This window comes from Zea mays, chromosome 7 (genome assembly GCF_902167145.1).
Source record: "Zea mays cultivar B73 chromosome 7, Zm-B73-REFERENCE-NAM-5.0, whole genome shotgun sequence".
NCBI lineage: Eukaryota > Viridiplantae > Streptophyta > Magnoliopsida > Poales > Poaceae > Zea > Zea mays.
The window spans coordinates 148,286,821-148,429,802 of NC_050102.1; the positions used below are offsets into that span (position 1 = coordinate 148,286,821).

Below are 142,982 nucleotides of genomic sequence, written 5' to 3' on the forward strand. Positions count from 1 at the left end.
GGAAAATCTATGCGAAGCTCTTCTTCTCTTTCTCATGTTTGCTTCATCTTCACCGTGGTGACTCCATTATACTTTGCACATCTTTATCACCTTATTTCTTGTAAATCTAGTCAACGTGTCAAGAATCTTGACAGGATACTCCATGTAAGTCAAACCACCCTGAACACTGAGCTCTTTCATTGGTAACTGCTCTTCAGGTACCCTGAGACATTTCTTCAGCTGAGATACATGAAATACATCATGAACATCCGCAAGATGATCCGGTAACTCCAATTGGTATGCAACCTCTCCCACTCGCTTTAAGATTAAGAAGGGTCCAATAAAGCGAGGGGACAACTTTCCTTTGACTTTGAATCTTCTCATACCCCGGAGTGGTGAAACCTTGAGGTACACACGATTTCCTTCCTCAAATTCCAGTGGTCTTCTTCTATTATCAGCGTAGCTCTCTTGCCTGGTCTGAGCTACCCTCAAGTTTTCCGTGATTATACAGACTTGTTCTTCTGCCTCTTAAATAAGTTCAAGTCCAAAGAACTGTCTTCCCCTAGTCTGATCCAATATAGAGGAGTCCTGCATTTCCTGCCATACAGAGTCTCGAACGGTGACATCTTCAGACTGGCCTGTTATCTATTATATGAGAACTCAGCATAAGGTAGACTCTTGTCCCAACTACTACCATGCTTAAGGGCACAAGCTCTCAACATATCTTCCAATACTTGGTTGGTCCTCTCAGTCTGCCCATCAGTCTGTGGATGGTAAGCCGAACTAAAATTCAATCTTGTATCCAAGGACTCGTGCAACTTCTTCCAATACCGAGAAGTAAACTGTGATCCCCGGTCTGACACAATCTTCTTTAGCACACCATATAAGCAGACAATCCGTGCCACGTACAACTCTGCCAACTTGGTTCCTGAATACGTGGTCTTCACTGGAATAAAGTGGGCCACTTTAGTTAGCCTGTCCACAATCACCCATATAGAATCATATCCAGCAGACGTGCGGGGTAGTCCAACAATGAAGTACATGCCAATCTCTTCCCATTTCCACTCAGGTACCTTCAGTGGGTGCAGTAGTCCGGCTGGCCTCTGGTGTTCAGCCTTAACTCTTTGGCACACATTGCACATAACCACATGTGCAGCCACATCTCTCTTCAATCATACCACCAATACTTTTACTTCAAATCCTGATACATCTTGGTGCTACCAGGATGAATAGAATAATCCGAATCATGGGCCTCCTTCAATATAGTCTCACGAAGGCTATCAATCTCAGGAACTCAGATCCGATTCTTGAACCATATCGTGCCTTGCTCATCCTCCGTGAATTCCGGACCTCTACCTTTAGTAATAAGATCCTTAATCGCTTGTATTTTGGCATCACCAATCTGACCCTAACGAATTTCTTGCTCCAAGGTAGGTTCCAATTCAATGGTAACTCCTTCCGTATATGTAACCATTCCCAGGTTGAGCCTCTCAAAATCTTTTGCTAATTCATCAGGTAGCTGGACAACGAAAGCGGAGTGAACATGCTCCTTCCGACTCAAGGCATCTGCAACCAAATTTGCCTTGCCTGGGTGGTAATGAATTTCCAAATCATAATCCTTATTAAGCTCCAACCAACGGCGTTGCCTAAGGTTGAGATCCTTCTAAGTGAATATATACTTCAAACTCTTATGATCCGTGTACACTTGACACTTGGTCCCCATAATATAATGTCTCCAAATCTTAAGCGCATGCACAACGGCTGCCAATTCCAAGTCATGAGTGGGGTAGTTCAATTCATGTTTCTGTAACTGACGAGACGCATAGGCGGTCACAAGTCCTTCTTGCATAAGTACACATCCCAATCCTTGGCCACATGCATCACAGTAAATGTCAAATCCCTTCTGTAGATCTGGCATAATCAATACTGGTGGTGACATTAGTCTCTCCTTCAATTGATCAAAGCTTTCTTGGCACTTCTCATCCCACTTGAATTATCTTCCTTTCTCCAAAAGCGAGGTCATAGGCTTGGCAATCTTAGAGAACCCTTCAATGAATCTTCGATAATATCCTGCGAGTCCCAAGAAACTCCGAATCTCAGTAACTGTAGTGGGCACTCTCCACTCCATTATCTCCTTCACTTTAGCAGGATCCACTGCTATTCCTCCATTAGAAATAATATGACCAAGGAATGGCACCTTGTCAATCCAAAACTCGCACTTGCTAAACTTGGCATAAAGTTGATTATCTCGTAACTTCTGTAGCACCAATCTCAGTTGTTCCTCATGATCACTATCACTCTTAGAAAATAATATCGTCGATGAAAACCACGACGAATCTGTCCAGATCATGAACACCTTATTCTTCAGATCCATAAAGTAGCTGGTGCATTAGTTAGTCCAAATGACATAATGGTGAATTCATATAAACCATATCGGGTCGAGGAATTCGTCTTGGGAATATTCGATGGTCTAATCTTCATTTGGTAACCCGATCGGAGATCAATCTTCGAGAATACCCTTGCGCCTCTCATCTGATTAAACAAATCCTTAATGCAGGGTAATGGACACTTGTTCTTCACAGTGACGTCGTTAAGAGACCTATAATCCACACACATCCCTTGCGATCCATCTTTCTTCTGTACAAATAGAACTGACGCTCCCTAAGGTGAAGAACTTGGACGAATGTATCCAGCATCTTGTAACTCTGTTAACTACTTCTTAAGTTCTTTTAACTCTTCTACAGACATCCTGTATGACTGTTTGGGAGTAGTAGTCCTAGGTAAGAGATCAATGACAAACTGAGCTTCCCTATCTGGTGGCATCCCTGGTAACTCCTCTGGAAAGACATCCGGAAAATCTCTAACCAACCGGATGTTGTTACCAACAAACTTCTCATCTACTAAGAATGCCGCTAGTCTGATGGCGGTAGTTACTGCAACTTCAACTTCAAATCTTTGTCCTTTGGAACTGGTAAGTTCTACGGTTCCCTTAGCACAGTGTATAAACTGTCTTTGCCTTTCTTAACCACGACATACCAAGGATCACGTCTATAGTGCTCTCTTCTAACACTATAGGGGTAGTTCATCTGGGTTAGAAACACAGGGGACGAAAGAAAGGATTGTAGACAAGGCAGTGATTACGAAGCATGTTACTTTGGGGGATCTATTAGCTAAGTGTGTCACCTACTAAAGCTAATTCATTATCTTATGGTGGTACATGCTAAGATGCCCATCTATACTATTTCAATCAATCAAAGAAGCAAATCAGGCATTGATCATCAGAACAATCAAACAACATTTTTTTTAAATATAGAAAATAGTTTTGATCTTGTCTTAGGTTCCCTAACTCTTAAGAATGTCATAGGGGTAGGGATTCCAAGGTGTGAAATCCGTCTTGTCTTGGAGTAGAAAAGGTAAGAATGATCAGAGTGGAACAGTAGAAGGTGAGATAGGATCAAGATAAGATAAGAAAGAACCAGAGTAAGGTAAGTATAGAATGAATCAGAATAAGATAAGTAAGTAAGGGTTTGTCCATTCTATCTAGGTTTCGTCCTACAGTCAACATTTCCTCTGATACCACTTCTGTAACACCCGGTTTTAAAGGACAAAGCCGGGTGCATCTCATACATGCGCCAAGAAGACAACATATATAATAACAGAGTGTATAGAGATAAATGTCATAAAACATCCGAGTATTTATTACATAGCGGAAGACTTATTACAAAATAAAAGTGTAAACATAAAACGAACTAAGGATCGTCGGCGCCAATGTCGACTGAGAGACGCCACCTAGATCAGATCAAACTCCTCGCCTTGTGGCTCCTCCTGAACCACCTGTTCTTCTCCTGTGGGGGGGTGTGAGACAGCAAGAGTGAGCTCACATACGTTCATCGCTCAACAAGTTGTGGGGAATAATGTGGCATGAACTCACAAAAGGTGGGAGTTCATGAAGTGTAAGGCTAATCAATGAAGTAAAGGCTGAGGCTGAGCATTGCTTTTAGAAGTTGGTCAAAATTTTATTAGCAATTACTAAGTGTAAGTAAATACCAAACCTTAATAATAATAAAGAACAGTAATAGTAAAATAATCCCAAATGCGATGCAAATGTCAAATTAAATTTAAGTTCCATAATTAATCATGTGAGGGTCCGAGCCGCTCTTGACCGTGAGCACGGCTAGTATACTAGTTTTACACTCTGCAGAGGTTGCGCATCTTTACCCACAAGTCGTGTATCCCATGTCGCCTGGGTTTGCAAGGCCCTTAGACACTACCGAGGTGAATGGCTAGGGATCCACTACGAGGCCTTTACAAAGTTCCACTAGCTTCCGAAAACCCGCTACAGTTTATAGGAAGATCCAGTACAGGGTTCCTGGCTGACAGCCATCGCAGCAAAATCAACCAGGGACCTCCCCGCACTGACCTCTCCCCTACTGCCCTTGCCCCTTTCGGGTAAGGTAGTCTTCCACTAGCTTTCCTAGTTAGTCAGCCAAGGGCGTCCCATTAAACCCTTGTGGTAGCACTGTTTTCCCGGGTGGTTCTCCATGTTCCCATTAATTTAATGATCTTAACATGAACAGTAATAGTAACAAGATAATAACAGAATAATCATGAGTAGTGTATCTCCATACCCAATCCACATAAAGCAATAGCAAGTACTACCCAAAAATATTTCAGGGGTGAACAAGGTATAGAGGTAATCAAAACTGGGGTAACATAAAGGCTCCCATCAAAATTATCCTATGCAGATCATTAAAATTAATAAGAACATGGCTGGGAAAGTAAGTGATCAAGGGCACAACTTGCCTTCAATGAGCTCCTGCTCAGCTATCTCTACTTGTTGAACCTCAGATTCCACAGTGGCTTGCTCGTCTACTCGCATCAACGCAATACATACATAGCATAGCATAAATTAACATCACATCAAACATGAAAATAGAATATACAGTAAAAATATACACCTTAAAATGAGATCACAGGAACTGGAACCATTAATTTTGGGGTTATAGATTTCAAGTTATGAATTTCCTAAGATTTAATGTGGTTAAAATAGGATTAAATGATAAATTAATTTTCTCATTGAGTTTATGTCAAAACAGAGACATTAAATGATAGAGAATAATTTTACAAAATTTTAGGAATTGGAATGACTCAATTTGGAGCTAAAATGAATTTTCTATGCATTTTACAAGTTTCTAGATTTCTTTTTGTATTAAAAATGAATTTCTATAATTATTTCTCTGTTTTTAAACATCCCAGGACTCGGCCTCAATAACAGGGAAAACTGGGGTTTAGAGCGCAAAAATGCCTAAGACACAGAGGCGCACCAGCCAAGGACGGCGGGTTGAATCTCTAATTTTATAAGGGGTTTTCTGCAAAGTGGTTACGCGAAGGGGTATCGGTCCGTTCTGGCCGTCCGATCTGCAATCTAGGGTCCAGATTAGAACCCACAGACTGCGAATCGGTACGCTGCGCGAGACGGTGGATTCACATCGGACGGTTTAAAACGTATGCTCCCGTATTCTAATTTCGTGCATCCGATCCAAAATGGACGGCTCACGCTAACCTAACCCAACGGGTCCCCAAGGTCTAATCTGGGCCGTCACTGGAGAATCCAATGGCCCGCGCCACATCTTCTTTCTACGGATTGAGCACGTCGACGCTAACAGTCAGCACGGCGGCGCGCCCAGTGGCTACGGCGAGCCATCGTCTGAGCCACACAACCAGAGCCCGAACGCGCATCATTTTCCAATCCGAGACACGCTACGCGCAGAGGAAGATAATGTGAATCGAGGGAAGGTAGTCTCACCGCGACTCGAAGCGTAGACATGGCTGCCCATAGTGCGCGGCGGATTTGGTTTGACGGCAAGGAATTGCGGCGGTGCTGCTGGTTCTGCGGCACGGCGGCTGAACGACGACGGCGACGGACTCACGGACAGCTAGATTCCGTGGGGAGGAGACAGAGGGTAGGGCGCACGGCCCAGCACCTAACGCAGTGGCGCGGTGCTTTCTAGGCGGAGGTGGAGGTGGGTAACGGGCAGTCGGTCGGTGGACATACATATACTCGAGTGCAGATCCACAACGGAGCAGAGATCCTAGGAGAATCCCCCCCATAGCCGCCCACACGCGGTTGATTCACAACAACCCAGGCGAGATTCACGGGTGGTTTTGGTTGACGATACGCGTGGAGCGATCCCGGTCGCCGTAATGGTGCCACACGCACAGGTGAGCATGAGTTTGACTAGAGGATTGGATCCGCGATCCACGCGCATGCCAAGGGCGGATCCCGGCGGCGGGTTCGCTTCATCCGGTTGAAGACGGTGGCGAGCGGGGCGGCGATTTAGACGGAGGAGTTGAGGAGATAAGTCCGAGCACTGGGGCCCACCTGTCACACACACGGTTCAGCATTCCCAGCTAGGTGCGTGCGGCAGGAGCAACGAGCGGTGGGCGAAGGGAATGACGGATGGGGCCCACATGTAGGTGACGCGCGCTTCGGTTTGGGCTGCCGCGGAGAGAAAAGAAAAGAGGGGATGGGCCGCAGGTAAGGAAACCGGCCCAATAGCCATTTTCCCCATTTTTCTTTCCTTTTCTTTTTATATTTTATTTTCCTTTCTCTTTTCTTCTCACTTTTAAATCTCCATTTGAATTCAAACTTATTTGTGAACTTCATACCTAGGTTAAATGCCTACATTCAAATATCAGTAAGAACATAATATATTCATTCACATATTTATTTATTATTATTTTTTTCTATATCCTTTCTCCTTTTTCTCATTTCCTTTTTCTTATTTTCCAACTCTAATTTTCCCATTTTATTTAGTGCTCTAATTTTTGAATTCAATGATAGACTTGCCTTAATTATAAATTTTGTGTTTGATGCACAAACAAGAAAAAGTCCAGCATGATGCACATTTTATTAAGGATTTATCCACTTTATCTATGCCTACTAATAATTATCATGAATGAAAAGGTACCACACATGAAGATTTATTTCTTTCTCTTATTTTCCAAAGTTGGGTATTACAGCTAGCGCCCTAAGTACATGCCGTCGTGGCAGCCGGAGAGATTTTGGCACCCAGCTGGTGTGATGTCGTGGCCGTCGGAGGAGTGCTGGAGCCTGGCGGAGGGACAGCTGTCGGAGCTGTTGAGTCCTTGCTGACGTCCTCTTGCTTCCGTAAGGGGGCTGAGAGCCGTCGTCGTCACAGAGTATGCGGGGCGCCATCATTGCCTATCTGGCGGAGCGAGCCAGATGGGACGCCGGTCTTGTTCCCTGCGACCCGAGTCAGCTCGGGGTAGGGTGATGATGGCGCCTCCTGTTGACGTGGCTGGTCTGCGCCCTAGGTTGGGTGATGTGGAAGCTCCTCCGAAGCCGAGGTCGAGTCTGCCTTCCGTGGTCGAGGTCGAGTCCGAGCCCCTAGGTCGGGTGAGGCGGAGACCGTCGGCTGAGGCCAGGGCGTAGTCCGAGCCCTGGGGTCGGGCGAAGCGGAGTTCGTCGTCTTCTGGGGCTGAGCCCAAGTCCGAGCCCTGGGTCGGGCGGAGCGGAGTTCGTCGTCTTCCGGGACTTAGCCCGAGTCTGAGCCTTGGGTCGGGCGGAGCGGAGTTCGTCGTCTTCCAGGGCTGCGCCCGAGTCCGAGCCCTGGGTCGGGCGGAGCGGAGTTCGTCGTCTTCCGGGACTTAGCCTGAGTCCGAGCCCTGGGTCGGGCGGAGCGGAGTTCGCCGTCTTCCGGGACTTAGCCCGAGTCCGAGCCCTGGGTCAGGCGGAGCGGAGTTCGCCGTCTTCCGGGACTTAGCCCGAGTCCGAGCCCTGGGTCGGGCGGAGCGGAGTTCGCCATCTTCCGGGACTTAGCCCGAGTCCGAGCCCTGGGTCGGGCGGAGCGGAGTTCGCCGTCTTCTGGGACTTAGCCCGAGTCCGAGCCCTGGGTCGGGCGGAGCGGAGTTCGCCGTCTTCCGGGACTTAGCTCGAGTCCGAGCCCTGGGTCGGGCAGAGCGGAGTTCGCCGTCTTCCGGGACTTAGCCCGAGTCCGAGCCCTGGGTCGAGCGAAGCGGAGTTCGCCGTCTTCCGGGACTTAGCCCGAGTCCGAGCCCTGGGTCGGGCGAAGCGGAGCTTCCTATGGTGCCTGCGGCCGGGCCTGACTGCCTGTCAGCCTCACTCTATCAAGTGGCACCGCAGTCGGAGTGGCGCAGGCGGCACTGTCCTTCTGTCAGGCCGGTCAGTGGAGCGGCGAAGTGACGGCGGTCACTTCGGCTCTGCCGGTTGGGGGCGCGTCAGGATAAAGGTGTCAGGCCACCTTTGCATTAAATGCTCCTGCGATTTGGTCGGTCGGTGCGGTGATTTGGTCAGGGTTGCTTCTTGGCGAAGACAGGGCCTCGGGCGAGCCGAAAATATGTTCGCCGCTGGAGGGGGGCCTTGGGCGAGACGGAGATCCTCCGGGGTCGGCTGCCCTTGTCCGAGGCTAGGCTCGGGCGAGGCGTGATCGAGTCCCTCGTATGGACTGATCCGTGACTTAATCGCACCCATCAGGCCTTTGCAGCTTTATGCTGATGGGGGTTACCAGCTGAGAATTAGGAGCCTTGAGGGTACCCCTAATTATGGTCCCCGACACTATAATTGCATCGTTGTCCAGCTTGATCAACCAGTGTCTCAATATACCCCAGTCGAACTTTTCAGTGAGATGCCATCGCAACGGAGATCCACGCGTTGTACATCCCATGGGGTTTTTGCCTGCAAAGTTCACAATCAATAAAGGGGTAATATCTGAAAAGGAACTTGCAGGGATCCAGGGTAATATCTGAAAAGAAACTTGCAGGAGGGCAGGGCTATGATTTTCTTACGAGTGATTATTTTGGGGATCAATGTCATTAAATAAATTGCTAAAAAAGCGGAATCCATCTGGACTAACATCTCTGCACAATAGGCCTGAGAGAAATAGACAGTCAGTTTAATTTTCAGATCATACACGTAGCTTGCAAAATACTTGAAAGTTGCAGCCACACACACCTTTGTTTTCTGCATTTAGAAGATGCTCCTTTGCTAAAGCTGGAGCAATTCCCAGTGTGAATGCAGCATCACTTGGGCTAATCCCTTTCTGAAGAGCATCTGGCTTCTGTGCAAGTGATGAGATTCTTGCAAATACCTATGTTCGTTGAGGAAAAGGTTACCTCGCCTACAATTGCAATAAAGAGCCCTTTTTGTAGCTGCAAAGATATATCTCTGAGAACTATGTTCAGCTCAGCAACAGAGCTGCTAGACCAAGAACAGGATACATTCTGAAAGACGATGGCCATTGGATTATGAGTTACTTTGGTATATCTCTTAAAGTGGTGGTTTAAAAGGTCAGCAGAGGCATTTAACTCGGATGAGTGATGCTCTAGAGTAGATAAATAATTACTCAGCCGTCTGCTAGAGATAACAGCCTGCAGCAAACAAAGCATGCAATGTTAGTCAGCTGTAAGTTGAAAAGCTTTGCGGCACGGTTGTGCTTCGCCACACAATGGAGCTCGTCCAGTTGGGATGGGTCTTTGCCGAACAGGGCGATGTTTTGAGGCAAGCAGCCGAGGGGGCCTGTGTTGTGAATCCAGAACTTGCTAGCACCTTGGTCATACAGTTTCTGAAATCAAGGAACAGAGAAAACGGGTCAGGTGTGAAGCACCTCCTTACACCAAGACAACATATAGAAGGAAGAGTATGGAAAGAATGAAATTTCTGAACTTGGAGAACTAAGTGAATTACATTTACATCAGAGTAGGATCCCTGTACACCAATTAGTCAGCTTTGGGGAAAGAGGCATAGGAAGCTCTGCAAGGATAGATAGAAGTGCTATATCGTTTACAAACCTTGAGACCATTCTCAAATTCCAACAAAATAGTTGGAATGGAAACGATGACCTGGTCCTCTGTTCTTGAATAGAACTCACCAGCAAGGTCATTCTGCCCAATATCGAACGTGTAGAGTCCCTCTGAGAAGTAATCTTGCTGAGGAATGTATCGGCTGTGCATATCTCCTGCACGAGTAAAAAAACAAAGTTACTTCACCAGCATAGCTCTCTAGTCAAAATATAGGATTTAAAATGATGATTGCCCGCTCACTGGCTGTTACCGGCTGTTACCGGCATTCTTTTTCTAGCTGTTATCATGCAACCAGTGACATCATGTGGTACCTATTATGGCGGCAACATAATGTGAAAAATTGGAATGGAGAACAGAATGGTATTGTTCTATCTACCAGAAAATGCAACCATTACTAATGCATTAAGTTGAAGGAACAAACCTTCACCAAACCAGAATAAAGTTGAGCAACCTGACATAGATCAAAAGGCATACTATAGAGCACTTGCAATAATAACACACACCATGTAAATGTAAATGACAGGTCCAAATATACAGCACTAACACACACATGAAATTGGCTACCAAGATCTACGACATTATATGAACTTAGGAACTAACAAAGTCATCTTCAAGTAATGTTTTGGACAAATGTGTTCACAAATGTGTCGACAACTGTTCACTAATCAGCTAATCCTTTTTAGCGATATCGATAAGTCTTTGTTGTATGTTTGCAGGGATGGCATATCGGCACGAATTGTCCTCATAACTTAAAAGATCAATCACAAAGTTCCTTCGAAGAGTCTTTGCATCCTACAGACAAAGACATAAGAGAACAAAACATATTATCTTGTAGAACGAGATAGCTAGAATGTAAGTTTGAACATAAAACGAACGTACTACACTCACCCCAACAAATTTCAGTGGTCTGTCATTCCCCCACATGGCCATAGCTTGTAGAACGAGGTAGCTGGTATTAGACCTATAGAATAATATTTGGGCAACTATGTTTTATACAATGATTATCATAGAAAAAATTTAAACTGCTGAGAAGGTGGTACGAAGAAAATACCCTCTTAAGTCAATTGGAACACCAGTCTGAATTGTATGTTCCCACTTAAAGATATCCTCCGCCCATCCAGAATGTTTCTTGCTGTAAGCAATCTTATATTTTTTTGAGGTCATGATAATCGCTTCTGCGAACCTCTTGTATGGCATGTGTTTACACCAATCTTGAGTCGGTGTAAAGTCGATAAAAGTCACATGCTTTTTAACATGATCTATTACGAAGAGGGCGTGACATCCATTGAATTTCCATAGCATGAGAACCTGCAAAATATCAGTCATTAGGATCCTACAACAGAAGTGTCCTTTATAAATACATTCGAAATGAACACATACTTACATATCTACAACCCGTGATATAATAATTCATTGATGGCCAACAATCGAGTGTTTTGGCTAACTCATCTGTTGTAGGATCCTGATGGTAGTTTGGAAGTTTACCAAAACCAACCATTCTCTGTACAGTATATATACATGTCCACATGATGATTAGATGTAGATACTATATATTAATACATTAATGATTGGAAACAAACTTACCCAAAAACGCATGTCCATATAATGCTTTCTATTATTTATGATTTCTTCTTTCGGCCTACGTGACTCTTTATTGGCAAGCAGCCGAACAGCCATGTCAAAACATCTTATAATCATATCTTGATTTGTCGTTAATATGTTTTGCAGGTCTTTGACAGATATTTCTATCTTAAAAAGATTGAAACTTCGCACCCATGTTCTCCTGTAATGTAGCATGACGAAAGTCTATATCAAGAATCTAAGTAGTTGATATACATAAATTAAATAAATCAATGAGAACTTACTCTAGTGTCGTATCGTCTTCTATTGCCATGATATAATCACATAAAACATCTATTGAATCGGCTTTAGTCACTGGCATGTCCTTTGTGGAAAGACCAACCATTAAAAAGTCATTGGTGCAACCATCGGTAGAGACTTTTACAGGAGCTCTTTTATCCCAATCATCAACAAACCACCTTTGCAAGTCTGCTTGAGTAATAGGGCCTTCCTCATCTTCATACACTACTTCGCTATCATCAAGCACGTGGAGTAGTTTCCTCTTATTAGAATCTGTTGGGTTTTCTAATATCTCAACATCAGATGGGCTTCCAGAGTCAACTTCTTTTTCATTTTTGTATAACAGACACCCCCTTCTCTTATTCAGGTCTGAAGATAGTAATATAGCAGCCATTTTTTTCCTAAAGTGTGACATGTCATCCTACAAATAAGAAACAATTATTTAGCATTATATATGTAACACTGACTGTACATGTCCATATATGTCATAGTAGTAATAATATACCTGGGTAAAACTGTCAGACAGTTCATCCCCTGTCCAGTATTCGATATAGTTCAAAAGAAAGAGACCGCATGAAGAGCTACAATATACATTAATATCAACATAAATATTGGTATGAATGAAGAAATTGGTAAAGAAGATTTTAGGGCGTACCTATATGTCTGCTTTGCATATCCCATGTCAATTTCTATGAGCGGCCAAGAAGCAACTTGGAGGTCTGGCCACTTGTGGTCTTTTAACTCCTTACGTTGAGATATCATATCAATTTGTCTTTGTAGTCCTTTAATCTTTATATATTGTAAAACAAAATTAGAGATTGGGATAAGTTAATATTGAATTCATAATTGTTTAGTTTGTGCATACTCACAGAGTCAGTGAGGTCTTTGCGTTCTTGTGAACTACCAAGTGAATCGAGCACTTGTATCTCCATATTTCTTGCATGGATAACGACAAGATACCAGTGCGTCTCTCGGATGTTTATCGGAATAAACACCTACAAAACAGTTATAAATACTTGCATAAGAATAAATTACATATAAACACTAACTGTTCAAATTGCAAACTCATAAGTACCATGTCATGGTCTAGGTAAAGTAACACCCTTCGTTCAGCGCTACATATTTGTGTCATGTCTTTAATTGGATATAGCTCCTCTGTTTTAATTTCGACATCACCATCTCGCTTCAGGAAATTGAACTGGAAAGCATTTTCTATGTGAACGCGACCTCCAGATCGGCACTTTAGATGCTTTTGAGCTTTTATCAAATTTATGTAACAGTCTATAACCTGCAAGTGTGTAAGTTGTGGTTAAAAATACCAGGATGAGTAAAAAAACTTATACATAACAACGTCGCCAAATATAAAGAGTAAGCATGGATTACCTCGTCACCTAAATATGCGTTCGGCTGAAATAAACACTCCATCCACTTCCTTTCAACAAAGGAATCATCAATAAGCATGACTTCTACCCTTGGTTCACAAGGGATTTCCTTAATAAAATCGATGAGGGCAAGATCACCTTGTGTGCAAATATAGTCTAGGAGCAACCAGTCATGAGATAAAACTAAAATTAGTTATTACAAAAAATACAAATTGATCCATACAGAACTATGAAAATTATAATACCTTCTCGAACTATTGCGGTTGCCACCGATTTTTTTGGCTTGTTATGAGACAAGCCTACAAATAGATATTCCATTCTCGCGAGACAAAACCTACATTCATAACAAATTGTTAGATGCATAAAAATTAATATTGCTAATTTCACAAATGATCCAAAACTCAACAATACTTTAAGATAGTATGCATGCAGTAAGAAGGTTGATGACTATCAAAAAATGTGCGGCTCTAATAAAAACAATTGTAGCATGCAAACATGACTTGATAATACACCAGACCAATCAAACAGAAGACAAACATCATCCTATTAGTTTGTTAGCTGAACATGCAACTCTTACCATGGGTCTAATTTGTTAGGACCTCTTTGTAGACGATGTTCTTGGTATATGTCCCACAATCTACGGTGGGGAGTTTCTTTACACCCTTCCTTGACTTTTTCCTCCCATCGACAGCTGGGATGACAAGAATCTTTATGTTCGATCGGGCTGTCGCTCTAGATAGAGCAACATATAGTTGGCCATGAGAGAACACTGGTTCAGGCAAGTATACACCAACATTGGGAATAGTCTGACCCTGTGCTTTGTTAACCGTCATTGCAAAGCTAAGCCGTACAGGAAACTGCTTTCTTTTGAACTGGAAAGGAAACATCTCTTCATCAGAGGGACACAGCGGTATACGCGGTAGGAAAATCCGTTTTTCAACGTGTTGACCTAGTACAATCTCTGCGTCAATGCTATTTCTTTGGAAGCCACGAACGACCAGTCTGGTGCCATTGCAAAGTCCATTTGCAGGGTCTATATTCCGGAGCAATATAACAGGACATCCAATCTTGAGCTTCAAAACATGAGGTGGGAGCCCATTAGGCGTCAATGTGTTTAGGAACTCGGGTGGGTAGTAGTTATGGGGATCATCCATGGCGCTATCGAAACTATGGTACACCATATGCTCCCCTTGAAAACGATCAATCATCTTAACATTTATCATATCAACCCAGTCGTTCCATGTTGACAGTATCGCCCTTGAAGTGATGTAGGTGGAATCAGACATATTTTCGTTGAGATTTGGGAAAGCGAAGTCTATTAGGTTGTCAAGATCGTTGTCACTCCCACTGTAAGGCACACACACATCATCAGGAAGACGAATGTCGCTGTCAATATTTGTTTCCTTAGTTCCACCGCCTACGCGCAGCAAAAACTCCGCAAACCAAGGGTCGTTTTTTGCTCTCATGTTGCTAACAAGCTTTAAGTGGGACATGGACTCCCATAGGTAAGACATCCATAGCAAAGACGCGACCACTTGAGCCCTTGACCCTTTACGAACAACAGGCAATACCTGTCTAAAATCTCAACCGAAGACAATGGTTTTACCACCAAATGGCAGTGCGGGTCGACCCATTATATCGCGCATGCTATTGTCCAGTGCCTCCACGACTTGTCTCTTAGTCATAGAAGCCTCATCCCAGATAATGAGAGACGCTTTCCGTAGCAACTCTGCTGTTCCACTCTGCTTCGTGAAGCTACATACAGCGCCATCGTCAATAGTGAGTGGTATCTTGAAGCGTGAATGGGCAGTTCTTCCTCTAGGCATTATGGAAGCTGCAACGCCAGATGTAGCTGTTGCCACTGCAATCTTGCCCTGGTTGCGTAGCATCGCGAGCAGCACTCTGTATAGATAAGTCTTCCCGGTGCCACCAGGTCCATCCACAAAGAATAATCCGCCCTGATCGGTGTCAACGACAGACATAATCTTATCATAGGCGGCCCTCTATTCCTCGTTAAGAGAGTCTTTAAGAGCCACATCTCCCACTGTCGGTTGGATAATTTCCTCCTCGTAAACCTCCCTAGCAGTACCAATAGCATCGTCATACGCGTCGATGATAGGAGGTAGAGGGAATGTCTTTATGTCCTTTCCCATTGACTGCAGCATGTTCCTAATGTCAATCAATACCATCTGCTCAACATGAGTTTTGTTCTGACTCCTGTGTTGATAGTCCTCGGACATAGAATCTTTGTGTTTCTGCCAAAGTACAGCCACATCGCTTGGCTCACAGTACACCAGTATTGTGGCAAAAAGTCATCGCAGCGCCGATGGCATCTAGAAAAGAGCACGTTCAGTGAGACACTCATCTAGTGTGTTGTCCGACTCAAGTAGTCCCCTTCTCTCTGTTGCCTCACGAAAAGTCGGTAGGGTGACACAATCAACTGTCCTTAGGTCAACATATGAGGCGGCACCAGTCATGTGGTTTAGGAGAACACGAAGATAATAGCGCTCCCCCTCGACCGGATGAGCAGAGACTATCCTACCAACTTGTCCACCTGTATCTCGTTTCCTCCGTTGCCATACTTTGCCCTTACCACTCTGCCAAGTGTACCACTCAGGGAAGTCACGATATAGGATGCCACGAGCCTCCTCGTGTAGCCTATTCGCCTCAAAATATGCTGTGAGCATCAACCTATCAGCACCTGGACGGTTGACGACTCGCTCGACCATTTGCCGCTCGTGAAACGCCACCATGTGCATGTTTGGAAGATGGAGTTGCAGCTGCATAACAGGTGGAGATATCTGACTAAGCTCAAAGCCGTATATCCTCCACAAGGCTTCCGGAGGAGTCACCCACCTTGCATCTCTATACTGCTTGATCTCATCAACATCATCATCTGCTTTGCTCGCATCTCTCATAACAACAGACGCACGATCATGGCCTTTGTATATGTACTTGAACAGGTATTTAACAGCCTTGATGCTCCCACATGCCTCGACATTGATGTGACAGTTGAAGAGACGAAGGAGGTATGGGTTATAAGGGACAACCCATCTATTGTCCAGTTCGCACCCTCGGACCTTTTCTTTACGATCATCGTCACGACATCTGTAAATAGGGTACAAATCCTTCCCTTGCAAGGTTGTGTCACTGAAAGGCCAAGGGTAATGATTCTTGCACGATTTACGACCCTTAGTGCATGGGCAGTTAGGGTTTAGCGACCCACACGGGCCATGCATCATATGCTTGATAACCATCTTTCGTAGTTCAGGGTACTTGTTGCTTGGGATCTCGGCTGAGATCAAAAGGTCGTACTGCTCAGGACATGTGAGCTTGTACTTCCTCTGCATTATAAGTAGAAAATGGGCATGCGGCAAACCCCGCTTCTGAAACTCCACGACATAGACGTAGGCTCGGACCTTACCAAGAATATCCTGTTTAGTCAGCCTATGCTTTAACTCTTGTAGCTTTGCATGAAAGACACGCACTACAAGATTCGGACGATCTTGCGGTGTCTGCCCAGGGAGAAGCTCCCTCCTTATCTCATCCCAGTTAGGGTTACATGTAATGGTAAGAAATATGTCTGGTTTACCAAACTTCCGCACCAGAGCCATAGCATCCATATACCGACGTCTCATGTCACGAGGACCGCCAATAAACGATGTCGACAACACAGTTCGCTTGCCAACCTTCTCTGCTCTAATATCTCCATCTAGCATGCTATCTACCAAGCCCTGGTACAGGTCTGCCCTTAACCGATCCTGATTCCTGCGTATGTAATCTAAACGAGAGCTCTCAATCTTTATGTACGTGTCGACCGCGAACTGCTGGAAAAGCCGCTTTCCATGAAGTATTGGATTGAATACCCCGGGGCGAATCTGGAATTTGTAGCAGTAGTAGTCACGTACAGACACACATAAATGGCTAGGAGATTCTGCATATGCAAGGATTATAAAGTGAGTGATGCTGAAAAGATAGTTAATAATGCTAAAATAAATCATGATTATAAAAAAACAACTAACCCGCATCTTCATCATTTGCATTACTTGCCCTATGTGTCGCACGGTATGCATCAACTTCGTCCATGGATACTCCAACCTTTAGGATATTTGCATGCCATCCAAGTTCACCTCTAGGGAAGAACAATGGATATGATAGTGCATCGTAGCATCCATGGTATGAGCGGATGCAGTGGCTTGAACTGTCCTTCCCATGGAGCATAACACTCTTGCTAAACTGGCCTCGCCCTTCGCTCCCTTCGATCCAGACAGCGGCCACCTCGGAAGTGAGAGGTGTGTTATATGTCTTCTGGTTCAACGTCTGGTCTAGGTTCAACGCGATACGATAGTCATCAAGGTTATCAACGTGGCCCATGGTCCTAAGGTGCTCGGAGTACGGGTTTCCACATAGTATGTCGACTATCTGTCGAATAACCTCTTTGTCTTTCTGTTGATGCTCTTCGCGACACTTACGATACTGATGCTCGAGAGTGGGATCATCATCATAAAAGTAAAGCTCAAGGTGTTTATGCTCTGCCCCACCCTCCCTACCAAATGACTTGATATTGTGGTACATCATGCCCTGTGCTCGGAACGTGTATATACCAGAATCCCTTACATTAGTTGTCATACTATCGAGGCAACAATATAGGGAAGTGAAAGAAAAATGGCCATTAAAAAACCTAATGTTGTCACGAAAGTGCCTAGCATCAGAGTCTGCACTATCCCACAACCTCTTGAGTTGGGGAGGGGTCTCCAGTGGGGCTAGCTCAACCTTCCCACCACGACAACAAAAACCAGGTGTCTCATACTCAAACTTCTTCGCGGTGCAATAACTGCAGTTGGGAACAGTCTTTAGCATATGTGTTTCTTCAGGGATGTTGCTATACACCTTGTCGTACGGGTCAGGAACATCAGTGGCAGTCGATTCATCTTGACTACCATCGATCTCTATATCCTCATCGGTATCCTCATCTGATATTTTTTTGGAAACAATGAGTAAGACATATGTATTTATATAAGCATTGGTACCATATCATAAAAAGATTGAAATTAGTACATTGCCCAGCGAATAGGTATCCCTCGTTCTCATCAGCATCGTCTTCAAATACGACACTGTCATCGTCATCAACTGGAGGGTGAAAATACAAGCCACATAAAATACCTGGGCATTCAGGATAAAAGGGTGGTGAAAATATGTAACCTGAATAAAGATTCTTAACAATTACCATTGGAAATGACCCTTGGCTTCGACTGGGTATGATCCACCCCACTTCCTTGTTCGGTCATACTTGCACTCTCATTTGTTGCCACGATAGCACCATGGCATTGAATCCTACATTGTACTGATGGAAACACACGTTTAGTCGGACTACACGCTATCGTCATCATGCTACATCAATTTAAGATAGGATAGTAATCATTGTTTTCAAGTCATCTGATCAATCAAGATTGGTCACGATTAATCGTCCAAGTCGGCCAGCCAAAATGACCGACAACTCGACCGACTTGAAAAAATGATAGTAATTACCATTGTTGTTGATCTTTGCAGACATATGGGGTTGTGTCCAATCATCCCCTTCCTCAGCGTCACTAATAGTATCCTCAGTCGCAGTAGCCATGTTCCTTGAAATGGATGCTTCAAATTGCTGGTTTCGACGGGCTAAGATAGCTTGTCTTTCACCACGTGGCACATGTTGTTTACGTCTTAATGGTCTAGTAGACATACGCAGTGAATCGGCATCCTCAGTCTGTGTTGAAGCTGGCAGGAACGGGTTACTGGCGATATCAGGAATAACCCAGTCGCAGGGGGTAACTGCGGATCCATCATGTTCAATTGCATCTGTTGTAGGGTGCACAACCTTAGGGGTATATGTTGGGGACTCCATGGCGATGGACTCCTGACTCAATGTGTCAGCCAACAGTGCTCTACGTTTTCTTATGTACTCTATCTTTGACCCTTTCCGCTTTGGTGTATTATTATACAACCTAAGGCGTTCACGCCTAAGCTCCCTCTCGGCTGGAGTTAAGTTTTTGTACCGCTCTCTAAAGTAGGCGGCCCTTCCCAAATTATGGTTAGGCGTGTTACCAATAGTTTCATGCACACCGCCTGGAATAAGGCATGTATACGTTAAACCGCCTGAAATCAACTGTTTTGCAAAATTAGTTGCGTGAACAGTCATGTACCTGGTGTCAGAAGGTCTCTCGTTGTGAAAACATCGTCTGACTTGAATGTCTCATTCCTATGCAACCAATCGCTATCATCATCTTGATTCACATTTGGAACTGCCAAATCAACAGTGGCAAAATGATTTTTCATGGCTGCAAATCTGTATTTATAAAACGATGGGTGAAAAAAATTTGTGATAGGTATACCCGCAATACCTTGTGTTGGAAAGTTTGTGAAATCAATTGTGATACACCCATCTGAAAGACTAACTGTGAAACACAATGAAAACCAAAATAAGATTAATAGACATTCACTAATCCACAAGAGGATCTATTAAAATAATTAGGAATTTAACTTTTTCATCACCTCTAGATGCCTCTGGTTGTATAGGAGGTCCTTTATTTCGTTGGCGTACTTCACGGCGTTTTATACTTTTCTCGTTTTTTTGTTCAACGGTCATCGCTGCATATCTTTCCCTTTCCCTTTGCCTCTTACGTTCCTTAGCATCGACATTTGGACCAAGCCTTTTCGATCCATTTTCATCAGCTACAATATAACCTTGTGTATTAGTGTTCCCCTAAATACTATGTTTCAAACGTTAATCGACACGCGTGTAAAAACCTTTACCTATAGTAATGGTGTTTGAGATGTTTGTCAATGGTGTGCGACCATCAGTATGTTCCATCTGATCTGTTTCTGTTGGTTCTCCGTTCTCCATAAAGAAACCCTATCATGGACATAGGAACTGGCTTAGTTAAGTTTTCACACAGTACTTGAGTAAGGGCTGATTTGGTGATCAGGGATCCTGAGGGGATCCATGGAGAGGAATTCTGCTTGCTATTCAAATAGCAAGGAGATTCCTCTCCCATGGATTTGAATAGCAAGGGAATTCCTTCCCCATTCGATATCATATTTGTATTTGTTTATAACATTTGAGGTTTCACATTTAGAAAACATATACTTAATTCTTATGAGATAATGAACACTTTAGGAGTCTTGAAGTCTACTTGCTTCAAATGGAAAATCAACAAGGTATGTATCAGGTTTTGGATATATAGTCTTGAAGTCTACTTGCTTCAAATGCAGCAGCGCGTGGAGGAAGTGGTCCCTCTTCTAGTCGCGGCCAAACAGCAGCAGCGCGTGGAGGAAGCGGTCGTGCTCGTCTTCGGTCCACTTCTCCCATCATCGACAACTCTTTGCGCAGTTGCAGACTTGCAGGTGCAGCAGCAAAGCAAGAGGGTTTGTGAGACAGAGCAGCTCGATCTGCTGGCAGTGGCACTGAGCAGCACTGGAGTTGCAAGGAGGGCGAGCAAGGATGGATGTGTTTTGTGTGCGCGGATTGAACGAGTGGTTCTTTGATGCACTAATGAGCTGATAGCTGGAGAATCAATGATATAATATTCAAGAATTTTCTTCCCATATAGAATGTTCCGAAGTACAAAATTACAATAACACTACAGCTTTCTTGGTTAAATTTGAAAGTTTTGTCATACTTGTTTTACGCTTTTCATAGAAGAATTACAAGCCCAAATGATTGGCTGCCTGTTAGAGTGTCTCATCAAGTTTATAATTTGGACTATTTTAGGAAGAAGGAAGGATAAGCGATGGAGGCTGGCAGACCGTCGGTGAGAAAAAGCGCCATGGAAGACCACAACAGGTTTGATTTCAGTCTTGCAAAGATCAGAAATGACATTTCTTTTTCGTTATTCTGTTTCCTCATTAAACGTATTTAAGCTCTCACTTTAGTTTTCAGGTCCTTTTACTTCTATTTTACTATTTATACAGACAAACAACCAACATTCAGGGGTACAAAGAAGTTGTTACCCAGCAGGATAAGCATGAAGAAATAGCTTTCGTTGATGAGATCGCTAGAACAGCGCCAATTAAGTACTTGCACCGGTACTTAGTGCAGAAGGGGGCTGTGCCTCAGGACTACGAGGACTTCAAGAGAATGCTGACATCCCTATGGTTTGATTTGTATGGAAGAGGTGGCAACTCTAGCTTCTCTTCTGCCTTTGAGCATGTGTTTGTTGGTGAGATCAAAGGACGGGGACAAGGGGAGAGTGAGGTATCGGGCTTCCATAACTGGATTCAGGCAAGTTCTCGTGTTGTTAATGAAATCTAATTTCCTCATTTGGACATTTCTAACAGGTATTCCGTGACTAATTTGCAGTTTTACCTGGAAGAAGACAAGGAAAATGTGGATTACCAAGGTTATATATTTCCAAGGCGTCGTGGTGAATCGGTGAGTATATTACTATGTAGCTAAGAATTGATGCAACGCTGCTGTGCATACGAATAATGTTAGCTAAAATGTTCTACCCTGGTCTTGGCAGCCTGATTCAGAGATACAGCTGCTGACTGTTCAGTTTGAGTGGCATGGCGTGCTGAAATCAGTATCCAGCACGTTGATTGGCGTCAGTCCTGAGTTTGAGGTTGCACTCTACACGTTGTGCTTTTTTGTTGGAGGGGAAGATAACCGTGTCGATATTGGCCCGTACAGTGTGAACGTCAAGTGCTACCGATTGGGGAACAACAAAATTGGATCAGCCTTTCCCATTGCAGAGAACTGATTATCTGGTGTTATGCTTCTGCAGGTTTCCAAATCTTCACTTTCTTTGTTTTATAATCAATTACGTGAAGTTAACACTGTACTGTTCATGGTCAGCTTGTTACTTGTGCATGAAAATGTACCATACTGTTCAATTTGTTGCTGCCATCTCCAATCATATTGCTACTTGCACTACTAAAAAGTTGATGACCGAGACTGAAGTTTTCATGATTTTGTTGTTGTGGATGTGGTGGTATACATACAACAACACAATGGCAATTGCAGTATGTGGTCTGTTAGTGTTAAAGATGCAACTTGTCGACTCTTCCCTCTTTGCTCATCTTTGAATGAGGAATCCAGAATATGAACCATCAAAAGCTATTTCTAAAGTTTTATTTTTAAGTGTTTCAATGAAGTTGTGTCGTTATGTTTGACCACACCAGTTTTATCTTTATTGTTGCCTTGCTGGTGACAGATCTGACCAAACCAGGTGTAGATACACGGTTGCACCCCATTTGTTTCTTGTAAGACAATTACTTTTACGTCCACATAAATCAATTGACACTCTAGTTGAATGGTGATAATTGTGTGTTCTGAAGCTTTCTTGTACTATCTGAACTCTGAATAATGCAGTCTGAAGCATGGAATGGATACAGAAAGCCACCATCAGAACAAAATTCATGACTATATCGCCAGCAAGGATGGTTCAATGGCAGCTGCTAATCCATCAAGTCAAAAAATACCATGTTTCTAGCTCTATTGTTTCTAGCTCTATTGTGCTGTCAACAAGGAATGGATTACAACAATGGTAGCTATATTGTTGGGATACAGAATGTCAAAAAATACCATGTTTCTAGATCAATGGATACAGAAGCCACCATCAGAACAAAATTCATGACTATATCGGTCGTCGATGCGATTCAGCCGATGTGCCTCTGGTATCCACAGGAGGAAGAAATAAGAAGGCCATTCTTGCAACTGCATTTGGAGTGATCATGGTGCCACAAGGAAAAGTAAATGAAAAGAAGCTCACGTATAGCTGATGATCAGCCAGGATATATAGCTGATGATCGTATTGAACCGTGAAGAGATGATGTGTTTCGCACAAAATATTTATTAATCATTTGCACGGTCAAAATTTTCACAAAATATCTCTTATTAAACCCATGTCATAGGTATTACAAACAAAATTCATAGACATACAAGTTTGCCTCATGTTGCTTTTGGTTGATCAATAACACTACGACACGTATTCTATCATTATAGAATCTCTCTACGCCTAAGCATAGTCCCAATTATTGCTCTTTGCGAATTTGTAGAATCTATCTACGCCTTTGTTCTTCAAGAAATGTAACAGCAAACTGACGGTTGTTCCGCGCCACCAAAGCCTTTTGAATTGCTGCAATGAATGCCACAATTAATCACATCTACACGTAGTTCATGATATAATGAGAACAATGACGATTTAAATGTAACTAATTTTTTAGAATATACTTACGTCCAAAATGATGGGTGTTGTGATGGAGCGGATTGAAGTGTATTGCGGTATGATCCGAAGATTCGAGGCACTCTAGAATTCACATTTAAATCTCTATTACGAATCATTATAAAGCAAAACTTAGCGACAGATGGTTTTGAAAGGCGTAAAGACATGTTGTACCTTGTCTTCTGAACCGTCTAAACATAGTCCCAATTATTATGCCATAATCCTCCTTAGCCAACGCCCAGCGGAGTGCATTTTTGTTTAGTAGGTCACCCCAAACTTTAATGATATGTAAATACCCCCTACAACATTGATTTTGGGTAAGAATATGTTAGTAATATTTAAATTTGAATATATATATACAATTAACGGATTATACCTAGCATCCATTATAACAATCTTTCTGAAAGGGCACCACATTGTGCGATGAATTGTATCCAAGTGGACTACAATAGCCATTATGTCTACAAAAATAACAATTTATAAATGGATTAATACTGAATTTTGTGTAAACGATATTTTAATAATATTAAGAGATCGATATATTCTTACCGACTAAAGTCCTGTTTGGCAACTCGGCAATATCATCAAGGTTCAAGAGTATTTGTTTTGGGAATGGCACCATTTGAATCGGAACAGTGTATGGCTCCACGATAGTTTGTTGGTCAAGACACAATTCCATGTGACCATTTAGATGACGAAAATTAAATTCACCCGGATGAAGACTGAACTTTACATTATGCATCTTGTAAACATGCTTTTCATGGAGCAAATTGTCGAAATGTTTGACTGTCTCATACATATATGTTATGGCCTCGATCTTGGCTCCCTAATAGTATTTTAGTAGGAGAAGAGGCGATGGTATGAAGAGCTTGTAACTTTGAAAATGAAACTTAGAGAATTGTTGGCTTACATTGATGTCAGATAAAATAAAATGTTGTCTATCACGAAAACATGGTTCAATCGGGAATTTAACTTCTACCCGAGCGACAATACTATATTTCCGCGGTAGCCCATAAAAATCTTCATCATGGTAGTCGTCGAACAACCTGAAGCTATATTAAACATACGACTAAATAACGGTCATAACTTTGATAGACAAATTATGTGTAATTATATTTATATATAATAACTTACATAGGCATCCGTTTTCTTTGGGCCGTTGCGGCTCTTTCACGGTTCAATACGATCGGTTCCATCAAAACCTTGCAGCCTTTAACATAAATGTAACACATGTCATACTTTCGCGGTTCAATATTATTTAAATAGTTGAAATGATTATGTATTTAGTGTGTATTGTGTAATAAGCGATCCTTTTACTTTATATTTTACTCGAAGGTATGTATGAGGCAGTTCGTATCTATGATTCGGTACAAGTATGTTATTTAAAAGGAGGGAGAGCAAGGATATATATATATATAATTGAGACCCCATAGGGATAGCTGTACAAATATGTGTGCACAAAAAAAATGAATTATTGTTCTGATTTATAGTACGGGGCAGTTCGTATCTATGATTCGGTACAAGTATGTTAATTTAAAGGAGGGAGAGCAAGTATATATATATAATTGAGACCCCATAGGGATAGCTGTACAAATATGTGTGCACAAAAAACATGAATTATTGTTCTGATTTATAGTACGGGGCAGTTCGTATTTATGATTCGGTACAAGTATGTTAATTTAAAGGAGGGAGAGCAAGGATATATAGCCTTAGACCCTATACAGATAGCTGCACAAATATGTGTGCACAAAAAAACATGAATTATTGTTCTGATTTATAGTAGTAGAGATTAGCATCAACCGATATATACCGGAAGAATGCATATAAACTTTATACCCCAATACAAACCACCAATACACATAAGCATACACAGCATTAACAACATTGTTTGTTAGGAAATTTCAACTGAAACATGATCGCAAAAATGTAACCAAAGTGGTATGGCAATTTACTAACATATCACAAGATATTAAAGAACATTTGCAGCAACAAATTTGCTTGAAAGCTTACCTTGGCCTGAGAAGATGCGGAAGCCGTCGATGTGTTGCAGCGAACCCCCGACGGTGTCCTGTTGTCCGGTCAGGGTAAACCAAACGCCTTATCCCTTCCTTCCTCCACACCCTGGCTAGCTGAAACAACAAACTTGATCCAACCAAATTTTGTTAGTATGTTGTCCGGTCCTGGGTTTAAGTTTTGTTAGTGTTAGGCAAACAAAATTGGCACACATACTTGTTTTTAAACCTACATGAAAAATAATACTTCTTTCTGTCAGAGAACAAGGTGGTGGAAGAAATGTCCAACCAAATTGGCTGTAGTCCTTGCTGTAGGGATAAGGCATTGTTCTGATTTGGGAGAGCTCCCCTAACAAAACAGCAAGGACTACAACCATTGCAGCAAAACAAGATATGAGATAAAAAAAGTTAAATTGCAAGGTGGAAGCAGATAATTGTATAACGCAAGATCATATTGGTCCTACACATTTTGTTAATTGAAAATGATATTGGTAGAACACATGTAAATTGTATCAGTAGGGATAAGGCATAACACAAGAAAAGTATACAGGAAAATATGAGTAGTTGTTCATCACAAGGTACCTTCGAATTTGCCGTTGAAGGTATAGTTCTCCAAGATCACGTGGGACTTCTTTATGCCAGAACCTATATATAATAAAAAAACAGCAATTGTTAATAAGGGCTGTAGCTATATGAGTTGCAGCAACAAATTTGCTTGAAAGCTTACCTTGGCCTGAGAAGATGCGGAAGCCGTCGATGCGTTGCAGCGAACCCCCGACGGTGTCCTGTTGTCCGGTCCGGGTAAACCAAACGCCTTATCCCTTCCTTCCTCCACACCCTGGCTAGCTGAAACAACAAACTTGATCCAACCAAATTTTGTTAGTATGTTGTCCGGTCCTGGGTTTAAGTTTTGTTAGTGTTAGGCAAACAAAATTGGTACACATACTTGTTTTTAAAGCTACATGAAAAATAATACTTCTTTCTGTCGGAGAACAAGGTGGTGGAAGAATTGTCCAACCAAATTGGCTGTAGTCATTGCTGTAGGGATAAGGCACTGTTCTGATTTGGGAGAGCTCCCCTAACAAAACAGCAAGGACTACAGCCATTGCAGCAAAACAAGATATGAGATAAAAAAACTTAAATTGCAAGGTGGAAGCAGATAATTGTATAACGCAAGATCATATTGGTCCTACACATTTTGTTAATTGAAAATGATATTGGTAGAACACATGTAAATTGTATCAGTAGGGATAAGGCATAACACAAGAAAACTATACATGAAAATATGAGTAGTTGTTAATCACAAGGTACCTTCGAATTTGTGGTTGAAGGTATAGTTCTCCAAGATCACGTGGGACTTCTTTATGCCAGAACCTATATATAATAAAAAAACAGCAATTGTTAATAAAGGCTGTAGCTATATGAGTTGGGTAGCAGGGCAGCAACCAAACACATGCCCCAACAACATACTATTCATATTTTAGTATGTGTGAACTGCAAGCATATTGAAACTACACTCAACCAAACACACGCCCCAACACTCAACTATTCATGTGACACTACAAGCACTAAAACTACACCATGTATTTACTATGAAATTTGGATTCTTCAGCAGTATTTGTTCAAGTCAGGACTCAATAGAGTCTAAAGCACAAAATTCAATAAACAGAAGAAGCACCATGGCATTGCAGCAACCAAACACACGCCCCAACAGCATGTCATGCGCAAAACTGAAGTGCAAGCAGAAACACATTTCAGTAGCAGTTAGAAACCATGAAACTGAAACAATTCCTTATTGCAAAGTTCAATCATCAGTTCAGCATCCTGACAACAGAATTCATGTAGCCTCATGCCCTCATATTGGTCCTACAACTGGTTACAATTGGAGTAATATGCAACTGGAGTAATATGCAACTGGTTACAACTGCAGCAACCAAATTCATGCAACTGGAGTAATATGCATTGTGTGCAGAAAACTGAAACACAATTCTGTAACATATCAAAGTCCTGACTGAAGGAGGTCTCCAGCATACCTTAAACAAGGCAGTTGGTAGAACACAAGCGATGAGCAAATATAAAAAACTATGATATTTTGCGCAATAACTGGTAGAACTGGTATTAAGAACTGGTAGAACACAAGAAAAGACACTGACCTTTTGCGCCGAGTGTCCTTAGCTTCCCGTCGCGCGCAGTGGATGGTCTACAGTCCACACAAGAACTGGTATGGCGTATGGATCGATTTGGGGGCTTATATTTTGGGCGGCAGTGGATGGCCCGAGAGATTTGGGGGCGACCGTGGAGGAGTGTGGCGGATCCGTGGGATTTGGGGGCGCAGGGCTACAACCTTCCATCCGCGTGACCGAGGCGTTGCTTGCGCGGCGGTTTTTGGGGATTTGGTGTCGCAGGATGAATGCCGCAGGATATCTGCCGCGCCATCAACGCATCCGCGGAGCTTTCCCTGGCGCGGACCGCAATCCATCAGCGGCGATGAATGCGCAACCTTCCATTGACGGCCAGCGGACTGCGGGCTCCCCGACCTTCCATCGACGGGCGAGGCGACCTTGCATTGACGCCTTACGGACTGCGGGCGAGGCGGGATTACGGGCGGGGAGGAATTGCGGGCGTAGGAGCCTACAGCGTGATGGCATGAGCGGCGGATTGACCGGCGGGGATGAATTGCGGGATCGGGGCACGGGGACTGCCGGCGCGGGAGTGTACAGCGCGATGGCAGAACCAAACTATGTGGACGCCTACAGTACACATATAGAGTAGTAGAGATTAAGCAAGCCCTAAAAATTAAAAAAAACAGCTGCCGGTCCCCGGACTTCGGCGTCAGCGCGCGATGGCCAAACCGGCGCCAGTGTAAATTGTGTAATCCTACACTAGCAGTCTAGCGCTACCAATTGGCACCTCCTGCTGCCGCGCCACCATGCTCTATGCTCACCTCCACCTTCGCCGCCCCTGCTCCCCGTTCGCCTACTGCCCCTACAGCAAGCTATCCGTTTCCATCCCAACCCTCAACCCTCTGCCACGCGGGCCGCTTTCTCGCCGCGCCTGCGCCTGCGCCCACCGGTACCTACGACACGTCGCGTCACCGGCGGATGAGGAAGAGGCTGGGTACGGGGAGGGCAGCGTGGAGGGTGATGATCTGGGACCCGCGTCAGCGGCGGCAGTGGCAGCGACCATCCGCCGGGCCTCCAGCGCGTCGCCCGTGCGGTTCAGGTGCGTGCTTGGAGAGGCAGTGGAGGAACCGCGCGGCGAGGAGGGCTTGGCCGACCCAAGCCCCGACTTTCGCCGGCTCTGTGCGGAGCAGCTTGAGATTTTCCGAGTGCTCATCTCCCGTGACGCCGTACTCTCTGTAAGCCTCGACTTATGGAGCTCGGATATTATTTTCTCTCTCTATCGAATACGCATGCGTATCATTATATTAAAAAGGACCAGATCTAATAATTAGTTGGCTAAAAATTGCTAGTAAAATTAGCTAGCTAACTATTTATTAATTTACTAAAGATAGCTAATAGCTAAATTATTAGCTAGTCTGTTTGAATATCTTTGGTTAATTTTAGCAGCTAAGTCTATTGCATTTAAAACCCTTTAAGGAGAAGAAAAAGGGCCCCAAAAATAAAACAGGACACACATCCAAAACACGCACGCTTAGACAAGGCACACCCGGGACACTAACAACCGCCGACCTAAAACCCCCTCACTCAACCGAGATCAAATAGAGTTTGCATATTCTTGGCACCTACCATGGACATGGACCAAAGGTGCAGTTCGCCAGTTCCTCCCTGAACCACTCCACTAGGATAGTCAGGGACAGGGAAGGGCGTGCTCCATAAAAAACACATCTGTTTCTATGTTTCCATAGACTCCAAGCTTCAAGGATGACAACACTATTAAATCCCTTTCTTATCCCTTTGTGGATTTTAGAGGAAGCTTCTCTCCACCAGTCATCAAAACAGACATCACTGCACTTGGGTAGTACATCAGTAAGGCCAATTGGGGAGAGGATAGTGTGCCAGAATTGTCCTGCAAAAACACAATTAGAGAGAATATGTTGCACTGTTTCATCATCTTGATCACAGAGGACACAACTCTCAGGGAAGTCAACCCCTCTCTTTTTTAGCATGTCAGCTGTCCAACACTAATTATTAATAGCAAGCCATATCTATATGTAGTTTAACTTGATAATGGCCGCCAACTACTGGAACCTTTTTAAAGAATGACCGGTGCATAATACATTGTATGAATTATGAAAGACCAAGGAGATATGATCAAATTTAGTTTGGAGTGCTAATGTGATAAAAAATCTGATCACATTTGATTTGGATTGCCCCTTAGTAACCAAGTACATGGGTTGATGGGGTTGAGGAACGGGAACGTGGTACGCTACTAAACAAGGATTTTAACACTGTAGGGATTAGGGACGAGATTTTTCCCGCGTTCCCAGAATGGAACAAACGTTCACAGGACGAGGAACGTGGCATAGTTCCATGTTTCCAGTTACTAAGGACCGCCAAACCAACCTTATTCTGCACAAACAAGGGAAAATGTGTATTGCCAGCTCCCCACAACTTTTATATCATGCGTTTTCTTGTTTGCTTTTTTCTATCTGCATCTTCTCTTGTTTTGAAAAGTCCCAATTCCATCCTTATGTAGATGGGGAAATTTGAACATTAAGAAACCAATCTCTAGAATCAAATAAACAACTCAATTTAATCTTATTCCTAAGTAACACAGCATATCCTTGGGCTGGCCGCTATGAGCACTAACAGGGCCAGAAACCATATCCTAGGATGGCCTGGGGCTGCTCTAATGAGCTGGATATGACGTCTAGTCATTATCGTTGGTCCATATTTGACCTTGTTTCTGCATCCATGATTAATATATACCTTTTCACTATGTATATTGAAGGTGTACGTGAGACCTGCTGGCAGTTATATTATGGATCAGCTGGAACTGCGCCGAGTTGCTTTATATCCTGGAATTAATAATCTTTCTGAAAAAGATACCCCTGTCCTAGTTTGTAATTTTTCTATATCTTCTGGACTACGAGCAGCAGAAGCTTTTCTAGTAAAACAACAGGTAATTATCCCGTTGTCTTTCCTGTAATAGTAGTGTAGTTATTAGCTATTACAGCCTCACTAGATTGCTTGTTTATAAATATTTTAGATTAAAATGCACTACTGGTTCCTAAACTTGTATTGTAGTGTTATGTCATCCCGGTCCCTAAATTCCCGAAGTGCACATTTAGTCCTAAACTTGTAGTGTTGTGTCATCTTGGTCCCTAAACTCTTAAAGTACACATACCGGTCCATATGATTTGTTTGGGTCTCACCATGGTCCAAACAGCTCTCATATCATTTGTGTGGTATGTTGAATTTGTGCTGATGTGGAACTGACAAGTCCATTTATCTTCTTCCTCATCCCTCTCCCTTCCTCCACAATGTAATTGGTGTTCCTTCCATGCTGCCGTTACCCCCTCCTCATCATGCCACCATTGTCACCAATACGTACCTAGAAGCTCTTTTTTGGAGTAGACAGTAGCGGCAGCAACAGCGATGAGGTGGAAGGGTGCAAGGTGACGGTGAGCGAGGTGGGAAGGGGCAGAGGTTGCAGCAAACTGTTTTGTGCAGAGAGGGGCTGTGTACAACAACGGGTATATGGTAGAGGGAGATGAGAGAGAGGGAGGGAGAGGAAGAAGGATGTAGACACATGTCAGCTCCATGTCAACACGCCAAGTCAGCAAGTGGAGTGGGTCAAAACCATTTTGACCTATGATGACACCAAGAACTAAGTTTACTGATCTAGATGACACAACCATACAAGTTTACAGACTGAGTTGTGCACAACTGGAGTATAGGGACCAGAATGATACAACTTTATAAGTTTAGGGACTTGAATACACACTTTGGAAGTTAAGGACCGGGATGACACAACGCTACAGGTTTAGGGACCGGTAGTGAATTTTATTCAATATTTTAATAATCTTTTACAGCAACTTCCCTACTCTCGTTTGAGATTGAACAGAAAAACATTCCCGTGACAAGGCTTGGGGGGATAGTGTATTGTTCTGTTGATGTTAACACCCCTCATATCCATAGTATGGAAAATGGGTTAGTGTAATCGAATTGGTGAGCATATCGTATATATGGTCGGACCACTAGTTCACTGTTCCAGGTGGTGATTCATATAAAAATCACAATTATAATTTTATGTAGTACAATATCTGAGTTAGATTTTTTTAGATAATGGAAACATAGTCCGACCTTGGCCTCAGACGAGGTTACGGCCATTTATTACAACTAAAGGCAGAATATTGCCTTGACCCATCATATGACCTCACCAAAGAACATCAAAGACTAAATCAAAGCTACTACAAAGTTAAACGCAACGAAGATCCCCATCCGAAATTACGAAAAAACTATAGTAGCACCATCTCCACATTACGACATGAAGACTTTATTAACTCTTGGTCCTCCCTCTTAAGCTGAAGCTATGCCCAGAAGTGGCACCAATAAGTTGCCATGAAGGTTACCTGCAAACATGATTTAGGAGAAGATTTATTGAAAACCACATCATTCCTACTTAACCAAATAGCCCAACAAATTGCAGATGCAACGGTTAGTAGTAAAAGACATGATCTGACCAGCAGCCCCCTCGCCCAGACCCCAAACAAATCATTAGCATCCCAAGGACGTCTCAACCATGTACTTATCTGTATCAAACGCCAAATGAAAGACTCATACGTACACTTGAAAAACTGGTGTTTTATTGTCTCTGGTATGCTACAAAAGCAACATGTCTTATTACCATTCCAATTCCTCCCAACCAAGTTATCCTTCGTTAAAGTTACAACCCTTTTGAGGTACCACATAAAAACTTTTATTCTCAAAGGTATCTTAAGTTTCCAAAGGTCCTTGTTATCCATTCCCACCCCATTGTTGAGAGTTGATTGAACAGTAAACAACCCATTAGTAGTCAAGTTCCATCTTAATGAATCCCTATTAGAATTCAAATTAGTATGTGTCTGTGTTTGGACTAGCGATCCTAACCAACTAGTGAAATGATGTCGCGTGCCCAGAATCTAGATGGTGTGCGAGTTGACACAAGCGATTTATCCTGGTTCGGGCAATGTGAGGCCCTACTTCCAGCAGAGGGGGGATGAAGCTTATATTACTTGCACCGAGGTGCTTGCATTAGGGATTACAAGCTGAGCGGGAGAGGGGAAGTCCCCAAGTCCCTAGAACTGATTGAGGCAAGTGCCAATACCGAAAGACAGGAGAAAATACCAAGTGTTCGCCTGCCCCCCCTTGGAGGAGTCATGACTGCCCTATTTATACACCTAGGGGATGTACGCTGTTGAGCCGGAGGCCGTCGCGCTACCAAGGGAGATGTCTTGGCGTCCTGAGTATGGTGGGCTTGGGATCCCTAATTTACAACACATGTGTTGGGCCCTTCAAGCCAAATGGCTTTGGCTTCAAAAAACAGATCGGGATAGGCCTTGGCATGGCTTGTCCATCCCCATTCAGCAGCATGTTAAAGACCTTTTTGCAGCATCTCTGATTTCTCATGTGGGAAATGGCTCTAATACCTTGTTCTGGACAGATAAGTGGCTTAATGGATGCTCCATCAGAGATCTTGCTTCAGAAGTGGTGTCCAAGGTGGCTAAGCGAGCTCTTACCTCTATGACAGTGGATCAGGCTCTTGAAAACAGGCAATGGATTGCACATATCAACCCCCCCTTTCCTTGATTGGAATTCAGCAATTTCTTTTCTTATGGGATACTTTAGGAGATGTGCAGCTTTCTCAGGAGGAAGACCGCCATGTTTGGAGACATGAGGCATCAGGGTTGTTCTCCCCTAAATCCTGCTACAAAGTCCTTTTATTAGGTTCTACTGTCTTTGAGCCTTGGAAGAGATTGTGGAAGACCTGGGCTCCTCCTAAATGCAAGTTTTTCCTTTGGTTGGCAATAAGGAACAAATGTTGGACAGCTGACAGATTACAGTTGAGGGGAATGCCACACCCAGATGTTTGCCCAATGTGTGATCAAGCCCAAGAGACAATTCAGCACCTCCTTACTGCGTGCATTTTTGCTCGGCAATTTTGGCATACAATTCTTGTTGCTATTGGCTTGGGGCATCTCACTCCCACTGCTGATGAGGAGAACTTTACAGGCTGGTGGGGAAAGGTGAGCCTTAGGGTTATCAAGACCAGGAAAAAAGGACTTAACTCTCTGATCATCCTGGGGGCTTGGTGCCTATGGCTCCAGAGAAACAGAGCAGTGTTTCATGGGGAGTCTCCTTCCTTGCCCAGGATTTTTAGGTGTTTCTCAGATGAGTGCGTTTGCTGGGTTTTAGCAGGAGCTAAGGAGATCAGTAGTATGGGCTTAGTTGCTGCCCTGGGCGAGGTCGGGTCTAGCTTCAGTGCTACTATGTAATTCCCTTCGGGATAATGTGGGTCTTTGGGAGATTTGCTCTGCAACATCTCCTCTTTTGTAATGTTTCCTTTCCTCTTTAATATATAAGATGTGCAGTTCTCCTTGGCGTTCTCAAAAAAAAAACACGACCCTGTACTTCGACTTGAATCTGTCGTTTCCCCACTGATAGCCGAGGCCGAGACCGAGGGGTTGGCCACACGCCCGAGCCCCCAGGGGAGGGGTCATCCATACCGTAGTGGTCGCAACAGGGCCTCGATATGGGTAAAAGTCTGCTTATGGGATGCGTCAACGCTCCTGTGTTGGATGACGTTGGGTGTCCTTTGCTGCAGATATCGAGGTCAGAGCCGAGCTCGGGCGAGTCAGAAGTCTTCCCAAGGCGATGGCCGAATTCTCCCTGACGTGCGCCACAGTTAACGGAGTGGCCGTCTGCGGGATTCGCGGTGGAGCAGGTAGCCAAGGCCTAGCTCGGGCGAGGCGGAGATGGTGCCCGAGGGCGAGCCCAGCGTCGGGCGAGGCGGAGTTTTGCGCCCAAGGGCCGGTCTGCTCTTCCGTAGTATTAGGTGTCCCATCCAGGGATGGCAGGCGACGTGTACGCACAGTGGCACATGCGTAATCATGCTATTGCGCCTGGATGTGATCGCTGGCTTGTTGCCGCTGTGCTCCCACGTCACTGTGCAGGGTAGGTATGCACATTTAATGCGGGTGTCCCCCGTTGTCCTTCGGGTGCGCATTGTCCTCTTCGTCTGAGACGGGCTCGGGCGAGACGGATATGGTGGTTCTAGGGCGAGGTGTCCTCGGGCGAGGCGGAGACGGGGGACCTGAGTTGTGAGAGGTTCGGGCGAGGCAGAGACTTGCCCGAGGCGGAGATTTTGGAGGGTCCTCGGGGAGGGGTCTCGGTTAGGATGACGCTTTTATGGGGAAGACCCCTGTTGTGGGCCTCGGGTGAGGAGGTGACCTGGTCTCTTGCCTTCGGGGGTTGCGCCTGGGCAAATAACCTTTCCTGAGCGCGTTTTAGGGGTATGATCCGGGTACCCCTAGTTATCACATCCGACAGTATGCGCCACTAGCGTCACTAGTTGAAACCATTGGACCCTCAACTGGTGTAACAATCCCCTACGAAAGGATATGTTTAAGGGCACCATGAAGACATAAGCAACAGTTGAATTCTTCTTCCTTGCTAGGTTATATAGAAGCTTCCTTGCTAGGTTATATAGAAGCGGGAATCGAAATTTTAACGTTCCCAACCCGACCCAATCATCCTCCCAAATACGCACTTGGGAGTTGGGACCATCATGTACCTGAAAGGTGATGGGCTATTGGCGCTCCTTTTCACTGTCCTCCCATGCCTTGAGCTCATTTCGAAGGGAACCATGTTATTTTTTTACTTGATCTCCATTCCCACGAGTCACATATCAGTCGAGAACAGCCTGTTCAACTAAGTTTTGACCAGTTTTTAATCTTCACTCACACTGTGCACATATTTTGGATGGACACGACTGGACCAGGGAGCAGTGTGAGGTTGTTTTGCTTACACATCCAGTTCAAAAACTGGGTATTAGGTGTCATAACGGTTTGTAGCAAAAATGATTGTTCTGGGTTGCTTTTACTCATTTATTTTTTATAATAATTATGTGGCATATAAACTGCAGATGGAAGTCATAAGAGAATTTGGGGCTATAGTTCTTCCAATGGTGAAACACCCCTTTGTTGTTGGGTTCCTTGTCGTAGAGCTTCCAGAATTACATGGTGGACGTGCTATGAACTCTTATACTGCTGATACTGAGTTACCACCTAACACATTTATGGATAAATCATCTGATGTAACTCCACATACTGCGTGGGATATTCAAACTTATGGTGATCAGGCAAAGGGTTATTCTCAGCTTGTTAATGAATGGAAGAATAGTGCCCTTATGATTTCTCGAACTCTGGCAATGGCTTATGTTATGGATCAGGTACTTTGTTCATTTTGGTCATATAATATTCAATGATTACTACTACTGATACATACAAGTTATAGTACTATCTCCATTTTCTTAATGAATGACAGCTTTGACTTTTCAGAATTACGTTTCACCATTCCTATTATCCAAAAAATTGCAACTATACAAAAATATAAGTCAGGTTTAAATACCATTAATGATGGAACAAGTCACAACAAAATAAATGATACTTGTATAATTTTTCTTTGAACATGAAAATTAGTCAATCATCGTGTCCAAAGTCAACGGTGTGTCGGTGTCATAAATTTAGTAATAGAGGTAGTACTTATGTATGTTAAGTTTCGATAAAAACATACAAATAACCATTCTATGGACCCCCAAAGACTTATGAACTCATGTAATTGAAACAGGGAAGTGGCTACCAGTGTTTTTAATAAATAACAAACAGACCATTTTACACTCTGTAGCTGCAAAGCGATACTTGTTCTTGTTATGTGGTTTGTTTTACCATAACGGAAAACAAGTAGTTTGCTAATTTGCAGTGCAGTTATAATTTGTCGCCTTCTTTATATCATGGACATACATCAGATGTCCATTTCTATTCACATAATCATCTGTTTTCATCAGATTTGCTCTGTTGATAAACTAAGGTATTGAGGGTGTTTCTAATCATGATTACTTGTCTTCATATCCTTAAACATGCAAGAAGTCTTATTGTTTAATTGAGAGCTCACCATTCTATGCAGAAAGCATATCTGCTTCAACAAACTTCCTGGCAAAATAATGTTAGAATGAGTGGCTTAGTGGAACAGGTAATTTTCCTATCATAAAAAAGTATTGATTGAAAAATTGCATAGATATTTATCCTTGAAAAATCATTTGCAGATTTGGGGCCCCCTCTCTAGCATTCGTGCTCTTGCAAAGATGTTATCCTTTCACACAAAGAGAAGTGAGGTCTCTAAAATTAGTTTTCTTTAAGCTGTCCCTTCTTACGAAAGGCATTTTTTTGGTGCCTTGCATTGCATGTATTTGTATAGTTAATCTAATATTGTCTTGCTTTGTAGATCCCCTATGATATTATTGAAGATATGCTCACCCAAGGTGATCACATGAAAGATGCTCTGCAACAAATTCAAGATGCTGTATATCTGACTAAGGTGTCATTTAAAGTTTTGATTTTTTAGCAAAATTGTGTGGTTCTAATATCTCCCTATGCCCCCCTTGTATGTGTGCACGTGTGTGTGTGTGAGAGAGAGAGACAAAACATAAATAATTTAGTATAATCTATAATGATTTGATATACAGTTTGTGCTGTCCTATTGACTAGAGCTCTCCTAAAAGAAACATTAAGGGGTGTTGTGCTGAACACATCTGCTACATAGATATCCCAATATCTTCTTACAATTGTAAAGTCCCTCGATTTATAGCTCTTCATATATTGTGATCGTCTATATTTATCTGAAGGCTACATGGTATCTTTGATTTCTCTCTCCCTGCATTCCCTATCCTGATAAATTATCCTTATCTGAACAGGCAAACATAGTTAGAAGCAATGAGGAGACTTTAAAGACAATTCAGAGATCACCACATCCTTCAAGAACTTTATCAGATTATAAATCAGTACCTGGGAATGATTCACAGAAGTTGGATCCAGTTTTAGCCCTGAGTTCTGATGGGTATGACATGGTGATGCCTATGCCACCTCTATGGCTGGCACCTCTTCAACACCAATATGATAGGTAATACTTTTCTTTGTTATGTCCTGCTAGGATGTTTCTGAGTTCTTTATTCTGCTTTACCTTTTATTTTAATTATATTGCTCGTATTGAAGTAGTTATTTAAGTTTTCATTCACCTCAGCTTTGTTTTGCTGTGTGAAGTAGGATAGTAACGATAAATGTAGATTAAATACGTACATTCATTGCATTGTTCCCCTCCTTCCCCGCGTTATCAAATTTATATTTTTCATAGTAAATTGCACTGCAAATTCCTTTAACTTATGAGGTGGGTGCAAGCAAGTTTTTGAGCTTGTAAACTAGAACATATTCTCACAAGCTTGTAAGTTGTTCAAATATGTCTAAACGAGGTGTTGGGGGCATTGAACATACATCTACTATTGTTGTCAGTGTTCACGCGTAAGAATGTGAGTAACCACTGTCCACTGTGCATGTCGCATACTACTGCAACAGACAAGGAAAACTTCACCACAACCATGTTGATTGCAATTTCCTTTTTACATGATTAGCTAAACGTGCCAAGTACATGTCCATCCAGTCCCACTTATCCCTCAACTGATCATCTTCCAGAAAAAATATCGATAGCATACTTGGACACGGTCAAGTCAAAAGCCAATCAACATAATTTAAGAAAACATTGCCCTGAAGGAAGACTTGGTTACTGTTGAGCACCAAAAATGTCCTAGCGGATGGTCCGGCCCTGAGGCCAGACGGTCCGTGGTTCAGACTGTCCGCCGTAGCGGCGCGGACCATCCGCGCGTGCGCAAAATCAGTTAGGGTTCCGGGTTTCTTGCGGGATTTGTTAGCTAAACCTGCGGGATTAACTCGAAAACCGACTTGTAACGGCTCAAAACCTCCCCCTTTTATATAGATGAAGGGCTACGTCCGATTAAACCCCCACAATCGATCCAATCAACTCTACTTATCGTTTTTACCTTATGCATTAGGAATAGCTCTAGTTTAGCCCTAGTTTAGTCTTCCTCTACCTCGAACCTTCACCTCTCTTCGGCGACTAGAGGCGTCTTGGGTTGCCTGCCAACACCAAGACACACCCTAGGATCTCTCCTCCCCGACGGGGTCCCTTCCGGGAGGCGAGATCTAGGTCTGCTTCGAAGAAGACGACCCTCTGCGCCACCGCGGAACATTCGAGTCCCAGACGCGGACCGTCCGGACGTAAGGAGCCGCTTCTGCGCCTAGGTCGCGGACCGTCCGGCCCTGTGCGACAGACCATCTGCTCCTACGCAGAGAGCACCGTTAGGCGGTTCGTTCCAGTGTTTGGCGTCCAGATCGACGCCAACACACTTATTTGGCGACGCCAACACACTTTTTTTGGCGACGCCAACACACTTTTTTGGCGTCCAGATCGACGCCAACACACTTTTTTTTGACGCCAACACACCGTTAGGCGGTTCGTTCCAGTGTTAGGCGGTAGAAGCATACACGACCATGTAGGCCAGTTCCTAGTACACCTAGGCGAATTGGACGATGGGGAAGTCTTCCGTGTTCGTTTTTTTCTTTATCCCTTACTGGTACCACTTTGCATGGTACGTCGCCCTGCCTCCTAATTCCATTAATTTCTGGAATGATTTAGAGAGTAAATTTTATGAGCATTTCTTTTTCAGGGAATATGAATTAGGGTTGGTTGATTTTGCCTCAGTCCGACACGGACGAGAAGAATCGGTTAATGATTATAACTGGAGGAGGACACTAGAAACCAATGCTTTCGAATCCATGTCGCAGACAAAAAGCTAGCAGGGCTGTCTTTTAATGGGTTGCTATCCTACTTAAGAGACAAATTAGATGGGTTAATGATTATAACTAGAGGAGGACACTAGAAACCAATGCTTTCGAATCCATGTCGCAGACAAAAAGCTAGCGGCGCTGTCTTTTGATGGGTTGCTATCCTACTTAAGAGACAAATTAGATGGCACTCAGCTCTTTTCAATAGCTCAACTACATCAGCAGGCTTTGGCCTGTGAAAGCCGATATAAAGAGACATCAAAATCGGGCGCTCGTACTATACATCTAGTAGAGCGTGATAGTTCAGATGATGAATTTGCAGATGTATATACCGCTAAGCTTGTTTGGCCAACGAAGGCCAAATTTTCTGCATGTTCTTCTTTGTAGCCAGTTCAAAAGAATCAGTAAGAAGAAGTTAAATTTACTTTTAATATTGCCAAATGCGATAGAATATTTGACGAGATAGTAAAAAATGGCAACATTAAATTAGCACATACTATTCCTCCTATGGATGAATTAAAGAGACGTGTTTATTGCAAGTGGCATAATTCTTTTTCCCATGCCACCAATGATTGTAATGTTTTTTGTCGACAGATACAATCGACCATAAATGAGAGTTGGTTGGTTTTTCAGGAGATACAAGTAGACACACAACCATTTCCTGTCAATACAATAGAACCCACAAGCAAAAAAGTCTTGGTTCGACCGAAAATGGCCAATAAAGGCAAGGGCAAAAGCATCGTCATTGGTGACCCTCGCACGTTGAACATATCACAAGGAGGGATTGCTCGGAAGGCTCCGGACAAGAAGACTAACAAGTCCGGAGGCGTCGGGGGCCAGGCTCAATTGAGCAGCCGAGCACGTCTCCCTGACTCGAGCATCGTGGACGGTTCGGCACCTACGTGCGGACGGTTTGGTGCTCGAACAGACGGTCCGCCTGACTCAGCCGGATAGTCCGCCCATACCCAGGGGCGTCGGCCTTCACACAAAGGAAAAAAGGGGACACAGGCAAAGCAAACATAACACACATGGTCGGCTGGTCAAAGTCGGCCTACTTTTGATCAGTTGCTTTCCAAATATGCAAGCAAGGAGGGCGTTCTACGCGATCGGCCAACAAAAAAACCTAGGTCACCCGCTAGAACAAAACGTCCGAATAAAACGGCCTGAAAGGCAACGCAACAAGCATCATCTATTCACCCTATGATGCTAGGGTACTTTCCACTGGCTTAGCGTCGATATATTGTCCTGTTCAAATATGGAATGGTACGACGATGAACCTATGTTACATGCATAGTCCCTTTGTCTATTCAGGCTAGGGGCACCTCCATTCTATACCTTTTGATCTGTTGATCAGATGATCATGGCCGAGAAAAATGCAATCCGAAATGGCCTTTATGCATTAGAGCTGTCGGCGTTTCGAGACCGGGGGGTCCCTGGACCGACGAGTAAATTGTCGCCGCGTGCCCCAGCCCAGATGGGTCGGCGCGAGACGGAGCGCGAAGGGGGAGGCAGCCGGAGGGAGACGGGCGTGAGAGGTGGAAATCCCGCGGCCTTCGTGTTTGTCCCGCGCCCAGGTCGGATGCGCTTGCAGTAGGGGGTTACAAGCGTCCACGCGGGAGGGAGCGAGCGGCCTCACGCGAGCGCCGTCCCGTCCTTCCCCGCGCGGCCAACCCTCTGTAAGAGGGCCCTGGTCCTTCCTTTTATAGGCGCAAGGAGAGGATCCAGGTGTACAATGGGGGGTGTAGCAGTGTGCTAACGTGTCTAGCGGAGGAGAGCTAGCGCCCTAAGTACATGTCATCGTGGCAGCCAGAGAGGTTTTGGCACCCGGTTCATGTGATGTCGTGGCCGTCGGAGGAGCGCTGGAGCCTAGCGGAAGGACAGCTGTCGGGGCTGTCGAGTCCTTGCTGACGTCCTCTTGCTTCCGTAAGGGGGCTGAGAGCCGCCGTCGTCATAGAGCGTGCGGGGCGCCATCATTACTTGTCTGGCGGAGCGAGCCAGATGGGACGCCGGTCTTGTTCCCCGTAGCCTGAGTCAGCTTGGGGTAGGGTAATGATGGTGCCTCCTGTTGACGTGGTCGGTCCGTGCCCTGGGTTGGGCGATGTGGAGGCTCCTCCGAGGTCGAGGTCGAGTCTGTCTTCCGAGGCCGAGGTCGAGTCCGAGCCCCTGGGTCGGGCGAGGCGGAGACCGTCGGCTGAGGCCAGGGCTGAGTCCGAGCCCTGGGGTCAGGCGAAGCGGAGTTCGTCGTCTTCCGGGGCTGAGCCCGAGTCCGAGCCCTGGGGTCGGGCGAAGCGGAGTTCGTCGTCTTCCGGGGCTGAGCCCGAGTCCGAGCCCTGGGGTCGGGCGAAGCGGAGTTCGTCGTCTTCTGGGGCTGAGCCCGAGTCCAAGCCCTGGGGTCGGGCGAAGCGGAGTTCGTCGTCTTCTGGGGCTGAGCCCGAGTCCGAGCCCTGGGGTCGGGCGAAGCGGAGTTCGTCGTCTTCTGGGGCTGAGCCCGAGTCCGAGCCCTGGGGTCGGGCGAAGCGGAGTTCGTCGTCTTCCGGGGCTGAGCCCGAGTCCGAGCCCTGGGGTCGGGCGAAGCGGAGTTCGTCGTCTTCCGGGGCTGAGCCCGAGTCCGAGCCCTGGGGTCGGGCGAAGCAGAGTTCGTCGTCTTCTGGGGCTGAGCCCGAGTCCGAGCCCTGGGGTCGGGCGAAGCGGAGTTCGTCGTCTTCCGGGGCTGAGCCCGAGTCCGAGCCCTGGGGTCGGGCGAAGCGGAGTTTCCTATGGCGCCTGAGGCCGGGCCTGGCTGCTGTCAGCCTCACTCTGTCGAGTGGCTCAGCAGTCGGTGTGGCGCAGGCGGCGCTGTCCTCTTGTCAGACCGATCATTGGAGCGGCGAAGTGACTGCGGTCACTTCGGCTCTGTCGACTGGAGGGCGCGCGTCAGGATAAAGGTGTCAGGCCACCTTTGCATTAAATGCCCCTGCGATTTGGTCGGTTGGCGTGGCGATTTGGCCAAGGTTGCTTCTTGGTGAAGACTGGGCCTCGGGCGAGCCGAAGGTGTGTCCGTTGCTGGAGGGGAGCCTCGGGCGAGACGTAGATCCTCCGGGGTCGGCTGCCCTTGCCCGAGGCTGGTCTCGGGTGAGGCGTGATCGCGTCCCTCGAATGGACCGATCCTTGACTTAGCGCACCCATCAGGCCTTTGCAGCTTTGTGCTGATGGGGGTTACCAGCTGAGATTTAGGAGCCTTGAGGGTACCCCCTAATTATGGTCCCCGACAGTAGCCCCCGAGCCTCGAAGGGAGTGTTAATACTCGCTTGGAGGCTTTTGTCGCACTTTTTTGCAAGGGGACCAGCCTTTCTCGGTTGCGTTTTGTTCTGGTGGGTGCGCGCGAGCGCACCCGCCGGGTGTAGCCCCCGAGGCCTCAGAGGAGTGGTTTGACTCCTCCGAGGTCTTAATGCCTCGCGCAATGCTTCAGCTGGTCTGGTTGTTCCCTCATGCGAGCTGGCCGTAGCCCGGGTGCACGGTCGGGTCCCAAGTTCTCGGGCTGGTATGTTGACGCTGTCAACGGTTTGGCCGGAGCCGGGTTTGCGAGAGCAGCCCCCGAGCCTCTACACAGGGCGAGAGGACGGTCAAGGACAGACTCGACTTTTGTACATACGCCCCTGCGTCGCCTTTCCGCAAGGAGGAGGGGGGAAAGCGCCATGTTGCCCTCGGAGGGTGCCGAACATGGTGTCTCCGGTGAGCTGCTGGCGGGTAATCCGAGTGGACGCCCGTGCCCCATTTGTTAGGGGTCGGCTAGAGGCCCGGAGGCGCGCTCAAAAGTACCTGCGGGTGATCTGCCAGACCCGGTCCCCTTTCGACGGGGTCCGAGGGCTCGATGCCTCCCTCTGATGGGATTCCGTTACAAGATCGTTCCCGCTGGTCTCGGAAATGTCTTAGGGTACCTCGGGAGCGTAGCCCGAGCCTTGGTTATGTATCGAACGTACCCAGGGCCATCCCTCGCTCTGTGTCTGAGGCGGCTGTGAACCCTTCGAGGGCCAGCCTACGAACCCCTGATCAGTAGTGGGCGCGGAGCCCGAGTGGCCTGAGGCGGCCGTTGAACCCTTCCGAGGGGCCGGCCTTCGAACCTCTGACCAGTAGTGGGCGTGGAACCCAAGCGCTCTGAGGCGGCTGTTGAACCCCTCCGAGGGGCCAGCCTTTGAACCTCTGATCAGTAGGGAGGCTCGGGGCCTGTTTCCTTCACGGGGAAGGATCCTTTCGGGGTATCCCCCTTTCCCGGTCCCTGTTGTAAGAGAGAGAAAGAGGAAAAGGAAAAGGATACGAAATCGAATGACGTGGCGTACCTTTTTTGACGCGGTCATTATGGCGAAGGCGAAGCGTCGCTTGCTTCCCCTGCCAGAGGCGTCGCCTGTCCCGCCGCGGAGTTAATGCGACAGGGCGAGTGGTTCGCGGGGCGGCCGTTGCGCGTGCGCGAGCCGTTCGAGGAACGGAACACGGGCGCGCCGTCTTCACGCCGTGAGAGAGGGTTCTCTCGCTGCCCCTGGATGGGACGTAAGCTTGGCTGACGACGTGACCGCTGCTCCTGCCCGCCTGCCACCGCCATTACTGCCGGCCCATTTTTGGCCGTATTGACCGTCGCGCCAGGCTGGCACTGCTGGGTCGTACGCAGGGTTGCCTCGAGTCGCGGTACTGGTTCCGCAGTCGAGGAGACGTGGTAGTGGTGCGAGCGGCGGTGCAGTTGCTCGCACGTAGCGACCGGCGCGCCGGTTGCATGACGCGTGGGCCTGGGCCTCCACGCTGGGTGCGTTGGAAGTCGGAGGGGTGCGCCCACTTGGCGCGGTTGCATGCCGCCTGCATGGCTGCCTGCCCTTTCACCCGCTGGTCTGAGCGAAAGTGGAGGAATGCTCGTAACCGCTGGGCAGTTACATGCACCGCGCGCGGCGGTTTGGCTTCTTCTGCCCTGGGCCAGTCTGCATGACGCGTGGGGCCCAGCCCCCGTGCCGTAGGGGGAGGACCTTGGAGCGTGTTGGAGAAGACTCAGCCCACGACGGCTGGGGACGCAAGTAGGGAGAGTCGCCTTTAAAAGGGGGGTGATCCCCTTGAAAGACGACCATGTCTTCGCGCTCCCTTATGCACCTTGTCTTTCCACCTTCCGAGCCCCCAGATGGGGACACCCGCAATCCTTCCGCCTTGTCGTTGGAGGAACGCAACTTCGTGGAAGTTGGTACCTTTCAGCCATCGTTCGGCTTCAAGGATTTTCATCATGCAGCCCTGCTGCACCCCCTCGCCGGTGGTCACCCAAGACGGTGACCACCAGCCCCTGGATGGGGAGAAGCAAGCCGGGCTGCGGCCCCCGCCCCTCCCTCAGCTTCAAGGGTGCTTACCATCCTTGCTGGGGCGGAGAGCGAGGCGAGCCGGGGCTCTACCTCCCGCACGGGTCGGCTGGCCACCTCCTCTTCCAGCTTCTGGTGGCGGAAACCATCCCCCAGCTCTGCGGAGGAGGCGTCCTCCAGCCATGCCGGAGAAGGCGAACTGTTGCTGCCCAGCTAGGATGCAACATTCCGCCCTCTTCCTCGTTTTCGTGGCGAGGACGGGAGCGAGGACCTGCCGGTGCGCTTTGGAGCGGCCCGCGTTCGCCGGTGCGACGTTGGTGGAGAGGCGGACGCCGTTGTCGGTGCTGACGTGGTGGCAGCCGGGGGAAGCTTCCCCACCGTCGAGGCCGTCAGTGCCGCCTACGGGCCGGCCTCCGGCTCTTTGGCTTTGATGTCTGGTTCGCGTCCCTTGAGCGGGGACGCGAACGAGAGCCTTCCGGTGGCCGCATCCGTCCTAGGACCATAGCTGCTGCTGCAGAGGTCGCTGGCGAGTCGCCCGAAACTTGTCGCCCCGCAGGCTCCCCGGTGTGGAGGTTGTTCATACCCGCGGGGACGGAACCGGAGTTCCGTTTGTAATGGCACTTTGAATGCCGGTCTTTTGTTCATTGGGGCTGTCGGGGCCTGAACATGTATGTATTTTTGGCGCGGAGCCGTGTTTTTTCCTCATTTTCGAGCACCAAGACTCGCCTGTTGGTTATCTGAACCGCTTCACCAAGCGTGAGTCGCCCCGTGCAAAGGTGACGAGTGAGGTATCCGTATCCCGGAGGCGTAGGAGTCCCTCGGCTCGGTCGGCCTTGCTGTCCGAGGCTTCTCTTGCTTAGTTAAAGGAACCCCTCAGCCGCTCTTCGATGAGCCGAAGCCAGGGGTAGCGGTGTCAGCACGGACAGAGGCAGAGTTGGCTCGAAAAGAAGACTTGGTCGGCCAGAGCCTGGTCGGGTCGTCCACTGGCGGGACCGACGCCGGAATTGAGTTGCCGAGGCCTCGGGCCGGGCTGATGTCTTCGGGGGACAGCTGGCCGAGGCCTCGGGGTGACCGGCCGAGCCGTCTGCTCGAGCCGGATTCCTAGAGAAGACCCTGGCGATGGCCTGGACGTGGTGATGATGTCGTCCTTCAGAGTGGAGATCCCCTGACCGCGTCGCCGTCCGAGGCTGGGTCGGACCTCGCGGAAGGTGTAGTTGACACCGAGGGTGCTGCTGCTCCCTTGAACTGTCAAGATCCGAGCCTGCAGGATCGGATTATCTTGTAGCGTGTGTTTTCTGCGGCCGCCGAGGCCCAAACACACCATCGTCGTGTTGTAAAGCTGCACTTCTTTTCCTCTTGTTTCGAGTATCTGGACTTTTTCGTCGGTAACAGAATTGTCTGTGCGAGCGAGAGTTGCTTTTCACGGAAGGCGATGAGTGAGGTATCCGTATCCCGGAGGCGTAGGAATCCCTCGGCTCGGTCGGCCTTGCCGCTTACGCGCACTCTTGCCCGTCCATAGGGTTCTGTCACCGACGCAGTCGAGAAGGCCCGAAGAATCGCTTCGGCAGAGGAGCTTTCGAGCGCGAAGACTTGTTCGGTCCGCGGAATCACTTATCCGAACGCGAGTTACTTATCGCAGAAGGTGATGAGTGAGGTATCCGTATCCCGGAGGCGTAGGAGTCCCTCGGCTCGGTCAGCCTTGGCTGCTTACGTGTACTCCGTCGTTTTCAGGATCCACTTTCGAAGTAGTCGAAAAGCACGAAAGACATTCTGGCAGAAAGGATCTTTTTTCGAGGAAAATTTCGACGCAGAGGGGGTTCCCCCCTTTTAGCCCCCGAGGGAGGGTCGGGCTTTGCCGAGGCAAGGCTGACCCTTCCTTGATGACTAAACTTTGCGTGGGAACGAGGTATACGAACAACTTGAAAGCATCTTAAGGGTAGAAGCGACGTAGCTGTTGGATGTTCCAAGCGTTGCTGTAGACCTCGCCTTGACTGTTGGCCAGCTTGTACGTTCCGGGCTTCAGAACTTTGGCGATGACGAACGACCCTTCCCAGGGAGGCGTGAGCTTGTGCCGCCCTCGGGCGTCTTGTCGCAGCCGAAGCACCAGGTCGCCCACCTGGAGGTCTCGGGACCGAACCCCTCGGGCATGGTAGCGTCGCAGGGACTGCTGGTACCGCGCCGAGTGTAGTAGGGCCATGTTCCGTCCAGCTGGTCCAATGAGTCTTCTCGACTAGCTTGATTGCTTTGGTCGGCGTAGGCCCTCGTCCTCGGGGAACCGTATTCTAAGTCTGTGGGCAAGATGGCCTCGACCCCATAGACTAGAAAGAACGGCGTGAAGCCCGTGGCTCGGCTCGGCGTTGTCCTCAGACTCCAGACCACCGAGGCAAGTTCCTTCATCCATCGCTTGCCGAACTTGTTGAGGTCGTTGTAGATCCGAGGCTTGAGTCCTTGTAGAATCATGTCGTTGGCACGCTCTACTTGCCCATTCGTCATGGGGTGAGCCACGGCGGCCCAGTCCACCCGGATGTGGTGATCCTCGCAGAAGTCCAGGAACTTTCTGCCGGTGAACTGGGTGCCGTTGTCGGTGATGATGGAGTTCGGGACCCCAAAGCGATGGATGATGTTGGTGAAGAACGCCACCGCTTGTTCGGACCTGATGCTGTTTAGGGGTCGGACTTCGATCCACTTGGAGAATTTGTCGATGGCGACCAACAGGTGCGTGTAGCCCCCGGGTGCCTTCTGCAAGGGGCCGACGAGGTCCAGACCCCACACAGCAAAAGGCCAGGTGATGGGTATCGTCTGCAGGGCCTGAGCGGGCAGGTGGGTCTGCCTTGCGTAGAACTGACACCCTTCGCAGGTGCGGACAATTCTAGTGGCGTCGGCCACCGCCGTCGGCCAGTAGAAACCTTGTCGGAAGGCGTTTCCAACAAGGGCTCGAGGTGCTACGTGATGGCCGCAAGCCCCCGAGTGTATCTCTTGTAGGAGCTCCTGGCCTTCGGCGATGGAAATGCATCGCTGGAGGACGCCTGAGGGGCTGCGGTGGTAGAGTTCCTTCCCGTCCCCCAGCAAGACAAACGACTTGGCGTGCCGCGCCAACCGCCGAGCTTCGGCTCGGTCGAGGGATAGCTCTCCTCGGTGGAGATATTGCAGGTACGGGGTCTGCCAGTTTCGATTAGGCGTGACCCCGCTTCGCTCCTCCTCGATGCGTAGTGCCTCACCCTCGGGGGCCGAGGGTACCTCGGGCCGAACCGAGGGTGCCTCGGGCTGGGCCGAGGGCGCCTCGGGCCGAGCCGAGGGCGCCTCGGGCCGAGCCGAGGGTACCTCGGACTGAGCCGAGGGTGCCTCAGGTTGGGCCGAGGGTGCCTCGGGCCGAGCCGAGGGTACCTTAGACTGAACCGAGGGTGCCTCAGGTTTGGCCGAGGCCTTCTCGGGCTCGGGCGTGTCGTCGGTCTTGACGGAGGGTTGATGCAGGTCTCGGGAGAAGATGTCCGGGGGAACCGTTGTTCGCCCCGAGGCTATTTTAGCCAGCTCGTCCGCAGTCTCGTTGTAGCGTCGGGCGATGTGGTTGAGCTCGAGCCCGTAGAACTTGTCTTCCAGGCGCCGAACCTCATCGCAGTAGGCTTCCATCTTCGGGTCGCGGCAGTGGGAGTTCTTCATGACTTGGTCGATGACGAGTTGCGAGTCACCGCGAGCGTCGAGGCGTCGGACCCCTAGCTCGATGGCGATGCGCAACCCGTTGACCAGAGCCTCGTACTCAGCCACATTGTTGGACGCCGGGAAGTGGAGGCGTAGCACGTAGCGTAGGTGCTTCCCAAGGGGCGAGATGAAGAGCAGGCCTGCGCCTGCTCCTGTCTTCATCAGCGACCCGTCGAAGAACATGGTCTAGAGTTCCGGTTGGATCGGAACTGTTGGGAGCTGGGTGTCGACCCATTCAGCCACGAAGTCCGCCAAGACCTGGGACTTGATGGCCTTCCGAGGGGCGAACGAGATCGTTTCGCCCATGATTTCCACCGCCCACTTTGCAATTCTACCCGAGGCCTCTCGGCACTGGATGATCTCCCCCAGGGGGAAGGATGACACCACAGTTACCGGATGAGACTCGAAGTAGTGCCGCAACTTCCGCCGCGTCAGGATCACCGCGTACAACAGCTTCTGAATTTGTGGGTAGCGGATCTTGGTCTCGGACAGTACCTCGCTGATGAAGTAGACTGGCCTCTGGACGGGCAATGCATACCCCTCTTCTCGTCTCTCAACCACAATTGCGGCGCTAACCACCTGAGTGGTTGCGGCGACGTAGATCAAGAGGGCTTCTCCGGCAGCGGGGGGCACCAAGATGGGCGCGTTTGTAAGGAGCGCCTTCAGGTTCCCGAGGGCTTCCTCGGCCTCAGGGGTCCAAGTGAAGCACTCGGCCTTCCTTAAGAGGCGGTACAGAGGCAGGCCTCTTTCGCCGAGGCGCGAGATGAAGCGGCTCAGAGCCGCAAGGCATCCCGTGACTCTCTGTGCGCCTTTCAAGTCCTTGATGGGCCCCATGCTGGTGATGGTCGCGATCTTCTCCGGGTTGGCCTCGATGCCCCGCTCGGAGACGATGAACCCCAAGAGCATGCCTCGGGGAACCCCGAAGACACACTTCTCGGGATTAAGCTTCACGCCTTTCGCCTTGAGACATCGGAATGTCACTTCAAGATCGGAAAGGAGGTCGGAGGCTTTCCTCGTCTTGACTACGATGTCATCGACGTAGGCCTCGACCGTCCGGCCAATGTGTTCGCCGAACACATGGTTCATGCACCGTTGGTACGTCGCACCCGCATTCCTCAAGCCGAACGGCATGGTGACATAGCAGTACATGCCAAAGGGTGTGATGAAAGAAGTCGCGAGCTGGTCGGACTCTTTCATCCTGATTTGGTGATACCCTGAGTAGGCATCGAGGAAAGACAGGGTTTCGCAACCAGCAGTGGAGTCCACAATTTGGTCGATGCGAGGCAGAGGGTAGGGAACCTTCGGACATGCTTTGTTTAGACCAGTGTAGTCTACACACATCCGCCATTTCCCTCCTTTCTTTCTCACAAGCACAGGGTTGGCAAGCCATTCGGGATGGAATACCTCTTTGATGAACCCTGCCGCCATTAGCTTGTGGATCTCCTCGCCTATGGCTCTGCGCTTTTCTTCGTCGAATCGGCGCAGAGGCTGCTTCACGGGTCGGGCTCCAGCTCGGATATCCAGCGAGTGCTCGGCGACATCCCTCGGTATGCCGGGCATGTCCGAGGGACTCCACGCGAAAACGTCGGCGTTCGCGCGGAGAAAGTCGACGAGCACCTCCTATTTGGGATCGAGCTCGGAGCCGATCCGGATCTGCTTGAAGGCGTCGCTGCTGGGGTCGAGGGGGACGAACTTAACCGTCTCCGCTGGCTCGAAGTTGCCGGCGTGGCGCTTCACGTCTGACGCCTCCTTAGAGAGGCTTTCCAGATCGGCGATGAGGGCCTCGGATTCGGCGAGGGCCTCGGCGTACTCCACGCACTCCACGTCGCATTCGAACGCGTGTCGGTACGTGGGGCCGACGGTGATGACCCTGTTGGGGCCCGACATCTTGAGCTTGAGGTAGGTGTAGTTGGGGACGGCCATGAACTTCACGTAGCATGGCCTCCCCAGTACTGCGTGGCAGGTTCCTCGGAACCCGACCACCTCGAACGTGAGGGTCTCCCTTCGGAAGTTGGAGGGCGTCCCAAAGCAGACAGGGAGATCGAGTTGTCCGAGGGGCTGGACGCGCTTCCCGGGGATGATCCCGTGGAAAGGCGCAGCGCCTGCCCGGACCGATGATAGATCAACACGCAGGAGCCCGAGGGTCTCGGCGTAGATGATGTTGAGGCTGCTGCCTCCGTCCATGAGGACCTTGGTGAGCCTGACGTCGCCGATGACGGGGTCGACAACGAGCGGGTATTTCCCCGGGCTTGGCACGTGGTCGGGGTGGTCGGCTTGGTCGAAGGTGATGGGCTTGTCGGACCAGTCTAGGTAGACTGGCGCCGCCACCTTTACCGAACAGACCTCCCGACGCTCTTGCTTGCGGTGCCGAGCCGAGGCGTTCGCCGCTTGCCCACCGTAGATCATGAAGCAGTCGCGGACCTCGGGGAACTCTCCTGCCTGATGATCTTCCTTCTTATCGTCGTCGCGAGCCCTGCCACCCTCCGCGGGCGGCCCGGCCTTGTGAAAGTGGCGCCGAAGCATGGCGCACTCCTCAAGGGTGTGCTTGACGGGCCCCTGATGATAGGGGCATGGCTCCTTGAGCATCTTGTCGAAAAGGTTGGCACCTCCGGGGGGTTTCCGAGGGTTCTTGTACTCGGCGGCGGTGACAAGGTCCGTGTCGGCGGCGTCGCGTTTCGCTTGCGACTTCTTCTTGCCTTTCTTCTTGGCGCCGCGGTGAGTTGACGCCTCGGGGGCATCTTCCGGTGGGCGGCCCTAGGGCTGCTTGTCCTTCCGGAAGATGGCCTCAACCGCCTCCTGGCCAGAGGCGAATTTGGTGGCGATGTCCATCAGCTCGCTCGCCCTGGTGGGGGTCTTGCGACCCAGCTTGCTCACCAGGTCGCGACAGGTGGTGCCGGCGAGGAACGCGCCGATGACATCTGAATCGGTGATGTTGGGCAGCTCGGTGCGCTGCTTCGAGAATCGCCGGATGTAGTCCCGGAGAGACTCTCCCGGCTGCTGTCGGCAGCTTCGCAGGTCCAGGAGTTTCCAGGGCGCACGTACGTGCCCTGGAAATTGCCGGCAAAGGCTTGGACCAGGTCGTCCCAGTTGGAGATCTGCCCCGGAGGCACGTGCTCTAACCAGGCGCGAGCGGTGTCGGAGAGGAACAGGGGGAGGTTGCGGATGATGAGGTTGTCATCGTCCGTTCCACCCAGTTGGCAGGCCAGCCGGTAGTCCGCGAGCCACAATTCCGGTCTCGTCTCCCCCGAGTACTTTGTGATAGTAGTCGGGGTTCGGAACCGGGTCGGGAACGACGCCCGTTGTATGGCGCGGCTGAAAGCCTGCGGACCGGGTGGTTCGGGCGAGGGACTCCGATCCTCCCCGCTGTCGTAGCGTCCCCCACGCCTGGGGTGGTAGCCTCGGCGTACCCTCTCGTCGAGGTGGGCCCGACGGTTGCGGTGATGGTGCTCGTTGCCGAGGCGACCCGGGGCCGCAGGCGCCGTGTTGCGCGTGCGCCCGGTGTGGACCGAGGCTTCCCGCATGAATCGGGAAGTCGCGGCGCGATGTTCCGAGGGGTACCCCTGCCTTCGGGAGGCGGAGCTTTCGGCCCGTCGGACCGCGGCGTCCTCCAGGAGATTCTTGAGCTCTCCCTGAATTCGCCGTCCCTCGGTGGTTGATGGCTCCGGCATCGCGCGGAGAAGCATTGCCGCTGCAGCCAGGTTCTGGCCGACTCCACTGGAAGTGGGTGGCGGCCTTACCCTGACATCGTCGGCGATGCGGTGCTGGATACCCTGGGGTAGATGACGCACTTCTCCGGCCGGAGGTTGGCCCGCCCATTCCTGCCCGACGTCCCGGCGGATCGGCTCAAGTGTTCCTGCTCCCTCGTCGAGCCTGGCCTGCACCCCGCGGATTTGCTCGAGCTGTGGGTCATGACCCCCCGCCGGAACGGGGACCACAGCTAGCTCCCGTAGGATGTCAACGCGAGGCACAGGCCTAGGGAGATCACCGTTCTCCGGGATACCAAGATGGTTGCCTTCGGAGGGACCCCCTAGATTGACGTGGAAACATTCACGACTTGGGCCGCAGTTTTCGTCGCCGAGGCTGCGGCTACCGTCGGAACAGTCGGAAAGGCAGTAGTCACACGCGGTCATAAAGTCCCGCATGGCACTGGGGTAACCATGTCCGGAGAAATCCCAACAGAAGTCGGGCGAAGTCATCTTCCTCGGACCCCGAGGGCCCGTAGGTCGAGACGTCCGTCAGCCGGTCCCAGGGTGACCGCATACGATACCCCAGAGGGTTTGGACTCGCCTCTACGAGAGCGCCCACCAAAGCGAAGTCGCTTGGCGGGTCAAGGCTGAATCCAAAAGGCGTGAGATGGGAATCGGTGGGTACCTCAAGGTCGACGGGCGGTGACGAAGTCACGTCAGGGACTGACTGCACCGTCGTCTCAGGTACGAGGGTGACGCCCAGCACGTCCTTCGCGAGCGTGCTGGCGTCGTCCGTTTGCTTGGGATTGGCGTGTTGCGGGGAGAGGGCGCTCGTCTTCGTCTCAGACGCGAGGTCGATGCCCGACGTGCCCCCCGTTGGGGCGCCGGCGCCGTCGACCCGCTCGACAGCCGACGAGGTGCCGCCTCCTGCTTGGCCTTGGTTGCCTTGCCTCCTCCTCCGTCGACGGGGGAGGGGACGGGGTGACCTCGAATGTTGTTCTTCCACCACGCGGGGAAGACGTCGTCGATTCCGCCGCCGGCGGGTGGGCTGTCGGCCGCCATTGTCGCTGTCGCACGGCGGGGGAAGGAGTATCATGTCGTAGCTGCCGTCGAGGGACATGAACTCAAGACTCCCGAAACGGAGCACCGTCCCGGGCTGGAAAGGTTGCTGGAGACTGCCCATCTGGAGCTTGACGGGAAGCTGTTCGTCAACACGCAGCAGGCCCCTACCTGGCGCGCCAACTGTCGGCGTTTCGAGACCGGGGGGTCCCTGGACCGACGAGTAAATTGTCGCCGCGTGCCCCAGCCCAGATGGGTCAGCGCGAGACGGAGCGCGAAGGGGGGAGGCAGCCGGAGGGAGACGGGCGTGAGAGGTGGAAATCCCGTGGCCTTCGTGTTTGTCCCGCGCCCAGGTCGGGTGCGCTTGCAGTAGGGGGTTAAAAGCGTCCACGCGGGAGGGAGCGAGCGGCCTCACGCGAGCGCCGTCCCGTCCTTCCCCGCGCGGCCAACCCTCTGTAAGAGGGCCCTGGTCCTTCCTTTTATAGGCGCAAGGAGAGGATCCAGGTGTACAATGGGGGGTGTAGCAGTGTGCTAACGTGTCTAGCGGAGGAGAGCTAGCGCCCTAAGTACATGCCATCGTGGCAACCGGAGAGGTTTTGGCACCCGGTTCATGTGATGTCGTGGCCGTCGGAGGAGCGCTGGAGCCTGGCGGAAGGACAGCTGTCGGGGCTGTCGAGTCCTTGCTGACGTCCTCTTGCTTCCGTAAGGGGGCTGAGAGCCGCCATCGTCATAGAGCGTGCGGGGCGCCATCATTACTTGTCTGGCGGAGCGAGCCAGATGGGACGCCGGTCTTGTTCCCCGTAGCCTGAGTCAGCTTGGGGTAGGGTAATGATGGCGCCTCCTGTTGACGTGGTCGGTCCGTGCCCTGGGTTGGACGATGTGGAGGCTCCTCCGAGGTCGAGGTCGAGTCCGAGCCCCTGGGTCGGGCGAGGCGGAGACCGTCGGCTGAGGCCAGGGCTGAGTCCGAGCCCTGGGGTCGGGCGAAGCGGAGTTCGTCGTCTTCCGGGGCTGAGCCCGAGTCCGAGCCCTGGGGTCGGGCGAAGCGGAGTTCGTCGTCTTCCGGGGCTGAGCCCGAGTCCGAGCCCTGGGGTCGGGCGAAGCGGAGTTCGTTGTCTTCTGGGGCTGAGCCCGAGTCCGAGCCCTGGGGTCGGGCGAAGCGGAGTTCGTCGTCTTCCGGGGCTGAGCCCGAGTCCGAGCCCTGGGGTCGGGCGAAGCGGAGTTCGTCGTCTTCTGGGGCTGAGGCCGAGTCCGAGCCCTGGGGTCGGGCGAAGCGGAGTTCGTCGTCTTCCGGGGCTGAGCCCGAGTCCGAGCCCTGGGGTCGGGCGAAGCGGAGTTCGTCGTCTTCCGGGGCTGAGCCCGAGTCCGAGCCCTGGGGTCGGGCGAAGCAGAGTTCGTCGTCTTCTGGGGCTGAGCCCGAGTCCGAGCCCTGGGGTCGGGCGAAGCGGAGTTCGTCGTCTTCCGGGGCTGAGCCCGAGTCCGAGCCCTGGGGTCGGGCGAAGCGGAGTTTCCTATGGCGCCTGAGGCCGGGCCTGGCTGCTGTCAGCCTCACTCTGTCGAGTGGCTCAGCAGTCGGTGCGGCGCAGGCGGCGCTGTCCTCTTGTCAGACCGGTCAGTGGAGCGGCGAAGTGACTGCGGTCACTTCGGCTCTGTCGACTGGAAGGCGCGCGTCAGGACAAAGGTGTCAGGCCACCTTTGCATTAAATGCCCCTGCGATTTGGTCGGTTGGCGTGACGATTTGGCCAAGGTTGCTTCTTGGTGAAGACTGGGCCTCGGGCGAGCCGAAGGTGTGTCCGTTGCTGGAGGGGGCCTCGGGCGAGACGTAGATCCTCCGGGGTCGGTTGCCCTTGCCCGAGGCTGGGCTCGGGCGAGGCGTGATCGCGTCCCTCGAATGGACCGATCCTTGACTTAGTCGCACCCATCAGGCTTTTGCAGCTTTGTGCTGATGGAGGTTACCAGCTGAGATTTAGGAGCCTTGAGGGTACCCCTAATTATGGTCCCCGACAAGAGCTCTATTGAATGATCACCCTATTGGTTTGAAAAGCCGGTGACTTGCATCAGGCTTAGTTCGGGAATAAAATGACTTGTGAGATCTATTGTGTCCCAAAGGGTGCTGGCAGTGCATATGCTCTTGATTCGTCAACCTCCACCAAAAGGCAAGGGGCATATGTTGAGCACAAAAAATGTCTCGGCAGATGATCTGGCCCTGAGGCCGGACGGTTCGCGGTCCGGATTGTCCGCCATAGCGACACGGACCGTCCGCACGTGCGCAGAATCAGTTAGGGTTCCGGATTTCTTGCGGGATTAACTCGATAACCGACTTGTAACGTGTCCAGGCCTTGCCTTTTATTTAGATGAAGGGCTCTGGCCGATTAACCCACCCCCAATCGATCCAATCAACTCTACTTATCGTTTTTACCTTATGCATTAGGAGTAGCTCTAGTTTAGCCTCCCTCTACCTCGAATCTTCACCTCTCTTCGGCTCTACGTCGACTAGAGGTGTCTTGGGTGGCCTGCCGACGCCAAGACACACCCTAGGATCTCTCCTCTCCGGCGGGGTCCCTCCTGGGAGGCGAGATCTAGGTCTGCTACGAAGAGGACGACCCTCTGCGCCATTGCGGACCGTTCGGACGTACGCAGAGGAGGAGACGCTCCTGCGCCCAGGTCGCGGACTGTCCGACCCTGTGTCGCGAACCGTCCGCGCCTCTGCAGATAGCACCACCAGGCGGTTCGTTCCAGTGTTTGGCGCCCAGATTGACGATAACAGTTACATTCACATTAGTGACCAAATGATGACTTGTGTTACAATTCAAGTCATGCACAACAACTATACATCTCTACTAGAGATCAGAAAAAAGCAAGTTCACTGTTGAGACTTGCTTCAGAACCAACGGACTTGGCGAAATAGCATGGAAAAGCAAGATGATTGGGAGTAGGGATGGAAACGGTCGGTAAACACTAAAACCATTTCCGTATTCATATTTTTTTATCGGAAATGAAATTGGAAACGGTAAACCTGGAAACAGGAACAATACCGGTATTTCGGAAACATCGGAAACCAAATGGGGCCTAAGAGTTAGTCTTCTCTCTGGACAACCTTCAATTTTCATGTGCACCCTTCAGTTCTGGCCTTCTTTTCTGCGGCAGTTTCTTCTGAAGTGGGCAATGGCAGGAATACTCTATTTTGGACAGATATATGGTTAAATGGCCAAAGCCTACAACAGTTGGCACCTCATCTTGTCAGGTTGGTATCTTCAAGGGCTAAGAAAAGGACTGTTCAGGATGCCCTCACTACTGGAAGCTGGGTACAGGACATTAGAGGGGCTATTACTGTTAATGTGTTGTCTGATTTTTTTAAAGTCTGGGACCTCGCTGCCAGCTGGATTTTGCACCCGGAACAGGAGGATAAGCATATATGGTTGCTCTCTAGCTCAGGAAGTCGGCTTATGATGGTTTCTTTATTGGCTCAACAACCTTTAGGTCATGGAGGAGGATTTGGAAGAGTTGGGCTCCTGGAAAATGTAAATTCTTCATGTGGCTTGTGGCGCACGGCCGATGCTGGACCGCTGACCGGCTGGCAAGGAAAGGCCTGCCTCACCCTCAAAGATGTTTGTTATGTGACCAGGAGGAAGAAACTATGAATCATCTGCTAGTTTCCTGTGTATTCTCAAGGGAAGTCTGGTTTAATATCCTGAAAACGGTCGGTTTGCAGCACCTCTCTCCCAGTCTCAATTCTACTTCCTTTGATGTTTGGTGGGAGGAAGTAAGCATGACCCTTATTAGCCCCTCCAATAAGAAGCTGCGCAAGGGGCTGAACTCCCTTATCATATTAGGAGCTTGGGCCATTTGGATTCATCGCAATCAATGTGTCTTCAACGGAGAGCAGCCTAGGGCTAGCAAGGTCATAAATTGGGTCATGGATGAGTCTCATCTTTGGTGTAGGGCTGGGGCTCGCGGATTATCTGATATCCTTTTACTTCGGCATACTAATTGAGGATTTGGTCTCTAGTATGCTTAGTGTACTGGTGCTCCTGCTCATTTTCTTTTGTTGGGTGGTGTGTAGAGTTGTATGAGGTTCTTTAACACCTCACCCCATCTTTATTCTACTTAATATAATGATACGTAGCTCTCCTGCGTATTCGAGAAAAAAAAAGTCTTCTCCCTGCATGGATCATGGCCATTTTTCGTGGTATTACATTTTCAGCTCTGCATGGCTGCTTTATGAACGCTTTTATTTGGGCCAAGGCGAAGCTTATCTTGTTACATTTCTTCTCTGTTTGCATCTAAATTCTTTTCGTTGACGTATCAACTGAGATGCTAATCCTGGGTTCACTTTTGTATAGTTTGTCAGTTAATTGTTATTTTTGTATAAACTGAGATGCCTACCCCAATTTGCTCGAGACTAAAAGCCTTTGTTTTTGTTGTTGTAGGCAGACCATGTGATCTCTGTGATGTGCTGAAGGATTTAGTTGCAGGAGCATTACCACTTGCTTATAAGCAGCAGCGCACATTAGATTTAACAGAAATTTCACATCCACTTCATGTTGCTGTTGAGGAATCTGCTTTAAGAAAAGCCTTGAGTAATCTGATTGAGGGAGCGCTCCTACGTACACAGCATGGTGGAGTAGTTCAAATATGTGCAGTCGAAGCACCTGCAGGAGGCGCTCTCGTGGTCATCGATGATGATGGGCCTGATATGCAATACATGGTAAGAGAATACACATTTTAGTGGTAATACAGTACACTCGTTCTTTCCATAGTAAACCTAAAACTTGTGAAGAATAAATGCACATTCTTGATTGACATATTGATCAGGGATGAAAGTGGAAATAGAAAATCCTGTTTACTGGGGCTATTTAGTAAATTCTTGTGAAGAACAAGTGGAAGTGGAAATTTGGATGTCTTAGTTTCAAGCTATTTAATGACCCTCATGTATTCACAGTGTCTGTTCATTGCTAACAACTGATTAAATTTTCCAAATCTCCTTTATTTGTCCCTTGCAGACTCAGATGCGCTCCCTGGCCCCATTTGGATCAGACCTTGCAGATGGTATGCTCGAAGATAACATGACGTGGAACTTCATCGCGGGATTAACGGTCGCACGTGAGCTACTTGAGGAATATGGATGCGTCCTGCGTGTGATATCACCTCGAAGGACTGATGCGGTTATAGGCACCGGAGGGAGTCGTGTTGAGATATGGTTGCCATCTTTTCAGACACAAGCAGCCAAGACTAGTCAAGAAGTGTAGTTTACATCTGAGGAAGCGAGGCATGCTTCGTTTTCCCGTACGTTTTGAAATCTGTAGATATTGGCTTACCGGAATGTTACTGTACCAGTAACATCTCATATGTTGAATTTGCAAAATTACAGGACGTGCGCAAATGATTGTGATGGTGATGTTGCATTGCTGATGCTCCTTTTGCTACTTCATTTCTACTTCCATTGTCTCATTGCTGATGCTCCTTTTACAATATAAATGGTCGAATATGTGTGTGTGTTTTCTTCATCCTGCATTCCTGCTGATCCAAACCAACTGACACCTCACCATTGCAAACCCACCATCAGAAGCTATCAACAAACAAAAACGCCATCATCTGACCATTAGCAGCCAAATCCCCATTCAGCAAAACCATGTCTTGGTCGTTTCTTGGCGTCAGACGCTTTGTTCCCTTGTCAGCTGCGTTCACCGTCCGACGTGGACGCTCTGCTCGGTGGGTGATCCAGGAGAGAAGGGCACGAACACGTGACCGCCAAACATAGGCCGCATCAGCGCGTCATCGACCTTGCGCCAGTAGTAGTGCACCGTGTGAGTCGGCTTGCTGAGGAGGCTGGACGGCCTCACAATATGTGCCATGGTTCGAGCCTGCATGCTTGTCAGGAAAGGTGAGAGGAATAGGACTTGAGTGAGGACGGCTCGGAGGTGGTTGTGTTGAGCAGACAGATCAATGGCTTCGTCATCATCCGAACACCTGATGGTCATTGCAAAAATGTTAGATACATTCAAATTGTCAAGCTGGTGAAAAAAAAACGAAACGTTTATAGTAAATTTTCATAGGTTTGTCAGATCTCCATCAATTAAGTGGATTTTTATGGTGGCAATTAAAGTTGTTTAGTCCCTGCTACATACTGCTTTGAATAAATTATCTTCATTGGATAAATGATCTTCAGCCTCTTTATGATAGTCAGAAAAGACATCAACTATTTTTCCAATAAAAAAATCATGAACAACACACAATTGTGGAGACTTCTTTTGTTCTAAAAGTACAAAATGCCAGCACAATACAAAACCATCGGAAATCTATTGTTCTAGAATTATCATGTTGTCATCCTGTATAGATAAAAAGTGGTTAGATTTTTTGTTCCAGGTCTTTTTTTTGTGTTAGGGCTAGTTTGGGAACCCCAATTTTTAAAGAGATTTTCATTTTTCTAAGGGCTAGTTTGGGAACACCGTTTTCTCAAGAGATTCCAATTTTTCCAAGGGAAATTAGTTTATTTTTCCTTTGAAAAAATTAGAATACCTTGGGAAAACGATGTTCCCAAACTAGCCTAAGGAAATTACTTTATTTTTTCATGGAAAATAACAAACCCTTAGAAAATTGGGTTCTCAAACTAGCCCTTAGATTTATTTTTAAAGCCCATCTAAGGGATGAGACATAAAGTGGATAGAATTCTATGGTGAAAGGTATTTTACAATTCCTTCACTCTTTTATAGTATACTAGGTAGGTGCCCGTGCGTTGCCACGGTTTCTATTACATAGTTAAGCCTAGCGCATGCGGTCAGCGGCCACACACAGTGCGGCAGCAACCAAATTGACAAGAGTATAAGCCCAAAACAAACAAAAACTGAGAGATCCTGGAAAAGAAACAATTATCATAAGTTGTGTTGCCATGCTAGGTTGGCTGTCGTGTTGAGCCTCATATGCTAGAAAATTGACAGTCAAAGAATCTGCCAATCCACTATAAGCAGGAAACACATGTCCAGCCAAAACAGATCACATTACAAACATGACCAGTTCTTCACAAAAAACTGACAGCTTGTTTTTTTGTTGCACACATTACAGTATGGCTAAAAGAGTGGGCCAAGCAATTCCTCATGAAGCCAATGTTATTGCGAAGTCAGAAATAGAATCAAACTCATATGTAAGACATCCCAGGTGATGGCATCAGTTCTTAAGTTTCTTCTGAAGGAAGCACACCAGAACAACCCGAGCTTCCACAAAAGCATGGCAAACCCTTGGGCCTAACCCTAGCATCACCGTAATTGAAGGTGAGCTCTTCTCCCTCCAAGATATCCCTGGCAGCAAAGCAAAGAAGCAGAGCCTTGGGAGCAACAAACCAGAGCTCCTCACCAGCACTGGATGCAGGTTGCCTCCATCACATGAATGGTTGATAAAGCGAGCCACATTTCCCACTCTGGTTGCATCAATGTTGACTCTTAAGCATGCTTTACCAGAAGGGAGGTGCTCTCTTATGCGTGATAGAGCTTGCCACCAGAGGCAAGTTCATCATACACCTTGTGCCATCTTCGCGCTTTTTCAGTTGTCAAAAACTCACCTACAGTTTAAATACAAAGATTACCACAAAAGAAAGCAACAGTGACTATAGGTTCGTTGACCTGAAACTGTGGGGAACAAAACAAAAATAATGTAATTTTTTTAAAGACAACATGTATTAGTTAAAGTTTCCAAATAATACCAACAATCACTAATATTATATTTTCAAATATCAGCACATAATGCATTCAATATATATATATATATATATATATATATATATATATATATCAGCACACAAGCTCAGCACAGAGCACACTATTCTGAATATTAACTGATCTAGTCATAAAGCACCTCTTATATAACTGTATGAGCCAAACATAAGAATGCCAGGCTAAACAAAATCCAATCTTTTATTCTGCTGCAACCTCATAAACAGATGACAATTAGCTATCTGGGTCTAAACAAATCCTTGGTACTGGCAGAAAATTTAAAGAACTTCCCAAGTGGAAAAAACGTGTTTGATCTTGAAAATCTATGTATCTGACGTGGATAGCTTTAGCTTATATCTGGAAGTCTCATGCTTCATGACTACACTACAACTGGTATTTTCTTGTAGCTGGCAAAATGAACTTACATCACGAATACAAAGAATTAGCATCCCCTACAACTCTGAACTTGTTGTTGTCAGAAGCTCTCTCAACTCCCTGAGGATCTAGTAGTAGCCAGCTAACAATTAGCTATCTAGGTCTAAACAGATCTGCTACTGGCAGAAAATTTAAACAACTTCCCAAGTGGAAAAAACGTGTTTGATCTTGAAAACAGATGAAGGGGCAAGGAGTTAAACTATTCCACGAGCTAATCTCCTAACTGGATCTTTTGGATAGAATGTGGCACAAAACTAATCATAAACGTCAATGTACTATCAGTTTTCTGTTTAGAGCTGACGCGCCGAAACTCTATTACCACATTAACATTGGTCTGAACTCCCTGAGGATAAACTACTCAGCAAGTCAACAACAGCTTACACTGAAAAAAGGCATGATTCTTGTAGTCCTTTTTGCAAAGGGCACAAGGCTAAAAACTGTACCGGACTGCAATTGTATTTTACATGAATCCTTATGTCTAACAGAAATCTTGGACTTAAACAACATAGAAAAATTTGACGATTGTTAGCTCACGTCCTAGAGTAATAACTGCTATTATTATCACCCACTACCTTTAAGGAATCAATTATCCAAGTCAGTAGCCAATCGGACTCCACCCATACCCACTCATAAGTCACAAGACGTTAGCGGTAGAACACAAATGCCCTCGTGCTTTCATGAAAAAAACAATATGCATACTAATTAGGAGTCCAACATGAGACTTACAGTAGGCTTTTTTCTGATTCAAGGCCATAAAGAGTGAGGAATGGTTTTGCAAGGTTTTCTTCAGCAGTGTCAACATATATAAACATTATCTGCAATGCCGTGGAAAAAACATGTTTAACCAAAATAGTCATCCAGGTGATGTGATTATGGTAAGAAACAAAATAAAAACACCAATATGTTGGCACCTTTGTCTTGAATGCTCTGCCTATTTCTTCAACCATAGATTCCAGATCTTCAAAATCATAAGCCTCTGCAAAGGTGAAGATCTAGAACAAATTTGTAAGAGAATAAATTTAACTGTACCTCCACTACTAGAAAACCCCCCTTGTATGTACGTTTTAGTTGTAGCGCACACAAAAGCGTCTCTACGGCGGTACATAAAGACGTTATTTGAAACAATTTTAAGAACGCATCAAAATGTTACGGTATTTGACACGCTTTCAACGTGAAGAGATACCTAAACACAATTTTTAACACGCTATTAAAATCGTATTAGAATGACACGAAATTAGACACGCTTTCAATCGTCAGTAACCTATAGACACGTTGCAAAACACGTATTAAAATCGTCTATAGGAACCTTAAGACGCTTTTTGATATGCAATTAAAACGTATAAAAATGGCATAGTTAGACATGCTTTCAATACGTGACTAACATGAAGATACGTCATAAAGCGCATCGAATAACCGTTATTAGCCACATAGAGATGTTTTTTATGTGATAACGAAATATCTCTAGTTGATATGAAATTAGATACGCTTTTAACCGTTACTACTTGAAGACACGTTTTAATGTGTATTAGCAATTTATCCTTAACCATGTAGAGATGTTTTTGGTGTAAAATTTAAAACATGTAACCTACGACCGAGGTATATTAGTCACCATAGTTGTTGTGTGGTATATCTTCCACTAGAGCTAACGTGACATATATTATAGGAGGCTAAAACAATATAATGTTAACATTAATTGTGTTTAGCTAGTGTATGTTGTATAGGTCTAATAAAGGCATAATAATAATAATAATAATAATAATAATAATAATAAAAATTAGAAAAAAAATATGGTCATGCCCACTTGAAATGGGAAAAAGTATGGTCACTCACTCGATAATAATAAATAGAAAAAGCGCCTGATTTGGGCACACTCATAACCAGAAAACATCAAAGCTAAGAATAATTAAATAAGCCATGTTACAAGTCTCATGGATTGTACGTAGTATTTAATCAAATAGAAAAATTTGTACACTAAACAACATTAACCCAACAAGTTGGCACCTCCTATCTAAAGTAACACATATTAGTTCATTCTGATTCACAGTGCAAGTAAAAAACCCACAATATTCTTTTATAGCATTAGATGACCAGAAAACCTAAGCCTTGTCTAACTTTCTTCATCGAGTTATACACCCATGTCAAAATTATCTCTTGGGCTAACTCTCACCACAGTGTTCCATGGTTCAGCTTTTGGGTTTTGGACATAAAAGACTTGCTGAATTTGTGATGAAAATACAAAAGGATCATCATCTAGTTTATCACCAGTGTGTATTTTCCGAGAAAAATTCACATGACTGTATCCGAACTCATCTCGTCGCAACCCAGCTTTATGATGAACATCATACCATTCACACTTGAAAAGCACTACCTTGTAGTTTGCATATGACAATTCAACTATATCTAATAATCTGCCAAAATAATTAACCCCATCATCAGCAATGTTGACCACACCACTGTTTTGTGTCAACCGTGCAGCCTCACAACTCAAAGTGTGGAACCTCAAACCATTAATAATGTAACCATTGTATGTCACTCCATATCTGTTTGGTTTTGCAGCCAAAGCTCGGACCTTTGTCGTGATCCCTGTTCCATCGCCTAATATAACCTGTATATAAGGAAAAACGCTCACGTACATTTCTTTTATTAGTTCTATGCCAAATTTGCAATAATTTTAGATGTACATACCTTTTGCTCCAACCAGTCAGGAAAGTGTTGATCCATCAAATTCTGAATGGAGGAAGGTGTTAGATTAATTGAGGGATGTAATTTTCTTTTCTCCTCATCCAAGAATTCTCTACAACAATAGTATCAGTGTCATGTCAGCAAATAGCAGTAAAAAATAAATACAGGTTACTGGTTATAATAAATGTGATGTTGTGTGTTTTAGAAATACTGAACGCACCTGCGGAAATCTTCAAGTTCATCACAATGCCGCAACACATATCGATGAGCCTGAACAAGAAGCTGCTTATCAAGGTTGACGACAGTACTCTTTCCAATAGGTTCACCAGCAGTATCAAACAAATACATGTTTGCTATTTCATCAGATGGTCCAGGATTTCTAGATGGCCTTGTAAAACGTGTAGTTCCTTCTATAAATCTGGAACAAAAGGTCAAGCACTCCTCCATGCAATATCCTTCAGCTATTGATCCTTCTGGTTGAGCTTTATTCTTCACAAGTGCCTTCAGCTTAACAAAAAATCTAAATGCAATAATTGACACATGTAAGTTAAAACTGAATTATTGATTATCATTGTGCAAATTAATTAAAGTTGACTACATACCTCTCCATGGGGTACATCCACCGGTACTGCACCGGACCTCCTAGTTTAACTTCTTCCACCAAGTGCACCATCAAATGCACACTTACAGTAAAGAATGATGGCAGGAAAATTCTCTCCATATCACAAAGTGTCATCACAATACTGTCTTGAAGCTGCTCCAGCTCAGCAACATCTATGACCTTGGAGCACAACTTCTTGAAGAAGTTAGATAACTGAACAACTACTTTCATGACATCCTTGCTAGGGTAACAAGACTGCAGTGCCACTGGAAGAATGTCATGCAGTAAAATATGATTGTCATGACTCTTTAATCCAGTCAATGTACAATCTTTCATATTTACACACCTAGATATATTTGATGCATACCCATCTGGAGTCCTGAGGTTCTGAATTACTGAGCAAAAAATCTCTTTTTGGTCTTTAGACATAGTAAAAGGTGCATCAGGAGTTGTTTGCTTTCCTTGAGCATCTACAACAGGATGAAGATCCTCTCGAATTCCAAGTTCAACTAAATCTAGTCGGGCATTCAGATCATCCTTTGTTTTATGACAAATATTCAATAGAGTGGCGATAAAGTTGTCACACACATTTTTTTCTAAGTGCATTACATCTAGATTGTGTCTTAGTTTGTTGTGTTCCCAATATGGTAGTTGAAAGAAAATTGACCTCTTTTTCAGCCAATCTTCTGGTTTCTTCTCCACTTTACCACAACCCCCATCTAATTCCTTCTTTTCTCCTAGTCTTGTACGCTTGCGTTTCTGACCACTTTTATCTTCGACTTTATTATTCTTGCCTTTCTTCTTACCCACCTTGGATGTTCTCTCCCCTTTCCCTAACACGAACTCTTTGCCTTCCAACATTTTCAAAACTGTAGTTCCACTCATTTTTTCAGGTGAAAGTCCAGTCTCTACCAAGCCATCAAATTGCATCCTTTGCCTTCGGTATTTGTGATTTATTGGCAGCCAACGACGATGTCCCATATAGCACATCTTTTTACCTTTCTTCAGGTGAAATGATTTTGTAGCTGGACCACAAGAAGGACATGCATATCTACCGCTCGTGGTCCATCCATATAGGTAAGCTAGTGCAGGAAAATCATTTATAGTCCACAATAATGCAGCTCGAAGAGTAAAATTCTTTTCTGAGGAGGCATCTGGTGTTCTATCTATTCCCGCCCACAAAAGTAATAGTTCATCGATAAGGGGCTGCAAATATACATCTACATCATTACCTGGAGAATTTGGTCCAGGTATGATCATTGACAAAATTAAAGATGTTTGCTTCATGCAGATCCAAGGTGGAAGGTTGTAGGGAACAAGCATTACTGGCCATGTACTGTGCTTTAAATTCTTGTTCCCAAAAGGGTTAAATCCATCACTAGCTAGACCAAGGCGTACATTACGAGCATCTTCTTTAAAGTCAGGATATCTACGATCAAAGTCTTTCCAAGCATCACCATCTGCTGGGTGGCGTAGTTTTCCATCCTTTGTTCGCCCCTCATCATGCCAACGCATGTCATCTGAAGTTTTGGTAGATGAAAATAACCTTTGGATCCTAGGAATCAATGGAAAGTAACGCAACACTTTGGCTGGTTTCCTTTTCCCCTTAGATTTCACTACAGAGGCATTTGAATCCTTCTTATCAACTTTCCAACGAGAGCTCTCACACACGTGACAAAAATCTTGTTTAGCAAAATCACCTCGAAAAAGAATGCAATCTTTGGGGCAAGAATGGATTCTCTCATAATCAAGACCTAAGTCACAGATGATTTTCTTTGCTTCATAGTATGTCTTGGGTAGATTAGCTCCAGGAATACCAGATAGCAGATCCATTAGTCCTGTAAATGATTCTTGTGACCAACCATGTAAGCACTTCAAGTGATATAAGTGGACTAAAAATGACAGCCTAGAATATTTACACCCAGAAGAAAATATTCTTGCATCTGCATCCTTCAATAAGCTTGAATATATATTCTGTTGCCTCCCCAAAGTATCTCCTTCCGCTAGATTCACATTATCCTCAGTGGCATTATGTTCCACATCTACAGATCCAGACTGAATATCATCTGCTTCAGCACCAATTATACTTGCAGCCCTTCCAAATGCAGCCTGCAAGAGTTCTTGCATGTCATCCAATCTTCCATCCTGGCGGTGTCGTATTGGACCTGAATTAGTCAAATTTGCACTGATATTTGGTACATCAGCAAGTTCTATAGATGGACTGTCATATTTTTCACCATGATGAACCCAGATAGTATAACCTTTAATAATACCATCACATCTCAGATGTGTCCTGACCTCATCACAGCTGTGGTTGTATCTATTTTTGCAGTTTATGCATGGACAAAGTATCTCGCTACCTTGTGGAAGGTCCCGGTAAGCAAATGCTAAAAACTCCTCAACACCATTTTTGTATGCAGTGTCCAATCTTGATTCTTTCATCCAACTTCGATCCATCAATCTTTATATTATGACCTATTAAAGTTGAATAAAACCCATAAGCATTTATCCAAACCAGTTTAATTTATCTGTCCAAATCCTTACTAGCAATCTGTCAACAACTCCAATCGAAACACAAATTTACCAGAGGGACAGAGAAGGCAGTCAGCAGCACCTCAGCGGTCACTGGTCAGCCGGTTAGCCGTTCAGAGCCTTGGACAGTCGGACCTCAGCAAGCGACGCTCGGGCCTCAGCAAGCCTCAGCTGCTGGTGGGCCTAAACCGTGACAACACCTAATCCTGTTCCGCGGTTCAGCAAGCCTCAATTGCGTGTTCAGCGGTACCTGTTCCGCGGTTTGCCCAACAGACAAGGATACGCTCAATTGCGCAAGGATATGCTCCATTTTATAACCAACCGGTGGTCTATGTGGGGAGGAGACAGCGGTTTCCGAGTCCTTCCTCTTCCCTAATTAGTTCCGTGTTTCCCTCGATTCGCATAGGTCCGATTCGCCAGCGCCAGCGGTTTCCCTCGCATAGGTCCGATTCGCCAGCGGTTTCCCTCGATTCGCCGGCGGCGCCACAGCAAGGTGATGCCTCCTCCTTCCTCTTCCCTAATTAGTTCCGTGTTTCCGTGTATGGTGCCGTCGGGGAGGGTGCCGTGTTTCCCTGTATGGTCTCCGCCGCGAACTTCCCCCACGGCCGCTGCCTCACCCGCGGTAGTGCTCCCCCCTGGACACCGGCGGCTCCACGCTCCCGTGCAGGAGGCCCCTGTGCCTCGCCACATGGTCTTGCAGCCGCCGCACAAGCCATCGTCCTCCCCGCCGCGAACTTCCCCCACGGCCGCTGCCTCACCCGCGGTAGTGCTCCCCCCTGGACACCGGCGGCTCCACGCTCCCGTGCAGGAGGCCCCTGTGCCTCGCCACATGGTCTTGCAGCCGCCGCACGAGCCATCGTCCTCCCCGTCGCTGCCCAGGACCTCCGCGACACACAGATTTCTTCATCCCGCACGAGCCGTCTTCCTCCGCGACGCTCTATTTCGGCACTCTATTCCTTTAATGTACATACCATTTATAAATATTTGCTGATTGCTAGGGTTGCTGTGTTGGGTCCCCGATCCCGGCGACCGACTTCTCAGAAAGCAGCGGCGGCGAAGGGCGTGTTGTGCTCCTGAAAAACCCTCAGGTATGGATTCTCAGATTTGGGGAAAAGCACTTTGCTGCTGTGCAACTGCCGCAGCTATTTCTGCACTCTATTCGTTTATTAAAGAAGTGGGGATTACATGGTCAGTATATCGGCAAGTTGATCATCATTCCCCACATGATCTACACTTACCATACCTTGTTCGATGCAATCTCGAATGTAATGGTAACGAGTATCAATGTGCTTGCTTCTATCGTGAAACACCGGGTTCTTGCTCAGTTATATTGCTGACTGATTGTCAATAAATAAACTGAATTTCTGCATATTTTCCTTTAATATATCCGCTAGTAGCATACTCAGCCACACTCCCTAACATACACCCATATTCAGTTTACATACCTCACTATATTCAGTTTAAGCAGATTTCTACATACAACATTTTATTAAGTTAAGAGACTTCACCTTATGCATCATGGCCTTATAGTAGCTTCTTTATACAACAGTTATTTTGAAACTGTTGTTGTTGACCTTTTAGTTACTATAGGTTGAGATTGAGCCAAGAAGCTAAAAAACATTAGGATTAAATAAACCAATTATTTAAAGAGAAACTCTGGATATATATGGACCTTCCAAAGTGTTTTGAAGTCAGTACCAAGTATTAATACAAGTTGCTCCTCCACCTGCAATTTCTGCTTGTTCTGAAGGCTGTATTGAACCTGTCCATAATCTGATATGTGTTTGCCTATTTTGTTTATGAAAATTATAGAATGAAATGTTTGTTTCTTGCCTACATTTTGGATAATGAAATTCCTAATTTCTAATCTTAGCTCTTAACTGAGAATGCAATTTCACAAGGCAACTAACATGCTCATCTTTTATTTTCTTGATCTCCTATATGTAATAAGCAGAATCAATCATGACCAGAGGACTTCGAAGATTAAAGAATTTGAACATTGATGGAGATGGTGCAGAAGCTGCTCAGGAGGAGCACGAAAATGTGGTAGATAATGAGAACAATGAAAGTTTACTGTCCCCTCCTGATGTTGATGGTTTATTAGTCCGCCTGCCACACCAACCTCGAAGTCCAATTAAGATCATATGTAAGTTTCAGGTTTGTTCTTGTATATCTTGGTACAATGTGAAATCTTACATTTTCATATATGCAGGGCCAAATGGAGAGGTTAGACAGATTATAGGGGAATTCACACTTTCAAATTTACTAGCATTACAAGGAGGAAAGGTAATTGTAGAGACAGATGAAAATGGTGTCCCAAATGAAAGGTCAGCCTCCATTCTTGGGCAGCACCTTGGCCATGTAGCAGAAAGCCCAACCTTAGCCCCTTTAGACATCCCAAGATTTGACAATAGCAGGTTTAATTCACACAAGGAACAAATAATAAGGGATGTTGAGGTAATTTTTTGTTATCGGTGCAAGCATGTACCTTCATTTTTTATATATGTACTAACATTTACCTTCCTGTATGTAGCTAAAGTTTGCCTTCCCAAGGCAAACCATACATCTTACAAGGGACTGGATCCTAAGGACAGTTAATAATAGGTGGCGAGCGTACAAATCTAAGTTGAAGAAACAATACTTCAATCGTGACGAGAGAACTCTAGAAGAAATCCTAAGAGAGAAGCCACTAACGACTAATGAACATCAATGGAGATCTCTAGTTGGAATTTGGTGCCAAGAGCAACATAAGGTGCCATCTATTTACTCAACACGTTTATATCAATTTTTAATCAAGGAATGTTACATTATTGCTTAATCATTGCCTGTCTTTGTAGAAATTATGTTCCACAAACTCTCGTTGTGCAAAAGAACAGAAGACTGCACACACATGTGGGAGGAAAAGCCTTGCTAGATTAAAAAAAGAGATGGTGATAAATATTCATCCATATTTGTTAAATTTCACTATCATCTATCTGAGGATTGAAATGATAGCCAAATAACTAAATTATGCAGGAAACCAGAACTAAACGAAAGGTTCATAGGATAGAACTATGGGAGGCAGCTCATAAAAAGAAGAATGGTAGATACACAACAGAAAAGGCAGAGACACTGATGGTACGTACATTTTCTGGTATAAATGATTTATGCTTGATCTAAAAATCAGCTTATAGTTCCTTAACCTTCATATATACTTTGTTTCAATAGGCTGCATCTTATGAGGAATTTAAAAAAAGGAGAGGGAACAATGATGGTAATCGTCTTTCATCTAAAGATTACAATGAAGTGTTCAATGATATTGTTGCCAAGGATTTCAAAGCACGTGGGTACTATGATGATAAGTACTGGAGTCAAGTACAAGCTTTTCAAGGTTTACCGTTTGTTAATCAAACGGAGGAAGAAAGAATGTACCAAGAGAAAGTAAATGAAATTGACAATAAAATGGAATCCGTGAGTGGTCTCATGAAGCATTGGCTTACTTTTATGTCAAAAAAGTATCCAGAAGATTTAACCCCAGAAATGAGAGAAGCTTTACAAAATGAAGTAAGCTTGCATTCAACAATGGCCCCCTCCCTCTCTAGAATAAGAGCATATTTTTAACAGTATGTTGGTTCAAATATTTCAGGGTGGTGATAGTTATGACCAATGCAATGAAGATGACAAATCTGAAAATTATGCTGCCAAAGATACGAGTAGCATCCAAGAAGATTCAAATGATGACGTGACCTCTCGAACAAATGAAGTGCATGTATACTTCCTTTATTTCAATTATTAAATATCATTAGCTACTATATAATAATATTCAAGCTCTTGCTAATGGCTTGTAGAACATGGTTCATGTCGAGCAGCAGCAACAACAATCTGGCCATAGAAGTCTTGGACGAACTCAAGTCCATACATCTGCACCACATGAGCAAACACCTTCAAAGGTATGTTAGAAAGGCCTACTCAATTACCAATGCACATGTATCTTGTATTTTTTTGTATTTTGTTACCTGCTTCAAAGTTGTACACAAACAGATTTATAATTTAACTACCCGAGCTAATGCAGCTAAATGCACTGATAACATATTGACATGATTACAGAATGGCTAAATGCAACATTCACCCCCTTAATCTTGTCAACCTTCTATCTTGACGACGCCCAATTGCCTCCTAAGTTCTGAGAATTTCATCCGGCCAAGTGGCTTTGTCAGAGCGTCGGCTAACTGACCTTCAAAACTCACATGAGCCACATCTACCATCCTAAGTTCTGAACACCTTTCGCTCGAGGAGAGGAATGCGGACAACCGGCGAATAGTTTTCAGATGAAGGGGATTCACGGATCAAAAAAGCAAGGAGCTCCTCATTAGAGGACAGACCCAGCGCTCGAGGATACGGATTCGATTGACCCTCTCCATTTGCTAGCGCTTGATACGAACCCTAGAGAATGTGCTATTCCCTTTTCGCTAGCTCACATGCATGTCCTATTCCTCATTCGCTACGGATATCCTTCAGCTTCCTGCTTCCGCTTCTTCTATATCTGATTCAACCTTAGCCGAGGAGGGTTCATTTTAGTTTCATATATATGGGAAATCCTTACTTCACATTTTTACCTTGGGAAGACAGGATTTGATAAAACTCATCTTCATATATATGTATATGTATATGTAAAAGTAGTGCTTTCAATAACAAAACCTTTGCTTTGAACTGCCTGCTTTTCCAAGGATCTACACTGGGCTAACTTGAATCTGTTTACTTCACTTCTATTTGAAACTACTCCTCCCGTCTTTCTATATGATAATTTGAGATTGCTCTACCGGACCTGAGTAGTAAGTGTTGACTCATGCGAGTCACTCCTTCTCAGCTTTGACTTCTTGGCTGGCTTGATGCTCAGTCTGGCCAAGGGGATGACCCCCTTTTCTCTACTTTACTTTGTTTAGCTTTGCGAATGATACTTTTTCTTTTAAATAAAGCTTTTTCAAAATTCTATTGCAGCACTTTTGCTAGAAAAAAAGCACGCACAAAAAGCACATTTCTTCCTAGTACTTTTATTTTTCACCCACCCATAGGAAAGATACGTAGCTCGGTCAGGGCATATCCTAAAGCCATTGCCTCCAGCCAGTAGTAGTGGTAGGTAAGCATCTTAAGTTAGGGGTGAAATTGCTTTTCTGACAAGGAAAGGGATTGTAGGCAAGCCTGTATAATTTCCTCTTACCTCTTCTCTGCATTTCCATCTTTCAACATATTCCCAAGCGCTCGGTAATTTCTTGTTTCACTGCTGCCTCTAACTTATTTGGTTTAAAGCCTTCATTGTACGACTGAGGATTGGGTAGATGCTGATTCCGCGGCTCAGATTCAAATAAAACAGAACTGACCACTTTCGTCTGAATCATAATTTCCACTATGCTTCAATCTTGTTCAGAATGTTCAGCGTTTGGAGTCTCCATAAACCTGCTTACTATTCCCACTGAATAAGCTAAGTCAGGCCTGGTGTTCACCAAGTATCTCAGACTACCAACTATGCTTCTGTACCTGGTTACATCTAGTACCTGATCAGGCTTCCCAGGCAACAGCTTAACATGTTGTTCCATTGGAGTATCGGCAGGATTACACCCCTTCATACCACAACTCTCAATGATTTTGGCAGCATAGGCACTCTGGCAAATGGTAATCTCCCCAGGTCTCTGTTTAACTTCAATGCCAAGGTAATAGCTCAGCAACCCAAGATCACTCATACTGAAACTCTTCATCATCTGCTGTTTGAAGATGTGTATCTCCCTTTTGTCTGGCCCACAAATGATAAGATCATCCACATATACTCCTATCAGTAATAAAGTGACATCCTTTCCCCTTTTGTAGACAGCATGTTCTTCTCTACTTCTTCTGAACCCAAGTTTTACTAGCTCTTTGTCAAGTCTAGCATTCCAGGCTCTAGGTGCCTGCTTCAGACCATACAATGCCTTGTTCAGTTTTAGTACTTTCTTGGGAGAACTGGGATCAGTAAACCCTGGTGGCTGATGCACATACACTTCTTCAGTAAGATCTCCATTTAAAAATGCAGACTTAACATCCATGTGGTGTACCTCCCACTCACCTTGAGCTGCCAAAGCCAGGAGTAACCTCACTGTCTCCAGCCTTGCAGCAGGAGCAAAAACCTCATCATAATCAACTCCATGGATTTGTGCATACCCTTTTGCCACTAGCCTGGCTTTGTATTTTACCACCTTTCCGGTTGCATCCCTTTTTACCTTGAACACCCACTTCAGACCGATAGCCTTGTGATCTTTTGGCAGTTCTGTAACTTCCCAGGTCTCATTCTGATGAATTGACTTTATCTCTTCTTCCATGGCATTCCTCCAGCAGTCTTGTTCAATAGCTTGCTCAAAATTTTTTGGTTCATCGGCAGCCAACATGCACAGCCCACTGTACTCGAAATCTTGGATTTCTTCAGTTGAGTCAAACAAATTCGCTAGTGTTCTGTACCTCAATGGTACTCCTTCTGAAAATTGAGGACTCTGTACAGGAGGAGACACCATACCTGTAGTCTGAGATGTACTTGTCAATGGAGTGTGTGGTGAGCTGGGAACTGCATCATGTCCCACTGCACTCCCCTGGCTTGCTGAGAGATCCCCTTCAGCAGTTGGTTCAGAGGATGCTTCAATATTGCTTTCAGTTGATATTGTCGGAGTTTGGTCACAGAACTGATGGTCTACAACAAATGTTTCAGTCACCTTATCACCTGTGTTAAGCACTAAACTCTCCCAGTCCCATGGTGTGTTTTCTTCGAAAACAACATCTCTGCTAACAACCAGTTTATTTGTGACAGGATCAAAAAATCTATAGCCTTTTGAACCTGATTCATAGCCAATGAACATCATCCTTCTTGATCTGTCAGCTAACTTATTCAAACCAGGACCAGCTAGCTTTGCATGTGCTACACATCCAAAGACTTTTAGATGACCAACACTTGGTTCCTCCTCTCAACAACCCCATTTTGCTGAGGGGAATATGGAGTTGTGGTGTAGTGTTTGATTCCAAACTGACTGCAGAACACTGAAAACAGGTTTGATGTGAATTCTCCCCCTCTGTCTGTTCTCAATGCCTTCAGACTACCACCCAGTTCAACTTCTGCCCTTTGCTTGATTTTTTTGAAACAGTCTAGTGCTTGATCTTTAGTATTAAGCATCTCGACCCACATATATCTACTATGGTCATCTACTACTAAAATAAAAAATGAGGCACCACCTATACTTTTAGGAGTAATCTGACCACACAAATCTGCATGAACCAGTTCTAACCCTTTCTCAGCTCTGAAACTTGACACAGTTGGAAAAGGTTTCCTATGCTGTTTCCCAAGAACACAACCATCACATACCTGCTCAGCCTTTTTCACAGTTTGCATGCCATCAACCATTTTTTTGCTACTAAGATCATGTAGAGCTCTGAAATTTAGGTGACCAAATCTAGCATGCCACTGCCATGACTTGTGTTCGGTATTTGACAGCAAACACACAGGTGCTGACAGGCCAAATTTGACAGTGACACCACTCTTTGCTTCTGTGAACACCACGTGATGACATTGTTGCCCAAGAAAAATACAATCCCACTTGTGCTCTTTCTTCTCTCAAGATCACCTGCATGGTCACTGTCTGAGTAGCCAACTAATGCTGCATCTGCTCCCTTTGAATATTTGCAGCCATATTGGATGGTTCCTGCAACAAACCTGATAATTCGCTTGATGGCTGTCCAGTGCTCAGCATTTGGTGTTTCCATAAATCTACTCACCATTCCTACTGAGAAGGCAAGATCAGGTCTTGTGTTAACCAAGTACCTCAAACTACCAACAAGACTTCTGTATTTTGTTGCATCTAGAATCAGCTCAGGTTTCCCAGGTAACAATTTTAGGTGCTGCTCCATTGGTGTATCCACAGGATTACAACCCTGCATACCACAATTCTCCAGTATCTTTTCAGCGTATGCACTCTGACAGATAGTGATCTCCCCTGGTTTCTGCTTTACTTGTAAGCCTAGGTAGTAACTCAATAGGCCTAGATCACACATATTGAACCTTTTCATCATCTGTTGCTTGAAGACAGCTGTTGCCATGTTTTGGTCAGTTAGATCATAGTGAACAATAAAAGTGTCATTCTCTTGTTGATTTGTGCTGCACTTTGAACTGTCCCAGTCCCAAGGTTTCCCTTCTTCAAATACCACATCTCTGCTAACTACCAGCTTATTTGTGGCTGGATCAAAGAACCTGTATCCTTTAGTTCCTGACTCATAGCCAATAAATACCATTTTGCTGGATCTGTCAGCAAGCTTATTTATTCCAGGACCAACACGCTTCACATGTGCTACACAACCAAAGATTCTCAGGTGACTCACTTTGGGCTTTTTTCCATGCCAAGCTTCATAGGGAGTCTTTTTGTTCAGAGCTTTTGTGGGTGATCTGTTGAGGATATACACTGCAGTTCTCACTGCCTCACCCCAAAATATTGATGGAACTCTCATCGATTTCAGCAGGCACCTGGCCATTTCAACCACAGACTGGTTCCTCCTCTCAACAACCCCATTTTTCACAGTACTTGTAGAGCATTTCCTTTCCCCTTACACAAAGGCTAGCCTACAAAAGGCAATCCGCAGGTAGAATATGTGATACATTAATTAAGGGCTCCATGTAGTGCCTGTAAAGTTAGAACTATTTTCAAGTTAGATGCTGAATTCTCATATATACTAACGTGTGCTGAATCATCTAGAATCCTAAAGCAACTCTACTGTTATAAGATGTTCAGAACTGGTCTGCTAGCTTTTGGAAGGATTAGCTTTCTTTTGCAACTCTAGGGTTCAGTAATTGGTTACTATTCGTCTACATTCCCTGTTAAAATCTAATATTTATAATTTTCTTTTTCTATAATAATTGAGTGAAACTATACCTGTAGGAGGCACAACTTGATGGCAATGTAGTCAAAGATTTGCCAAGTGATCCTATATTGCACAACATGGTATGTCTAAGCTAATTGTATTATTGTTTCAATTAAAATATAAAGCATAATTTGATTAAGTGATGCTATGATTTGATGTTTATTATAGAGAACTCGAAGGGTTCAAGCTGCCAGCATGGGCATATCAGAATCAGTATGTGGTTTTATTTGCCTTATTTCTTTCCAATTATGACGTTGTTTTTACCAAAAGATCATATGTTCATGTTTTGTAATTTGTAGAGACAAAAGCAAGTCTACCTTATTTCACTGATAAACAAAGGCAGAGTTGTGGCCAAAGGGAAGTTAGTGACTACAGATAGCCAAAGAGAAATATTAGGAGCAAAGCTTGGACCAGAATATTGTGGGGTTCTTGTTGAAGGCCTTGAAAATATTGAACTTGGCAATATTATATATGAGGAGGTACCTAGACCATCTAATCAGATTCGTACACTAATTGATGCTATTGGCTATGTTATTCCTTGGCCAATTACACATGTAAGTTTCTTTTTTATTTGAAATAGTACATGTGTCCCCATAACAACTTGAGTTATTGATCTAACACATGTTTCATAGGTGAAGCAAGCTAGAAGCTCATCTTGTACCCGCAACAAGTTGGTACCTGCAGCACGTGGACAAAGCTAGATGGCGTGGACAAAGCTAGATGGGAAGCCTAGTATAATTGCAAAGTGAATCAGTTAGATTCTAGTAGTTACTAAAATTTTTAAGTGATATTTGTATGATATTGCCACTTTGGCTTTGCTTCTTTGTGAACACAATTGGCAGTTACTGAACATGTTTGCTATCGAGTTAGTTAGCTTCTTGATATTTTGCCAAGGCCAAAAGCAATATTATTGAGGGTTTATAATTTGATTTTTTTAACATTCATCTCGATGCACATTTATATATATAAATGTATAAATGAAAACATCTTTTTTTGGCACGTAATAAAGTGTTACAGTATAACGTGTCTATATTATTACAAACAAATATAGATGTATGTACAGAATCGTTTCTACAGGTCTTAATACACACTTTGACGTTACTATATAACGTATTGATATGCGTAGGCACACAATACAAACGTGGCTATATTATTGTTTCTACTTTTGTTAACACGCGTTTTGGCATTACTATAAAATGTGTCACTCGCCAGTTCAGCTGACACGTCACCTTTCCACATCACCTGCCACGTCATTTTTCCACATCACCTGCCATGTCACCTATCCACATCACCTGCCATGTCATCATTCGTGTCACCTACTATATCGTCTCTATACTCCTTAATGCGCAATAAAGCGTCACTATAAAACGTGACTATAGTAATACACATGAATTATGAATGTATCTATAATATCGTATCTATATTTTTTCACACATAATAAAACGTTACTATATGACGTAACAACAATAATAGACACATGTTATATGCGCATCTATAAAAGCGTATCAATGTGTCTAAACATGCATCTAACGTGTCTATGAAACGTCTATTCATCTAATATATACGCTTACGATAATCGTTTCTACAAAGTCTGATACGGTCCATACGAAGACGCTTCTGACACGTTTTTGGAAAGCGTGCGTACATTCATATAGAGACGAATTAAAGCGTGCCTATTGTCCAAAAAAGCATAGCTACAAGGGGGGTTTTCTAGTAGTGCTCGTTGTCTGTGGTTGCTGTCTTCACAAATTCTTCATGGTCTGCTCCCTGCCAAAAATATGGATATGAGTGAGGACTGGATATGAGTGAGCACAAATTGAACAGATGCCAAAGTTTATTCCACAAGTTTTTACATTTCGAGCAAACTAAAACTTGAAAACGATACATTTTTTCCGCATCCAGCATTTCATAACGCATCAGTACCTCAAAATTCTTGAATAGACCAATAACAAAGGTCATGTCCTTTTTGAGGAACTCCTCAGCTGAATCCTTAGACTGAAGCCTAATGATTGGCACGCCAGTCTTCTTTCTTACCCAAGTAACTATGGTGTCCCTATCAACATGAGATGCATATAATTCCCAATCAATTGGTCAGACACATGAAAGGGCACTCCAGCAGACGATAGATCGGTAATAACATAACGAAAAGAGACAAGAGAAAGCAAAGCAGCGTCCTCACTTGGTGTGGAGGCCATGGTAGGCGTGCTCGATGCCATTGACGAAGAGGAGTACGGTGGGGAAGCCCTTGACCCCGACGGCGGCAGTCGCCTTGGGGTAGCGCTCCCCGTCGAGCTTCGCGAAGGCGACGGCGCTGCCCATGGCGCGCAGCACGGCGGCGGCCTCGGTGAACCGCGACATGAGCTGGTAAGATGTTTTTTTAGTTTTCATAAGTAGTCCAAAAAAGGAATGTGTTGAAAAGGGTGAAGTCAGTAACAGGAGGCTTAATCATCATAATACCTTAAGAACAGGGAGAACTACTGTTGAAAATTTTGATATACAAGAGCTTGAAGTATAGTCTTAGCCAGAGGTTACTTTTAAATGTTAGAATGATGATACGGACAATCCAAATGTAGAGGGCAGCAGGGTGTAGCAAAAAATCAGATCACCTGACAGACGTGTAGCTCAATGAATTAGTTTAATAAAAAAGAGCTTATACAATCTGATAAAGAGTAATTTATGAAGTACGAAACAGGGTTTTAAACAACGTAGAGTAATATATCACTTGCTTTCAGAAGAGGTAACAAGACACATATTTTTCTTGTAGTTGTAGGTGTGTTCAAGCAGATTATAATAGTTAACCCCTTGCTTCCCAAAAAAGAACACAAATGCAAACACTAACTTGCCATCCAATCTCGTATCACATGCATAAGCTTAATTAGGACCAGGATCGTTAAACATAGTGACAAAATCCATATTTTAACAACCAAATAGCATGTCAAGTAAACATGCAGGATCCAAGCACCAAGCACTATGACCAAGTAATATGCCTAGCAAGCAGGAAACGATAATAAACAAGGCAGTAATATTGTCTACAACAAAGCAACTAATTTCTCATGATACACGTCGACTCTAACTACAGAATAACGAAGTTCTAGACACAATAACAAGTCTTATAATAGTAGATAGACTTTCATATCTTGATGGCACATACTTCTCGATCAAGAACTAAGACCATCAGGAAGGACCTGATCGATCAAGGCCATAACGGTCGTCGCCCCGATAGCTACCGTCATCTCGACTACTTAGGCAAGCTTTGTTCGATAAATGGAGGCAAGAACATGGTAGAAACTGTACAGAAACAAGGAATAGGACCATGCCTACATTGTCACATACTACAGTCTACAGTAGATGGCAAAGATCTTGCATATTATACACATCATGATTTGAAATCCAGTATAATATGATTCTATATGCAAGAATCAATTAGTTTTACTCTAAGTAGGAGAGACATCCAGTATAATATGATTCTATATGCAAGAATCTGCATATTAATGACCAAACATTGTTGCCTTAATTTTTATTTCAGCATCGCCTTATACAATATGCAAATCAATGACTGGTACGAAGACAAAAGGCTATGTTCTGGTGGGTGGTCTCCTAGAGTAAATACTCGTAAGATTAACAAAACAAACTTCCTATCTACAACGAAGTATATCCATCAAAAGGGTTTGAATCGTGGGAAGTTGGGACCCTAGAGTAAACACACAGTAGGATGAAGCCTGGTATTTGTATTGCTGAGAGAATAGCAGGTATCCACTGACCCTGATGTTTTCAAACCTTCACATGAAAAAAGGGCGTACCACGGTAGTTCATCGCACATGCTTCTTTAGGCTGGGATTGGAGCTACCATAAGCAGAGTTGTGAATTTTAAGTTCCTAGAGAACACAAAATCTTTGTTTGTAATAGTGTAGTTAGAATATACAATACAAGAAGTATGTTATGAGTTTAACTTATTAAAAAATGGTAAATGTTGTAAGAGTTGCAGAAATCTAACCAGATAATGATAAGCATGTTGCCTCCCTTCGTGTGTATCTTGCCAAAGACTGAAAAATAACAGAACAAGTAGTAGGTTGTGAAAGGTGAAAGATGAATGTTTTGGTAGGGTAGTTGTCTCCATGAGGAAAAGAAGCTTGCCTGGAAGCAACCACATCCGTAGCCTCTGAGCCTTCCTCGGCAAAAATATTTCTAGCATTCAATACATGTATGTACCCATCATACATGATGCCAGAAACTTCTATCGTGAAAGAAAGACAACAAAAGCATATTACCAACCAACATATAGTTCTTAAAGGCAAATAATGAGAATTTGATAAAGCATATTACCAATCAACAGATAGTTCTTAAAGACAAATAATGAGGACTACATTCATCTAATCATGAATCAAAATTACAGCAATGTATATAGTAACCATATACAAATTTCTATAAAACAGCCAACAACTTACCCCAACATTAGCAAAAAAATGTAGAACCCGCGCCCATGACTCCATGAGGCCATAACTGCCGTTAGATACAACAGAGAGGTGAATTGGTGATGCTCCAGTCCGCATCACACCACTGGCAAAATTACGTACTGAAATTTAGAAAAAAAGTATAGGCATAGTTGAGAGATCATGAGACATGATCGAGGAGGAATCGAGTACTTGGCGAACTTACCTATATCGTGTATATGGTAGTTTTTTGAATGCGTATTGGGCTTCAGTTGCTTCAACAAAGACCACCTGACACACAAAAAATGTAATTCAAGATAAATAACCTCAAGTGGCAATATTTGTGCAATTTAGACATTCAAGTAAAATTACGGTGGATATTGTATGTCTTTTATTGTAGTTAATAAAGTAAAATTCAGGTATATATTGTATGCTAATGATTGTGGAATATTGTATTGTAAGTAAAATTCAGGTACATATTGTATGCTAATAAAGTAAAATTCAGGTCGCTGAGACCCTAGAAATAGTAAATACCCATCCCTTAAGACCCTAGGATTGGTGGTTTTCTTGAGCTTTCCTGCCTGCTCTTGATGCACTTTCTTCTGCAATTTGGCCACCTGCATTTGATACACAACAGCATGTCAGGTTCTTCACATTCTAACTACAGGTAAAAAGCTGCATTTCTTTTTCAGTACCATCAGTTCACACTTCACGGAAATAGCAGTTACCTTTAGAGCAACATTCTCCTTCAGAGGAACATTATCATTGTTCTCCAACAGTCTGTTTTCACTTCCATAATGTGATGAATTGTCCAATGCTTCTTCACTCGGAGCACTGGACACATTCTCCTTGTTGTCATCTGAATTGCCACATCGCGATACATCCACCTCGATTCTCAATTCCTGCAGCACAACCTTCCTTTCCTGATGGGAGCCAGCAGTTTCTGCAAGCGAGTTCTCGTCTGCAGCAGTGCTGCAACCATTTCGGTTCTCTCCATCAGGTCCGGCATTAGCACGCTTCACTGAGCGTCCTAAAATTTTCTTCTTGGCATTGGTCTTGGATTCCAGCCCCCGCTTCTCGCTCTTGGCCACCGTGGTCTCTTCACTCTTCTTGGTAGTCTTCGTATTCTTCGGCTGAGGCTGAGACATGTACCTGCTCGGCACCTCCCGGCACGCCAAGTTCAGCTTCCTCAGCTTCGAACAGACCTCGGACACCGCCCCCTTGCTCTTGTCTGCCGCTGGCGTCTGGACCGGTTCCTTTTTTGGCGTCGTGCTCATGAACAGAGACTTGACGACCGTCCCTTTCCTAGCTGCAGCGGCCAACGACTCCTTCTGGTGCTTCACGCTGTGGAACAGCTCCTGCCTCGGCCGAACGGCCTTGCTCTGCGGCGTGTGGTCAGTGCCTTCTTCCTCTCGCTGGGACATTCGACCCTCGCTGTCTTGGTGTGAATTGGGGATGCTCGCATGGCGCAGATCCACTCGACCCTTGGCTTGGGCTCCGCCGGTGCCTTCCCCGCGGCCTCAGTCTCTGCGCTCAGCCTCGCGAACCGAGCTCTCGGACGCTTTGGCGGCGCAGAGTGCGAGCATTTCAGCATCGAGCTGCGTCAAAATCAGAATCCGGACTATAAATCTCGGACGCTTCGGCGGCGCAGAGTACTATTTTTTTGAATATCTAATAATAGTACGAATAGATGTACTATACATCGTTTTACATTAAACATACTAACTCTGTATCCATAATTCAAGGGCATAAATAGGCAACACGAATTTGGCCTATGAAAATTTACAGATCGTGAATGCCAGTGCATTTAAACGATTTGAGGGCACTCAGATCTAACACACATATAGGCATAAATCAACAACAATTATGCTACATAACTACTAACTTCATTGGATCATGGAAAATAATGCACAATTTCGGCTAATCACTGTTCTAATTCTCTATCCAAAATTCCAGATTAAAACAATCAAACCTCGATCATGCACCATCTCACCAGATCAACGAACCATGCTTAGCAAACATGGATCTGTGCAAGGAGGGTGGTGCCTGGAGAGGAAGGGGTATATCACCATGGTTACGGGTTACGACCCTCTCTACAAGCATGTATGACATGCCAAATGCCAACTCCTGGATAAATCCATTATTAAAAAAAACTTCAAGATAAATCCTCCATCTATTTTATATTAGTTGATTGACTTCATGACTTGCCTAAGAGATATCGTTAGTAGAGAACGAGTCTAGTTGAATCAATTAAAAACTACTTTTAGTAGATAGATTTGGCGCTGTTGTTTCCATGTGCTTAGGATATTTCCCTGTTTTAGTATCGGTTCAATTCTAAATCTTAATGGGTACTCATCTGAGTGGACAAGCTAGCAGCGTTGTACTGTCTACTGAACAGGATTTGGTAATTTACTGGAAAATTAACAATAAGGTAACCAAAACATCAATTCTGATCCAAAGATAACAATGAGCTAACCAAAACAGAGCTAGGAGTTTAGTGGCAAGATGATGTGAGCAACGGGATGCAGGGTTGGATCAGGAGTCCCAAAAAATATGAAACAAAAAATTGCAGGCTACTAAAGAAGAGTAGACGCATCTTCAGAAGTGTGCTAGCATGCTAACTACATGTAAATGCATGCTTCCTTTTCATGTATTTATGTGCCACTCCTATGTGATAACCATACAGACCTATGTGATAACCATACAGACTTCATAAGGGAATATTTTAATTTCCACCAGAGATGTTCCCCACATAAATGATAAGATGCACCCATAGCACCTACTCTTTCTAAACTCTAAATAAATATCTTCTCTGTCTTAAAAGCGAATAAGACTGCTATAGCTGAAACTCATGTCGTTACTAAAGTTTATATTTGACGTCTCTGTTTTCTGTGTTTATATTTGAGTTTAGAACACAACTGTGTTGGTCCGCAGAATTTCCATTCCCGGGCAACTGTCAGAGAAGATTCTTTTGTCCCCTAGGTAAGGTCTTCTCTTCAGTCTTTTACTTTGCATTATCATTAGGCTAGGGGTCAGACATTTTAAACATAGACCAATTCATGTGGAAATGTGTGCCTGCAGTCTGAACATTTTGGCTTCACAATGAAATCAACATAATAGGTCTCACTATTTCCCTAATGTTTTTTGTCTAAATTGCTCCCAGTAAAAGAGGATTGTTGGGTTTGCACATGGATGCTGAGGCAGCGTTTGCATGACAGGGGAAGTCGAGCACGCTGGCTTACGGATCCATGCTAAACCCACCGGATCTACTCATGCACGGAACAAATGCAGCAGATCGAGGGGCATACCATGTAGTCCGTGGTGATGAAAGGGTCGTCGACGATGACGAGCTTGACATCCTCGCTCTGGAGGGGGACCCTGCCACGAGCTCGCTGAGCCTCCCGAAACCTGAGCAGATACACAGTTTAGATCGGACCAAACCAACTTGAAGTAGCTGAAGAGATCGAGGGGAAGAGGGCGCGATGGGGCGGATCGCGGACCAGAGGGGAGGAGGGTGAGAAGACAGGGACGGGGATCTAGGCCACCGCGCGGGGGGGGGGGGGGGGGGGGAGAAGGGGATGACGGACGGCGGGCGGGGGAGGAGTGTGAGAAGAAGGGGATGATGGGCTGCCACACGAGGGGAGAAGAAGCATGACCTCCATTTTTGCTGGTAGGGCATCGACGTCGTCAATCTCGCGCATACCACGGAAGCCGATCTCCACACCCGCCAGCGCGACTCGGCCCGCCGAAGCCGATCTCCACGCCCGCCAGCGCGAGAAGGGGCGGGGATCCGGGCCGCTGTGCGGGGGGGGGGGGGGGGTGAAGAAGGGGACGACGGGGGTGCGGGACGGAGAGGAGGGTGCATCACGGGGCCGGAGAGGGAGGCGTCCATCGCGGAGAGGATGGAAGGGGGCACGGCTGGGGCGGATCCGATGATGGCGGCGCGAGGGGCGGATCGGCGTAGGGAGGCGGGAGGTGGCGACTGCGGAGACCTAGCATCCTCGGATGGGTCCTTGAGCAGCGCACGGGGGTCGGGGGGGTGAGGGCCGACCGCGACTCGCGCGGCGCAGGGCGGTGGGAGGCAACAACTGCGGAGTGAGGTGCGTAGAGTGGGATGCTATGTGGGTTAGACGATGTCGATGCACGTAGATCGTGGGCAGCAGATACGGACGGTCCAGATTACCCGGAGGCAGAACCAGGGGAGACAGCCTACCCCTTGCGTTCTTAATAGGTAGTATAGATTATGGTATATAGATAGGTTGGTAGATATAGATTTCTCTTATCTAGGTAATGCCGAATATTGTACATATTTAAGAGCAAGATATTTGTCATGTTCCATACCCCTTATTTCTAACCTTTTTATTCTATATTTTGTGCTGAAATACATGGCTTACATGTTGTAAGTGCATAATAACTTTACGTTTGTATTCACTGTGGCTTGTTCAACATATGCTCTGCATTATATTTTTTAAATAGCAATTAATTTAGTATAATAATAAGTTCATTCGTTAAGAAAATCTATTGTTATTTATTTGTTATATATGATTGTGTTTATTGTTAGACATGTGTGTGTCGCATACTCGTATCTGCATTATTACTTCTCAAAGAAGTCATTATAGTTTCTTTCTTATAGAGGATATTTTTGATAGACACACGTGCATGTCACACGTATTGTGCACCGGTACATGAAAAATGAATGAAAAAAATCACCCTCAGTACATAATTTTCTTTATATTGTTTCATAGCTTGTCCATGACATTTAATTCAATGCCTCATCTAGTGTTAGAAACCATAGCAATCGAATACCATTTATATATGAAACTCATCTTTTATCTCACCTATTAAAAAAACTCCACTAAGAATATAATACAACTAGTTTAAATCTAAATAGAACTGGTGTGTCATGTATCTTCAAGGAAATACACAATTAATGAATGAACATTTTTCATTAAGTTTGCATTCCTGTTACTATACTAAAAGAACTCCTTTTCGTTTACCAAGGTATATGAAACACCAACTATCGTATGTTTAAGTTGCCGTTTTTCATGGTTTCAAATGTGTATTCAAAGGGATTTCTATCTTTTCAAGAGAAATTAGTTCATTTTTTTAGGAAAATAGGAATCTATTGTGAAAATGGAGTTTTTAAACTATCCCTTAAAGTATTTTTTTACCCCTAGAGCTAGTTTGGAAACTCCATTTTATCAAGGGATTTTCATTTCCCAATCGAAATTAGTTTATTTTTCTTTAGAAAATAGAAATCACGTGGAAAAATAGAGTTAATAAACTAGCCCTAAAATACGCCAAGAGTGCTAGTTTGACAACCCTATTTTAACAAAGGATTTTTATTTTTTCTTTAAAAATTAGTTTAATTTTCTTTTAAAATGAAGTTATCAAACTAGCGTGAGTGTTGAGGGCTCGAGGCTATGAAAAAAATAAAAAGAAAAGATAGAGGAGGAAGAAGAAGGGCGTGTTCGGCTGGCTACAAGCCGACACTGCTGCAGCTGCTTGGACTGCTGCAGCTGCAATCCATAGAGAGAAAAATACTGTAGAAGCCGCAGCCGCAGCCGGATTGCAGCCGCAGCAAGCCGCAGCGAACAAGCTGGAAATCTTTCCACCCAGCATCCGTGGTTCGAAGGTCGAAACGTGTCCCATCCACCCCACCACCGCGCCTACCTGAACCTTCCAGAAGGAATGGGCATGAAAAGGGCAGGAACCTTCCGGCCTTCGAGCACTTTCTCCGCCCGCAACCCTGCTACACACCCTACCCGTTGCTATAGATATCCAAACGGGCCACCCGGCACGGACCCCGCCCGAACCCGTTTTGGCCCGGTACGAATAGGGCCGGGCCAGACACGGCCCGTTGATGCTTCGGGCCGGGTCGGGCTGGCCCACGTGCCTAGGGACATGCCCAAACCCGACACACACAGGGAAAAATCGTGCCGGGCCGGCCCGTTGGCCCGGTGGGCCTCAACGGACCGGACCGGACACTGGCCCGAACCAACAGTAGAACGGTATATAAATACATATATTTAACAGAATTAATCATATATAATAACATATTATTTATATATATTAAGACAACAAAATATTTATGTATGCATTTTATATTTATGTATGCATTTTATATATGTTTGGACGCGTATTTAGTATTTACATACTATGAGAGAATTAAATGTATTTACATATTTAGTATTTACATAAATATGCGGGCCGTCGTCGTGCCGACCCATTTATCGGGCCGGGCCGGGCCAAAACACGCGAGCCGCCGTATGTGCCCATACCCTGGCCCGTAACCGACCGTGCCGGGCCGTGTTTGGATCGGGCTAAATTCGTGCTGTGCCACGGGCCAAACGTGCGGCCCGCACTGTTTGAACATCTATACCCGTTGCTCCGCGTAGAACCACAATCCTGCGCTATCACCCATCCCGGCCGGCCGTGCCACACCGGAGCCATATCTGACATCTAGCGCTGGGCCCACCAGCTGGCAAGCTTTAGTGAGTGGTTTTTGTCGCAGTCCGGTTCACAAAGTGGGTCGGGTTTTTTCCTCGTGCTACCTTTCTCACCGTTTCTCTCCTAGTCTCCTCTCGTTTCCCGTCCTCCTCCCGTTGGGAGTATAAAATTTCCTAATCCGCAAACGAAGCTTCCAGAAGGCTTCTTCTTGCGTACCTTCCACTTCCACCCAACGCGACTCGCTCTTTCCCGCATCTGGAAGTCGCCGGCTCAGATCCAGCCGGGCTGCGGCGCTGGCCGGATGGCCGAGCAGGGCGGCGCAGCCGGGGAGGCCGCTGGCAGCGACCCCCCTGCGCCTGCGCCTGCGACTGCCCCGGCGCCAGCCCCAGCGCTTGCTGCGGACGCGGCCGGGCAGAGGTCCCTGCCGACGCCGTTCCTGACCAAGACGTACCAGCTGGTGGACGACCCGGCGGTGGACGACGTGATCTCGTGGAACGAGGACGGCTCGACGTTCGTGGTGTGGCGGCCGGCGGAGTTTGCGCGCGACCTCCTCCCCAAGTATTTCAAGCACAATAACTTCTCCAGCTTTGTGCGGCAGCTCAACACCTACGTACGTTACCTGATGCTCGCTAGGCTTATATTCCTCCGTCCGGTGTGCCCATGTGGGTTGGGCTTAGTTTGGCTCGGCATGGAGCTCCATGTCTGAGTGATGTACCGATGTCTTTGGCTTGGTTGTGACGTAGGGATTTAGGAAGATGGTGCCCGACCGGTGGGAGTTCGCCAACGACTTCTTCCGCCGTGGGGAGAAGCGCCTGCTTTGCGACATACACCGACGGAAGGTAGCACCGGCTCCGGCGGCGGGGCTGGCCACTGCGGCCGCCGCTGCCGCGTCCGGGGCCGTAACGGTGGCCGCGGCGCCGATCCCCATGGCTCTGCCGGTGCGGCCGGCCTCACCGTCGCTCTCTACCGACGAGCATGTCCTCTCCTCTAACTCCGGATCCGCCGAGGACCACCCGCAGGCTGCCGCTTCCGGCTCCGTCAGCGCGTCGGCGTCCGGCGACACGGGGGAGGAAAACGAGCGCCTCCGGCGGGAGAACGCGCGGCTGACCCGCGAGCTCGGGCAGATGAAGAAGCTCTGCAACAACATCTTGCTCCTCATGACCAAGTACGCCTCCTCCCAGCAGCTAGACGCCTCTGCAGCGCTCTCCTCTGTCGTCAACTGCTCCGGCGAGTCATCGGAGGCCGTACCCGCGCCTCCGCCCCTCCCCCCGGCGATCCTCGAACTAATGCCCGCGTGCCCGGGTCTTGCCACCGCGGCCGCGGGCCTCGTCGCCGAAGCGGATCCTGACCAGGCCTCGAGGCTGTTCGGCGTCTCTATCGGCATGAAGCGGATGCGCGACGACGACGACACCGGCGAGGAACAGGCGGACCACGGCGCCGCAGCGGATGTGAAGACGGAGGCGTCGGATCCGCAGCATCGCATGGAGCCGTCGCCGGAGTCGCCGGACCAGCATCCGTGGCCCATATACCGGCCTACGCCCGTGTACCATTCGATGCGGCCCTGCAACGGGCCGGACCAGGGCGCCGGGTCCGACCAAGACGGGTCCAACTCCAGGTGATTGGGCCCACCGCACCTTGTAGAAGCTTCTAGTTCTAATTAATCAATTGCCATATCGGCAACTAATTATTATCCTAGAGAAACATAATAATACTATATTTTCTTCTGTTTTTCCTTTGCTAGTTGGGGATTGGAAGCTTCTCTCCCTTGTTGTAATCTGTGCTTATAAATCAGCGGTTAAAATCCATGAACGGGCGGCTCTGGTGTATTTTATTTTATATATATGTGCTTGTTGTTAGATAAACGCTTATCCCAATCGTCCATTGCTCATTTTTTGTGGTTTTGCTGGTCGGCAAATAATGAAATACTCAAGTGACTTACTACTGTTCCCCATGCGGGATCCCGCAACCGTACGAGGCAGGCGATACGTTTGTACTAGACTAGATTGTACTCCCGCCATAAAAAAATACACTTCCAAGTTCGAACATACTAACGTTTCCAAACTTATTAGTACATAAAAATACTAATATTTATGATATTAAGGCCATGTTTGGAAGTGTAGTATTTTTGCAGTTTTAAAATAATACTATGGTATTTAATGATACTATAGTATTAGAACTCAAAAGGTGTTTGGTTTGTACAAGCAAAACATAGTTTTAAATACTATGGTTTACCAAAACCGTGGTATTTTTGCAGTTTTCGAAACTCCACTCAGGACCTCAGTTTTCTTCTCTTCTCTCTACATATAATTTGTTTTTCCTATGGAACCAAACATATCTCGGTTTTGAGCAATCCTGTGATTTTACTGTGGTAAAGCAATACCATAGTATTTATGTCATGTACAATTGTAAACTGTGGTATCTCAAAATTACAGGATTTCAAAACCGCATTTCAAACCGGCCCTAAAATGGTACGTATCAGTAGTTTTACTATACTATAGCTATTTAAAACCATATAAGCTGATACCTACAACGTCCAAAAAATAGTATGAAAATTTTGAGTAGGTTTATATAAACTATTGTATCTTCAAATATTTTTTATAAAAAATATGTTTACGATAAATCTGACCATATATCAATTAAACAGTATAAATATTAATGCTTTACTGTATATATTTTGTTAAGATTAAAAATATTTGATTTTTTAGAGTTGGAACGAGAGAGGCAGTAGTACTATCTATAGTTTAAATAATTTGATTTGAACTAAAAACTGTTTTTATAAGTTTATTAAAGTTGAAAGTAATTTGAATTAAAATAAAATTTAAAATTGCATCATTTCTTGGAGTCTATAACCGAGGTAGCAAACTATACTTGACCCTATATTTTTTTAAGAAAACATGAGGAATTAAACCTCGAATTAAACGTACAGCAGCTAAAAGGAAGCTAAAGAGAGAGCTACTGGACTCTACGAACTGTGATCTGAAAAGCAATGCTTATGTCTCAATTCATAGAGGGATCGCTACTCAGCATTTCCATGGGACCTGTATGTAACGCTGCAAACGTCATTGCCAACCGGAAAGTAAGCTTTTTATCAAAAAAAAATCGATAAATAAAGTAGAAGGCCAGCTTTGTCCTGGATTTCTTGAAGTGAGGTGTGGATGCTGCACACAGAGGATTAGATAGGGACGCGTCATCCAATCAACTCGTGCTTTGGCCTTTCTCGACTGTTATCCGATGCTTCCCTTTTTATTTCCCTGAACGACACCGCTTGCCATGTGCATGCGTCCCTTGGAATCGTCTGGCAGTCCCGTCCTGAAACTAGCACAAGCTAAAATAATAGTGCAAAAGATTTAGAAAATTACAGCTTACATTAGTCCTAAAAATTACCTCAATGTTACTACATGAGACCAGTCGTGACCGGTAGAGCCGCATTGGAGGCTCAGGGCTGGTGGAGCTGCGTGCTAGGGGAGGAGGTGTGCCACATGAGATCGGAATCTGGGAGGTGAGAGGCCGGGAGTTTGTGGAGTGGGCAGATCCAGATGCCGAGAGAGAGGGACCGGATTGAATGGGCATTTCGGGTTGTGCCTGCCGCCCCAGCATCTTTTAAGACTTTAGATTGACGGCCTTCACAATCACAATATTAAATTATATAGAAAGTTTAACATGGCACGTACCTATCTGTCGGGTACCGTTATTAGGGGTACCCCAATGCTCCTTAACCTGGCTAGAAAACATCCTCAAACCAGACCGTAAAGACCGGTAAGCGCGGTTCAAAGTTGAAGCCTCAGGGACGCGATCTCGTCTCGCCTGAGCCCGGCCTCGGGCAAGAACAGTAGTCCCGGCCGGACTCACGCCTCGCCCGAGGGCCTCCTCAGGCAGTGGACGCACCCTCGCTCTCCCGAAGCCAAGCTCGGGCAAACTTTGTCGTGCAGCGACCTCGGCCAAATCGCCTTACCAACCGACCGTATCGCATGCGCATTTAATGCGGGGATCGCCTGACACCTTATCCTGACACGCGCGCCTCAGTCGGCAAGGTCGAAGTGACCGCAGTCACTTCGCCCCTTTACTGATCGTTCTGACAGGAAAACAACACTATTCACCCTGTTCCGACTACTGTGCCAACCACCAGGGTAAAACTAACGACAGTAAGTCACGACCTCCCCCGAGTTCAGCCTCGGGCGCAACAGGGAGCTCCGCCTCGCCCAACCTCAGGCCTCGGCCTCAGCCTCGGCCGAGGGAGAAGGTCTCCGCCTCGCCCGACCCCAGGCCTCGGCCTCAGCCTCGGCCTCGGGAGAAGGTCTCCGCCTCGCCCGACCTCGGGCCTCGGCCTCGGGAGGAGTCACATCCTCGCCCGACCTCAGCCTCGGCCTCAGGAGAAGTCTCCGCCTCGCCCGACCTCGGCCTCGGACGGACTACGCCACTGGGGATGCATCATTACCCTACCCCTAGCTAGCTGCCTCAGGCTACGAAGGAACAAGACCGGTGTCCCATCTAGATTACTCCGGTAACAGGTAATGATGGTTCCCTGCGTGCGTCCATGACGTCGGCTGTTCTCAACTCTCTACAAAAGCATAGAAACGTCAGCAGGACCCCGGGCCGCAACGCCAGCTGCGCTTCTACAGGGCTCAAGTACTTCTCTGCCGGCCACGTTAGCACATAGCTACACCCCCATTGTACAGCTAGACCATATCCTTGTATCTATAAAAGGGATGTCCAGGGCCTTCCTGAAGGGAGGCAGAGTGGGAGAAACACAGAGGAGGCTAGCTCAGACAGCTCACCTCAAGGTCGAACTCTCTCTCTCTCTTGCGACGCTTGTAACCCCTACTACGAGCACCCCGGTGCAAGATAATATAAGCCTCATCCTCCCTCTTGTGTTCCATCTTGCATCAACCCATCTGGACAGGGACACGCAGCGACAAATTCACTGGTCGGTCGAGGATCCTCGCGGGTCCGAAACGCCGACAGTTGGCGCGCCAGGTAGGGGTCCTGCTGCGTGTTAACAAACACTTTCCCGTTGAGTTCCATATGGACAGTCTTCAGCAGCCTCTTCAGCCCGGGACGGTGCTCCGCTTCGGGAGTCTCGAGTTCATGTCCCACGACGGCAGCTACGACATGGTACTCCTCCCCTCGCAGCACGACAACAACGACGGTCGTCGGCTCGCCCGGCGGAGGCAAACTCGACGACGACATCTCCCCGCGGCAGAGGAGGAACATCCGGGATTGCCCCGCCACCCCCTCGCCGGAGGGGGAGGAGACGGGGCAACCGTGGCTAGGCAGGAGGTGGCACCTCGTCGGCTGTCAGACCAGAGCGAGTCGACGAGGCCGGCACCCCTGCGGGGGACATGTCGGGTGTTGTCCTCGCACCTAAGACAACGACGGGTGTCACTTCCCAGCAACGTGCCAACCCCAAGCGGAATGATGACGTCGACACCCTTGCGAGGGACTTGTCGGACATTAGTCTCGCACCTAAGATAACGACACACTCTGTCCCCAATGCGACTTCACCACCGTCCATCAACCAGGAGGTACCATCAGTTTTTCATCCTGTTCCCTTTAGATTCAGCTTTGATCCGCCAAGCAACCCCACTTCGGTGAGCTCTTTCACAAGGGCATATCCTGACCTTCTAGGGTACCATATGTGGTCAACCTGGGACTGACTGACGGTCGTCTCAACCTACGGACCCGCAGGTTACGAGGAAGAGGACGACCCCGACTTCAGTTGGGATTTCTCCGGACTCAGTGATCCCAGTGCCATGCGAGACTTCATGTCCGCATGTGACAACTGCCTCTCCGGTTGCTCTGACGATGGCCACAGCCTTGGCGACGAGGGTTACGACCCAAGTCGTGAGTGTTTCCACATCGATCAGGGGGATCACGACGAAGACGACCGCCTCGGCATGCCAGAGAATGACGACGCCCCTACGCCTGCGTCTCGCGTTGAGATCCCGAGGGAGCTAGCTGTGGTCCGAGTCCATGCAGGAGGTCAGGACACACAGCTCGAGCAACTCCGCGAGATGCAGGCCAAGCTCGATGAAGAAACAGGGCGACTTGTGCAGCTCCAACAAAACATCGAGCAGGAGTGGGCAGACCGGGCACTCGCCGGAGGAGCGCGTCATCGGACCCGTGACGTCCAGCGTCGTATCATTGACGATGCCAGGGCAGGGCTGCCCCCAGCCTTCAGCGGGGCCGGCCAGAACCTAGCTGCAGCGGCGATGCTACTTCGAACAATGCCGGAGCCATCCACCACCGAGGGGCGATGTATCCAGGGCGAACTCAAGGATCTCCTGAAAGATGCCGCAGTCCAACGAGCCGAGAGCTCTGCCTCCCAAAGGCGAGGGTGCCCCTCGGAGCATCGCGCAACGTCCCCCCGATGCATGCGGGAGGCCTCGGTCCACACCGAGCGCATAAGGGACGGGACGCCTGCAGCCCCGAACCACCTCGGCAGCGAACAACACCGCCGCGACCGTCGAGCCCACCTCAAGGAAAGGGTGCGCCGAGGCTACCATCCCAAGCACGGAGGACGCTATGACAGTGAGGAGGATCGGAGCCCCTCGCTCGAACCACCAGGTCCGCGAGTCTTCAGCCGGGCCATACGACGGGCGTCGTTCTTGGCCCGGTTCTAGGCCCCGACTACCATCACCAAGTACTCAGGGGAGACAAGGCCGGAGTTGTGGCTTGAGGATTACCGACTGGCGTGCCAGTTGGGAGGGACGGACGATGATAACCTCATCATCCGCAACCTCCCCCTTTTCCTCTCCGACGCTGCCCGGGCCTGCCTGGAGCATCTGCCTCCTGCGCAGATCTCCGACTGGGACGACCTGGTCAAGGCTTTCGTTGGAAATTTCCAAGATACGTACGTGTGCCCTGGGAACTCGTGGGATCTCCGGAGCTGCCGCCAGCAGCCAGGGGAATCCCTGCGAGAGTACATCCGACGATTTTCCAAGCAGCGCACCGAGTTGCCCAACATCACCGACTCGGACGTCATCGGGGCATTCCTCGCCGGCACCACTTGCCGGGACCTAGTGAGCAAACTGGGACGGAAGACTCCCACCAAGGCGAGCAAATTAATGGACATAGCCACCAAGTTCGCCTCTGGTCAGGAGGCGGTTGAAGCCATCTTCTGGAAGGACAAGCAACATCAGGGAAGACAGAAGGAAGACGTCCCCGAGGCGTCCGTCCAGCGTGGAACGAAGAAGAAGACCAGGAAAAAGGCGCAAGCAAAACGCGACACCATTGACGCGGATCTCGTCGCTGCTACCGAACACAGGAATCCTCGGAAGCCTCCCAGAGGGGCCAACATGTTCGACAAGATGCTCAAGGAGTCGTGCCCCTATCACATGGGTCCCGTCAAGCACACCCTTGAAGAGTGCGACATGCTCCGACGTTACTTCAACAAGGCCGGACCCTCGGCAGAAGGTGGCAAGGACCAAGGCAACAACAAGAAGGGGGTGACAAGGAAGAAGAGTTCCCAGAGGTCCACAACTGCCTCATGATCTACGGCGGGCAAGTGGCGAATGCTTCGGCTCGGCACCACAAGCAGGAGCACCGGGAGGTCTGCTCGGTGAAGGTAGCAGCGCCGGTCTACCTAGACTGGTCCGACAAGCCCATCACCTTCGACCAAGGCGACCACCCCGACTGCGTACCGAGCCTAGGAAGGTACCCGCTCGTCGTCGACCCTATCATCGGCAACGCTAGGCTCACCAAGGTCCTCATGGACGGAGGCAGCAGCCTCAACATCATCTACGCCGAGACCCTAGGGCTCTTGGGGGTCGACCTGTCCACGATCTGGGCCGGTGCAGCACCTTTTCACGGGATTGTCCCCGGCAAGCGTGTCCTGCCCCTTGGGCAACCTGATTTGCCCGTCTGCTTCGGAACTCCCTCCAATTTCCGAAAGGAAACCCTCACTTTCGAGGTAGTCGGGTTCCGAGGGACCTATCACGCGGTGCTGGGAAGACCGTGCTACGCCAAGTTCATGGTCGTCCCCAACTACACGTATCTCAAGCTCAAGATGCCAGGCCCCAAGGGAACCATCACCGTCGGATCCACGTACCGCCACGCTTACGAGTGCGATGTGGAATGCGTGGAGTACGCTGAGACCATCGCCGAGTCTGAGGCCCTCATCGCTGACCTGGATTGCCTCTCCAAGGAGGCGCCTGATGCGAAGCGCCACGCCGGCAACTTCGAACCGGTCGAGGCGGTTAAGTCTGTCCCTCTCGACCCCAGCAACGACGCCGGCAAGAAAGTCAGGATTGGCTCCGAGCTCGACCCCAAATAGGAAGCAGTGCTCGTCGATTTTCTCCGCGCAAACGCCGAAATTTTTGCGTGGAGTCCCTCGGACATGCCCGGCATACCAAGGGATGTCGCCGAGCACTCACTCGACATCCGAGCCGGTGCCCAACCCATGAAGCAGCATCTGCGCCATTTTGATGAAGAAAAGCGCAGGGCCATAGGCGAGGAGGTCCACAAGCTAATGGCTGCAGGGTTCATCAAAGAGGTATTCCATCCAGAATGGTTAGCTAACCCTGTGCTTGTAAAGAAGAAAGGTGGGAAATGGAGGATGTGCGTAGACTACACTGGGTTAAATAAAGCATGTCCAAAGGTTCCCTACCCTCTGCCTCGCATCGATCAAATTGTGGACTCCACTGCTGGGTGCGAAACCCTGTCTTTCCTCGATGCCTATTCAGGCTATCACCAAATCAAGATGAAAAAATCCGGCCAGCTCGCGACTTCTTTATGACACCTTTTGGCATGTATTGTTATACTACTATGCCATTTGGCTTGAGGAATGCTGGTGCAACATACCAAAGGTGCATGAACCACGTGTTCGGAGAGCACATCGCCAGAACGGTCGAGGCTTACGTCAATGATATCATTGTCAAGACAAGGAAAGCCTCTGACCTCCTCTCTGACCTTGAGATAACATTCCGGTGTCTAAGAGCGAAGGGCGTAAAACTCAATCCCGAGAAGTGTGTCTTCGGAGTCCCCCGAGGCATGCTCCTAGGGTTCATCGTCTCCGAACGGGGCATCGAGGCCAACCCGGAGAAAATTGCGGCCATCACCAACATGGGACCTATCAAAGATTTAAAAGGAGTACAAAGGGTCATGGGATGCCTTGCGGCTCTGAGCCGCTTCATCTCGCGCCTTGGCGAGAAAGGGTTGCCCTTGTACCGCCTCTTAAGGAAGGCCGAGCGCTTCACTTGGACCCCCGAGGCCGAAGAATCCCTCGGAAACTTAAAGGCACTTCTTACTAATGCGCCCATCTTGGTGCCCCCCGCTGCGGGAGAAGCCCTCTTGATTTACGTAGCCGCAACAAGTCAGGTGGTCAGCGCCACAGTCGTAGTCGAGAGACGAGAAGAAGGGCATGCACTGCTCATCCAGAGGCCAGTCTACTTCATCAGCGAAGTGCTATCTGAGGCCAAGATCCGCTACCCACAAATCCAGAAGCTATTGTACGCAGTAATTCTTGTTGGAACTTGCTCTCAGTTGCAAGGGGATCCAACAAGGGTGAACAGTGACGTCAACAGGGTTCTCGCGCTAGATGGCAATGGCTCTGTTAATCTGGCCTCTCACGGGCACTGTGCGGGGGTATTTATAGGTACCTGAGCGCCCAGCGCCTTGTGTTAAGGACGCATGTGCCCTCAGCTACCTAGGTTATCCCCAGAATATTCCCATAAAGCAGGGTTAGAGACTGTAATTACAGGAACACCTTTACAAATTAGGCCCGTAACGCACAGCGGCCACACAGGGCCCGTTGCGATGGGCCGGAGCATACGTGGGCCTCCGAGCTGGATGAGGCCGCTCGGTGGGTAGACCTCGTAGCGGGCCTTCGTCTGATGCCGTATCAAGCGAAGGGTGTCCCTGACCGTTTTGTCTCCGTCGGACCGGCGACTACAGCGAAGGCCTCGAGCGAAGGGTGGCGTCTCTGCCTTCGCCCCAACATTTGCCCTCGCTCGAAGTGGTTCCGCGGGGGTTTTTGACGTGACCGTTGATTGACAGCGTACTGTTGGATTGCGGGCTTCTCGACGCGCCGCGCCCTGTTGGAGTGCGGGTTCCCCGAAGAGCCGCGCCCTGCCTATAAAAGGGGGCGGGGGTCGGTGCTTTTTGAACTTCACTTTCCGCGCTCCGTGAAAACCCTAGCCGCCTCTTCTCACCGTCCTGTTGCTCGTCTGCCCGCCGCGCTCTTGTTCGCTGGAGATCTGGCTCGAGTGAAGCAGACCGCCCGCCGCCGCCCACGGTACGTAGCGATGCCGACCTCCTCTTCTTCCGCTGCCGCTTCGTCGCTGGCCGACGCCTCGCCGACGGCCGACGCCTCGTCTGAGGAGACGCTGAGTAGCTTGATGGTGGAGGAGTTGCGCGCCGGCGATTCTGTTGATTTTGGCGTGTCGCGGATGTCGTCGGTCCGCGTGCAAGATATGCAGTGGTTGGGTTACTTCGGCGGCGGAGTTGCTCGTGTGCCGGGGACGGAGGAAGTCCCCGAGCCGGAGGGCGAGTTGGTTGTGTTCGAGGCATTCTTCGCCGCCGGTCTCCGCCTGCCTGCGCACCGATTTGTTGGCGAAGTCCTGCGCAGATTCAACGTTCAGATACATCAGCTGACACCGAATGCCGTGGTGGCTCTGTCGAAGTATGTCTGGGCGACGACTTCGTACGGCGGACAGCCATCGGTCGAAGTTTTTGCGAAGTATTATTGTCTGCACTGGCAGAAGAGGATGATTGGAGACGAAGTTGCTCAGTTTGGGTCCTGCACGTTCACACCGAAGACCGGCAAGACCACGATGCAGGTAGTCGAGTTGGTTCCTTGCGCCCGCAACAAGTGGGTCAACTGGAATGAGTTTTGGTTTTACGTTGCTGAGGGTGCCGTCGAAGGCCATGAGGGACTCCCCGTGTCCGAGATGTGTTCTCATTTTTACTCAGCGTACCCGCCCTTTGAAGTGGCGGAGGAGGATGCGGACGAAGGGGCCCTACGGTGCGCCGCCGGCCTGAGCAGTGGGCGCGACTTGGTTGAAGAATTTGTGGCGTACGGGGTATGGCCCTTGGCGCATGGCTGGGCATTGGGCGAAGTATGCCCTCGCCAGATGCCTTTCCATGGCGAAAAGGTGGTGCGGAGTCCCGCCTTCGCGCTGAATCTGCAAAACCGCGATCCGGCCGCCTTTGTGCGTGAGGCGGAGGATGGGGCGGTGCGGCTCGTTGGACGTTATGTGCCGAGGACAGAGGGCCAACGCAGCTTTGATATCCGCGGGTCGAATGACCGCTTGAACAGGGTTTTTGAATTAAATCAATTGCCGTATGACGACTATCCTGGTCAAGACGATGTGGACCGCCGTGGGAAGAAGCCGGTGGTGGAGATTGGAGACGACCCTTCGCCGGCGGCCGCCCCATCCTCTAAAAAGAGAAAATTAGGTACTGCTATGGGAGGGCTTGGGGTTTCTGATGGTTTTGCTAGAGAGTTGATGAGGACATGCGCGGCCCCGGGGGGAAGGATGTCTTCGCCCGAGCTCCGGGAGTCTTCGGCTCGGATGCTGAGGGTGACCGGGGGTTGTTGGCCTAGAAATGTTCCTATCCCCCGCGCGGCTGGCAAGGACTATTTTACATCTCGCATGGTTCGTGAATGGAGGGTTTTTCCTTACGGGCGGAATATTGCTGTTGTTGTGTCGGCAGTGATGGACAAGGATCGCCAGGGAGCTGCCCAAAAGTGCCAGGCGGCTGTCAGGCTCGTTGAAGCCAGGCCGAAGAGGCAGCGGGGGGCTGCGAAGGCTGCGGCCCCCGGCGGAGGCAGACCGCCGCTGGCGGCGAAGTCGGGCGTCCCTGCATCTAGCAAGGCACCGGAGGCAACGGCAGGCGCCGGAGGCTCCAAATCGGCGAAGGCGGTGCCGCCGTCCATCGGAGTGGCGGAGGTCGCGAAGGCAGCCCGAGCGTTGCCGTTGTCGGGCAAACGTGTCGCCGACTTCGCCACCGATATTACTGTGGACGACTATCTTGGTGGTAAGTCGTTGGCTTTTTTTTAATTTATTGGTTGGTACGTCGCAGGGTCGGGCGAAGGCCAACTTGATATGGTTGCGCCTGCCGCGGCGACCACGACGGTTGCCGCAGTGCCGAAGGCGAAGGGCGGGGCTCTTAGCGCCGGAGGCGAGGTGTCGGCCCTCGCGGTTGTCAGGGATGAGGCGGGCGCTGCGTCCCACCGGCTGAAGGAGATGACGGAGGCGCTAAATCAGGTCCGCTGAGCTGGACTTCGTTTTTTTTGAGATATATCGGTTTGCTGGGGCCGCGGTCTTACGATTGCTCTGTAGGTGGCTGACTTCGCCAGCCGCACAGCGTCGGGGGCCCTCACCGCAGCTGTGGCTGCCGAAGTCGAGAGACTTCGGACACAACACGCTGACGCCGTCCGTGAAAAATCGGCCGCCGACAGCAAGTGTCGCAAGCTGGCGGACAAGGTGGCCACGCTGGAGGAAGAGAAAGCTGACCTCCGGCGCCAGTTGGCGGGGGAGAGGAGGGAGACCAACGAGGCCCTTGTCAAGGCGCAGGCTGCGCAGACGGAGGCTAACCTGGCGCGGGCGGAGGGCAATCTTGCCAGGGAGCGCGCCGAGCAGCTGCAGGAGCGGCTCACCGCCCTGGAGAGCCGCGTGGAGAGGGCCGAGGCCATGTCACGCGCGGAGGCAGAGCGGACGCGCCAGCTGCTTATAGATACATACCGTGGGCTGGGCGCGGGGACCGGTGATTTCGAAGTGTCGGACCGAGAGCCCGGACTTCGCTGCCTGGAGTGGGTGCAGGAGGAGTTGCAGGCACTCCCCACTGTCGTGGAGGGGTTTATGGCGTATGCCTCCCTGGTCACTTGCGAGGGGGCGATGAACGCGCTCTCCCGCGAAGGGTGCCGGCACTTCGAGGTCTTCGACCAAGCCGATGAAGACTTTGAGCGAGATATCTTTAAGGTTGAGGACCCCGTAGTGAAGGAATCCGCCGGGGCCATCTACGACCGGATGTGGGGTCCGCATGGTCGCGAGGTGGTCAGGGAGCGGGCCGAGACGGCGAGGGCTCAGGTAACGTTTTCGTTCGTTTGGTGTTTGTTGGATGTAGGCTGTGTGTGTGCTGAATTTTGTGTGTTTTGTCTTAGGCGGCGCGTGGCGAGAGGGTGGACGACTTCGGGGCGTTGAACAGCGCGCTGCCTGACCCGGAGCCGACCCCGGCGGAGGCCGTGTCTGGGGTCGCCCTGGAGCCGACCCCGAAGACTGCGAAAGACGCACCGGATGCCCCCGCATCCGCTGCGGCCGGCGAAGACCTGCCCCCAGAGGTCGCCGAAGGCGCGCCTGACGCCCCCACAGCTGTTGCGCCGAGTGCTGAAGATCCCGCAGCGGTGGTGGTGGGAACAACAGCGGAAGCAACGGCGGAGCCAATGGCGGAGGCTCCCGCAACGTTAGGGCCTTCGCAGGTGGCGTAGTGGGTGTAGAGGGTTGGGGAAATTTGTATATGTTGCTGAATTTTGGTTGCTGCGCAGGTTCAAGATTTTGGGCCTGCGCACGCAACCGCTACTACTAAATTTTTGGCGGCTTCGACCGCGGGAGATGGTAATGAATGTGGTGGATCTGCATCTGAGTTTTTTGATTTTGCTGACTCTGGGAGCTCGGTTGAGTGGACTGAGGAGTCGTCGTCGGAGGATTTGGACTACTTTGCGGCCTTGGATGTGGCTGCGGCGGAGGCTTCGCCGCACGCCGCGGACGCAGGAGATGTGCCAGGTCCTAGCACCGGGCGACGACGACGAAGGGCGGTTGCGAAGCGTAGAGTTAGTGGGGCGGAGGGGGCTCGGCTTCGTGTGAGTATGGCTGGCCGGCAGGAACTGTTGTCTTTGCCGGCCACCGTGAATACAGGTGAAGGGGAACTGCGAAGTCTTTTTGCGGGTGAGGAGCTTAGGATAATGTTATTTAATTATAGGGAGATGGGAATTATTCCTAAGGTTGAGCCGATGTAGAGTGTGGTGCCCTCGCTTGTGTATGTGTAAAGGCTTGTATGATGAAGTTGTGTGCCCTCGCTTATCTATGCCTGCGAAGGCGTTGTGTACTTTGTCTGGTGTGTTTTGTTGTGCTGTGCTGGTGCGATTATAGTTGGTCTTGGCGCGGATGGTTTGATGTTGTCGTTTCTCCTTTTGTTTTGCTAGTCCGGTTGCACCCTTAGGTGTCTTCTGTACGGACAGTCTTTGTGGTAGGCTTCGGTTTTTTCGCACTTGTTGTGCTAGTCCGGCTGCACCCTTAGGCGACTTCTGCACGGATAGTCTTCGCGGTAGACTTCGGTTTTTTCGCACTTGTTGTGCTAGTCCGGCTGCACCCTTAGGCGACTTCTGCGCGGATAGTCTTCGCGGTAGACTTCGGTTTTTTCGCACTTGTTGTGCTAGTCCGGCTGCACCCTTAGGCGACTTCTGCGCGGATAGTCTTCTCGGTAGACTTCGGTTTTTTCGCACTTGTTGTGCTAGTCCGGCTGCACCCTTAGGCGACTTCTGCGCGGATTTGTCGCAGGCGAGGGTGGCTAGCGCTTAGCCTCGCGGTGACCTCGTATTGGTCGAATGTCGAAGACCGTCGTCGCGGTCTTTTTTCGACGCATGTTTTTGCGGGGGATTTTCACACATATATTACATGGCTCCGCCTCGTTAAAAACCTCACCCCCCGGGAGGAAAAGAGTGCGGGCCGGTACAAGATTGTTTTTGCGAATTACAAGGGCGAAATCAGCCCTGAGGAGTCAAACAAAAAATTTGCGGAGGTTGTCGATGTTCCAGGAGTGCTCTAGGTCCTCGCCGTTTGGCGTTGTGAGCCTGTAAGCGCTGGGGGAAGCTTTTGTCTTGACTATAAAGGGGCCCTCCCACTTGGGCTCCAGCTTGCCCTTGGACTCCATCCGAGCTGTTCGGACGAGTACGAGGTCCCCCTCGCTGAACTCCCTCGGGATGACACTGTGGTCGCGCCATGCTTTGGTCTGGGCTTGGTATTTGTTTAGGGCCTGTAGGGCGAAGACTCGGTCTCCGTCAATGAGATCCTTTGAAGTTGGCTCGTCCACGTTGGGGACAGCTGACGGAACTGTTCGCGGGGACCCGTGCTTTATTTCTTGCGGGGTCATGGCCTCCGATCCGTATAGAAGGCGGAAGGGAGTAAACCCGGTCGCCCTGCACTCAGTCGTGTTTAGTGCCCAGACTGCCTCAGGTAACAAATCGGTCCATCTGCCCTTTTTTTCATCAAGGAGCATCTTCTTGACAGCTGTGAAGATTTTCCCGTTGGCGCGTTCCACGACCCCGTTGGACTGCGGATGATAGACTGAGGCGAAGGCAAGCTTGGTGCCAATGGAGAAACAAAAATCCTTGAAGTCTTGGTTGTCGAACTGCTTGCCGTTGTCAACTGTTAGTTCGGACGGTACTCCGAAGCGGCAAACAATGTTCTGCCAGAAGAATTTTTGGGCAGTCTTTGATGTTATTGTAGAAACAGCCCTTGCCTCGATCCATTTGGTGAAGTACTCGACAGCGACGAAGGCGAACTTAAGGTTCCCCTGAGCGGTGGGCAGGGGCCCGACGATGTCCAGGCCCCAGCGTTGGAGAGGCCACGTGTGGGCGATCAGCTTTGTATACTGCGAGGGGCTGCCTGACCGAGGAGAAAACTTCTGGCAGGCTTCGCAGGACCTTGTGACCGGATTTGCGGCGCAGATTATTGCGGGCCAGTAAAAGCCTTGGCGGATCACCTTGGCAGCCAGGGCCCTTGGACCTGCGTGCGAGCCGCACGTGCCACTGTGGACTTCGCGTAGGATCTGGATGCCTTCGGCTTCGGTGACGCACTTAAGCATTGGCTGACTGACCCCTTTTTTGTAGAGTTGGCCTTCAATCAGTGCGAAGTCTCGGCTTCGATGTCTGAGGCGCTTGGCCTCACTGATGTCGGCTGGATGATAATACCCCTGTAGGAACAGGGTTATCGGTGCCCGCCAGTCTTCGGTCATGATAAGGTTGACTATGCGGTGGCCCTCGCTGTCATTGGTTATTTGGAGCCCTTCGGGGCTCTGGACGGCTGGCGTGCCGATGACATGAAAGAACACGTCGGAGGGCAGAGTTTCGCCCCTGGCGGCAGCCTTGGCCAATGCGTCGACCTCTTCATTCTTGGCCCGATCCACATGCTGCAAGGTGAACCCTTTGAATTGCCTCTCGAGACTTCGGATGGCCGCGAGGTACTGCATGAGCGCGGGGTCCTTTGCTGCATAGTCTTTCTCGACTTGGCCGGCAACCACCTTGGAGTCTGTTTTGATGATGCAGGTGGTGACTCCGAGGGCCCTTAGCTTGCGGAGGCCGAGGATAACTGATTCGTATTCTGCTATATTATTTGTGCATTTGTCGGATTCCAGATTGAAGCTGAGGCGTGCTGCATATCTGTGCTTGACCCCGACTGGTGAGGTGATGACTGCAGCGACGCCTGCCCCCGCATGGCACCATGCGCCGTCGCAATGGATCGTCCAAATCTTCTCTGCGGACGGGTCTAGCTGTGTTGTTGGCCCAGTCCAGTCGACGACGAAGTCTGCCAGGACTTGAGACTTGATGGCTGTCCTGGGCTCGAAGCAGATGTGGTAGCCGGAGAGTTCGGCTGCCCACTTGGTAATCCTCACCGATGCCTCCGGGTTTCTGAATAATTCGCCGAGTCCCCTGTTTGAGGTGACTCGGACCTTGAATGCTTCGAAGTAATGGCGCAGTTTGCGTGACGACATGACGACTGCGTAGGCAATCTTCTCCAGCTCTGTCATGTTGCACTTTGAGGGTGTCAGCACTTCGGAGACATAGTACACGGGGCACTGCCAGACCACGCCCTCGACAGTTTGCTCCTGCACTAGTGCCGCGCTGACCGCATGTGGCGAAGCCGCGACGTAGAGTAGCAGGGGGAGCGAGGGGTCGGGGCTGGTAAGGACGACCAACTCTGTCAGGTACTGTTTTAATGAGGCGAAGGCCGCCGCCTGCTCTGGTCCCCAGGCGAAGTCTTTTGCACCACGGAGTGTCTTGAGGAAGGGGAGACTTCGCTCGGCGGACCTGGAGATGAATCTGTTGAGAGCGGCCAATCTGCCTGTCAGGCGCTGGACGTCCCTGACGGACTGCGGAGGCGTCATGTCTATGATGGCCTGGATCTTGGTTGGGTTGGCCTCGATGCCGCGGTGTGATACCAGGTAGCCCAATATTTTGCCTTGGCGAACGCCGAAGACGCACTTTTCCGAGTTTAGGCGGAGTTGTGCGTCTCGCATGTTCGCGAATGTTTCGGCGAGGTCGGCGAGGTGGTCCTCCTTGTTCTTGCTGGCAACGACAATGTCGTCCACATATGTGAATATGTTTCTGCCAACTTGCCCTTCGAGCACTGTTTTGGTAAGCCTGGAGAAGGTGGACCCGGCGTTCTTGAGTCCCTCCGGCATTCTGATGAAACAATATGTGCCGAAGGGTGTTATAAAGCTGGTGCTAGCCTTGTCTTCTTCCTTCATGTATATCTGGTGGTAGCCGGAGAAGCAGTCGAGGAGGGACATGACTTCGCATCCGGCCGCGCTATCGACTATTTTGTCGATCCGCGGCAACGGGAAATTGTCCTTTGGGCAGGCTTTATTGAGACTGGTGAAGTCGATGCACATTCGCCACTTCCCGCTCTTTTTCTGCACCATCACGACATTGGAGAGCCATGTGGGGTAAGCCACCGGCTCGATGAATTTGGCTTCCAGGAGGCGGTGTACTTCTGCCTTGGCGGCCTCCGTCTTCTCGTCGGACATCTTGCGAAGCCGCTGCTTTTTCGGCCTTACCGAAGGGTCAATTCCCAGACTGTGTTCGATTATTGAACGGCTAACCCCGACCAGATCGAGGGCCGACCAGGCGAAGACATCTTTGTTCTTGGACAGGCAGCAGAGGAGCTTCTCTTCTTCATGCGAAGTGAGGTCTTCGCTGATAATGACTGTCTGCCTGGGCGTGGCCTGGTCGAGGGGGACAGCCTTGGTCCCGTCGTTGCTCTGCAGCTGTGCCTTGTCGTGCTGCTTTTTGGTTGGGCTGGCGGGCGCGGGGACCTCGCGTTGGGCCGTGAGGCAGTGCACGTTTCTTTGACCGGGCACGAAGTCCCGCTCTATGTTGCGCGCAGTCTGTTGATTGCCGAAGACTGTGATGACGCCTAACGGACCTGGTATCTTCATGCATAGGTACAGTCCGTGAATGGCTGCTTCGAACTTGTTGATGGAGCCCCGGCCCATGATGGCATTGTAAGGATATACCATGTCCACAATGTCAAAGGTTATTTGCTCGCTTCGGGCATTGGGTGCTACACCGAAGGAGAGAGGCAGCTCTATTTTGCCGACGGGGAAGGTGCCCTTGCCGTCGAAGCCATACAACGGGTTGTCCGAAGGCTTAAGCAGGCTGTGGCTTATGCCCATGCGATCGAAGGCGTGGAGGAAGATGATGTCCGCCTGACTGCCGTTGTCAACTAGGACTTTGTGCAGGTCCCAGCCTGCCACGCTGCAATTGATAACCATGGCGTCGCAGTGGGGGGCGCTGCACAGGTCGACGTCTCGTGCGTCGAAGGTTAGCGGTATGTGGGACCACTTTGTCTGCACGACTGGGCCAGTGACGGCGACATGGTTGATGCTGCGGTAGTGGTCCCGCTTCTGCCGCTTGGTGTCGAAGTCAGTGCTGGACCCACCAGTTATCATGTGGATGACTCCGCGATATGGTTGATCGGCGAAGTCTTCCTGCTTTGGGGCATGGGGGATGTTTTGGTGTTGCTGGTGTGGTGGTGGGGGTGGAGGAGGTACGATTTGTACTTCCTGATGGTGTTGGTAAGCGTGGTGCGGTGGATGCGGGGCGGGAGCGTGGATATATGGTGGAGGGGGTTGCTGGTAATTGTGCGCGACAATTCTGGGGTTGTCGGCTGGCTGCGCCCGTGCCATTCTGTCTCTGGTGGCCTTCGTCTCGGGGCAGTCTTTGGTTTGGTGGGCGCAATCTTCGCCATGGAAGAGGCAGTAGAAACGGCGCGGCTGCTGCGCACGCCCTCGGCCCCTACCACGAGTTCCATTTCCGCGGCCCTGGGGGGGATATTCCTGGCGGCGAGGGGGGTCAGCAGCGGGATGCTGGTTGGCGATGTTGTGTACTTGCTGTTGACTGCGACCGTCGCGACCGGAATCCGGCTGCGGAGTCCTTGTCCACGTGCGGCTGGACTGTGGAGCGTCTTTTGGCTTCCTTTGGGACTCAATCTTGCGCTGGTGGAGCTCTTCGGATTTGGCGTACTTTTCAAACAGCTGATATAACTCCTGGAGGTTCTTTGGTGGATCTCTGATGCAGTGGCTGTAAAGGACGCCGGCGCGAAGGCCACTGATAGCGTAGTGGATGGCGATCTGGTCATCAACTGAGGGCAGATGTGACTTGAGTGTTAAAAATTTGCGGTAATACTCCCTCAGAGTCTCCTTTTCCAGCTGCTTGCAGAGCGAGAGTTCGGCCAGGGCGTCGGTGTCTGGGCGGTACCCTTGGAAGTTGAGCAGGAACTTGTCTCGGAGACTTCTCCAGGAATCAATGGACAGCGGAGGCAACCTGGTGAACCAGGTGAGTGCTGGGCCCTTGAGGGCGATGATGAAAGATTTCGCCATTGTGGCGTCGTCCCCTCCGGAAGATGCAATGGCGACCTGATAACTCATTATGTATTGTGCTGGGTCGGTGCTGCCGTTGTACTTGGGATAGGTCCCTGCCCTAAAGTTAGCTGGCCAAGGCGTCACTTGCAGGTGTGGCGCCAGGGGACTTCGCTCGTCGAGATAGTTGACCCCTTGGAATGGCGCGGCGTGCGGGAAGGTGTGGTCGCGCTGGGGGAAACGCGGGTCCTCCGGTTGCGCGCGGTGTTGCTGGGGTGGCCCATGCCGCAGGCCGAGGTGGCCTTCGCGCGTGTCTTCGAGTTGTGCGCGCTGCTGGAGGGGTGGCTCGTGTTGCAGACCGAGGTGGCCTTCGCGCTGCATCAGCGCAATCTCCCGCTCGAGTTCCTGGGCCTTCTGCTCTTCGTCGCGTATCATTTGCCGCACTTTGGCTAGTGCGGACACGCGCTGGCGCTTGGCCTCCAGTATCTCCTTCTGCCTCTGGAGATTGCGGTTCTTGAGGCGCAGGGCGCGCAGCTGTAGCTGTTCTTCTGCTGAGACGCCGAGGACTTCATCGTCCTCGGTGAGGTCCACGCCCTCCAGTGGTGCGAAGCCTGAGGGTGGCTGCGGTTGTCCCTCAGAGCCGCAGGTGCGGAGAGCGTCGTCTTCGCAGGTGCGGGGAACGTCGTCTTCAGTGGCCTCTTGGTGGGTGGATTGGGTGAGGGCGAGGGCCTTGCCCTTTCTTGCGGCGAGCAGTGCTGCCTTCGCAGCCTCGTCAGCCTTCGGGTTAGCTCTTTTGGGTGCCATCGCGGGTGGTTTTCTCGTAGCACGAACGGTGGGCGCCAAATGTTGGAACTTGCTCTCAGTTGCAAGGGGATCCAACAAGGGTGAACAGTGACGTCAACAGGGTTCTCGCGCTAGATGGCAATGGCTCTGTTAATCTGGCCTCTCACGGGCACTGTGCGGGGGTATTTATAGGTACCTGAGCGCCCAGCGCCTTGTGTTAAGGACGCATGTGCCCTCAGCTACCTAGGTTATCCCCAGAATATTCCCATAAAGCAGGGTTACAGACTGTAATTACAGGAACACCTTTACAAATTAGGCCCGTAACGCACAGCGGCCACGTAGGGCCCGTTGCGATGGGCCGGAGCATACGTGGGCCTCCGAGCTGGATGAGGCCGCTCGGTGGGTAGACCTCGTAGCGGGCCTTCGTCTGATGCCGTATCAAGCGAAGGGTGTCCCTGACCGTTTTGTCTCCGTCGGACCGGCGACTACAGCGAAGGCCTCGAGCGAAGGGTGGCGTCTCTGCCTTCGCCCCAACAATTCTAACACGGAATTATAACACGGCGAAAGTTGCGACACTACTTCGAATCTCATCCGGTGACTGTGATGTCATCCTTCCCCCTGGGAGAGATCATCCAGTGCCGAGAGGCCTCGGGTAGGATAGCAAAATGGGCGGTGGAACTCATGGGCGAAACACTTTCATTCGCTCCTCGGAAGGCCATAAAATCTCAAGTCTTGGTAGACTTCCTGGCTGAATGGGTCGACACCCAATTGCCGACAGCTCCAATCCAGGCCGAACTTTGGACCATGTACTTCGATGGGTCGCTTATGAAAACTGGAGCAGGTGTTGGCTTGCTCTTCATCTCACCCCTTGGGAAACACGTGCGTTACGTGATACGCCTCCATTTTCCGGCGTCAAACAACGTGGCCAAGTACGAGGCTTTGGTTAATGGGTTGCACATCGCCGTCGAGCTAGGGGTTCAGCGCCTCGACGCTCGTGGCGACTCGCAACTCGTTATTGACCAAGTCATGAAGAACTCCCATTGTCGCGATCGAAAAATGGAGGCCTACTGCGACGAAGTTCGGCGCTTAGAAGTTAAGTTCTACGGGCTGGAACTCAACCATGTTGCTCGACGGTACAACGAGACTGTGGATGAGCTGGCTAAAATAGCCTCGGGGCGGACGACGGTTCCCCCGAACGTCTTCTCCAGGGACATATATCAACCATCCATCAAACTCGACGACGCGCCTGAACCCGAGGGGACCTCGGCCTAGCCCGAGGTACCCTCGGCCGCCGAGGGTGAGGCCCTGCGCGTCGACAGAGAGCAGCACGGGGTTACGCCAAACCTGAACTGGCAGACCCCGTACCTGGAATATCTCCTTCGAGGAGAGCTGCCCCTCGACAAGGCCGAAGCTCGGCGACTGGCTCGGCGTGCCAAGTCATTCGTTTTACTGGGTGATGAAAAAGAGTTGTACCACCGCAGCCCCTCAGGCACTCTTTAACGATGCATATCCGCCACCCAAGGATAAGAGTTGTTACAAGAAATACACTCGGGGGCTTGCAGTCACCATGCAGCACCTCGAGCCCTCGTGGGAAACACTTTCCGACAAGGTTTCTACTGGCCGACCGCAGTGCCCGACACCACTAGAATTGTATGGTCCTGCCGAGGGTGTCAATTCTACGCGAGACAGATGCACCTGCCCGCTCAGACCCTGCAGACAATACCTATCACTTGGTCGTTTGCCATATGGGGTCTGGACCTCGTCGGTCCCTTGCAGAAGGCACCCGGGGGCTTCATGCACCTGCTAGTCGCCATCGACAAATTCTCCAAGTGGATCGAAGTCCGACCCTTAACTAGCATCGGGTCCGAGCAGGCGGTGGCGTTCTTCACAAATATCATCCATTGCTTTGGGGTCCCAAACTCCATCATCACTAACAATGGCACGCAATTCACTGGGAAAAAGTTCCTGGACTTTTGCGAAGGCCACCACATCCGTGTGGACTGGGCCATCGTGGCTCACCCGATGACAAATGGGCAGGTGGAGCGCGCCAATGGCATGATCTTGCAGGGACTAAAACCGAGGATCTACAACGACCTCAACATGTTTGGCAAGCGGTGGATAAAAGAACTACCCTCGGTGGTTTGGAGTCTGAGAACGACGCCGAGCCGGGCCACGGGCTTCTCGCCGTTTTTCCTAGTCTATGGGGCCGAGGCCATCTTACCCACGGACTTGGAATACGGTTCCCCGAGGACAAAGACATACGACGACCAAAACAACCAGACCAGCCGAGAGGATTCATTGGACCAGCTGGAAGAGGCTCGGGACGTAGCCTTACTACACTCGGCACGGTACCAGCAGTCTCTGCGACGCTACCATGCCCGAGGGGTTCGGCCCCGAGGCTTCCAAGTGGGAGACTTGGTACTTCAGCTGCGATAAGACGCCCGAGGGCGCCACAAGCTTACTCCTCCCTAGGAAGGGTCGTTCATCATCGCCAAGATTTTGAAGCCCGGGACATACAAGCTGGCCAACAATCGAGGCGAAGTCTACAGCAACGCTTGGAACATCCAACAGCTACGTCGCTTCTACCCTTAAAATGTTTCAAGTCGTTAGTGTATCTCGCTTTCTTTACGTGTATAAATAAAGTCTAACCGTCAAGGGAGGATCGGCCTTGCCTCAGCAAAAACCAAACTTCCCTCGGGGGCTAGAAGGGGGGAACCCCCTCTGCGTCAAAATTTTCCTCGGAAAAGTTTTCCGCCAAAATGACTTTCGTGCTTTTTGACGATATCGATAATGGAATCCTAAAAACGACGAGAGGAACCTTAAACGGCAAGGCCGACCGAGCCGAGGGACTCCTACGCCTCCGGGATACAGATACCTCACTCATCACCTTCCGCGAAAAGTAACTCACGCTCGGATAAGTGATTCTGCTACCGACGAACAAGTCCTAACGCACGAAACAAGAGGAAAGAAAATGCAGCTTTATACTCTGACACTAAAAATGTTTAGGCCTCAACGGCCACAAAAAACATACGCATACTTAAAACAAACTGTTCCTACAGGCTCAGGTATCGGCAGGGGGAGGAGCAGCACCCTCGGCGTCGTTTCCACCCTCGGCAGAATCTGGCCCGGTCTCAGACGGCAACACGTGCAGAAGGATCTCCACCTCAAAGGAGGAAGCCAGCGTCGCGCTTGGGCCCTCAACAGCCGCGTCAAGCCTCTGGACCTCTGCCAAGGCGGCCTCCTCTTCGTTGGGTAAGCAGTACCCCCTCGCTGACCCGCTCTAGATCCACGTCCTAGTGGGAAGCGAGGACGGTGAAGGCCCGCCTAACGCCGTGGTGCAGCGCCCCGCGGAGTCTGCTGCGCACATGGCCACCCAAGGCCCGCAGGTGACTCTAGGGGGAGCTACCCGAGGGGACGTCGTCGAGGCCGAAGGCCCAGCAAAAGGTCAAGATAGCCTCAGACATGGCCACGTGGTCGGCCTCCTTCTGCTCAGCCGCCTGGGCAAGCGCCTTGCAGTTCTTGACGGACTCGTTAAGAGCCGTCTCGAACCCTGCAGATAGCCGGACAATGTTCTTCAGACACGAGGAGAAGAATGAAGACAAAAACAAAGTCACAAAGCAGACAAAATAGACCTTCGGCCCGGGCACGCTGCTGTGAAGCCACGGCTTGGGCGGACTGGGCAGACACGACGGCCATGGCTAGGCCCTCTGCAAGGGTCCCGACCCGAGCGGACGCCTCGGCTAGCCGCTCCGTAGCCTCAACCAGCTGACCCCTAAGGGCCTCAGCCCGGCTCACGGCCTCGGCAGCTTGGCTCCGAGATTGGTCCCGCTCGCCGATGACCTGGCCAAGCTCCAGCTGCCGCTGCTGCATCTCCTTGGCCTGGGAAGCCACCTGCTTCCGGGCCGACGAAGCCTCCGCTCGTGCCGACGCCGCCTCTGTCCGCGCCGCCGCTGCCTCCGACTTCAGCTCATCACAGAGCAACCGAAGGTCCGCTACCTCGGCGCTCCGTTGGGCAAGGCGCTCATTGGCCTCGGTAAGCGCGGCCCACTGGGACCGCAGCGACTCTCAAACGTTGCTTTCGCGGCGTATGAACAGCGACTTGGCGGTGCTCACGTCCACAAGCTCCTGAGAAAGGAAAACAGGATATCACAAAGAATGCCCTGATCGCGTAAGGTGTCCATCAAAATCCTTACCTGGAAGACCCTGGGGACGTCCCTGGAAAGGATTTCCATGGTCGACCGAAGCGACCTCATCGCTGCCTCGGTATATTCATAGAAATTATTTCGAGACTGCTCCTCCGACTCATCGTTGAGGGAGAGGAGGGGCTCCGAGGTGTCGCGGCTCCAGAACAGGAGCGGCTGCCCACACCACTCATTGGGATTGAGCTGTGTGGGGATAAGGCTGCTGCTCCCCAAGACGGGCCACGGTTCTGCGCGCCCCTCCACCGAGGCATCGGGCCCCCCTGCAGTCGATGCATCGGGTACCACCGCAGTCGACGTACCGGGCCTCTCCTCGGCTAAGGTGACAGGCCTCCGCTCACCGACCTCGGCAACGACGACCGCCCTCTCCTCATGGTCAAGAATGGGGAGGTTGGGGATGACCAGGGGCGGGGGCGCCTCAGCCATCCCGACATCGACGGAGACGGGCAGCTCCACAGGCGAATCAGCGACGGCCCCGGCGGGAATCGATGCCGGTGCCGGCAACAAGACAGGCAGGCTCGGAGCCACGACCACGTCAACGGCTTCCCCCGGTATGATGGCCGCTCCAACAGGGGGGTCAACCTAGGAGGCTTACCCCAGGGCAACCCGCGCCGCCTGGGCCCCTCTCCGGAGGGCGCCTTGTGCGGAGGCTAGCCAACCGGCGTGGCGCACGACAGCACCGGCTACAGAAGCCGGCCTCGTCTTAAGGGCCTTCATGGGGGCCAGACCAGCTGAGCCCTACCTTTGCTTGTTCAAAGAGAGAGAAGGCAAGTTCAAGACACACAGCAAAAAAACTAAAGCAGAGGTATCCTCAGATACTTACCCGCTCCGGGGCAAGGCCAATCGTGCCTGTGGGGAGACCCCTCGGGCCCCGGTCTCCGCAGGCGCTGCCAAAGGTTGCCCCGCAGCCGACTTCGATGCCGCTTCCACCTCGGACGCCCGAGGCGCCGAGGGGGCGACCTGCCCAGGCGTCGTCACGATGGCCGAGGGGGCAACCTCCTGCGCTTGCTCTTGGGGGACATGCGGCTCGGCCTGGCCCCCCGGAGTCACCCCAATTATCTCGGCCAAGGGGTCAAGTACCCCCTCGGCTTGCCTCCGCTCCTCGGACCGGGACCCTGATGTCCCGGCCCCAAACACTGGCGGTGCCAGCCCACCTGGAGGCTGGCTTGGCAACCCCTGGCCCAGCCTCGAGTCCGGGCTGAAGCCAAGCCGGGCCGCCATGTCGTCATCTTCATCATCATCATCATCGTCGTCGTCGTCGTCGTCGTCAGGCGTGTCCGGCGATGACTCCAACGGGAGCTCGTCCCTTGCTTGCCTCTGACGGCGCTTCTCCAAGGCTTCCCGAGCTCGTATCCTCTCACGAGCTCGGGCCTTTTCCGCTCTGCCAAGGGGAGCACCCTCCGGCGATGTATAGCGGCGACGACCCCCGCAGCAGTAAGGCCCATGGCTTGTAGCTTCTGCAAGGTACGCAGAATGGGCTAGAGCTTCTCCTGGTTCTCGTGTGTGGCCCCCCAGCGCCAGTTATTACCGGCGACAGTCACCACTCGTTGAGAAAATGGCGGAAGCACCCCGTCGTCGCTCCGGAGATAAAACCACCGGTTCTACCACCCCTTGTTCGAAGATACAAGGGAGGCAGGGATGTACTGCGCTGCCCGCCCCAACCTCAGCTGGAGGGTGCAGCCGCCAGCCCGCACCGCCATACGGACCTTCTTCACGTCCGTCGACGCGGCGAAGAACTCCACGGAGAAGAGATGGGTCCACAGGTCCCAATGGGGGTCAATCCCCAGAAACCCCTCGCAAACCGCTGCGACAATGGCCGCTTGCGCTATGGAGTTGGGGTTGAAGTTATGCAGCTCCGCCCCGTAGTAGTGCGGGAGCGCCCGCATGAAGCGGCTCGCTGGCATCCCAAACCCCCGCTCGTGGAAGGGGATGAAACTGACCACGTACCTTGGCGGCGGAGTCGGGTCGGCCTCGCTCCCGGGGGCCATCCACTCAGGCTACGGCCCACCAGAGAGAGGACGGAGCAAACCATCAGTGACAAGGGCCTCTAGCTCCTCCACAGTAACGGTGGAGAAAGGCCACGGGTCGCGCGGCGGAACGACGGTCGCCTTATCGGCCATCACCGAGCAGAAGCGGTGGAGGCGGACGGGATAAGGTGCGCGGTTTTCTCTTCTCTGACTATTCTCTTAGGTTGCGGAAACCAAAGCAGAAGGCAAGCACAAATGGCAGGGTAAAGAACCACCGCCGGCCCCTCTTCCGGGCATATAAAGGCCCGGGCTAGATCCACCCAAAACTTCGCCCGAGTCCGTCGTGAAATTCAAACTCGAAGGTGAAACGGTTTTTCTGTTCCTTGAACGACTCGCACACGCGCAATAGATGCCCCGCGAATCGCCCGTCACGTCGCATTAACTCCCTGGCAGGGCACGCGACACCTATGGCAGGCGAAGCGGGCATCGTTTCGTCTCCGTCATGATGACCGCCTCAAAAAGGTGCACCACATTGTTTAAATTTATATCCTTTTTCCTTTTCTCTCTCTCTCTTGGCACAGGGATCAAGAAAAGGGGGATATTTCGAAAGGATCCTTCTCAGCGAAGGAAGCGGGTCCCAAGCCCTCCTACTGATCAGGGGTTCGAAGGTTGCACCCTATGGGGTTCGGCAACCGCCCCAGACCACTCGGGCTCCGAGCCCTTTACTGGTCAGGGGTTCGAAGGCTGGCCCCTCGGAAGGGTTCGACAGCCGCCCCAGAGCATGCAGAGTTAGGGATGACCCTAGGTACGTCTGTTACATGGCTAAGGCTCGGGCTACGCTCCCGAGGTACCCTAGGACATTTCCGAGACTAGCGGGAACGATTTGTAATGGAATCCCACCGGAGGGAGGCGCCGAGCCCTCGGACCCTATCAAATGGGTCCGGGTCCAGCAAATCACCTGCAGGTACTTTTGGAGCACGCCTCTGGGCCACTAGCCGACCCTTATCGAACGAGGCTCGAGCGTCCACTCGGATCACCCAATAGCAACTCACTGGAAACACCGTGTTCGGTGCCCTCCAAGGGTAACATGGCGCTTTCCCCCCCTTCCTCCTTGTGGAAAGGCGACGAAGGGGCGTACGATAAAAAGCCGAGACAGTCCTCGATCGTCCTCTCGCTCCGTTCAGAGGCTCGGAGGCAGCTCTCGCACCAGGCTACGGCCAAATTATCGACCACGTCGACAAACCAGCTTAAAAACTTGGAGCCTGACCGTGCACCCGGGCTGTGGCCAGGCCGCATGAGGGAACAACAAGGCCGACCGAGGCATCACAAAAGGAATTAAGACCTTAGAGGAGTCAAACCACTCCTCCGAGGCCTCGGGGGCTACACCCGACGGGTGCGCTCGCGCGCACCCATCGGAACAAAATATGACCGAGAAGGGTTGGTTCCCTTGCAAAAAATCCGGCAGAACCTCCTACCTACACTCCCTTCGAGGCTCGGGGGCTACTGTCGGGTACCGTAATTAGGGGTACCCCCAATGCTCCTTAACCTAGCTGGAAAACATCCTCAAAACAGACCGTAAAGACCGGTAATCGCAGTTCAAAGTTGAAGCCTCAGGGACGCGATCTCGTCTCGCCCGAGCTTGGCCTCAGGCAAGAACAGTAGTCCCGCCCGGACTCACGCCTCGCCCGAGGGCCTCCTCAGGCAGTGGGCGCACCCTCGGCTCGCCCGAAGCCAAGCTCGGGCAAACTTTGTCGTGCAGCGACCTCGGCCAAATCGCATGCGCATTTAATGCGGGGATCGCCTGACACCTTATCCTGACACGCGCGCCTCAGTCGGCAAGGTCGAAGTGACCGCAGTCACTTCGCCCCTTTACTAATCGTTCTGACAGGAAAACAACACTATTCACCCCATTCCGACTACTGTGCCAACCACCAGGGTAAAACTAACGACAGTAAGTCACGACCTCCCCCGAGTTCAGCCTCTGGTGCAACAGGGAGCTCCGCCTCACCCGACCTCAGGCCTCGGCCTCAGCCTCGGCCGCGGGAGAAGGTCTCCGCCTCGCCCGACCCTAGGCCTCGGCCTCAGCCTCGGCCTCGGGAGAAGGTCTCTGCCTCGCCCGACCTCAGGCCTCGGCCTCGGCCTCGGGAGGAGTCACATCCTCACCCGACCTCAGCCTCGGCCTCAGGAGAAGTCTCTGCCTCGCTCGACCTCGGCCTTGGACCGACTACGCCACTAGGGATGCATCATTACCCTACCCCTAGCTAGCTGCCTCAGGCTACGAAGGAACAAGACCGGTGTCCCATCTAGATTACTCCGGTAACAGGTAATGATGGTTCCCTGCGTGCGTCCATGACGTCGGCTGTTCTCAACTCTCTACGAAAGCATAGAAACGTCAGTAGGACCCCGGGCCGCAACGCCAGCTGCGCTTCTACAGGGCTCAAGTACTTCTCCGCCGGCCACGTTAGCACATAGCTACACCCCCATTGTACAGCTAGACCATCTCCTTGTATCTATAAAAGGGGATGTCCAGGGCCTTCCTGAAGGGAGGCAGAGTGGGAGAAACGCAGAGGAGGCTAGCTCAGACAGCTCACGTCAAGGCTGAACTCTCTCTCTCTCTCTCGTGACGCTTGTAACCCCTACTACGAGCACCCCGGTGCAAGATAATATAAGCCTCATCCTCTCTCTTGTGTTCCATCTTGCATCAACCCATCTGGGCAGGGACACGCAGCGACAAATTCACTGGTCGATCGAGGGTCCTCGCGGGTCCGAAACACCAACACTATCTTAGTATTAAGAGATGGAAGAGAAGGAGCAAGGGAGCCTAGGATTAGGTGGCCACATAAATAACTCATATCTTAAGAGGTATAAAAGGACATGTGTAAAAAATAATATAAGAGACATATTTTGGTTAAGGAACGCCTCAAGCACAGTTCTCTAAGTCTGGATATGGTTCCATTCATACAAACCATATAAATGAACTGTATTTTGAGGGTTTTAGTAAATAAGATATACAATTTAGATACATTGGTGCTTGGAACCAAAATGAGCGGCGGACGGTCCGCGCCTGTGGGCCAGATGGTCCGCACAAGCGCAAAACAGATTAGGGTTCCGAGTTTCTTGCTATGTTTGTTGGCGAGAATCTCGGGATAAGCTCGGAAATTAGTTTGTAAAGGGTCCAGCCCCCCTCCTCTATAAATAGAGAGGTATACGACCGATTTGTAATCATCAATCGAATCAATACTACTTCTATTTCGCATTTATTTCCAGTACAATTAGGAGTAGTTCTAGTCTAGTTCTAGTTTAGCCTCTCGATCCTCAAATTCTCCGCTTCTCTTCGACTCTACGTCGATTAGAGGAGTCTAGGTCGGCCGGCCCGAGCCTAGACAACTCCTAGGATCTCTCCTCCCCGATGGGGTCCCTCCCGGGAGCGAGATCCAGGCGCCGCCGGCGATCTTTCGCCGCCCCTGCGTACGCGCGGACCGTCCGGCCCTAGGGCGCGGACCGTCCAGCCGTCAGGCAGGAAAACCTAGCCCCTGCGCCAGGTCGCGGACCGTCCGACCCCTGGTCGCGGACCGTTCGCGCCTGACTAGAGAGCACCGCCACGGTTCTTGTTGAGTGTTTGGCGCTCCAAAAAGGCATCAACATACTTTTTGGCGACTCCGCTGGGGAAGATTTCATATAGACCTATCGAGATCGGCCCTCAATGGCTGGTTCAAAATATAGCTCTGAAGTTTCCACCAGCAATATCATCACACCGACATGGGAAACCTTCCCGGCTGAAGAACAACTCCTGTTCGAGGAGCGTCAGGAGCGGCTGATCCGAGAAGCTGAAAGGGAAATGTGCCCTTGGGCCATTTCTAAGTATTTTGGTGATTGAGTGCCAACACAAGTGCTTAAATGTGAATTTATGCTCATGGATGGACAAAGTGCAAATCAAAAGTAAAGGTATGTTTCTAAACCTTAGTACATTGGTTTTGTGTACTAATATACTTGTCTAAGTGTTAGAAACAGAAAGAAGAAGAAAAGAAAAAGAGGTGAAAAAGGCTTGGCTGTGTACAGCCAAGACTCAGCTCAGTCTGGCACACCGGACAGTCCGGTGGTGCACTGGACAGTGTCCGGTGCGCCAGGCTGACTCGGCGTGAAGTGGCCGCTCTCGGGAATTTGCCGACGGCGTACGGCTAAAATTCACCGGACTGTCCGGTGTGCACCGGACTGTCCGGTGAGCCAACGGTCAGCCGGGCCAACGGTCGGCCGCTCGATCTGCGCGGGACACGTGGCCGAGCCAACGGTCGGAAGGGGGCACCGGACTGTCCGGTGTGCACCGGACATGTCCGGTGCGCCAACGGCTCCCACATCTGCAACGGTCGGCTGCGCCATTTTAGGAAGGAGATCGGGCACCGGACAGTGTCCGGTGTGCACCGGACTATCCGGTGCACCCGACGACAGAAGGCAAGATTGGCCTTCCAGATTTGTGCTTAACGGCTCCTAGCTGCCTTGGGGCTATAAAAGGGACCCCTAGGCGCATGGAGGAGTACACCAAGCAACCTTAGAGCATTCTTGATCATCCACACTCAGTCTTTGCGCATTCGTTTGTCATTCTCTGTGATTCGAGCTCCGTTCTAGTGAGAACTTTGAGATAGTCTTTTGAGCTCGATTCTTGGCCGTGTGTGTGCGCATTTTGCTGTGGATTTGTGTGTGTTGCTTCCCTTCCTTACTCCGTGATTCTTTGTGAACATCAAAAGTGTAAGGGCGAGAGGCTCCAAGTTGTGGAGATTCCTCGCGAACGGGATAAGAAAAGAAAAGCATAACACTGTGGTATTCAAGTTGATCATTGGATCACTTGAGAGGAGTTGAGTGCAACTCTCGTCCGTTGGGACGCCACAACGTGGAGTAGGCAAGTTTTGTACTTGGCCGAACCACGGGATAAACCACTGTGTCCTCTCTGTGTTGAACTCTTTGTGGTTATCGTATTGTGCAAGATCTTCTTTCTAGCCACTTGGCATTAACTGTGTGTAACGCCCCGAATTTTGCAGTTGAATTTTTTTTTTCTTTCTTTTCTTTACTCGCCAAAATTCGGGCGTTACCTTTTCTTTTTCTTTTTGCCCTCGCTACACCTTGACCTTTTCCAAAGTTCTAGCGGGATTCGGTTTGGATTTCCCGTGTAAGAAAAACCCTAAATACTTTATGTTGTTTGATGCACCATGCCGAACCTTGCATTTCTTTTGATTGCTTTGAAAGTGCAAATGCATTCATGTAGAAAGATCGGATTTCGAAAATGAGGAGAAGATCTTTTCTTTCTTTTTTCTCTCTCTCTCTTTCTCTCTCCTCTTTTTCTCTCTCTCCCGCGCCGTGGGCCGACCCCGGCCGGCCCAGCCGCCCCTGGCGCCCCCCCCCTTGGGCCCAAAAGGCCCAACCGCCCCCCCCCCCCACCTCCCCTTTTTCCCCAAATTCTTTCTCCCTCCCTCTCATTTTCTCTCATTTTCTCTCCCTCACCCTAAGCCGCCGCCGCCCCTACCCCCTGCCCTAGCGCCGCCCCTCCCCGTCGCCGATCGGCCGCCCCGCTTGGCCGCCCCGCCCCGCCCCGTCCCCGTCGCCGGTGAGCCCCCTCCCCCTCTCCTCCCTTCCCCATTCCCCCCCTCCCCTTTCCCCTTGCCGCTCGGCGCCTTGGCCGCCGCCATGGCCGGCTCGGCCCGCCCCGCCCGGCCGCTCCCTGGCCGGCTCGGCCAGCCCCCGGCCGTGCCCCCCGCCGGCGCGCCCCCTGGCCGCCCAGCCGTCCGCCCGCCCGGCCCCTTGGCCGCCTGGCCGCCCTGGCCGGCGCGCCCCCTGGCCGCCTTGGCTGCGCGCTCGTCTGGCCGTTTGGCCGGCTCGGCCGCCTGGCCAGCCCGACCCCCCCGCGCGCTCGCCTGGCCGCCGGTTCAACCGGGCCGGCTCAGCCGCCCCGCCGCCCAGCCGGCCGGTTCAACCGCCCCTAGGGCCGGTTCAACCGCCCCCCCTTTTTTTATTTCGTTTTATTTTATTTTATTTACTTTCTGTGATCATAGCTATTTTATTTTAAGTAGGCTAATCGTTGTTCATATGCCATTGAAATAGGAAGTTTAATTTAAAATTCCGTTATGCTAATTGATTCATGTAGTTAATTGTTTATCTCGTGCGATGTTGATCAACTTAAAACGATTAGGTTCCCACTAGTGCATATAACAGAATTCTTTTGTTAAGAACCAATTGTAATTGATCGTTAGCGCATAAGATTTAACCCCCTGCGAGACCCTTTCCCGTTTCTTTCTAACCATAACAAATGCGATATCGAATGTCATACTTGATGCATATTCGCTTTATTTGTTTCCTTGTATGGTGTACTGTTCTTTTGTATTAAATATGTGGATGTATGTATGTTTGCAATCGCATAGAGAACGATTCGGTCGAAGAGCCCGAGGAACCCGCAGGAGAAGCCCCTGAGCAGCAGTCGTTTGGTGGAGGCAAGTGTCCTTTGACCTATCTCTGTCCTATTCATTCTTTAATTCACCTCCCGCATTACACATTTATACCTAAGGATTGACTAGCTTTTGTTATCCATGTCCTTGTTTACCTATTTGGGTTGGATTATTACTGTTTAGCTTTATGCTATTGCTCAACTCTAATCAATGAACATGATGAGATTATCTATGATACGCTGTTTTCCCTTCTCTTATTATGATGTTGTACTTGTGGTATTCAAGGGGGCTCGAGCGGTTTCTCGAGTGCCTCTCCGTAAGGACCTGTTCTATGGATGACCGCCCGGGAAAACAGTGCAACCATGAGGGTGGAATGGGGTGCCCTTAGCTGAATAATTAGAGGATCCGGGATGTAGTTCACTTAGCCGTCGTGCCGTCAATGGGGCTCGGTGTATGCGGCTCGCTCTGCCAAGTTTGGGTTCGCCCCTTGGGGAGGAGTGCGGTGCATTTAGGAAACCTAACGGGTGGCTACAGCCCCGGGGAATCTTTGTAAAGGCTACGTAGTGAAACCCTGCCTATTCACCTTGGTAGTGTTTAAGGGTTTGATCGGCCCGAGGCAAGAGGGAATCACGGCTTGTGGGTAAAGTGCACAACCTCTGCAGAGTGTTTGAAAACTGATATATCAGCCGTGCTCGCGGTTATGAGCGGCCAAGGGAGCTCCAGTGATTAGTGGTACTTGATCAGAGACATTGTGGTACAGGTGGTTATGAGATTGATGGTTTTGGTTATGACTATGGTGCTGGTAAGTGGTATTCTTTCCGTTTGGAAAGGGTACATCGGGCTAATAACTTGGGTTAATGCTAAAACTTGGCTTTCTACTAGTAAATAATAATCTGACCAACTAAAAGCAACTGCTTGACTTATCCCCACATAAAGCTAGTCCACTACAGCCAAACAGGATACTTGCTGAGTATGTTGATGTGTACTCACCCTTGCTCTACACACCAAACCCCCCCAGGTTGTCAGCATTGCAACCACTGCTCGGGCGAAGATGAAGCTGTGGAAGGAGACTTCCAGGAGTTCCAAGATTACGACGAGTTCTAGGCGTGGGTTAGCGGCAACCCCCAGTCGGCTGCCTGTGAAGGCCGCGTTATCTACGTTTCTTTTCCGCACTTTGATTTATTGTAAGAACTATATGGACGTCTCAGACGTATGATGTAATCGACTATTTCCCTTATTAATACTATTTTGAGCACTGTGTGATGATGTCCATATTATGTAACTGCTGTGTACGTGAATAACTGATCCTGGCACGTACATGGTTCGCATTCGGTTTGCCTTCTAAAACCGGGTGTGACATAAGTGGTATCAAAGCCGTGCTGACTGTAGGACCACTAACCTAGAGTAGAATGGTCGTTCTAAGGACTATAGACCTCTGTCTCTTCCTTGACTTTGATATCCCTTCAAAAGTTGGTCCTACCGACCAAACCTATGTTCTACTATATACTATACCTTGCTGAAAATCATGTTTTATTCCAATCCTTCATTTACTTATGATTCATTATTTGCTGGTCATATTAATTTTGTTCTTACCCTTTTGCTTGCGATGTCTTTTGTAGATGGCTCGACTTAGACACACTGCACGAAAGTCAGTCATCCCCTTCTTACCTTCCCGCCTTGCTGAGCGTCCGCTTCGCCGTCCCGTGGCCGGACAGTCCAGCCACTTGGAGAGACTACACCACCGCCTGCGTGAGGAGCAGGAGTGTCGACGACAGGAGCAGCAGAGCTCTTCCTTCTCGCTCCACCAGGAGATAGAGTCTGTGAGGAGCTGCTCCCCTGTGCTTCCTCTGGAGCCGCCCCCTGCATCACCACTGGGCGCCCCAGCTTCTGGAGTAGCTGCTGGAGGAGACCCAGACGACGGAGATGGCGACGACAGCTCGAGCCACGACACCGACTTCTCTGCTAACCCTGAGCCGGAAGGATGGGTTGCTCGACCCATCACTCGCGACGCTGCTCGCGGGTGTCACTTCCACGATGCGCTCGACACCCTGCTACGTCGGGCATTTGACCGGCATACTTGGTCCGTCGAGTATCGCTGTGTGGTCTACCAGCATAGTCGCGGGGTCTACCCGGATCGCTGGGAGGCAACTTGCTTGGTGCGCTGCCCGGAGGACAGTCTCCAGGGTGCAGAGGCCTGCTCAGAGCATTATTCTATCTCTGAACGGGACTCAGCTGAGGCAGCCATGCAAGATGCTGCACGGCGTGCGCTTTCGCACTACTGCTCGGTTTTCGGTGGGGCAGCTGACGGTCTTGACCTGAAGTATTACCCCCGCCGTTCATCTGGCAGCACAGGAGGCGTGATTGTCTCACCTGTCGGTGAGGGCAATCCTAGGTTGAGCAGCACAGTCAACCTAGCCACCGTGCTAAACACGGAGCTGGACCATGCATTAGATGAGCTGAGTAGGGCTCGTGCTGAGATTGCCCTGCTGCGGGCTGAGCGCGCGGAACGTCGTTATTTGGATGGTGGTTCCCCCGCTCCCGTCGGGACTCAGCACCCGTACCGCTCACCTCAGCGTGGACACCAGCCTTATGGCAATCCCGACTGCAAGACCAAGATAAATCTAGAACCATAGATCGCTAGAGTTGGATCTTGTAATTAATACGAAATATATATACGTAGAAGCTTCAGTCTTAGCGTTAATCTCGGTCCTAGTTAGTCTTAGTTAGACAGGGTAGTTTGCTATATCCTGTGCATTTATGTTTGTCATGATGAACTATGTTTGGTTTGGATCTTTGTAATGATTGTTACCAGAGTGTGGGTACCCCCTGCATTTTGGTTTACATACTATGTTAATAAAGTTAGTTATATAGTTGGGAAACCTTTTATTCCACTTTCCTCTTTATCTGAGAAGCTGTGTGGTCTGTGTTGGAGATCAGTGAAGAAGGAGGAGTTCCTGGCCCTCAAGCAAGGGCCATTGTCTGTCAGTGAGTATCGAGACAGGTTTCTGCAATTGTCTCGCTATGCTCCTGAAGATGTCAACACTGACGCCAAGCGGCAGTACCGTTTCCTGAGAGGCTTGGTTGACCCTCTGCAGTATCAGCTGATGAATCACACCTTCCCGACATTCCAGCACATGATTGATAGAGCGATCATGACGGAGAGAAAGCGCAAGGAGATGGAAGATCGTAAGCGCAAGATCAGTGGACCCCAGCCTGGAAGCAGCAGCCGTCCTCGTTTTTCAGGCAATCAACCCCAGCAGTTCAGGCAGAACCAGCGTCCACCTCAGCAGCATCAGCAGTTTCAAAGGCAGTATCCTCAGCATCAGTACCAGAACCGTCAGAGCAATCAGTCAGGAGGTCAGTTTCAAAGGCAGAATCAGCAAGCACCCCGTCTTCCTGCCCCAGCAAATCAGCAGAACAGTCAGGCAGCACCAGCTCAGGTTGGAAACAGAGCATGTTTCCACTGTGGAGAGCAAGGCCACTGGGTGATGCAATGTCCGAAGAAGGCAGTCCAGCAGCAGTCAGGCCCCAATGCCCCAGCGAAGCAGAATGTGCCTCAGCCTGGATCAGGCAATCGCCCTCAACAGCGCTATAATCATGGAAGGCTGAACCACTTGGAAGCTGAAGCAGTTCAGGAGACCCCCGGCATGATAGTAGGTATGTTCCCAGTCGACTCCCATATTGCAGAAGTGTTATTTGATACTGGAGCAACGCATTCTTTCATTACTGCATCATGGGTAGAAGCACATAATCTTCCGATTACTACCATGTCAACCCCCATTCAAATTGACTCAGCCGGTGGTAGAATTCGAGCCGATAGCATTTGTTTGAATATAAGTGTGAAAATAAGGGGGATAGCATTTCCCGCCAACCTTATAGTAATGGGTACTCAGGGAATAGATGTCATCCTAGGGATGAATTGGCTAGATAAGTATCAGGCAGTTATCAGTTGTGATAAAAGGACAATCAAGTTGGTGTCCCCACTAGGAGAGGAAGTGGTGACCGAGTTAGTCCCGCCTGAGCCAAAGAAAGGAAGTTGTTATCAGCTAGCTGTCGATAGCAGTGAAGCAGACCCAATTGAGAGTATCAAGGTTGTGTCTGAGTTCCCGGATGTGTTTCCAAAGGACTTACCGGGTATGCCACCAGAGCGGAAAGTTGAGTTTGCCATAGAGCTTCTTCCTGGAACCGCCCCTATCTTTAAGAGAGCTTACAGAATATCTGGACCAGAGTTGGATGAACTTAAGAAGCAAATTGATGAGCTGTCAGAGAAAGGTTACATCCGGCCAAGCACCTCGCCTTGGGCCGCCCCTGTCCTATTTGTGGAGAAGAAAGATGGCACCAAGAGGATGTGTATCGATTATCGAGCTTTGAATGAGGTCACGATCAAGAACAAGTATCCTTTGCCCAGAATAGAAGATCTGTTTGACCAGTTGAGAGGAGCCAGTGTGTTCTCCAAGATCGATCTGAGATCAGGTTATCATCAGCTCAGGATCCGACCTTCGGACATTCCGAAGACGGCATTCATTACCAAGTATGGTTTGTACGAGTTCACAGTGATGTCTTTTGGTTTGACCAATGCGCCAGCATTCTTTATGAACTTGATGAACAGTGTATTCATGGATTACCTTGATAAGTTTGTGGTGGTATTCATTGATGACATTCTGGTTTATTCTCAAAGCGAAGAAGAGCATGCAGATCATTTGAGGATGGTGTTGCAGAGATTGCGAGAGCACCAGTTGTATGCAAAGTTGAGCAAGTGTGAGTTCTGGATCAGTGAAGTCCTGTTCTTGGGGCACATAATCAACAAGGAAGGATTGGCTGTGGATCCGAAGAAAGTGGCAGACATTCTGAACTGGAAAGCGCCAACAGATGCTAGAGGAATCAAGAGTTTCATTGGAATGGCCGGATATTATCGGCGATTCATTGAAGGGTTTTCGAAGATTGCGAAGCCAATGACAGCGTTGCTAGGCAACAAGGTTGAGTTCAAGTGGACCCAGAAATGCCAAGAGGCCTTTGAAGCGCTGAAAGAGAAGTTGACTACAGCGCCTGTCCTAGTCTTGCCTGATGTGCACAAGCCCTTCTCGGTGTATTGTGATGCTTGTTACACAGGTTTGGGATGTGTGTTGATGCAAGAGGGAAGAGTTGTGGCTTACTCGTCCCGACAGCTGAAGGTTCATGAGAAGAATTACCCAATCCATGATCTAGAGTTGGCAGCAGTGGTTCACGCACTGAAGACATGGAGGCACTATCTGTATGGACAGAAATGCGATGTTTACACAGATCACAAGAGTCTGAAGTACATATTCACTCAGTCAGAGTTGAACATGAGGCAACGAAGATGGTTAGAGCTGATCAAAGACTATGAGTTGGAGATTCATTACCATCCAGGCAAAGCAAACGTAGTGGCAGATGCTTTGAGCAGAAAGAGTCAAGTCAATCTGATGGTTGCTCGCCCGATGCCTTATGAGTTGGCCAAGGAGTTTGACAGGTTGAGTCTCGGATTTCTGAACAATTCGCGAGGAGTCACGGTTGAGTTGGAACCTACCTTGGAGCGCGAAATCAAAGAAGCGCAGAAGAATGATGAAAAGATCAGTGAGATTCGGCGATTGATTCTAGAAGGCAAAGGCAAAGATTTTCGAGAAGATGCAGAAGGCGTGATATGGTTCAAAGACCGCTTGTGTGTTCCCAATGTCCAGTCTATTCGGGAGTTGATTCTCAAGGAAGCTCATGAGACAGCTTATTCGATTCACCCTGGCAGTGAGAAGATGTATCAGGATCTGAAGAAGAAATTCTGGTGGTACGGAATGAAGAGGGAAATCGCAGAGCATGTGGCTAAGTGCGATAGTTGTCGAAGAATTAAGGCAGAACACCAGAGACCTGCTGGATTGTTGCAACCGTTGCAGATCCCTCAGTGGAAATGGGATGAAATTGGTATGGATTTCATAGTCGGATTGCCTCGCACTCGAGCCGGCTACGATTCCATTTGGGTAGTAGTGGACCGTTTGACCAAGTCAGCCCACTTCATACCTGTCAAGACCAACTACAACAGTGCAGTATTGGCAGAATTGTATATGTCTCGGATCGTTTGTCTTCATGGTGTGCCAAAGAAGATAGTGTCAGACAGAGGAACGCAGTTCACCTCTCATTTCTGGCAGCAGTTGCATGAAGCCTTGGGCACGCATCTGAATTTCAGTTCAGCTTATCACCCGCAGACAGATGGCCAGACCGAAAGAACCAATCAAATTCTCGAAGATATGTTGAGAGCCTGTGCGTTGCAAGATCAGTCCGGATGGGACAAGCGATTGCCTTATGCAGAGTTTTCCTATAACAACAGTTATCAGGCCAGTTTGAAGATGTCACCATTTCAGGCGCTCTATGGAAGGAGTTGCAGAACTCCGTTGCAATGGGATCAGCCTGGAGAAAAGCAAGTGTTTGGGCCAGACATTTTGCTCGAAGCCGAAGAGAACATCAAGATGGTTCGAGAGAATCTGAAGATAGCGCAATCGAGGCAGCGAAGCTATGCAGACACAAGAAGACGAGAGCTGAGTTTTGAAGTCGGAGACTTTGTCTATCTGAAAGTGTCACCGATCAGAGGAGTCAGAAGATTCGGAGTGAAAGGCAAGCTAGCACCCCGCTACATTGGTCCGTATCAGATTCTTGCAAAGCGAGGAGAAGTGGCCTATCAGCTCAGTTTGCCAGAGAATTTGTCTGCTGTGCATAATGTCTTTCATGTGTCCCAGTTGAAGAAGTGCTTGCGTGTGCCAGAAGAGCAGTTGCCAGTGGAAGGTCTTGAGGTCCAGGAGGACTTGACCTATGTTGAGAAGCCAGCTCAGATCCTTGAGATTGCAGATAGAGTCACCCGAAGGAAGACCATCAGAATGTGCAAAGTCAGATGGAATCACCACTCTGAGGAAGAAGCAACCTGGGAGCGTGAAGATGATCTAGTGGCCAAGTACCCAGAGCTCTTTGCTAGCCAGCCCTGAATCTCGAGGGCGAGATTCTTTTAAGGGGGATAGGTTTGTAACGCCCCGAATTTTGCAGTTGAATTTTTTTTTTCTTTCTTTTCTTTACTCGCCAAAATTCGGGCGTTACCTTTTCTTTTTCTTTTTGCCCTCGCTACACCTTGACCTTTTCCAAAGTTCTAGCGGGATTCGGTTTGGATTTCCCGTGTAAGAAAAACCCTAAATACTTTATGTTGTTTGATGCACCATGCCGAACCTTGCATTTCTTTTGATTGCTTTGAAAGTGCAAATGCATTCATGTAGAAAGATCGGATTTCGAAAATGAGGAGAAGATCTTTTCTTTCTTTTTTTCTCTCTCTCTTTCTCTCTCCTCTTTTTCTCTCTCTCCCGCGCCGTGGGCCGACCCCGGCCGGCCCAGCCGCCCCTGGCGCCCCCCCTTGGGCCCAAAAGGCCCAACCGCCCCCCCCCCACCTCCCCTTTTTCCCCAAATTCTTTCTCCCTCCCTCTCATTTTCTCTCATTTTCTCTCCCTCACCCTAAGCCGCCGCCGCCCCTACCCCCTGCCCTAGCGCCGCCCCTCCCCGTCGCCGATCGGCCGCCCCGCTCGGCCGCCCCGCCCCGCCCCGTCCCCGTCGCCGGTGAGCCCCCTCCCCCTCTCCTCCCTTCCCCATTCCCCCCTCCCCTTTCCCCTTGCCGCTCGACGCCTTGGCCGCCGCCATGGCCGGCTCGGCCCGCCCCGCCCGGCCGCGCCCTGGCCGGCTCGGCCAGCCCCCGGCCGTGCCCCCCGCCGGCGCGCCCCCTGGCCGCCCAGCCGTCCGCCCGCCCGGCCCCTTGGCCGCCTGGCCGCCCTGGCCGGCGCGCCCCCTGGCCGCCTTGGCTGCGCGCTCGTCTGGCCGTTTGGCCGGCTCGGCCGCCTGGCCAGCCCGACCCCCCCGCGCGCTCGCCTGGCCGCCGGTTCAACCGGGCCGGCTCAGCCGCCCCGCCGCCCAGCTCGCCGCCCAGCCGGCCGGTTCAACCGCCCCTAGGGCCGGTTCAACCGCCCCCCCCTTTTTTTATTTCGTTTTATTTTATTTTATTTACTTTCTGTGATCATAGCTATTTTATTTTAAGTAGGCTAATCGTTGTTCATATGCCATTGAAATAGGAAGTTTAATTTAAAATTCCGTTATGCTAATTGATTCATGTAGTTAATTGTTTATCTCGTGCGATGTTGATCAACTTAAAACGATTAGGTTCCCACTAGTGCATATAACAGAATTCTTTTGTTAAGAACCAATTGTAATTGATCGTTAGCGCATAAGATTTAACCCCCTGCGAGACCCTTTCCCGTTTCTTTCTAACCATAACAAATGCGATATCGAATGTCATACTTGATGCATATTCGCTTTATTTGTTTCCTTGTATGGTGTACTGTTCTTTTGTATTAAATATGTGGATGTATGTATGTTTGCAATCGCATAGAGAACGATTCGGTCGAAGAGCCCGAGGAACCCGCAGGAGAAGCCCCTGAGCAGCAGTCGTTTGGTGGAGGCAAGTGTCCTTTGACCTATCTCTGTCCTATTCATTCTTTAATTCACCTCCCGCATTACACATTTATACCTAAGGATTGACTAGCTTTTGTTATCCATGTCCTTGTTTACCTATTTGGGTTGGATTATTACTGTTTAGCTTTATGCTATTGCTCAACTCTAATCAATGAACATGATGAGATTATCTATGATACGCTGTTTTCCCTTCTCTTATTATGATGTTGTACTTGTGGTATTCAAGGGGGCTCGAGCGGTTTCTCGAGTGCCTCTCCGTAAGGACCTGTTCTATGGATGACCGCCCGGGAAAACAGTGCAACCATGAGGGTGGAATGGGGTGCCCTTAGCTGAATAATTAGAGGATCCGGGATGTAGTTCACTTAGCCGTCGTGCCGTCAATGGGGCTCGGTGTATGCGGCTCGCTCTGCCAAGTTTGGGTTCGCCCCTTGGGGAGGAGTGCGGTGCATTTAGGAAACCTAACGGGTGGCTACAGCCCCGGGGAATCTTTGTAAAGGCTACGTAGTGAAACCCTGCCTATTCACCTTGGTAGTGTTTAAGGGTTTGATCGGCCCGAGGCAAGAGGGAATCACGGCTTGTGGGTAAAGTGCACAACCTCTGCAGAGTGTTTGAAAACTGATATATCAGCCGTGCTCGCGGTTATGAGCGGCCAAGGGAGCTCCAGTGATTAGTGGTACTTGATCAGAGACATTGTGGTACAGGTGGTTATGAGATTGATGGTTTTGGTTATGACTATGGTGCTGGTAAGTGGTATTCTTTCCGTTTGGAAAGGGTACATCGGGCTAATAACTTGGGTTAATGCTAAAACTTGGCTTTCTACTAGTAAATAATAATCTGACCAACTAAAAGCAACTGCTTGACTTATCCCCACATAAAGCTAGTCCACTACAGCCAAACAGGATACTTGCTGAGTATGTTGATGTGTACTCACCCTTGCTCTACACACCAAACCCCCCCCAGGTTGTCAGCATTGCAACCACTGCTCGGGCGAAGATGAAGCTGTGGAAGGAGACTTCCAGGAGTTCCAAGATTACGACGAGTTCTAGGCGTGGGTTAGCGGCAACCCCCAGTCGGCTGCCTGTGAAGGCCGCGTTATCTACGTTTCTTTTCCGCACTTTGATTTATTGTAAGAACTATATGGACGTCTCAGACGTATGATGTAATCGACTATTTCCCTTATTAATACTATTTTGAGCACTGTGTGATGATGTCCATATTATGTAACTGCTGTGTACGTGAATAACTGATCCTGGCACGTACATGGTTCGCATTCGGTTTGCCTTCTAAAACCGGGTGTGACACTGTGCTAACGTTTAACCAAGTTTTGTGGCTATAAGTTTTAAAGTGTTACAGGATCACCTATTCACCCCCCCTCTAGGTGCTCTCAATTGGTATCGGAGCCGTTCTCTTCAAGAAAGGGACTAACCGCCCGAAGAGATGGATCCTAAAGGCAAGGGGATGGTGATCAACGACAAGGAAAAGGAGTCCTTCGTCAACGAGCCCAATGATGACAAGCCCACCGACTCAGGCTCGGGCTACAAAAGAAAAGACGGGAGAAAGAAGAAGGCAAGGCGCATCAAGGAAATTGTCTACTACGACAGCGACGAATCTTCCTCCTCCCAAAAGGACGACGACGACTACGATAGACGAAAGACGGTTAACTCAAACTTTTCTTTCGATTATTCGCGCATCCCGCATAGTTCAAATACTCAATTGCTCCCCATTCCACTTGGCAAGCCCCCTCACTTTGATGGAGAGGACTACGGATTTTGGAGCCACAAAATGCGTACTCACCTGTTTTCTCTCCATCCAAGCATTTGGGAGATTGTGGAAAGTGGAATGAAATTTGATAGCTCGGATAGCCCTGTGTTTATTAATGAACAGATTCATAAAAATGCACAAGCTACTACTGTGTTGCTAGCCTCTTTGTGCAGGGACGAGTATCACAAGGTGAGCGGCTTGGACAATGCCAAGCAGATCTGGGACACCCTCAAGATCTCTCATGAGGGAAACGACGTCACCTTGCTCACCAAAATGGAGTTGGTGGAGGGTGAGCTTGGACGGTTCACGATGATAAGGGGCGAGGAGCCGACACAAACATACAACAGGCTCAAGACCCTTATCAACAAAATAAGGAGCTACGGGAGCACGCGATGGACGGACCACGACGTCGTCCGCCTAATGCTAAGGTCATTTACCGTTCTTGATCCTCATTTGGTGAACAATATACGTGAAAATTCCAGGTACACCAAGATGTCGCCCGAAGAAGTTCTTGGGAAATTCGTTAGTGGGCGAATGATGATCAAGGAGGCAAGGTACGTGGACGACGCCTTGAATGGTCCGATCAACGAGCCGCAACCCCTTGCTCTCAAAGCAACACGAAGCAAGGAGACGCTACCTAGCAAGGTGGCACAGATTGAGGCGGCCGGACTTAATGATGAAGAGATGGCTCTCATCATCAAAAGATTCAAGACGGTGCTTAAAGGTCGCAAGGGACAGCCAAGCAAGACCAAAGCCAAGGGGAAGCGCTCATGCTTCAAATGCGGTAAGCTTGGTCATTTTATTGCTAACTGTCCCGACAATGATAGTGATCAGGATCAAGGGAACAAGAGGGAGAAAAAGAAGAACTATAAGAAGGCAAAGGGTGAGGCTCATCTTGGCAAGGAGTGGGATTCGGACTGCTCTTCGTCCGACTCCGACAATGAAGGACTCGCCGCCACTGCCTTCAACAAGTCATCCCTCTTCCCCAACGAGCGACACACTTGCCTCATGGCAAGGGAGAAGAAAGTAAGCACTCATAATACTAGTACTTATGCTTCTTCAAGTGAGGATGAGTCTAGTGATGATGATGAGATAGATTACTCATGCTTATTCAAGGGATTAGATAGAACCAAGGTAGACAAAATTAATGAATTGATTGATGCCTTGAATGATAGGAATATACTTTTAGAAAAGCAAGAGGATTTGTTGTATGAAGAACATGATAAATTTGTAGAAGCTCAGAAATCTCTTGCTCTAGAAATTAAGAGAAATGAAATGCTCTCTAGTGAATTATCTTCTTGTCATGAAACTATTGCCAAGTTAAAGAGTTCTAATGATGATTTAGATGCTAAACTAGAAGTAGCGAGTAAATCTAATTCTTGTGTAGAAATTGTTGAAACTTGTAATAGGTGTAAAGATATTGACATTGATGCTTGTGGTGATCATTTAGTTTCAATTTCCAAATTAAATGATGAATTAGCTAGTCTTAATGCCCAACTTAAGACTAGCAAGAATGAATTTGACAAGCTAAAATTTGCAAGGGATGCCTACACGATTGGTAGACACCCCTCAATTAAGGATGGACTTGGCTACAAAAGGGAAGCCAAGAACTTGACAAGCCATAAGGCTCCCATCTCCGCCAAGGAGAAAGGGAAGGCCCCTATGGCTAGTAGTGTGCAAAAGAACCATGCTTTTATGTATCATGATAGGAGACATACTAGAAATGCAAATAGAAGTTATAATGTTTTTGATTCATATGTCTATGATTCTCATGACATGTCTGCTTCTAGTTCTTTCTATGTGCATGATAGGAATGTTGGTAGGAGAAATGTTGTTCATAATATGCCTAGGAGAAATGTTGTTAATGTTCCTAGGAAAGTCAATGAACCTTCTACAATATATCATGCTTTGAATGCTTCCTTTGCAATTTGTAGAAAACATAGAAAGGTGATTGCTAGGAAGTTAGGGGCAAAATGCAAGGGTGATAAAACTTGCATTTGGATTCCTAAGGAAATTGTGACTAACCTTGTAGGACCCAACAAGAGTTGGGTACCTAAGTCCCAAGCCTAAATTTGCCTTGCAGGTTTATGCATCCGGGGGTTCAAGCTGGATTATCGACAGCGGATGCACAAACCATATGACGGGGGAGAAGAAGATGTTCACCTCCTACGTCAAGAATAAGGATTCCCAAGATTCAATTATATTCGGTGATGGGAATCAAGGCAAGGTAAAAGGGTTAGGTAAAATTGCAATTTCTAATGAGCACTCTATCTCTAATGTGTTTTAGTAGAGTCTCTTGGATATAATTTGTTATCTGTTAGTCAATTATGCAATATGGGATATAACTGTCTATTTACAAATGTAGATGTGTCTGTCTTTAGAAGATGTGATGGTTCACTAGCTTTTAAGGGTATTCTAGACGGCAAGATTTACTTAGTTGATTTTGCAAAAGAAGAGGCCGGTCTAGATGCATGCTTAATGGCTAAGACTTGCATGGGCTGGCTGTGGCATCGCCGCTTAGCACATGTGGGGATGAAGAACCTCCACAAGCTTCTAAAGGGAGAACACGTGATAGGTCTAACCAATGTTCATTTCGAAAAAGATAGACCTTGTGCAGCTTGTCAAGCAGGTAAACAAGTGGGAGGAGCGCATCACAGCAAGAATGTGATGACCACGTCAAGACCTCTGGAGCTGCTGCACATGGACCTCTTCGGACCCGTCGCCTATCTGAGCATAGGAGGAAGTAAGTATGGTCTAGTTATTGTTGATGACTTTTCCCGCTTCACTTGGGTGTTCTTTTTGCAGGATAAGTCTGAAACCCAAGGGACCCTCAAGCGCTTCCTCAGGAGAGCTCAAAATGAGTTTGAACTCAAGGTGAAGAAGATAAGGAGCGACAACGGGTCCGAGTTCAAGAACCTTCAAGTGGAGGAGTTCCTTGAGGAGGAAGGGATCAAGCACGAGTTCTCCGCTCCCTACACACCACAGCAAAATGGTGTGGTAGAGAGGAAGAACAGGACGCTAATCGATATGGCGAGGACGATGCTTGGAGAATTCAAGACCCCCGAATGTTTTTGGTCGGAAGCCGTGAACACGGCTTGCCACGCCATCAACAGGGTCTATCTTCATCGCCTCCTCAAGAAGACTTCGTATGAGCTACTAACCGGTAACAAACCCAATGTATCTTACTTTCGTGTATTTGGAAGCAGGTGCTACATTCTAGTGAAGAAGGGTAGAAATTCTAAATTTGCTCCCAAAGCTGTAGAAGGGTTTTTGTTAGGTTATGACTCAAATACAAAGGCGTATAGAGTCTTCAACAAATCATCGGGTTTGGTTGAAGTCTCTAGCGACGTTGTATTTGATGAGACTAATGGCTCTCCAAGAGAGCAAGTTGTTGATTGTGATGATGTAGATGAAGAAGATGTTCCAACGGCCGCTATACGAACCATGGCGATTGGAGAAGTGCGGCCACAGGAACAAGATGTACGAGATCAACCTTCTTCCTCAACAACGGTGCTTCCCCCACCTCAAGACGATGAACAGGTTCATCAAAAGGAGGCGTGTGATCAAGGGGGAGCACAAGATGATCACGTGATGGAGGAAGAAGCGCAACCGGCACCTCCAACCCAAGTTCGAGCGATGATTCAAAGGGATCATCCCGTCGACCAAATTTTGGGTGACATTAGCAAGGGAGTAACTACTCGATCTCGATTAGTTAATTTTTGTGAGCATTACTCCTTTGTCTCTTCTATTGAGCCTTTCAGGGTAGAGGAGGCCTTGCTAGATCCAGACTGGGTGTTGGCCATGCAAGAGGAGCTCAACAACTTCAAGAGGAATAAAGTTTGGACATTGGTGCCTCGTTTTAAGCAAAATGTTGTGGGAACCAAGTGGGTGTTCCGCAACAAACAGGACGAGCACGGGGTGGTGACAAGGAACAAGGCTCGACTTGTGGCAAAAGGTTATGCCCAAGTCGCAGGTTTGGACTTTGAGGAGACGTTTGCTCCTGTGGCTAGGCTAGAATCAATTCGTATCTTGCTAGCATATGCCGCTCACCATTCTTTCAGGTTGTTCCAAATGGATGTGAAGAGCGCTTTCCTCAACGGGCCAATCAAGGAAGAGGTGTACGTAGAGCAACCCCTGGCTTCGAGGATGAACGGTACCCCGACCACGTGTGTAAGCTCTCTAAGGCGCTCTATGGACTTAAGCAAGCCCCAAGAGCATGGTATGAATGCCTTAGAGACTTTTTAATTGCTAATGCTTTCAAGGTTGGGAAAGCCGATCCAACTCTTTTCACTAAGACTTGTGACGGTGATCTTTTTGTGTGCCAAATTTATGTCGATGACATAATATTTGGTTCTACTAACCAAAAGTCTTGTGAAGAGTTCAGCAGGGTAATGACGCAGAAATTCGAGATGTCGATGATGGGCGAGTTGAACTACTTCCTTGGGTTCCAAGTGAAGCAACTCAAGGACGACACTTTCATCTCCCAAACGAAGTACACGCAAGATCTGCTAAAGCGGTTTGGGATGAAGGACGCCAAGCCCGCAAAGACACCGATGGGAACCGACGGACACACCGACCTCAACAAAGGAGGTAAGTCCGTTGATCAAAAAGCATACCGGTCCATGATAGGTTCTTTGCTTTATTTATGTGCTAGTAGACCGGATATTATGCTTAGCGTATGCATGTGTGCTAGATTTCAATCCGATCCTAAGGAGTGTCACTTAGTGGCGGTGAAGCGAATTCTTAGATATTTGGTTGCTACGCCCTGCTTCGGGCTCTGGTATCCAAAGGGGTCTACCTTTGACTTGGTTGGATACTCAGATTCCGACTATGCTGGATGTAAGGTCGATAGGAAGAGTACATCGGGGACGTGCCAATTCTTAGGAAGGTCCCTGGTGTCATGGAACTCTAAGAAACAAACTTCCGTTGCCCTATCCACCGCTGAGGCCGAGTACGTTGCCGCAGGACAGTGTTGCGCGCAACTGCTTTGGATGAGGCAAACCCTCCGGGACTTTGGCTACAATCTGAGCAAAGTCCCACTCCTATGTGATAATGAGAGTGCTATCCGCATGGCGGAAAATCCTGTTGAGCACAGCCGCACAAAGCACATAGACATCCGGCATCACTTTTTGAGAGACCACCAGCAAAAGGGAGATATCGAAGTGTTTCATGTTAGCACCGAGAACCAGCTAGCCGATATCTTCACTAAGCCTCTAGATGAGAAGACCTTTTGCAGGTTGCGTAGTGAGCTAAATGTCTTAGATTCGCGGAACCTGGATTGATTTATAGCATACATGTGTTTATGCCTTTGATCATGTTCCTCTTTGCATTTTGTTGTTTAGTATGGTGCTCAAGTTGTACAAACACTCCCTGGACCTCACAAGTCCATTGCAAAGTGATGCACAGTTTAAGGGGGAGATGTGTTACAACTTGACCCTTTGAGACTAACCATATGCTTGAGTTTGATTGTTTTAGTCTCAAAGAAGGTTTGAAAGGGAAAGGTGGACTTGAACCGTGAAAGACTTCCACTGCACTCCGATGAGAGGGTAACTTATTCCAAGTTCATCTTTAAACTCTTATTGCCTATTTGCTCTTAATTGAAGATTTTGGTGAGGCAATGGGGTTAAAGGGCCAAGATTGATCCCGTTTTGGTGCTTGATGCCAAAGGGGGAGAAAATAAAGGCAAAAGCAATAAATGGATCAGCTACCACTTGAGAAACTTTGAAAACAGTAGGATAGAGCTTTTGGTTTGTCAAAACTCTTGCATTGTCTCTTTTGTCAAAAGTTGGCCTCTTGTGGGGAGAAGTGTTGATTATGGGAAAAAGGGGGAGTTTTTGGAATCTTGAATCGATTTTCTTTGGAAAACCTCTCTTTATGTCTCTACAAGTGGATTTGACTTAGAGATAGGATTTTTAGGTTGATTTGCAAAAACAAACCAAGTGGTGGCAAAGGATGATCCATATATGCCAAATTGAATCAAAATAAATTTGAGTTTTTATTTGAAGTGATATTGCACTTGTTCTAGTTGCTTTATGTTGTGTTGGCATAAATCACCAAAAAGGGGGAGATTGAAAGGGAAATGTGCCCTTGGGCCATTTCTAAGTATTTTGGTGATTGAGTGCCAACACAAGTGCTTAAATGTGAATTTATGCTCATGGATGGACAAAGTGCAAATCAAAAGTAAAGGTATGTTTCTAAACCTTAGTACATTGGTTTTGTGTACTAATATACTTGTCTAAGTGTTAGAAACAGAAAGAAGAAGAAAAGAAAAAGAGGTGAAAAAGGCTTGGCTGTGTACAGCCAAGACTCAGCTCAGTCTGGCACACCGGACAGTCCGGTGGTGCACCGGACAGTGTCCGGTGGTGCACCGGACAGTGTCCGGTGCGCCAGGCTGACTCGGCGTGAAGTGGCCGCTCTCGGGAATTTGCCGACGGCGTACGGCTAAAATTCACCGGACTGTCCGGTGAGCCAACGGTCAGCCGGGCCAACGGTCGGCCGCGCGATCTGCGTGGGACACGTGGCCGAGCCAACGGTCGGAAGGGGGCACCGGACTGTCCGGTGTGCACCGGACATGTCCGGTGCGCCAACGGCTCCCACATCTGCAACGGTCGGCTGCGCCATTTTAGGAAGGAGATCGGGCACCGGACAGTGTCCGGTGTGCACCGGACTGTCCGGTGCACCCGACGACAGAAGGCAAGATTGGCCTTCCAGATTTGTGCTTAACGGCTCCTAGCTGCCTTGGGGCTATAAAAGGGACCCCTAGGCGCATGGAGGAGTACACCAAGCAACCTTAGAGCATTCTTGATCATCCACACTCAGTCTTTGCGCATTCGTTTGTCATTCTCTGTGATTCGAGCTCCGTTCTAGTGAGAACTTTGAGATAGTCTTTTGAGCTCGATTCTTGGCCGCGTGTGTGCGCATTTTGCTGTGGATTTGTGTGTGTTGCTTCCCTTCCTTACTCCGTGATTCTTTGTGAACATCAAAAGTGTAAGGGCGAGAGGCTCCAAGTTGTGGAGATTCCTCGCGAACGGGATAAGAAAAGAAAAGCATAACACTGTGGTATTCAAGTTGATCATTGGATCACTTGAGAGGAGTTGAGTGCAACTCTCGTCCGTTGGGACGCCACAACGTGGAGTAGGCAAGTTTTGTACTTGGCCGAACCACGGGATAAACCACTGTGTCCTCTCTGTGTTGAACTCTTTGTGGTTATCGTATTGTGCAAGATCTTCTTTCTAGCCACTTGGCATTAACTGTGCTAACGTTTAACCAAGTTTTGTGGCTATAAGTTTTAAAGTGTTACAGGATCACCTATTCACCCCCCTCTAGGTGCTCTCAGAAGCAAAGGCGAAATTCCTGGCCGACTTCAAGGTGGACGGGAACAACAAAGTCGTTCGGCAATGGGCGACAGATCTGGCTTCGTTCCGACCTACTACGATTACCCCCAATGTAAGTAGCACCAATGAACTCCAATCTCTTAAAGCTTACATAGACGAATAGCGAGAGCAGATGCAACGTATCGTAGGGGATATACAAAAAGATCATAAAAGGCTAGCACGTGCATTTAATAAGTCTACTATTGCAAATCTTCCTTCGCACGAGGTTGAACTGAGGGAATACACACGTAATTCGTCGGCTACAGGTTGTCACGACCAGTCACAACCCCTTTATGGGATGCCGATAGACATGTACCTTGGGCAACAACAGCCTCCCACGCACATCGACGATAAATTTGTCGATCTGCGCATGTCCGGACCGTCCGCACGTGAGCGTGTACCGTCCGAGCCAGCGGCGGCCGATTCCATTTTTAGAAGCGAATTACCGAGGCCTGCACCCAAGCCGCCACAAACCGTGCAAACCCTAGATAACCCATTCGGACCGTCCGCATATGACGCAAGATAGTCCGAATATAATGTCGAACGGTCCGGCCACATAGTCGGACAATTCGCGCACGGAGCCGGACGGTCCGCGTATTTAACCGGATGGTCCGACACAAAGCTTTTTGAGAAGGATGGATATACAACTCTGTATCCGTCCCAGCTAGACTCCCCATATCACCATACGACACACCAGCACCATAATATAATCTACCAAACATGTGAGAGTGAGTACTTTTCGGCCCCCAGAAGGCCAGAAAGGAATGGCCAGTCCTATGAGCCTCATAGGGCATGTATTAACGCGCCGCAAAACCCAAACCAATGGGGAGGAAAACAACACACCAACATCCAAACAAACTCACCCATATTGGACCAAAGAGTCGGTGGTCTTCCACCGGCTGCCATCGATATAGTGAGAGGGAAATAGCTGGGGCGTTCCGAGATAAGCTCGGAGTTAGTATAGTCCCCGGGGGGCAGTCATATCGGAGACCTTATGATAGCCAGTTTGACTGTCTCCCATACCCACAGGGGACCAGAATACCCGAATTCGCAAAGTTTTCGGGTGACCAAGGAAAGAGCACGCGTGAGCACATAGACCAGTTCTTAGCACAGTTAGGAGAATTGGCCGACACCGAAGCATTATGTGCATGTTTATTTTCATTATCTTTAACAAGGACTGCATTCACATGGTATGCCACGCTCCCTCCTAATTCCATTTTGTCATGGGGAGACTTAGAACAAAAATTTTATGAACATTTCTTCTCTGGCGATTACGAGCTATATTTAGTAGACTTAGTGGCCCTACGACAAGAAAAGGATGAATCAGTTAGTGATTATATTCGGAGATTCTGGGATACGAGAAACTGATGCTTTCAAGTTCATTTAACAGATAAACATCTGGCAGGGATAGCCTTTGATGGATTGCGCTATTATTTAAAAGAGAAATTAGAAGGCATCCAGTTCTTTACGCTAGCACAATTACATCAGAAAGCTTCGGCTTGTGAAAGCCGAAGCAAAGAACTAGTCAAAACGGTTCATCATAATGTCCATATAGTAGAACACAATCAAAGTAGTTCGGACTGTGAACCAAAGGAAATTTACACTGCCAAAATAGTTTGGCCTGAGCAGGCCAAATCTTCGGCTTGCTCCTCCTTGCAGCCAGTTCAAAAGAAACGACAGGAGGAGATTAAGTTTACATTTAATGTTGGCAAATGTGATAAGATATTCGATGAATTACTAAAAAATGGTAACATTAAAATTGATTATATCGTTCCACCTGCCGACGAACTAAAGCGTCGCGCATACTGCAAGTGGCACAACTCATTTTCCCATGCCACTAATGATTGTAATATGTTCCGGCGGCAAATCCAATCGGCCATTAATGAGGGACGATTGAAATTCCAGGAGGACACGGAGCCCTTTCCAATGAATATGATCGACTTCAAGGGCAAAAGGGTCCTAATTCGGCCTAGCACAGCCGATATGGGTAAAGACAAAGAAGTCATCATCGGCAACTCATGGGAGGCTGATGGAAACAACAAAATCTCTTACAGGAAAGTGGTGGCCGAGAAGACTCCTGATGGAGGAGAGATGCTGAAAGTGACCATCACAAACTCCGGCACTGGGGGGCAAGCGCAGACAAGGGGATATGCGCGAGAACCCATACTACGCATCGCGGACGGTCCAGTGCCCAGGCGCGGACGGTCTGTAACATCACCGAACGGTCTAGAGCGTTCCAGCAGACGGTCCGACAACGCCGAAGAGCCGCGGCGACCACGTACCTTCAAACCACGACGACCAGAAATAGGTACGTGGAAAACTAACACGTTCAAGGCAACTGGTCAGTTGGTAAAATCCAGCCCGACTTTTGATCAATTATTGTCTAAATATGTGAAAAAGAAGGCTGGAACACGACCTGCAAGGAGAAGATCTGGTCGACTACGAAGCTACGCTAGAACACCTAGAAAATTAGGAAAGCAAGGTGACGAGTTGGTCAGGACCAGTATGGCGCTCGGCGGTATTGGGACTAGCAGTTCGATCAAAGCTAAAGGGGTCACGTCTATTGAGTCAACCATCGGGACTAAGACCACTGCGTATCATCTTAGTACATGATGCCTAAGAAAACTGATGTGATCACATTGAGTTAGTTGCTTTTGGTTCGCTCAGCTCCACCAAAAGGCAGGGGGCATATGTTTGGAACCAAAATGAGCGGCGGACAGTCCGGCCCTGAGGCCGGACGGTCCGCGGTTCAGACGGTCCGCGCCTGTGGACCGGACGGTCCACGCAAGCGCAAAACAGATTTGGGTTCCGAGTTTCTTGCTATGTTTGTTAGTGAGAATCTCGGGATAAGCTCGAAAATTAGTTTGTAAAGGGTCCAGCCCCCCTCCTCTATAAATAGAGAGGTATACGGCCGATTTGTAATCATCGATCGAATCAATACCACTTCTATTTCGCATTTATTTCCAGTACAATTAGGAGTAGTTCTAGTCTAGTTCTAGTTTAGCCTCTTGATCCCCAAATTCTCCGCTTCTCTTCGACTCTACATCGATTAGAGGAGTCTAGGTCGGCCGACCCGAGCCTAGACAACTCTTAGGATCTCTCCTCCCCGACGGGGTCCCTCCCGGGAGCGAGATCCAGGCGCCGCCAGCGATCTTTCGCCGCCCCTGCGTACGCGCGGATCGTCCGGCCCCAGGGCGCGGACCGTCCGGCCGTCAGGCAGGAAACCCTAGCCCCTGCGCCAGGTCGCGGACTGTCCGGCCTCTGGCCGCGGACCGTCCGTGCCTGACCAGAGAGCACCGCCACGGTTCTTGTTGAATGTTTGGCGCTCCAAAAAGACGTCAACAAATGGTTTGCATGAACGAGTATTTTAGATATATTTGGTGCTTAGAGAACCACATCCTAGTATTTAGGTTGTACATGGTTTCAAGAAGATTAGAAACTGTTTCTAGGTGGAAAAACGATCTCGATGTTTCCTTCAGCAATGCAATGCAAGAAACATCTCGCGTATGCACGTTGTTAGCCACAGGGCCTGCCCACACTAAGGACCCGACACTCCGGCAGGGGTGGGAGCGGATCTATTTTTCGTTGCGGCTTAGTTTGATTACTCTAGTAATGAGAAAAATTGGACTGGATTGAGATGTATTATAGAAGTTTTTGATCTACTAGGAATTTAAACACTCTCCAATCCCTTCAAACCACCTCAATATTAAAGTATCCAAACTAAGCCTGCGGGTATGTGAGTTCAATCAAGGATCTGAAACAGGGCAGGATGGAACGGATTTTGGTCCCTATCCGTGAGATCTGAAATGATGTACCTAACACTCCTTCTGTATTGATAAATTATAATTTATGGTGCATTATTGATGAGTAAACATTGAAGATATATTATATCTATTGTTATATGAATATTAGATAATTTTTACTGTTATTATATACATGAACCTATTTTTTAGTTGCATTGAATTTTTATCCTGTCGTTGACCTTAAATTCATATATTGGTTTCGAGTTTTGGGTTCCGAAGGTGGGGTCAAATTTTCACCAAGGTTTGAGATAGAGGTGGGTTAAGTTCGGATCTCGAGTTCGAATACGTGAATGCTCCACTCGTCCTGTTGTCATTCATATTACATTTTTATGTTTTATTAAAACAAAGTAGAGTTATGTGATATATAAAAACCATAAAAATATACGGGCATGTGGGATTGTATTCATTAAAACCACGTTTTATCTCACACTTCTATGTATTTGGATAAAAAATGCGAAAATGGAGTTGATGCTAGTTTGATGTTTTCTTTTGTAGTTTTGAATTAGAGGATGTGATGTAATTTTATTTTTATTACAAATATTAGACAATGAATTGAATTATGAACTCTATATATGGCTACTTGTACCTTTTCCCTTTTGACCAAATGATTTTTTTAACGAGACAATCATAGTTGGTTGCACTTTTTTCCTTCTATCTAAAAAGTTTTTTTACCGAGACAATCATTACACAACTCTAGTAACTTAATATAAACAATAAGTTTTCTTTTGGTCAATTTTGTTTGTCTTGTCTTTTATTATTTTTCATTACATATGTTTTGAATTTCAAGCTCTGATGTGAATTTCAAAAAATTTATAATTTTAACCGCCCAACAAATCGTGATTCACTAAAACAGAAATAAAGCATTAGGTCGAACTCTTCTTTGGTGTTAAGGTAGTTGTTGGTACCCTGAAACAGGGGTACCCCTTACTACAGTATGAACGCGCAATACCCACACGGCTATCTCTAGTCGCGCGGTAAACAGCGACCGATCCCACCACGTGGACGGCTCCGGGGCCGCCACGTGGCCAGAGAAGACAATATCCTCCAAGGTGTCAACAGTGGGTCCGGACCCCCATGGAAAAGTGTCGGACCCCTGCATATACAGACCAGACCCCGGGTAAGGTCCAGGACCTCCACGGGCGCGAGCCGGACCCCTGGGACGGGTCTCAGACCCCTCTGTGTGGGGTCCGGGCCACTCACAGCAGGGTCCCGAGATTCTGGGACAAAGAATACCCAGGTCTTAATTAAGGCCAGGCGGGGGTCCGGAGCCGACACGTGTTCAGACCATACCGTGGGCGCTTCTGAGAGCACCTAGAGGGGGGGTGAATAGGTGATCCTGTAAAACTTGAAACTTAATCCACAAAAACTTGATTAGGCATTAACACAATAATGCCAAGTGGCTAGAGAGGAGTCTCAACAAAACACAATAACCACAAGAGATCAATCACAGAGATGGCACAGTGGTTTATCCCGTGGTTCGGCCAAGACCAACGCTTGCCTACTCCACGTTGTGGCGTCCCAACGGACGAGGGTTGCAATCAACCCCTCTCAAGCGGTCCAAAGACCCACTTGAATACCACGGTGTTTTGCTTGCTTTACTTTATCACATTTGCGAGGAATCTCCACACTTTGGAGCCTCTCGCCCTTACACTTGAAATTCACAAAGAAGCACGGAGTAAGGGAGGGATGAGCAACACACTCAAGACAAGAAATCACAGCAACACCACGCACACAAGTCACAACAAGAGCTCACAACACGACTCAATGAGTTCACAACTCAACTAGAGCTCTAATTGCTATCGCAAGGAATCAAAAGCGCGGAATCGATGTCTTAGTGCTTAGGAATGCTTAGAGAATGCATGGTTTCCTCCTTCATGCGCCTAGGGGTCCCTTTTATAGCCCCAAGGCAGCTAGGAGCCGTTGAGAGCAATCTGGGAAGGCAATTCTTGCCTTCTGTCGCCT

The 142,982-nt window shown here is 48.8% G+C and overlaps 5 protein-coding genes, 1 long non-coding RNA gene, 1 other non-coding gene and 1 pseudogene across 7 annotated transcripts; 5 read left to right on the forward strand and 3 right to left on the reverse strand.

The window, feature by feature from the left end:
• Positions 1-9,477: 9,477 nt before the first annotated feature.
• LOC103634258 (uncharacterized) lies at positions 9,478-10,069 on the reverse strand. Its single transcript, XR_002263572.2, has 3 exons — positions 9,891-10,069; positions 9,707-9,772; positions 9,478-9,584 (listed from the first exon to the last, which is right to left on the reverse strand). It is a non-coding gene; the product is annotated as an uncharacterized protein (transcript).
• A 10,243-nt stretch (positions 10,070-20,312) lies between these two features.
• LOC103634259 (poly(U)-specific endoribonuclease-B) lies at positions 20,313-21,985 on the forward strand. Its single transcript, XM_020541705.1, has 4 exons — positions 20,313-20,560; positions 21,018-21,327; positions 21,406-21,477; positions 21,569-21,985. The coding sequence occupies exons 1-4, from the start codon at positions 20,313-20,315 to the stop codon at positions 21,803-21,805; spliced, it is 867 nt and encodes a 288-aa protein (XP_020397294.1). The 3' UTR covers positions 21,806-21,985.
• Positions 21,986-28,173: 6,188 nt separating this feature from the next.
• LOC100281717 (uncharacterized) lies at positions 28,174-58,292 on the forward strand. Its single transcript, NM_001154637.1, has 9 exons — positions 28,174-28,639; positions 30,196-30,366; positions 35,371-35,676; positions 36,411-36,476; positions 36,550-36,618; positions 36,729-36,821; positions 37,198-37,403; positions 57,318-57,591; positions 57,887-58,292. The coding sequence occupies exons 1-9, from the start codon at positions 28,211-28,213 to the stop codon at positions 58,130-58,132; spliced, it is 1,860 nt and encodes a 619-aa protein (NP_001148109.1). The 5' UTR covers positions 28,174-28,210; the 3' UTR covers positions 58,133-58,292.
• A 3,471-nt stretch (positions 58,293-61,763) lies between these two features.
• On the reverse strand, positions 61,764-62,018 carry LOC103633071 (uncharacterized). The gene is made up of 2 exons (XR_556307.1): positions 61,936-62,018; positions 61,764-61,839 (listed from the first exon to the last, which is right to left on the reverse strand). It is a non-coding gene; the product is annotated as an uncharacterized lncRNA (long non-coding RNA).
• Positions 62,019-69,710: 7,692 nt separating this feature from the next.
• On the forward strand, positions 69,711-70,934 carry LOC103633073 (uncharacterized). Its single transcript, XM_020541706.1, has 6 exons — positions 69,711-69,769; positions 69,855-69,956; positions 70,047-70,382; positions 70,465-70,587; positions 70,667-70,768; positions 70,926-70,934. The coding sequence occupies exons 1-6, from the start codon at positions 69,767-69,769 to the stop codon at positions 70,932-70,934; spliced, it is 675 nt and encodes a 224-aa protein (XP_020397295.1). The 5' UTR covers positions 69,711-69,766.
• Positions 70,935-75,743: 4,809 nt separating this feature from the next.
• Positions 75,744-76,667, forward strand: LOC109940800 (uncharacterized). The gene is made up of 4 exons (XM_020541092.3): positions 75,744-75,823; positions 75,912-75,956; positions 76,043-76,297; positions 76,376-76,667. Exons 1-4 carry the CDS (start codon positions 75,821-75,823, stop codon positions 76,442-76,444), a joined length of 372 nt encoding a protein of 123 aa, XP_020396681.1. The 5' UTR covers positions 75,744-75,820; the 3' UTR covers positions 76,445-76,667.
• A 778-nt stretch (positions 76,668-77,445) lies between these two features.
• Positions 77,446-83,539, reverse strand: LOC103633074 (uncharacterized; annotated as a pseudogene).
• A 3,151-nt stretch (positions 83,540-86,690) lies between these two features.
• Positions 86,691-88,485, forward strand: LOC103633075 (heat stress transcription factor B-2c). The gene is made up of 2 exons (XM_008654755.4): positions 86,691-87,233; positions 87,367-88,485. Exons 1-2 carry the CDS (start codon positions 86,925-86,927, stop codon positions 88,240-88,242), a joined length of 1,185 nt encoding a protein of 394 aa, XP_008652977.1. The 5' UTR covers positions 86,691-86,924; the 3' UTR covers positions 88,243-88,485.
• Positions 88,486-142,982: the final 54,497 nt, after the last annotated feature.

Bases quoted from the DNA above. Each gene is read 5' to 3' on its own strand.
- LOC103634259 (XM_020541705.1), top strand. From the start codon at position 20,313: ATGCAGCAGCGCGTGGAGGAAGTGGTCCCTCTTCTAGTCGCGGCCAAA. The intron at 20,561-21,017 runs GTGTGCGCGGAT...CTATTTATACAG, and splicing joins AGCAAGGATGGATGTGTTTT to ACAAACAACCAACATTCAGG. The intron at 21,478-21,568 runs GTGAGTATATTA...TGGTCTTGGCAG, and splicing joins CAAGGCGTCGTGGTGAATCG to CCTGATTCAGAGATACAGCT.
- LOC100281717 (NM_001154637.1), top strand. From the start codon at position 28,211: ATGCTCTATGCTCACCTCCACCTTCGCCGCCCCTGCTCCCCGTTCGCC. The intron at 28,640-30,195 runs GTAAGCCTCGAC...TGTATATTGAAG, and splicing joins CCCGTGACGCCGTACTCTCT to GTGTACGTGAGACCTGCTGG. The intron at 35,677-36,410 runs GTACTTTGTTCA...CATTCTATGCAG, and splicing joins TGGCTTATGTTATGGATCAG to AAAGCATATCTGCTTCAACA.
- LOC103633073 (XM_020541706.1), top strand. The intron at 70,383-70,464 runs GTAAGCTTGCAT...CAAATATTTCAG, and splicing joins GAGAAGCTTTACAAAATGAA to GGTGGTGATAGTTATGACCA. The intron at 70,588-70,666 runs GTATACTTCCTT...AATGGCTTGTAG, and splicing joins CTCGAACAAATGAAGTGCAT to AACATGGTTCATGTCGAGCA.
- LOC109940800 (XM_020541092.3), top strand. The intron at 75,957-76,042 runs GTATGTGGTTTT...TGTAATTTGTAG, and splicing joins GCATGGGCATATCAGAATCA to AGACAAAAGCAAGTCTACCT. The intron at 76,298-76,375 runs GTAAGTTTCTTT...CATGTTTCATAG, and splicing joins TTCCTTGGCCAATTACACAT to GTGAAGCAAGCTAGAAGCTC.
- LOC103633075 (XM_008654755.4), top strand. From the start codon at position 86,925: ATGGCCGAGCAGGGCGGCGCAGCCGGGGAGGCCGCTGGCAGCGACCCC. The intron at 87,234-87,366 runs GTACGTTACCTG...GTTGTGACGTAG, and splicing joins TGCGGCAGCTCAACACCTAC to GGATTTAGGAAGATGGTGCC.